The sequence below is a fragment of the Toxotes jaculatrix genome, chromosome 1, assembly GCF_017976425.1.
Source record: "Toxotes jaculatrix isolate fToxJac2 chromosome 1, fToxJac2.pri, whole genome shotgun sequence".
Taxonomy (NCBI): domain Eukaryota; kingdom Metazoa; phylum Chordata; class Actinopteri; family Toxotidae; genus Toxotes; species Toxotes jaculatrix.
In genome coordinates this window covers 11,798,401-11,920,296 of record NC_054394.1, presented here as the reverse complement: position 1 = coordinate 11,920,296, position 121,896 = coordinate 11,798,401, and the positions used below count along the sequence as shown (strand labels likewise).

Here is a 121,896-nt window from a genome sequence, read left to right as displayed (position 1 = left end):
GATTTACAAAGAAGAAATGGCCAACAAGACAGATCAGCTCCTTCTGAAGGTTTTTAGTGTGCTTGCTCTAAAACAATAGGCTGTGGTCACTGCTAACACACACACACACACACACACACACACACACACAAACACACACACACACTTGTCTTACATTAGTTGTGAGGACAATCATTGACATAATGCATTCCCAAGCCCCTTACCCTGACCTTGCCCATCCAAACTGGATGCCTCACCCTAACCTAAACCCAATTCTAACCCTGACCCTAAAACCAAGTCTTAACCCTCAAACAGCCATTTTAAGGTGTGTCAGAAAGTGAAGACAAAGCAAAACGTCCTCACTTTAATGGTTTAAAATTCAAACCGGTCCTCACACTGTATAGCCACACAAGTACACACACACACACACACTGTGCTTTTATGTTGCAATGCTGCCATCTTAAGGGGCCAACAATACTACCACTGAGACTGATAAAATTCTTTTAAAGGGTTGGTATAAAAATGTCTCTATATTTATTCTATTTGCTTCAGAAACAACATATAAAAAAACATGAAATGAAAAACATCTACTTTACAAAAGGTGCCACTTGGTCAAAATAATGTTGCTCTTACAAATTCATGGAACCACAAGAACAAAAAACAAGCAAATATATCAGGGAACCCAGCTTAGACATTTCTTAGGTTCTGCAGGACATTTGAAGAATAACAAATATGAGAATAACAAAGTAAATATGAGATCAAAAAAGTAAACAGAGTCAGCAATACAAACTTTTCAAACCCCTGAATTTTCACTTTTTATTTTGAATGCCACAGGATGTAAATTAGTTACTGATCAATAGAAAAAAAAATCTTATCTCAAAATGGAATGACAGATTTGTGTATTATCATGGAAATTGTATTTAGTGACATTAAAGTCACCTCACTTTCAAAAGGTCCAACAGCTGCTTAGACAACACCCTTTCAAAAACAAAATAAAAAAAAAACAAAAAAAAAAAAACAAAAGATGATGACATGTTAACGGAAAGGCTCCAATCAGAAGTCAAGATAATTTCCAAGGAACTAATCTGGCACAGCTGCAAATCTGCCAAATCTGGACCAAACCTGAGCTTTTGCTGGCCGCTGTACGAGCACTGTACATGCCGATTAACACATCCTCTCCGTTTCTCCGCATCTCTAAGAAAAGCAGGAGCTTGACGAGCCTCTCTGACACTACTTAACCTGTGTAGGAATAAATGTGTATTTTGTTGTGAATAGTGAAGAAGAAAACTCTGATCCTGCGTTACTGCACAGGGTATGAATGATCATACTGTACCTGTGATTGTAACATCTCTATGAACATGATTAGTGATTTAAAGACAGTAAGCAATATGTAAATTACTAGCATGTTACTTAGCTACAGTACGAGAATGAAAATAATGTATTAAAGCTAAAGGAGGGAACCTGTTCCTCAGCCCTGCTGAAGGCAACTGGAGGTACTGGTCATACATGTTTAGGTCTTTCTCTTAGTCAGAGAAGACATGCAGGCGACCTGATGCATTGCCCCCCAGTAAGACGTTCCTTGCGGGGTGGAAAGCAGTGACTGACAGCACTGTGTTAAGATTCTCGTCATTCATGAAGGTGTGCTGCGGCTGCCCGCTTTCGTGGAACACCTGTACCCTCCGAGGCTTCAGCATGCTTCCCACCACAAAGCAGTCTTCCTGTTTGGGGTCCCACACTGCTGACAGTTTGCTCAGCCAGCGGCCTGTTTGCATGTCATGTCTGAAAATTGAGGGGACAGGTTGCAAGTAAGTTAACAAGTCTCAAAGCAGGGAAAAGAGAAAGGATAACTGGAAAGCACAAAGTGGGTGAGATAATAACTGATCCATTTACGTTCCATTTAGTTTAAGTTAAACTGAATAAATATACCTGATGGTTGTCAGCAGGGGAGATTTTGTAGTCATTGCAGATGTGTCATATACCCTGTAAAGAAAGACAAAATTTAGACAGCAGACATAAATAAACTACAGTAAGTATAACACAATTATTCAAGTTTATATCTAGTATTCAAGTGCTGAGCTGGTTGTACCTTATGTGATTATCCATACAGGAAGTGAGAACTCTGTTCCCCGTGCAAGGGGAGAAATAAGCGCTGGATATGCTTAAAGAGTGGCCATGCAGCTGGGAGACTGCCTGGCTTTTGGTCTTCTTCAGGCATCTGCTATCGTAAATACTCACTACCCTGCAAGAAAGATTAAAACATTCATTTATTAACATCAGAATGACAGAATGACACGACACAGAGAACTGTAATCAAACAGATTCAATTTAATGAATAATATAAATAAATGAAAGACAATAATCAGCCGTACTTGCTTTCTGCCACAGCAAAGTACTGCTTCTGTAAAGGGTGGACGCTAACACATCGCAGAGCCTTTGGGTCCAGTGAGTGAAGGGACTCGTGGGAGTTTCTGTAGAGAAATGAATAACAATCATGTTCATAACCATAATAATATCATCAAGAGACAGATCCAGTTGTTCATCCATGCTGTTATTGATCAACACCATGGAAAGAGACAAACAAAACCCTATTTTTCCTCATCATCCACAACAACACGTTACCCTGGGGTTCGTCTGTCGACGATGGCAACTTCTCCATACCAGTTCCCAACAACCAGTGTCAAACAGTCATGTGACATAAAGTCAAAGGTTTTCAGGCCATCTTCAATATCATACACCTGGAACAATAAACAGATTCCAGTCAACTTTGGACTTGGAGGAAATGTTCCGGACCTCTACAATGTTATTTTTCTTAAAGTACGTTTCATGGAACAAAAGTTATCTCACATCATCAAAGACAGCCTTCTCTACATCCATGCAGCGCAGAGATCCATCGTAGCTGAGACTCAGCAGGTGGGTGGCATGAGCCCTGGAGAACGCCATGCAGCCCACTGGACGAGTGTGAGGCTCAAAGAGCAGCACGCCGTCATCACCCCAGTCACCACCCTGCAGGTTTACACGCGTGCAAAAAAATTAGCCCAAGCTCCTAATGTAGAATTCCTATTTTTAATTTATAAAACTTTTCAAAAAGCTGTTGACACTGCATAAGCGGATTAAACACTATAACCAGAACAAGATGAAAGGAAGACCAAGTAAATGAGTGGATGTTGAGGAAAACCAAACATATAACAAGCCAAAAGATTTTCACGAGCCGGTGGACTGATCCAATTCTAAAAAAAAATGTTCTGAATATCAGTCTCACATTTGGCAGGTGGAGAGAAATACATCTCCAATGGGATTTTTCTGCAGCTCTATTGTTGTTTACTCAAGTGTTAGAGAAATACATCAAGGCCTCCTGTTATGAGCTTGTTCTGAGAACACTTCCTGCCCTCTAGTGGTCAAATACCAATTTTCAACATCATTGAGATCAAAGCTAAACAAACAAACAAATAAATAAATAAATAAAACAAAAACCTACCAACTGCCAGAGGCCAACTTTCCCCCACTTGTCTCCTGCGGCCATCAGCAGGTTGCTGGAGCAGGGGTGGAAAGCAGCAGAGAAGATGCGATCCTTCACCACTTTGGCCACTCTGTCCTCAGTTATCCTCATGTTCTTAAGGGCTGACCTGTACCTGCATCAAGACACCAGTGTAGATTTCTTTTTTCAACTGTTGTCAAAACGTGTTTTCATCATGCATTAGTCAAAAAGCAGCTAATACGCCCTCAGAGGTGAAGCAGTCACTTCTTTATTAGCTCAGCGATAAACTGAAATATCAGAATCAAAACTCTGAATCTTACTCTTTCAGGTCAAGCTCCACCTTTTTATCCTCTGTTGAGTTCTGTGAAAAGAAAAACAATTTTAAGATTTACTATTTGATTCACAATCAGCATAAATAAACAAAAATTACTAGACAAAGATGCAAGGCTGTGCATCTCAAGGTTGGGCATTTCCAACATATGTTTAGCTTTAACTATTCTACTTGGCACAACGGTCAACAGCTTAACAGAACTGAATGTATTTATTATTTTTTTTAAAAATGTCTTTACAGTGACATAAGCTTTATTTAATATCACTTCCTTGACAAAATTTCAACAGGCTTTTTGTTAATACTGTGGTTGCCAGGAGAGTATGTGCCAGGACAATGTGTGGTCTATCTAAAAAGTCATCATGATAGCTGAATATTAAATATGGCAGGACAAAATCTCAGGGATGCAGTAAGAGCATGAAACATCTCAGTAACCTAGAAGCTCACCCCTACCTCAGAGCAGAGCTTAAGAAGTTCTGAAGGCAGTTTGCTTCCCTCTTCCACGTTGACTGGATCCATGGGCAGAGGGCCAGGAGGCTTCTTGAGTGGTGTAGACTTTAAAGCAAGTAAAATAAATTAAGATGAGCAACAAAAACAAGAAATAAAGAAAAGCAACAAAAGGAAAAGCTTGAGAAACTGACAGAAATTGAGCAGCATGAAGTGAAGCATAATACTGTACATATACTAAAAAATGTATTTGTTGTTACATGTAGTTGTACCTGTTCATAGATCAGCGCCCCCCTCGGTTCAGGGGGAAGAGTCAAGATCTCTGCCTCTTTATTTTGGAGACGAAGGGATTTGCGAGCTGGCAGCACTTCTTTAGCAGCAGCCTGTGACCTGCCACCACAGAAACTGAGAGTTAGAGTGATATCAAGAAGTTTTTCTGACTTTTGAAAGCTTATTATTATAGTTAAAAATAAAATAACAGGCAGTCTGTCAAGAAAGCAACTACGTTCAGCATTATGTACACTTCCTACTCTTTCCTACACTTTTGTTTAACTCCAACAAAACAAACAGCACTTTTAAACCTACCTTTGTTACACTGCTCTGTAACACTCTGCTTCTCTCGCTCACCATTCATGCCAGATGTCATTCATCCTCCACCCAAAATAATTTTATTCAGAAATTATTTTGCTACCCTGAGTTAAGCGCTTTGTAGTAACAGTCACTTTGTCAGCCAACTGTACCTCATGAGGCCCCTCTGCGATGGCTTTGGCCGTGTCAACTGCTTCAACTCCTCCGTGGCCTTTTGACAAAGAAAACAACAGTTAATACCCATCCTACTTCTTCAATGACAGCGAGAGGAATGAGTCACAAGATGGCCACAGAGAATTTAGGGCACTCATCTGTGCAAAATAGACACCAACTATTCTGACCCACATTTTCCCTTCTTGCACACAAAAGAGGATTTATGAAGGGATGTGAGGTAATACTGAACTCACTTGAATTTAAAAGTGTTTTATTATTGATACTGTGGGCTGATCCAACATAACTTAAACCAAGAGGGCCTTGCTGATATAGTCTTAAATTTAAACAGATGAGTTACAATCATTCTTATCTAAATACCAATAAATGCAAAAAATTAACTGTATGATGGTTAAGCGGTACAGACAACTTCCTTTCTTGTTTTGTGTTTGTCTGGATTAATTACAGTATGATTGATTAAAGATTCTGTGATGGCTGGATGTCTTCTTACTTGTCATTAGCTGTAGTTGATCTATATTAAAGTAAATGGGATTCAGATGGACTTCATTTATTTATTTATTGAAAACAGCTTTGAGAGTAAAGTCATGTTAGTCAGAGATTCACACAAAAATCTTCCAGTGTAAAGGTCAGTGTCCCTCTTGTTATGCAGATCATTTCAGCCCATGAGTCTGTAACTATCACACCTGTATTGTCTACCTGCCTGAAATAAGTTGATAGAAGACAGGAAGGCTTGGTTCTGTCTGATGTTCTCCAGTCGCTCCAGTTCATATGCTGAAAGTCCTCCATGTCCGCTCTGTTACACAAAGATACAGCACTGACATTCTGCAGGAACCATCAATAACTTGTCATGAAACAGATGAGGACAGTGGTGTGTGTGATTAATAGTGCGTGGTTTTCTTGCTTACAGATGTATGCTCCACATCACTACTTTCAGCTTCCTCCTCCTTTACATCCTGTGTCTTATTCTGTGTGTTTTTGTCACCGTGCGTTTTTGTTCTCTACAAAGAAAACGTTGATATGTAAACAAAAGCAAAACAAAACGGCATGTTATCGTTTCTGCGTGTTTTGTAGAGTCCCCTACCCTTTTCTTCTTCGGTGTTTCAGCTGTGCTGTCTTCAGGAGAGTACTGAAGGCGTTTAGGAGCTAGTAAGGCTTTGCGAGATGACCGTCGGACCGCTTCCTCAAGATTCACAGGGGTCCTTTCCTGAAAGGTGCGCTCTATTAACAACTTACTCAGCAGCTAGCTGAACAAACTAATGCGTTTCCTCAACTTCACCAAAGAGGTATACGTGTTAACCAAACTCGCAACACACTGGCATTACACCTGAAATAATGTTTCCTGATCATAAAAAGTCAGTGTAGCTCCCAAACTTTAGCAGCTAAAGATAATGTTATTCAGCAGTTAGCCAAAACAGAAAAAAATGGTAACTTACGATAACGATACAAAACTTCAAGAACTCACCAATAGTTGTACCTTTACAATAGCTTCGCGTTTTGCTCGTCTTGTCGACATGTTAGTGCCGTTATAATGATTTACAAAAGATGGTCCTTCGAGAGAAATGCGGGTGAAACAGGCACACCTCTCCTCTACTCACAGTGTATATAAGACCCGGACAATAATTGGCGCCACATGCTGGAAATGTTTTGTAACTAGTCCCTCCCCTCTGTGTTGTGAAACAGGATCCTAGCAGCTCATTGGTTAGATCTTACGCGTCATCGGAATAAGGGGTTGTTCTCTGCGGTCGACAGCCAATGAGCGCCTTAAATTTTGATTGACAATTCTTGCTCCCCCGCGCCAGCTTCCCCAGAGCAAGAGATAATGTCGCCATCTTTTGGCAGATTTGGGCAACGGCAGTGACAAGAAGCTGAGAAAACTTACCGTAAGTTGATAACTGTGATATTTATACACGAATAACAGGTTCAAAAGTTGCATATTAGTTAGGAACGTTTTAACAATAAAAAACTGACTGACACACACTGCCAGTATTCTCCATGCTGAGTTAAAATAGAAAATAGTAGGCCTCTTCAGGAGACAAACACACCCATGCAAAACTTGTGTATTATCACAACAAATAAATAAAAATGAAAGCAAAAAATGGGTGTGTGGAACCCCAATCTAAGCAGGTCAAAGAAGCTGACTGACCTCACCTTTAAGATCTCCAGAGATTTTCATCCACCTGAATTCATCTCTATAGAGCTACTCGCTGAAGAATTAAGTCAATGGCCCACAGATGCAGTGGCCGTTCTACATTGAATTACTCCCTGGGCGAGACCCCCTCCGAGCGCCATGTTTTATTATAACAATATTTATAACAAACTCCAACTCCAACATTGCCAAAACAATTTAGAAATTAAAGTTATCAGAAATTAAATAAATATACTCTATATACATAAAAGTTGCAAAAATATACACAATCACACAGAACAACAGCAGAGAATAACAATAATATAAAATAAAAACAATATAATTGTATTATTTTAGAATAACAAAAAATAAAAGATAATATACAAATAAAATGCAGAAGAAATATATAGCACAAATCCGTCATCACACAAATGAAAACACACTAAAGGAAATCTAATTGTAACGCTGTTGCACTAAGAACAGCAAACAAAAACTAAAACCTGACCTTTCTGACCTTCCTTGATGCAAAATCAACAATAATGTCATCATACGAAATCTGCTCCCATGTTGAGTGGTTGATACTGATGACAGCAAGGCCAGTGAGCCCTTCCTGAGACATGGTTGACCTCAGGTACGACTTGATCAACTTTAGCTTTGAAAAGCTCCTCTCTGCTTGAGTGTTTTTATTAGCCACACAATTCAGAAAAACAAAACCGTGCAGGAATTACAGGCCTGTATTTTGTAATTATTTTAAAATAATTTGGAGATTTTTGGAAATATGACTTTTGGTCAAGCATTGTTAAAGTGTCTCTGTGGCAATTACCAAAAGCCGAGAGTAATTTCCCCAGTTTCTCACTATTTCAGAGAAACAGACAGAAAATAACTGCACCTCACCTACAGCTAGTGGCGGTTTTTGGCACGGGCAAACCGGGCATCCGGTTCCTTACATGTAACAGACAAACTGGTGGCAATTCCAGCTCATCACTGAACTTTTAATGGTTACATTGAATTAAATAAACTCAACCCAAGACTGACTGTATTGTGTGGGATCCTGTGCTGTGTTTAGGTGGTTGTAGGGCCATGTATGAGATTCATATAGAGTCCAGCGAGTTCAAAGGAAAAAGGACAGTGCAACGACACCAGTTAGTCAGTCATAATCATTCTGTGACACTATAAAATAATGAATAGCTCAAAGTCAGGTGTGTCATATTGTTCTTTGTTTTATTTATTAATTATACTGAAACATATTCTTGCACTTGTTTGGTGTGCTCCATATCTGTGTCAGTCATGCTTGTTGAAATTTTTAAGATGATCCCGGGAACTTCGGTGGAAATGTTTATGAAAATGGGAATATTTTAAACTAACTGAATTTCCTTTATTTGCTGTGTTTATTAGTTTGTGTTTTGTCCTTCACAGGTTCTCAAGGACGAGATTCAAGGAATGAAGTGAATATTCAGTGATGTTCCAAAGCATTAGAGCAAGTCCTTCCACTGTTGACCCACAGCTTTTTCCTTTGTTCACCACTTTCTATTATGAATGTACAGTTGTAAAGAGGATATTGTGTAGTAAATGAAATCCAGTGATAATTGTTGATGTGCCTGTGGCAGAAATGCAGAAGGACACTGTCTCTGGCAGTTACAGTGAGACAGTGTGTAACACATGTAAGAAGCTAGTCTTTTATTTTTAACTTGTGAGATATCTTTTCCTGTGAGATAATATTTACAGCCAATGAAAGCTATGATATGCACAAAACGACTTGGCAAAACGCTAGTGAAATGTCAAGTCATGTTGGTCTTCTCAGGGTTGAAGTGATGCTAGTGTAATGAAAAGCAGTCCAGGAAGAAATAAATATAACCATGTTGAATATTGGAGAATTGCTGTAGAGACCCTCGTTTAAAACAGAGGGAAGATTCAGTTTGTGAAGCATTACTTTGCAACGTCACTCCCTCTGTTGTCACAATGCATGTGTTACAGTCCCTTGAAAGGTGATTGATTTTAAATTGGTGACAGTCCATTGGCTTGCACATGGCCCTTGTATTTATTCTACCTATGCACCAATAATTCAAATTGCGATAAAAAGCAACTGCTTTTCTCCCACACGCCTCTTGCTTGATTGACTATGAAGGCTTTTGTAACTTCAAAAACAATCAGATTTGCAAAGAAAATGGACATGGTAAAACTGGAATCATCTAGTTAAATTAATCTAAGTATTTAAAAACCATAAGATTTTAATAAGATGAGATTCGCTTTTTGATTTATCGCATTTAGTGGAGACACAAAACCAAATTAGAAATTAGAAAAGAAAGTGGCAAAAGAGGTGAAAGGGACAAAGAGAGAAATGGAGTAAGTGCACAGAGTAACATTAAGAGAAGCATGCAGAACAACTCACACATTCGTTATTATAGCTGGGTGAACAACTGAAATGTATGTCCAGCGGGCCAGAGTATATATTAAGAAAACTTCCTAACTTATTAAATCTAAAATATTTACTAAATATGAGTTAGGGGGCTGATTTAACACTAAGGAAAGTCAGAAAATATGATCTAAATATTTTAAGATGAAATAAGCTAAAAAAAAAAAAAAAAAAAAAAAAAAAAACTTTCAGTGAGAATTTGAATGAAAATGTGAAAGTTCCTGAGAAGGAACTAAGAAGTATATACATTTCTCCGTGGGTTGCTATAGTATTTTTATTTAATTGTATTTTTTTTTTTTATGTCTTTACCAACATTCTGTACTAATCCTATTTTATAAAGAACTCACGGAATAAAAATCCTTAAATGAAAACAGATTTTGTTATTTTGTCATGGTGATATTGTTCCAGAGTGTGAAGCTGTTTACTGTCAAACATTTCTAAAAGGTTTCTAAGTTACTTAACGTGTTCAAACTGAAAAAAAAAAAACAGAGTTTAGCAATTCTTTACCGGATAACATCAGCTAAATCAAAGGGGGAAATACTAACCTTAAATGTCTTCTGATCAACATTTACAAGTGGACAACAACGTGAAAGCGTTTGATCGCCTTTATTCTGGTAAGTGCTTTTGACCCTGTTTTTGCGCTCTAACTTTTTTTCTCTCTGCCACATTAAGGGTTAGCCTGATGATCACAGCGGGATGTCAGGCTAAGGTGACTTAACATGACTCTAGCCATGAGTAGAGCTCTACCCACTCAATGTTTTATCGCTATCAAGACAAAGAATTGGTCCCGTAGATCCATAATTTGATCGCTTTGACAATAGGGACTGTTGCGTCTGTCTGTGTATACCATCACAGACACGTTACAAATTAAGCCTTTCATGCATAGTGGTCACTACAGTGGACAGCTATTCAAAAGCTGTTCTCTTGTATATGCATGGGCTTTATTGTTATAGTTTCATATCAGCCAACACGGTGGATGCTTGTGCACCAAAGCAAAAAATGCCAACAGATGCCATGATGCTTCATGCACACAAAAAATAAGTATGTCTGCATGCAGTGTCTTGTGTGCTGGATGCTTTGCCAATTGCCATACAAGATGGATGGGAAGTGGAGATGAGCAGGACATTATTATGCGAGAGGACAATATCAAATCAGAGGGGAGACAGAACATTTGTACATAGCGCAGACAATGTTGTGAGAAAACATCAGATTAGTAGCATTAAAAATGTTTTTATTTCGTAGTTTTCACGCAGAATGGACATGTTTGTAACTCCACGACAAAAAGGTTCATAAACAAAATTTCAATTGTATTATTTTTTTTTTCATGCTTAAAGAGGGATAAAAGCACTGGAAAAAAAAATCATAACCGAGGTGTTCATAATTCATGCATGAAAGGGTTAAACAAGCGATAGAGCCTTAAAAATGAGACATGTCTAATTATTATGCATATGCTGTGCCAAACAATCAGCTGGGTCACAGGATTTGGAGAAACGTTGGACGTTCCACAACCGTTAAGGCTAATACTTATTTTATTATTATTTCAACTTTACCAGTCAGTCACTCAGCGGTGACAGTAACCTGAACAATCTTTCATATGAGGTTGAGAATTGAAGCCGAGTGTCTGAAGTTCGTTATTCCTCTGTTAAAGTTGATATAGTCGTACCTGAGGGCAACCATGTCTCAGGAACGGCTCACTGGCCTTGCTGTCATCAGTATCAATCACTCATGAGTTTGCATCAAGGAAGGCCAGAAAGGTCAGGTTTTAGTTTTAATTTGCTGTTCTTAGTGCAACAGTGTTATAATTAGATTTCCTTTAGTGTGTTTTCATTTGTGTGATAAAGGACTTGTGCTATTCAGAATATTTATTCTATATTCTATTTGTATATTATTCTTTTTTTTTTCTAAAATAATAAAATTGTTTTTATTTTAAATTATTGTTATTCTCTGCTGTTGTTATGTGTGATTGTGTATATTTTTGCCACTTTTACGTATATAGAGTATATTTATTTAATTTCTGATGACTTTTTATTTCTGATAATTATTTTGGCAATGTTGGAGTTGGAGATTGTTATAATATAAATAATGCCACAGCGTCTCTAGCATATGTGCATGCTTGTGTGTGTGTTTCGTTCACTTGGTGTGGGCAAAATGCAGAGAGTAATTTCCCCAGCTTGAGGGATTAATAAAGTATAAACTTAATGGAGGTGTATGGAAATTTGTTGTGGTTCCCATAGCTCTGAAGTTACATTTTAGCCTCTGTCTTTTTGTCTTCCCTCCAGAGTATCATGGCTCGCTGTGAGGAGTACAGGGGAAAGCAGCAGGTGGTAATCTCTGTGCCAGAAGTTCCCATGGACGAGGAGCAGCTGCCCTATCCGGCCCTGCCCCCTGTGGTCTGTTTCTTCATGAAACAAACCACAAGACCCCGGAACTGGTGTCTAAAAATGGCTTGTGGCCCATATCCTTTCGTACTGCTGGAAATCTAACCTTGTCTAACCTGTTAGTAATAATAATGATAATACAATCAGCTTTTAAGCTTGACTAGGTCTCATACTACTATGTGTATTTCTCAGTGTAATTAAAGGATAAAAAAAGGATTTGCAGAGGAACACAGTTTTTCCCTCAGTGACTGTCATAAAAGATTACAGTACTGCATTAATCATTATTTGTCCCATTAGGTGCTTCTACTGTGTAAATCCTCTATCATCTCCTGGTGAATATGAACAAATGAATGCTTTCATCCTCTGTGTTTTGACCTTAACCTCTTCCTCCACCTGGTTGGATTATGGGTCTGTAATGGTCATCCTGCTCTATTGTGTGACTCTGGGCATGCACAAGCTGTATGAGGAGAAGAGCTTCAGCCTAAAGGTCAGCGTGACCCCTACTCTTATAAGTGGGCAAGTGCACATTACTGGCCTGCTAGATACCTGTGCTGTGATGTGAACCTTTCATTGGCCATGCAGTATACTGTGATGTGGAACACTGTGTCCTATTTTTAAAAAAAAAAAACATTATGTTTTTCACTAAAAAGCTAAACTTTAAGTTCTGTTTCACTTCAGCTCTGGCTGGCCTGGTTTACACTTTGCTGCTCATCAAACAGCTTTCCTGCACCACGTTTGACAAAGAAAATGGCCATATCACGCCATACTTGAGCCCAACTAAATTAGAACATAGCACTACATTAGCACTTTTGCCACTTTAAGCATGTTAGAATTAACATAGTTGTTTCTCTTGTATTTTTCATTTGTGTGTGTGTGTGTGTGTGTGTGTGTGTGTGTGTGTGTGTGTGTGTGTGTGTGTGTGTGTGTGTGTGTGTGGCCAGGTATTGGATGTTTCTTTCTTTGCATACTTTGCAATTGAAATCCTTATCAAGGTGGTGGCCCTCGGACTCTTCGGCTATTTGAAGAGCAACTGGAACAAGTTGGATGTCTTGGTCATCTCTGCAGAGTGAGTATCCCACAAATCTATTGCCTCTACTTTCTCTTTCATCTGCAGAAAGAAAACAACAGTAACCTTAGGGATACAGCACATTTCTTAGTTTCTCTAAGAGTTAAAGACATTCATAATCACATCAGTACACACACACGAAAAACTAGATCAGACAGGCCTGACTTTTTAACTATGTTTTAGAGTAGGCATCCTACAAAAAAGATTTTTGAACCATGAGCTTCTCATTGCATGTTCTGCAAATTCACCATTAGAATGTGGGTATAGTTTTTATTTTTGTAACTGAACAACACAAAGTGAAAGTCTTCTCCATCTTTCTGTCTGCGACTGTGCCTTCAGGGTGTTGGATTATTTTCTGGCTTCTCTTGGCATCCACACCCAAGTGTCTTATGTGTTCAGGCCAATGCGAGTCATCAGCAGAGTCCCAAGTAAGTCGACATTTAAACATCTGAAGTGTTTGATGAGAACACAGTCCATTCACTTAACTACTTAGCACTCCTCTGTGGTCCTCAAAGCTTGTTAACCACAGTTTTCCTTCTGGCCAACCAATCGGTGCAGTGTCTGAGAGATTATTTAAAGAGAGGTGTTCAGACATTTACTCAATGAATTGTTTCAGCTCTGGTTCAGACAAAATGTTGAAACATGGTGAAGAAACAAAATAGCTTTGTTTTCCTGTATCCATCAAGTTGAACACTTGTGATTATTAATGATGATTGAAAACAAAAAAAAGATCCATATTTCAAAGTGTGTTTCTAAACATACCTACAATAAGTACTATACAGTATGTTGTCATTTTAATCTCATGGATGATCATGTTAGTGAAAGGTTTAGCAGAGGATGTCGATCACTGAGATAAACTTTTTTCTTTCCATTTTTCCTCCTGGTCTTTGTTACGTTTAAGAAATCAGTAATTCTGTAGATATGGGTGTATATGTACTATATGCTTCTGTATATGACAAAAAATTGTGAAAATAATAATTTCCGATGGCATCCTCTTTTGCTCATCTGTGTAGGTATGCGAGAGCTGGTGACAGTATTGTCAGACATATTGCCTATGCTTGCAAATGTTCTTGTGCTCTACGCCTTTGTCCTCCACATTTTCGCTGTTGTGGGAGTTCAACTGTGGGCAGGGCAGCTGCGCAACCGCTGCTTCCTCGGAGAGGACATCCCCAAGTAAAAATCACTTTTGACATTTGTTTTGTCTAACCAACAGTCCAAAACCCCAAGATAGGCTGTTTAATTTATAATACACACTGATTCATTTATTTCATTTTTTTTTGTGTTGAAACTGAAGAAATATAGTTAAAACTATATTATTATACAATAAATGCTTAAAACGGCATGTAATATAGGTCAGTTATAGAATGTGAGTGAACTTATTTATACGAATATATATATGAAGTATAAAAACTATGAATCGTTTTAGTCTAGTGATTCTAGTGTGAATAAGCTATCTTTCTTTTTCTATCTAGAAAGTACAACGTGTCTCTAACTCCATACTTCCAACCTGGTGAAAAAAGCCCATTCATTTGTTCAAATGACAAGAATGGGATGCGGCTCTGCCAAGATGTGCCACCTTACACCAAAGATGGGGAAACCTGCTCACTGGTCCCTGCATTAGCTGGAGCCAGGGTTAATGGCTGCGTAAACTGGAACGTGTTCTACAATGTCTGTCGTGCCGGGGAGGACAACCCTTACATGGGAGCTATCAATTTTGACAACATCGGCTATGCCTTGATAGCTGTATTCCAGGTTAGAAAGGCTTTGATATGTGCAGGAATATATTCGGATGGAGACATGTCGGAGCAAAAACACAGAGAAGAGGGAGTTTAAAATATCTGGGCGAGGCCTTGTTTGGACCTTGAAACTGTATTTTGATAATTCATTATGGCAGCATGGGTACATAATCTGAATTTTGAGAACTTCAGAAATCAGACATTACATGAGGATGTGGAACTCTGTCATCCTCCATTATATTCTTTAGGACATAGTTTTGTATTTTGTTCTGATGTGTTTTTTCACTGTTTAGTTGTTCAGCATGTTTTTAAAGTCTTGCTACATACTAATGCACTAACTTTTGTTTTAAGAATTTTCTGTCTCTATCGTCCTGCAGGTTGTCACACTGGAAGGATGGTCAGAGATCATGTTTTATGTTATGGATGCTCATTCCTTCTGGAACTTCACATTTTTTCTGCTCGTCACCATTGTAAGTAGCAACTTGTCTTTGTTCTTGTGTTAGTTAACATTAGCATTTTAGTGAAATGACACAACCTCCAAAATCGAAATCATGTTTTGGTATATAACATACCTGACTATGTGGTGGACATTTTGAAGAACCAATGAATTTGGAGAGAAAGTTAGAAAATGCACAAGAAAGGGCATGAAAAAGAGAGAAACCACCCACTAAATCAGACATTTACAAACTTTTTTATGCCAAGTGCCAAGAACCTCACAACATCTCTCAGGGCTACATTAAATTTAGGCCAGTAATTCTTAAACATATAAAATGCTCATGTTGCCGATGCAGTTTAGCTGAAGCCAAGCTTTCAAACTAGTTACCGTTTTACTTTCCCAATCAGATAGGCTCCTTTGTCATGATGAATGTGTGTGCAGTTGTCATTGCCACACATTTCTCAGAGAAAATGAAGAGAAAGACACAAGATCCGCATGCTGGCATTATCATGGAGACCTGCTACAAATTAGTCTCCTGGCTGAGGACGATTATCACCGAGACCTACGACAAATTAGGCTCCTGGCTGAGGAGGATGTGCCATAGAAGGTCAGATTACAGGCTGTATATGCAATTAAAATATGAACAGATGAGATTTATAGTTTGCAGTGATATCAGGTAGTATAACTATGTAAGATTCCTTTCAATGAATCATCCAAAAACTTTGTAATTCTTAGGAAAGTAGTAGATGCAAATGTTTTCTTCTGGTGTAGCCCTAAAAGTACAAGTAGTTTCAGGCGATGTGTGGAGGCATTCAGGTAGACTCAGTGAACATTAGCCATACCCCAAGTTTAAAATTACTTTAGATCTTGTCTGATATTATGGGGATTGCTGTCAAAAATATTTCAGGAGAAAAGGTAAAAGTTTGCATTCAAAAGCAAACACACTCTACCACAACAAAATGCTATGTCCTAATCTAACTTCAAAACAACACCCTCTTGGTCCATTTTCAGTTATTTACTGTTAATCATGTCTCGTCCTTTTACCAACATACACTGTGGCACGGTGAACTCTGCTGGCAGCAGGAGCAACAGGGTGAACTCTGCTGGCAGCAGGAGAAACAGGGTGAACTCTGCTGGCAGCAGGAGAAACAGGGTGAACTCTGCTGGCAGCAGGAGGGTTATCACACTGGTGAGACTAGTCCCAACACCTCTCTGCAGTACCATCAGCCGCATTGTTGCCTCAGTGGCTGACTCCCCTATATCCTCCACAAACAGGTCTCGATGCCATACAAGACAAAACTTGAGAGGATCGTCAACAGCAAACTCTTCGACCTACTGATCATGCTTGCCGTTTTCCTCAGTGTTCTCACCATTGCCATAGAACACCATGAGCAGGTGAGGAGAAACTGTCTTATTAAGAAACCAGAAAGGTTTTTTTCTTGCTTGCTTATTTTGAATTGATTTCTTGTATTTTCACTCTTCGCTCTCCTCTCTTTGCATTTCCAAATTCTCTCGCTATCTGTTGCTCCCTCCCTCTCTATCTCTGTGTATCTCTTCCTTATCCTTCCATCTTCTCTTCCTACAGCCTAAGGAGTTGGCAAGTATGTTGCAGATCAGTAACATCGCCTTCACCCTTATATTTGTTGTGGAGATGATCTTAAAGGTTCTGGCCTTCTCGTGGGATTACTTCAGGGACCGAAACAATATCTTTGACTTTGTCATCGTTATCATCAGGTAATGTGATCCTACATAGTCTGACCTTTGACTTCTGCTTAGTGCTTTGATATGTGCCATCATTGAAATTCATATTATATCCATATTATTAATTATTAAGCAAAATTCATTCTTTCTGTCACATTGGAATTTGATGACAATGACTCAACAGTGTCAGACTTGACAGTGCAGTGTATGGCAGCACTAGTAACTAGAAGTAACAGTGGGCTCGACTTCAGTGATATTAGCAATATAACCTATAACCTTAGCATACAGTGTATTAAATACGTGGTTACAGTTGACAAACAGAAGTTGACAGCAGCGTATTAAAATGTGTTTTTTGTGGCCTTCAGTTTGTGGGAGATAACTTCTAAAGCTCAAGGCAGGTTGTCAGTTCTGCGTGCGTTTCGTCTGCTGCGGTTTCTGCGGCTGGTTCACTTCCTCCCTTACCTGAAGAGACAACTGGAAGTGCTGCAGAGGACAATGCAAGAGGCGGCCCCGCTCTGCAGGCTACTGCTGTTTCTCACTTTGATTTTTAGGCATGTACACACGGGCACAGACACAAATCCTTCATGTCCATGTGTCTGTTTGCAGATATCTGTAATGTCACAATGCTATTCTATTAGTATAAGGATTATCACCCATATGATTCTCACATTTAAATGATTCTGACTTTATTTTCTTGTTTCTTTGCAGTGTGATAGGTATGTGCCTGTTTGGTGGGAAATTCAACTGCCATACACAGGATGAGAGCAGCATCAATGAGCGGAAGAACTTTGACTCCCTACTGTGGTCCATGGTTACTGTGTTCCAGGTTGATTTTTGACTTCCTAATTTGTGCCATCATCATCAGTTTTCCACCATCATGCAATTAGTACATCAACCTCTGTTTGTGACATTAAATATGTCGATCTAGATTCTGACTGAGGAGGACTGGAATCTGGTGCTATACAATGCCATGGCTGTCACCTCTCCATGGGCCGCTCTCTACTTTGTTGCCATCATCGTGCTTGGAAAATATGTCCTCCTCAATGTACTTGTGGGCATAGTAGTTGAAAGCTTCCAGGCTAAGGTAAGGACCTTGTAGTTTTCTCCAAGAGCTATACGATGTACAGTTTATTGAATAACACACCCAATGTGACTTTGAGGCACTGAAACACCTGAATATACACACCTATGCCAAACTCTATTTCCTGTTGTTTCAGGACTCCTTAGGTTCAGATCAAGACTCCACCAGTTCCACTCCTTCCACCCAGCCTCCTGAGAGTCAGACAGAAAACAATGAGACAAATGTAAGAGTAACAACTTCCATATCACTGGTTTACAATTTACTGAGAGGTCTCAGAAATAACACCTGTGGTGAGTGATTTGTTTACCTCTCCCTTGTTGAGATAATAGTTACAGTTTGGAGACTTAAGTTGTTGCACTTGCTCAAACATACCCACGTTTCTACTCACACCAATTCATGTTGTTCCAGGATTCCTCAAGACCCAGTCAAGACCGCTCGCTCTGTTCCTGTTGGTGCAGTAGACCTACTGCAATTAACTCTGCACCTACAGATACCAATGAGGACAATGTAAGTCCCTAAGAGCGACAGTTTAGGACTCAGCTGAGTCCCAGTGCTTTGGTGAAGATCTCACATGGTTTAACACACAATAATATGGCAATATTAGTCACGTTACCTCTACGGTGCTTTGTGTTTTGGAAAAAGCGAAGTGACAGATGTGTAACTATTCACCCCCTGCAGAGATCTTTGAACTTCATCCAAAAAGTGTTGTTCTGGTGCAAAGAGCATAAGGACTGGTCCCTGTATGTGTTGTCTCCACAGAACAGGTAAGTCTCCCAACCATAACCCTACCCCCTATCCTAACCTTACCCATTACAACTGAATGCCTAACCCTAACCCTAACTTAAAGCTAATTCTAACCTGAACTCAAAATGATGATTTCCAAATTGTCTAAATGAATGCCAGAATATCCTCACAACAATGGTTTCAAACCAATTTGTCCTCACAACCACATAAAGACATATACACACACTGACACACACACACATTTCACTATCAGTCTTTCACTATCAATTTCCGGTTTCATTTGGCTTTTGCTTTTTACGTAGTTGATCACTTTTGACTGGACAAGGCTACAGATGTTTCTTAGCAACCAATTTACCAATTACTAATTTCGTTACTCACTGAAATATTGCTTTTAATGCCTCAACCTGATACAGTAAACCACTAGTTCTCTTTCACTGTTTCCTTCATTTTCTTGGTTCTTTCCTTAATTTTCCTCTCATGTTTTAATTGACTGTTGCTGTTTGTGTGTGTTTGTGTTTAGGTTCAGAATCTTTTGCCAATCTCTGATCTCTCACAAGATGTTTGACCATGCGATTCTGCTCTTTATTCTCCTGAGCTGTGTCACTATTGCTATGGAGCGACCTGAAATACACCCTAAAAGCACAGTAAGATACACATATATCACCTACAATTACTGGTACAGTGGAGATACATATATGATTAACCACCACAGAGTCGAGACACACACACATACCTATCCACTCAGACACACACAAGCATAGCAAGATAAATGTAGACAGATGTGTATACAAACACACTTTCAGTGCCCTCACATTATAATCATGTCACATGAAATGTGTGATTAGACATGGCAAATACAAGCTTGGTTATATGCAATACTGGTTAAAAATGAATCTCACACTGCCCTTTAGGAGCGATGGATCCTGAATAGGTCCAGTTATATATTCTCCACTGTCTTCCTGATAGAGATGCTTTTTAAGGTAAACATCAGTTTTATTTTTAACTGCAGAGGTTTGTGGTTGGTGTGAAATGGCATTCATATTAACAGAAATTCCTTACTAATAAATACATTTTACTTCACAGCCTCTGAGCGGCATAATATTCTCTACTGATGTGTTGATGCTTTCACACCAGGTTCTAGCTCTTGGTTTTGTGATCGAGAAGGGTAGCTACTGCCGGTCTCCCTGGAACGTCATGGATGGGCTTTTGGTGATTCTATCCTTAACCCACGTCATTGCCTCTCTGGTCAGTACAGGCAAAAATAACATGCTGGGCATCCTCAAAGTTTTACGCCTGCTACGTACACTTCGCCCACTGAGGTATGTCATGTATTGCTTTGTGCATAAATAGTAGACTTTTGTGGGGTTGATTGTGTAAGTTGATACCAGTGCACTTCTTCATACGTATTCCAGGGTGATCAAGCGAGCCCCGAAACTGAAGCTGGCTGTGGAAGCTCTGATCGCCTCTGTTAAACCCATCAGTAACATTGTTCTCATTTGCTGCGCCTTCTTCTTTTTCTTTGGCGTCCTTGGGGTGCAAGTAAGTTTGCATTCACACACACTCACACATATAATAGATTTCTTTTACCCAAACTGAGAGTGAAGCTATTAAAATGAACAACATGACCTCTGGTCTGCTTTTAGCCAAGCTCTCACAGTAGACACCTTTGTTGACAATGTACTTAGATGCTCTGTCTCTGTGCTTATCTCACACAAACACCATAGCTGTTCAAAGGGAAGTTCTACCACTGTGTGGGTGAGGACATAAGAAATATCACCAACAAGGCTGACTGTCTCTCGGCCAACTATCAATGGGTACGGAAGGAGTATAACTTTGACAGCCTGCCTCAGGTACGGACTAATGGACCGAGGATGAGGAAGGGAGAGGAACAGTAGGAGAGGGATGTAGGGTTTGCACAGTTTACAAATACAAAATGAAGGGAAAGAATAAAATAGAAACTTTATCTTTGAACTGGTCCCATGGAATTAGTCCACTGGCCAATAATGAATTATGCTGTTGCTATATTGTATTTTAAATCTTAAATTCTCTTTCAATAATTTGAAAGAAAGTTTAAAAAAACGTAAAAGCTCTTGATTTTTACTGATTTGATGTTCATTTTCTTGCAAATATACATTTTAAGGTTAAATATTGTACTTCTAGCTACTGTGTTTATTCACAGTTTCTCTTCCTCAAAACGTTTTCATCCAAAAGCAGGTTTTGCAGACATACAATGGGTACGGAAAGTATTCAGACCCACTTAAATTTTTCACTCTTTGTTATTTTGCAGCCATTTGCTAAAATCATTTAAGTTCATATTATTTCCTCAATGTACACACAGCACCCCATATTGGCAGAGAAACACAAAATTGTTGAAATTTTTGCAGATTTATTAAAAAAGAAAAACTGAAATATCACACAGTCATAAGTATTCAGACAGTTCGCTCAGTATTTAGTAGAAGCACCCTTTTGAGCTAAAAAAGCCATTAGTCTTTTTGGGAATGATGCAACAAGTCTCTCCAGAGATGCTCAATTGGGTTTAAGTCAGGGCTCTGGCTGGGCCATTCAAGAACAGTCACGGAGTTGTCCTGAAGCCACTCCTTTGTTATTTTAGCTGTGTGCTTTGGGTCATTGTCTTGTTGGAAGGTGAACCTTCGGCCCAGTCTGAGGTCCTGAGCACTCTGGAAAAAGTTTTCGTCTAGGATATCCCTGTACTTGGCTGCATTCATCTTTCCTTCGACTGCAACCAGTCGTCCAGTCCCTGCGGCTGAAAAGCACCCCCACAGCATGATGCTGCCACCACCATGCTTCACTGTTGGGACTGTATTGGACAGGTGATGAGCAGTGCCTGGTTGTCTCCACACATACCGCTTAGAATTAAGGCCAAAAAGTTCTATCTTGGTCTCATCAGATCAGAGAATCTTAGTTCTCACCATCTTCTCACCATCCTCCTTCAGGTGTTTTTTAGCAAACTCCCCGCTCTTCTCCCCCGATTGCTCAGTTTGGCGGGACAGCCAGCTCTATGAAGGGTTCTAGTTGTCTTATATAGACAGGTGTGTGGCCTTCCTAATCAAGTCCAATCAGTATAATCAAACACAGCTGGACTCCAATGAAGCTGTAGAACCATCTCAAGGATGATCAGAAGAAATGGACAGCACCCGAGTTAAATATATGAGGGTCACAGCAAAGGGTCTGAATACTTATGGCCATATTTCAGTTTTTCTTTTTTAAGAAATCTGCAAAAATTTCAACAATTTCGTGTTTCTCTGTCAATATGTTGTGCTGTGTGTACATTAATGAGGAAAAAAATGAACTTAAATGATTTTAGCAAATGGCTGCAATATAACAAAGATTGAAAAATTTAAGTGGGTCTGAATACTTTCCGTACCCACTGTATATGACCATTTAATCAGAGTTCTATTGTATCTGAGTCTCATTTTAACAGTAATTGTGCATTCCCTACTGACAACACACAGATAATTGCAGAGAAAATCGCTTGCTCATACTCTAAAAGCCAATTAGATTATTTTATTACATGATCTTTCTATATTGGGATGCAGATGTGGATCCAGATGCAGATTAAAAAGTTCCAAACATGCTCTATTATTATAATACCAAATTAAGAGAACTGAGTGGTGCTTGATGAGGTGTGCACTCTCTGAGGTCTGTACAAAAGAACATATTCTGCTCCAGTAATGAATTTGTATACACTAGCAAAACTTAGGATCTAATATTAGTATCTAATATTAATATCAGTGCTGGCTTATTAACCTGTTTTCTGTCTGTTGCTTTCCTTTCAGGCTTTGTTGGCCTTGTTTGTAATGTACTCTCGGGATGGCTGGGTCAACATCATGTACGATGGGCTGGATGCTGTGGGAGTAGACCAACAGGTAGGTTCTGCTGGTGATATGCCTATTTTATGTTTTTACACTGTTACGTACGCAGTAAGATAACAGTAGGCAAATCAGACTTGATGTTCATAGTGATGAGCTACACAACTCAACATGGGTTTCATGGGTCTGCTAATTCAGTTTTGTTATTGTACAGAAATATAATGGAAACTATTGGCTGTTTGGAACAGCTGAAAAAATGCTGCTAAAACTGTACAGTGTGCATTGCAGACAGCAGCATAACAAATTAGTCTTGTAATTTTTATTTCTTATGCAAAAATAAAAGCTGATGTCTCTTCTCTTCTCTTCTTTTAGCCTGTGAGGAACCACAATGAATGGATGCTTCTTTTCTTCATTTCCTTCATGGTTATGAGCTTCCTTCTACTCGACATGTTCATCGGTGTGATGGTGGAGACCTTCCACCAGTGTCAGCAGGAGCAACGAAGGAATGAAGGAGAAGAGGGAGGAAGGATACTGCCAGACCAAAGGAGGGGTAAGGAGAAAGGAAGGGCTGAGCCGGTGGTCTGCCTTATTTTTTAGCCTTTCATTTCAGGGTCTAAAAACAAAAGAAAATGAGTAGTTTGGTCACGTAACTCCTTTAGCTTGCAAAAAATGTTTTTGAGTGTACATACATATACAATTACATACAGAAATACATAATTGTGTCTCTTTTCTTATCTGTGTTCATGTGAATGTCTGCATCTTTGTGTGTGTGTGTGCACGGGCATTTGCGTTTCAGAGCCTGAGCAGATGCCGTATTACACATACTACTCCCCCATTCGAAAGTCTATCCATGCTCTGTGTACCAGCACCTTCCTGGACCTCTTCATGACTGTCATAATTGTCATGAGCGTCTTGGTGATGGCTTGTGAACATTATAATCAGCCTCGGGTAATGCAAACACACACACACACTTATACACTCATGCATAACTATAGTCACTGTGTACAGGATTTGCGAGCTTAAAATTGCCACAAAAAATGAATTTGAATCGACTTTGTGAGGGGATATATATATAAACCTGCAAGAGTCTGTGTGTTCAGTATGTAGAGGAGCTTATGGATTACTCCTGGTATGTGTTAATTGCCATCCTGATCATCGAAGTCTTGCTGAAGTTTGTGGCGTTTGGCGTACTGAGGTTCATAAAAAACAGGTAACACGCTAGATTTAAGACAAAATTTAAGTATTCCAAAAGCCCAAGGTGTTACCATGACGTTTGTTTTGTGTGTGTGTGTGTAGCTGGAATTTGTTGGACCTCGCTGTAGTCTTGGTTTCCATCTTCAATATCGTTCTCAACGAGATACAAACGGCGTATGAAGTTCCGTTTAATCTCACCATTCTGAGAGTCTGTCGAGTTCTCAGGCTAGCACAAGGTACATGCACACTCGACAAAATGAAAGCTTATTAGTTCTAAAGATGTCTTTATATAATACAATATAATACATAGTGAAGTATGTCAGTTTTGTGTATGCACATATTCAAAGTTATTCAGGAAAACTCCTGTGTCTCTCTCTTTAGTGCTGAAGGCCAAAAGGATCAGAGTTCTCCTGAAAATGCTTATCAAGACGTTATCACAGGTAAATACACACTGACAGTTTTTTGTTTGATTCATTTTGTTTGGGTAGTATGTGAATGCTCGCCCACTCTATAGTACGCAGCTTCAGATACCGACGTATATCTGTTTGTGCCCTGTTTGAACACCAGAAACCTTATAGCAGTTTTGTACATGCTAGTCAGTGTTGTTATTAAATCTGCACTCTAATAAAGACCACACATCTGTAATCCTAGCATGTTTTAAATAAAGGTTCTTGTTGGTTGAGGTACATAAAAGCAGCAGTGCTTGGTTGAGAATTTACAGTATCTACACTGTAGGGTTTGTTATTTGTTGGATCTAACATGTGTTTTGATCGCAGGTTGGAAATATTTGTCTGCTCTTCACATTCTTCTTTTTCATCTACGCCGCGATGGGAGTGGAACTCTTTGGCAAGCTCGGTCTGTTTCCTCTCTCTAAACTGCTCAATCTAAAGCTGATGTTGTTTGTACATTTCAATTTTGGGGGATTAATAACCTGTGTACTCTTGATTCTGCTGCATCAAATAGATATCTGACTGATTTTATTGGGTAACCAACATGTCCACAGTGCAGGAAAAAATTAATATCTGTGTGTCTGTGTTGTGTTTGTCTGTGTTAATCAGAATGCAGCGACGATCACCCGTGCCTGGGTATAAACAGGCATGTCAACTTCAGGCATTTTGGGATGGCCCTGCTCGCGCTCTACCAAGTTTGCACCGGAGACAACTGGAGCGGGATTTTAAAAGTATGCACACACTCATACACATACGTGTTTTTTACAAGTTGGAGTTTAGTGCACAGCACAAGGTCAGCTGATGAATCTGGACAGCAAGAGAAGTGTTATGGGTAGTCAAATTCTCACCATTAAAGAAACTATGGCAACTCCTTATTTTATGTTTTAGGTCTGAGATTTTCTAATTAATTTCCATTTATTCTCTGGGAAGTGTCCTGGAAAGAAAATAATCGCTTGGTTCTAATTATCAGGAAGATGGAGCCCAGGAGCCCCCCTCATTTTTACTTAATTGCTAGTGTTTCATTCAAGTAAATAAATAATAAACCAAATATTAAGCTTGTCAGCAAGCAGCACACAATAAGAGTAAAGTTTTCTAATTAATTAATGAATAATTAAATGCACCAATGAATTAATTTCCTTGGTGCATTTCCTTCAATGAGACTCTTGTTTTCCCTGTTATTAGAACAGATTGCAAAGTTAAACATAGGAAAACGTCTAAGAAAATTATAAACCCATGAAATAAAGTTACATTAATGTTTCCTAACCTGTAAGGGCAAATCTTTTAAGCTCAAGATATTTGCTGTTCTTTCAGGTCTCTAATGATCAGATTATTCAAACAACTAAACAGTTAGGACTTCATTTTTGTAATGTTGTCTCCAGTTTTTGTGCCGGCCCCTCTTCCTGTCTAAAATCTTGCTCTGTGTCTCTCAAGGACACTCTGAGGGAATGTCGTCCCGATGACAACGGCTGTTTGAGCTACCTGTCCTGGGTCTCCCCAGTCTTTTTCACCACCTTTGTCATCATGGCCCAGTTTGTGTTAGTGAACCTGGTCGTGGCAGCGATCATGCAAGCCCTGGAGGACAGCCACAAGGTAGAGTCAGTACAAATACACAGACATATAGTGACATGTAGTCACTCTTTGATAGGAACAGTTGTGAAGCTTTGCTTTATTTTGTAACTCCCTTATATTTTCTTACCAATTTCCTATACATTTTCTTGTATATAACTATGTGTTTTGGTTCTAATTATTGGTACTCTTACTGTAATTTGCTATACACAAAAAACACTGGGGGAGAAATTTAATAACAGGAAAGTGCAGGGCAAATTTACACATCTGGATTATTTTTAGTCAACGTTAAGTTTCTTCTGTGGATAACTGGGATTTGTTTCTACAAAGAGATTTTTTTTTAATGTAATTTATCAATTCAACCCTTTAAACCTCAGTCCCAGGATCAGAACACTCTTTAGAAAGTCAAAACCTTTGTCAGAGGGCTAAAAGCTTTGATATCTGACTTTGAGAGTGAAATATCAACATAGCAGAAGAATATTCAGAATATTTCAGAACAACCTTTCTAACTTATGTCTCCCCCTGGAGGAGGAAAACATGAGGGAGACTGAGCAGGCCCTGTCGTCTCCAGAGTAGAGATCTAGCTCCGGCTGCATCGATGCAGAGGGACCCTCGGAGTAACACATCACACAAATATCATTTTCTTGTTTTAATGAATATATGAAAAGATTTATAGAGATTTTAATTGTTTTAATTGTTGTTTTGTTGTGGTGGTGGTGTTGTAAGTGTGTAGTTAGCATTGTGCATATTTGCAAATTTAATTTTCTCTTTGGTGGCCGTTGCAGTTCTTTATATATTTAATATTTACTTATTATAAATAGTGATATAAACTATGTATATAGTTCATTTTGACTTGTATATTGTAAATGTGTGAGATGATTTTACTAGAATAAATTGAACAGATCTGATGGATAAACAAAAAGAAAGCGGTCCACTTCCTTCAATGTTTTGCGTTGACGGTGTACATCAACAACACTCTCACTAATCAAATGTTATTCATTTGCTTTCTTGTTGTAAATCTCACTTTTAAATGTGCACAAACACTGAGAATGGAACTGTCACCAATAACCAAGATTTTTACTCAGATCATCTGCAAAACTTTTGCAACATGTGGTGTAAATACATCTCTAAAACTGAGGTCAGTTGCTGTTGTTTTATGTAATCAAATGATTTAAGTACATTTGCTTTAATATATTTATTAAGGCTCAAAGTTCATTTTTGACATGGAGAACATAGTTGAAAAAACAATCTCACTACAACTTCCATTCGCTAGCTGTTGTCATGACAACAGGACAACTCGATCTACTGTAAGAAGAGCCTGTGATGTGATAGAAAGCTCCAGAGCAGCGAATGTATAGATCTCATCATGAATGATTTGATCAAATATATTTATTATCTGTTATATTATTAATACCTGTTATTTTATGTGGACACAACTAACAAAGTTCAATTCAGTTCAATTTTATTTATATAGCGTCTCCACAATCAAAATTGTCTCAGGGCGCTTAACAGAAACCCCAGAGCAAGCATATAAGGTAAAAGTGGCCAGGAAAAGCTTCCTTTTAACAGGAAGAAGTCTTGAGCAGAACCGGGTTCATGTAGGGGGGACCGTGCTGCAGATGGCCAGGCCAGGTGAAGGAGGAAAAAGAGGTAGACAGGACAACAGTATTAATATCCCAGTGGAGGCGGATTACACATTAGTCTTCTGCTTTAATGTGTATGCAATCATTATATAAACTTAAATGTTGTTTTATTTAATTGTGTGTCTTTTCATTTAGAAATTTTTTTTTTCATATTTGCCTTTTTCCTGATCAAACCAACCAGAACCCTCCTCCATTTGAATTATGTGTGCATGGTGTGAAAGCTGTTGGTTTGGAGGACTGAGATTTTTTTTACTATTCCTATTCAACCATCACTCTAAATATCATGGCAGGTGGACTGCAAAGCCTTTACAAAACAAACCGAAAACAACTGGACCTCAAAGAGATGGATACAGTGAGCAGATGCATCCTTAATTTGATGAATTATTTTACAGGAAGAAAACTTTTGTATCTAGAGATCTGCTGGTTCATTGTAAACTTTTTAATGACCTACTTAAACTTTCTAATGAGCCAAAGCTTTTTTTTTTTTTTCACAGCAGACATTTTGACTTGTCACAGTAGGAAAAGTACACGTGCTATCAATGGCATTAACAGTGGATGCCTTGTATTTAAGTGTCCCATGACAATGCGACAGTGAGCCAAGATTCATTTTATTAATTACACATCAAAATGTCTTCTGTGAAAAAGAATTATCAAGTCTGCTGTCTCCATTCTCTGCAGCTCTATTTCTGCAGGTAGCAGTGAACTGTTCGTTGAAGGGTCTTTCTGTTAAATTGAGGAAAATTTAGAAGAACATCATAAAACTCATCACACTAGATATTAGTAGAATTAGTGTGTGAAATCCCTGATTTTTGCCAATAAACTACACTGAAAAAAATGTTTCGTTGAATTTAGTCAGTTTTAATGTTAAAAGTGGTTGCGCGCAATACACTCATCTAAATCTAGACATATTTTTTAAGTTGACTGTACTTAATATTTTTGAGTAATTTCAAATAAATTGTGTAAGCAGTTTCAGCACAATAATTCAGAGTATTTGTTACTGATTTCCTTAGTACTTCTAACTAAACACATGTTTAATTTACTTAAATTCATTATGTAATTCATATATTGTGGTTAACTAATTTGTTATTGTGCTTTAAATTAAATTGTTTTATTCTACATATGTAAAATATTTTAATTCAATTCCCAATTTTATTTAAAACAATCAAAATGCATATGTAGATGTGGGGGTGGCCAAGAAACCCGGTATACAACAATGAGTTGTGGCAGTCTGGCGCAATTTCCAATTCCATTCAATTTGACAAAATTAGTCTTGTTCAAAAGCTCCACAATAAAAAATGCACATTGGGCCAACCAGAAAGACAAAAGTAAGCAAAAAAAGGGGGGGAAAAATTTCTCAGGAGCACTTCTCAAGAAGAATCAAAATAATACACAACAAAAGAATTTGCTCTAAACTGCCTTTCTGGTTATACCCTTAAAGTTTGGGCCCATGGCAGGAGCTACAATCTGGAGCTGTGTTCAGGAGCTGTGCTTCTCTCCTTTAGGCTCCGGCCACCACAGTCTCCTCACTTTTATACTGGTGGACTGCACCTTCTCAAGAAATCAATATCAATTATCTCTTCCAGCACACTTACTGTAATCCCAATATTAAACAAGATATTATCAAACAGAAGTTCAGTTAAACTTACTTTAAAAACACATATTAAACAAGATACTTACACAGGTTATTCACCACAAAAGACAAAACACCCCTCCCACTCTACCACACTTGGTTTCTTCCCCTGTGAACCCCCCTATTTAGCCAAATGGACCGCTCCAGCTCAGGTTTGGCTGTTCCTGGTCTGACAGAGGAAGAAGTGCAACAAAGGACACAGGTCAACACAATTTAAATTCAATAAATCAAATACACGATCAGTGTGACTTCTCTCCTTCACCCCCTCCTCCAAATGTTCATACCACACACATCACCACCAGCACTTCACACCATTCTGATAGAATCTACCTGAGAAAGAGTGTGTAGCACATGTGCCTTACTTTAGTGCACGGGGTCTCCCTGTGACAGTAGAATAAAACTATTTAATTTAAAGCACAATAACAAATTAAGTAACCACAATATATGAATTACATAATGAATTTAAGTAAATTAAACATACATTTAGTTAGAATTACTAAGGAAATCACATGGACTCCACTGAGGATGTTTCATCAGTCCTCCACTCTGTTGCCATGTTGCTCTTCAGACTGGAGGTAGAGGGTAGGAAGAGCACGCAGCCAGTCCACACATGTTTTTTCCTCGCTCAATCAAAAAATATCTGATGGAGTAAAAAAAAAAAGAAAGGTGTCCATGGTCCTTGAAAGCAGCAACAAGGCACCACACTGAAATACACACAGATTATATTTACCCATCCTTTCCCCAGGCTGTGCCCCAAGAGTTCTTTGCAATCCAATATGGTGTGCCATCCTCCTCAGCACCGTAACCCACAGCCAGGACCGCATGATTCACCCTGTCTGCTGTGTTCTTACAGTGGGTGCTAAACAGACAACACTGATGATTTTAGATCAACAGAGTACATGTGTTTTTGTAGGGTGAGTGTCCTGCTCTCCACCTTCAATATCACATTAAATTCTGCGTTTGCAAAGATGTGTTGTGTAGCTGTTTCTGTAAATATTTTTCTGAATGACCAACGAAACAGAACTGAACTAAAATAAATAAAATCTAAAATAAATATGTGGGTGTGTGTTGAGTTATCGAGGTCCTCGTCTCACCTGGTGTAAACACCTTCTTTGTAGTGCATAAATTCACTCGTGACGTCAAAGCTGAAGCTCACAGGATTGAGCCGGGCCACAGCATCAACCATGGCCTTTTCATCATACTGTGGATGGAAAAACATTTGGGAAAGAGAAATGAACAGCAGAATGAAGTGGAGAGGTAAAGTTGTTGTATTGTGAGTGAAATGTTAGCAATGCAGTATTTTAGGCTGCAACAATAATTCACAACAGTGGTATAATGTCACACAATTATAAGAAAATAATTTGCCTATACTTAAAGTGGCCATTTCAGGTTTCTTATTCTTAACAATTTGCAAGCAACAACGTGGTTAACTGTAACTTTGTGACCCAGCAGTAATTTATTCAAGGAAACCTGTACAATGTCTTACACAATGTAATTTCATATCTTAACTCACACTTGTTATGTTCACAACATCCCGGACAAAGACAGCTGCAAGTTTAGGTTCAAAATGGCACGTGCCATCCTAAAAAAAAAAAACAGGAAGTGCAAAATGCATTTTTTAAGATTTTTCTTTAAAAAAAACATGATGAAACTTTACTCAAGAGAAGTCATACATAGCCTTTGTAGGGATAGTCCTCCTCTGTCATGAGACCTTTGTTGTATTTGATGTACTCTAATGCCTGGCTGGGGAGCCCACTGAAAAAAAAGAACAGGTTTGTTATCTCACAGACGAGTGATCAGCTATTGATACAACTGGTTAAAGTCTAATACACAAGTCTTCTTATAATTAGTGTAATTTATAATGTATTATAAGTTGTAGTTGTAAATATAAAACTAACTTAATAACTTCCAACTTACCCCAGGCATCCATAATTATTGAAGTGTTTGGCACAGTCTATCAGCTGCTGCTCAGACTGAAATGAAGATAAACAAACTGCATTATGCTTTAACACAAAGGAATAGAAACAGACACACAGTGTCAAGGGAATCCTTTCAAATTTTGGTCAAACATTTGTGATTTTCTGAGGGCTGCTGTTTTAGCCCAAGACATATTAATGCACTGAAAGGCAATTTTGAAAAGAGAGAAAGAAAAGACAGCAAAAAGGAAAAGACTGTGACAAAAAAGAGAAGAAGAAAATCACCCCATTTAAAGTGGAAAAGAAAGCTTTTACTTTCTAAACAAAAACCAACAAGGAGCTGTGTACCATAAACCATAAAAATGATGTGCCCAGTCACAGAGCGAAGGAGAGAATGCACAAACAGTTGGCCAACACAAATGCAGCCTCTGCCCCAGCCAGGACACTGAAATACAGAAGATGAAAAGGAAAAGGAGGGAAGAGGCAGGTGAGGCCGCAGAGGCCACACAATTAGCACCCACACTCTCAGTCATTCCTGCTGCCTCATATAAAGTTTCAAGTGGCAGGACATCAAGGACTAACCTGGGTTTTTTGACCCTGGACTGATAAGGACATGAATGAGGTGGCATCAGAACTCTGTAAACTAGAATCTGACGGTGGGAAAGAATATGCTTGAGTTCTGTGTGAAATCATAGCCTCCTATCTCCCACACACTGGAGAAATACGTGTGCTTCCTGCACCACAGAAAGGGAATTAAATGATAACACGTGGAGGGAGATTTCCCCCGACAACCGTGGGACACCGTGGGATGATGATGCAAACAGTGACTACCAGAGAGACACTTTCACCCTGTGCTCAGACCTAGCGAAGACAACGACACGCAAACAGCAGCCCAATGAGACTGTACATGTACTTGTCCCCAAGGTGTATGAGGGTAACTGTGGGCTCACCAGACCCACTGACGGGATACAGAACAGTACACAGGAAGCCCATCTGAAATATCACTTCCTCGCTGACCTGCTCCCAGACATTCAGAAAAACGTCAAACAACACTGAGGCAGAGAAAAAAGAAAGAAAAGGCTGATACTGATCAGAAACTCCAGATGGCTCAACTTCAAGCATACAGTGCTCAAGCAAGGGGTTGCGGTGTCAAACATGGTCGCTGAGACAGAGGAGGAGGACAGAGAGGCAGCGGTGAAAGGCACGGCGGCACTGAGGACTTTGTGTGTTACAACTGCAGCAAATAGGGACACAGGGCTTGCACCTGCCCCGAAGCTTCAGCAGTACGGCACCCATGAGGACTGGCGACGTGTGAGGTCAAAGACAGATCGGGGGACAAAAGAGAACAGTAAGAACACCTACTCACAAAGTGACACACATCAGTTAGTTCAAGATGCAATACATGCACTGGAGCAGAAACAGGAAGCAGAAACTCACACTCACAGCAGCCAAGTTCTGAAATGTATCAGTCAGGAGCATACAAAGCACTGCCAACATTCACACTACAACTTCACTACAAGTCTCAGCCCAGACAGCTGTCTTTTTTAGTCAACTCATGAGCAACAGAGTCTGTAATTAAAACAACTGATCTGAATCCTGCTCCGAAAATGAGCAGCACAACCCTAAACACCATATTGGGCCAGTGAAGATAATGTAAAAGAATGATAAATTGTTCTGCCTTACAGTTAAAGATGAAGTTGTGGGAGGTTTCAGAAATTAGGTCTAATTTGCCCTGTGAATTTCCTGGAAAGAGATTTGATGTGTAATATATTTTTATCTTAGTGTGCAAAGAGCTGGGCGTTCAGGTCAAGAGGAAACATGAATTAGACTCTGAATGTGCAGAAAATACACCACAAATGGTAAAATACATTCCAAGTGAACTGTTGTACATTTAAAGGTGTGTATCTGAGAGTCTGAACTGATTCAATGAGCTCACAGCTGCATGCAGAGACAAGAAGTTCAGTACTTACAGTAACTGAAACTGATTTGCATTGGACCTTACATATCTCACATGATGCAGACAATGTACGTGCACTGCCTCCGTCACGATCCCAGCACAGCTGACCAAATACTGCCAAATGTTTAGTTCATATCCACACACATCTCAAGCCAAGAGTGAGCAGAGGCAGTGGGAGGATCTGGGACCATGGGTGAGAAGATGCAATGACACACAGCAGTGGGAGGCGACAGAAATACCACAGGTATTTTACAATCAGCGCTCGAACAAGTACAGAACATCATGTACAATGAGTCTGATGGCCAAAAGAGGTGTACATCTATAACCACAGAACATATGCAGATGCCTAAAAAAACCTAACCTAACAACCCTTAGTTGGGAATAAGAGATTGTATGATAGAGGCAGAAAAAACCAGACACAGATGTAGTTGTTTTGTGAGCTCAATGATCTCCATTCAGAGAGTAACAGCACAGACATTTTACCAGAGATATTAGCTTCCCAGTAGCGATAGCATTCACTGACTCCAAACAGCCAGTGGTGGAGAAGGTCCAGCAGCTGCCACAGCGACCCTGAAGACGCCAACACAACATAACTTTAAAAATGATAATTCACTTATGTTAAAAAGGCAAAGTGTAAGGAGAAATAAAAACATTCACAATGCTATTTGTGGTATGATAGGAAATGCAGGATGCACTCTGCTACATCAGTTTGCATGTTTATTTTCATCTCTCTCACACATCCCCAAACAACAGAAGAGCAGTTTCACGTTTGTTGTATTTCTAGTTTGTATTTTAACATTTAAAAGAAGTGACAATCCTGTCCCTTGTTTTTTCTGCTGCCATTGTCGTTTTTTATCATTCGATTTTGTTCATTTACTCTTAGGTCACAAAAAATGATGTATCTATATGTGTGATTAATGTAAGATACATTACAGTATATTAAACAGCTTTTTTTTTCAGTGCTCACAATGTAGTTTATAAAATAAACAGTGAGTGTTTCTGTCCTGTATAACACAGCAACTGTGAATAATAATGATGAATAATATAATAAAAGTATATAATATATATCAGGATACCTGATTCTTGACGGGAGTCACAAAGTTGCCTTTCGTCCTCCAGTCTACAAACTCGGGGTAAGGACCAGTTCTGGTGACATGACTCCCTTTAGTAACTGAGCAGTTCTACAAGAAGCCAGAATCATAAGATGCTGAGGAGAACCCAACAAAACATATGTTAGAGCTGCACAGAGATAAACAAATGAAATGTGTTATAAATCATATAATACCTGTGGCTCTGTCAAAAGGAAGAATTTCCTGAATTCCTCAAATGTCATGTCTGAGAACTGATTCAGGCCCACTGGATGTGACAATAAACAAGTGTGTGAGAACAGCATCCCTTTCATAACCTAATAATATGACACACATCATTTAAAAATTGACAGTTCATCTTTTGTGGTAAAAATCCATACATTAAATATCATGATACGGGAGTTAATTCAGAACTCTACTGTACTTGTGAAGGAGTGATTCCCAGCATTGTGATGATCAATTATTCTCTTATTCTGTGCGAATATCTGGAGCCGGTGGTCATACTCCTCAGCGTCGTAAACTTTGTTGTGCTGCATGTCAAAATAGAAATTTAACAGCATATGCAAGGGAAGGAAAAAGGTTTGTAAAAAAAGATGTTATGAAAGCATTCAAAGTAAAGCAAATCATAAGACTGTGAAGTGTAAATGTTCAGTAACTTTGTTATCACCTGTGACATCCACTGTTTGAATCGATATTCCTCTGTTGGGACACAGAATGAAGCCAACAGTAAATAAAGCAGCCCAATAATCAACAAGACAAATTTTTAAATTTAGTTCTTAAATTGTCATTATTTACTCCACTACATTTACAGTCACTTTACAAATATTTTACATACACATCACAAGCTTAGCTTATGAAATATGCTGTATGCTAAAATATGCAGATTTAACCGTATGACATAATTTTAAATTTCTCCACCTCCACCAAGTGTGGCAGTAAAATATTTCCACATTAATGCATTAATAATAATAATAATAATAATAATAATAATAATCCTCATTATGAATACTTTTACTTATATACAAGCTGAGTACTTCCACCGCTGCTTTGTTTTAAACACACCTACACCTACACACACACACCTACACACACACACCTAGCCATTGATATTCTGGCAACTATTTGTGCTGCAAACTTTCAGCTGCTAAAGCGTCAAACCTTTTGAGCTCTTCGTTTCGACATTAAGAAAACAACAACGTTTCGCGGTTAAGCAGGCGAATTAAAAGCAACCGACACACTCGATAAGTGTTTACTTACCTTCGACTGAAATCAGCGGTGTTAAATGAACAAAACTAAAGACGCTGGCGATGAACCAAAAGACAACGAGCGCCATCCTCTCTCCACGAGCGCTCGAGCCGGTTATGAGGGGGTCACATGACTCGACTTCTTTTTATAATGTCTACTTAGCGCCCCTTTCCTCCGACGCCCCCTTTTGATCCTTCCCCCAGCAAAACCATACCCAAAACAGTTCATGGGCTAAAACGGTGTAAAACAAACATTTGTCAGCTTTCAGGACACTTCTCCCCCTGAGAAAGAATAGATTTATTAACAAGAGGTAATCAGGAAAGAATACACTTTTATACAAAACTGGAAATACTACTCAAGCTGTTGAAATAGACTGAAATATAATTCTCATACCACTGGGTATTGCTCACTGCAAACATTTGATGTGCCTGTTTGAGGGTAAAGATTCATGTGCAAGGGTGGGATTTAAATACAGTACACATACTGTTCTAGATATAGATTTGATTTGAACACGTGAAAAGTGGTACATGCCTGCCACTTAAGCTTTAGGTGTTTCTATACAAAGCTTGTAAAAAATACATATAAATATTCCAAGAATAAGCACAATATTACTACTGTATAGTTCCTGCTAACACGCTGGAATAGACAGGATACAGAATGTGTTACACTTATAAGTTGTTTTCAACATTTGTTTCAAAGTATCATACACAGGAAAGTTATTACAGTTGAACGATCATAAGGATAACACATTTCGAGGGATATGTTTTTAACACATTGCACATTAGGAAATGCATCAGACTGCCTGTACACAACATTGTACACAGCAAATATTTCTGCTTCATTGGCAAATCGTAGAACAAAATAGTTTACATACTTTTGTGGTATATAATCCATTTCATGATTAAGGCAAAAACCATAATGCACTGGCCAAAGAGGATTAACCATAAAAACTATGCTCTCACTGTCTGAGTGTAAAAGCTGGGAATTTAACTTCCTGAAGTGGCTCAATATTGGTTACATCTGCTACATACACTGCCCGGTGCTTATACTGTATATACATCACGTTGCCCACCAGGGGAATAAAGTGATAATAAGCAAAGCATAAAAACCATCTCTCCAAACCGAAAACATTTCCAAGCTCAATCAGAATCAGCAGGTGCGTCAGTTTGACTCCAGCATTTCCAAATGTCTTTCTCTTTCAGCGGCTACATAAAACATCAGAGCACATGATTCAGCTTTAGCCACGGCAGCAGTCCCCACTTTTCACCGCCTTTATTTCTCTGAGTACATTTTTGAAACCTTAACATTCAAATCTTTCAAATTTTCATGAAATCATACCCCATTTTTGTTGCAATTTTTTTTCTGCAACAGTCATTTAGTGTATTTATATCCAATAACTACCTCTCTGTATTGTAGTTTTACTGGTTAGTGGCGGAGCCCGTCATTCCCTCGCTGAATTCAAATGAACTCGGACTGAATTCTGAAGGAATGCAACTTTACATGCAGCTAGAGGATTAGTCTATATTCATTTTACTTTTAAGAAATGGCTTCTGCGCTAACAAGGCAGAATGTCTGTATGAGGGCTTTAAATAAAGTTTCAAGATTTCTGCAGTAGTATGCAGTTCTCTTTTGACTTTGACATCTGAGCAGAAAACTGGGAGTTGATCATCATGTGTCAAATGTGACCACCGTCTCTCAAGAATGCACATTAGGTTAGGACTAAATATCATGTCTATATACTCTCTCATCTGTTTATTCTGTGGTTGAAAATAACTTCATCATAAAATGGTATTTTAGACGATAAATAACATATAAATACTCTGTAACTATATAAATAAAACCTCTCTGGGCTTCTACTCAGTCTCTAATAACAACTATACACAACAAGTCCATTAGGGAGCACATACTAGAAGGGCACAGCCTACTGCGTCTAATACAAATAATAGTATATGTACATTATAATATATTGTTCCTGTACAGTCCATATGAGGGCTGAGAGAGAGAGAGAGAGAGAGAGAGAGAGAGAGAGAGAGAGAGAGAGAGAGAGAGAGAGAGAGAGAGAGAGAGAGAGAGAGATGCTCTTCATGATGAAGTTTTGGGCTCGATCCTCAGAGACGCTTCATACAGGCTCTCCTCATCCAGCACCATACTACAGTCCAGCAAGTATTTTGCCACCTAAAGCGATAACAGAACACAATCATAACAGTTTTTGCAAGATTCCTCCTTTTGTTCCCTCTGATTTACATGTAGAATGGATATGTTGAGAGCACACACACCTGCTGTTGATTTAAATGTAGAACATTTAGCCCATGGTTGTTTAGGGTCAGTAAGCTATACTTATGCCGGCCTGTTTACTCTCACTTACTTAAAAATAGTATGCTTTGCTTTGCTTTGAATGAAAAGTTTGGTCAGCCCTGCGCAGAATTGAGCGTGTGATTGATGTGATGGTTCACACAGGAGGAGGCGGTGAGTTATGAGTGCGCTGCTTTCCATTCTCTTGTTTTCTGCCTGCAAGTCACGATCACACTAACACACGTGTATTTTTCCTCAATTTTTATTTTGCTTCACAAACAGGACAGGACAAAAAAACTTGAAATGAGGCTATCTGCCAAAATGATATAAATATCTGGTAGTGCTGTTGAATGGAAGGTAATTTATTTTTGGCATCTTAAACTTGAGCAACAATGATAGTATTTTATTTTTATTTTCACTAATCAATACAGACCTATACCTGTGGATTAACTGGACAAACAATTACTAGAAAACCTGAAGTGATTCCACAATACTAATCAAATCTGTAAGCTCCAGGAAATACACAAGAAGTAATCTCACCTTTGGTTGACAATCAATCTTGTAAGCTGTTTGCTGGAACTGCCGTATCTCTCTGATGATGTGAGATATCTGAAGACAAATTAAAGGAAAATTATATAAAATTCAACCTTGCAGATATGTCTGTGTAAGCTCTCATTCATCCAGGTCATAGTTATCCTAAGGGTTGATTTGACAGAAACTGGACTTGTTGTTTGACTTCTTGATAACCTTGCAGGTAGTATTGTCACTAGGTTCCACAGTCATTAAAAATGAACCCACTAGATGAACATTTTGAAACAATATAAGGTTTAATTTACTGTACATCAGCACTCAGGTGTTCTTTACCATTCTCATCTTGGAGAAGTTGACCAGGTTGTCCTCTGTGTAGTTGGGTGTTCCCTCCTCGATGAAGGCCAGGTCAGTCAGGTACATTCCCAGGTAGGGAACACAGGGAGGGTCACAGCTGGTGACACCAGTCAGAGGGAGACAGTAATTGTACAGATGCACACACACACACACAAAGAGCAATAAACACAAAGAATATATAAGGAATGTACAACTTTCCTCCACTAGCCCACTCTATAGGAAATAAACTTACTTCTTCAGAGCTTCTCTCAGGTTTTTGAACCGTCCCTCTGATGACACTAGTTTCTGTAACTTGTCGATCACAGTCTTTGTCTGGAAAATGGATCAAAGCAAAACTGTCAACACTGTGAAATGCAGTTGAAATCTTTTGTTAACCAAAGTTGTCTTCTATTCATTTTGTTTCACTAACAAAATGTTGTGTTTCATTTTTGATAGACGATGCAAAAAGTTTCAAATGTTCACTATTGCTAAAGGCAACAAAACTCAAAGGAATAGTTTGATATTTTGGGAAATACAGTGGTGGAAAAAAGTTTTCGGACATCCTTAAATTTTTATACAATCTCAAATATTATCATGAAATATTTGCAGAAAAATATTTTTTGTATTTCACAAGGTGTGGCTGCATCAGACAGACACAAACAAAAATGATTTCTTTTGTTTATTATTATCAAGAAAAAAAAGCAAAACTAAATTCTTCATGGTGTCAACATGTCGGTTCTCAACATTGTCGGTATCAAAGTTAACAAATAGCAAAGAATGTGTTCAAAACTGAACAAAAAATAAACCATCACATAACAAAATTAATATTTCGTACTCCTGCCATTAGCCCGCAGTAGCACTTTAATAATGGCTGGCTTGTTCTCCACGAGCCTTTCACATTGTTGAGGGGTAATCTTCTCCCATTCTTCTTGAATTACTGTTTTTAATTCTTCCAAATTCTTTGGTTTCCGCATTGAAACAGACCTTTTGATAATCCACCAAAGATTTTCAATGGGGATCATGTCCGGGGATTGAGCTGGCCACTCTGAGACCTGGATATTGTGCTCCTGCAGCCAAGTTCTACTTGACCTGGATGCCTGGCAAGGGGCATTATCTTGCTGAAACATCCAGTTTCGACCTTGACGAAACAGAGCATGTGCAGAAGGGAGCATGTGGGTTTCGAGAATGGCACAATACTTAGCAGAGCTCAATGTGCCATCACAGACAGTGAGGTGACCAACGGCAGCAGCACTCATACATCCCCAAACCATGATACTGCCTCCACCATGCTTGACAGTAGGTACTGTACATGCAGGAGATAATGCCTCACCTGGCCTTCTGCGTACCCTCACATTAGCACGAGGAGCATTAAGCTGGAAACTGGACTCATCCAACCACAGAATCTTCTTCCACTTCCTGGCTGTCCAGTCCTTGTGTGCTTGGGCCCAGCTGCGCTGAGCTAACCTCTGCCTCTCGTTGATCAGGGGCTTCTTAACAGCCTTGCAGGACCTTAAGCCATGATGTAGGAGTCAGCCACGCACAGTGCGGGTGGAACACTGGACACCAGTTTGGTTTGACAACTGTTGCTGAAGCTCACGTGATGTCATTCGGCGGTTTTCCCTGCACATGCGGATCAGGATGCGGCCATTTCTCGCTGAAGACACTCTTGGACGCCCCAGATCTCGGTTTGTCTTCCAAGCTGTTTGCTTGTTTGTGTTTCTGCAGTGTGTATCCAACTGCTGAAGGACTGCATCTGCACTTTCTGGCTATCTGGCGGCAGCTGTACCCTTCCTGGCTGAGAATCTTTATTTTTAGGCGTGTTTCTTGTGTTAAGTTCCATTTAGCCATTTTTGATCTGAAGAACTTTCAAATGTGCTGGCTTTATATAGACACAAAGCACCCTAACAAAAATTGTCTTCAATAAAAAGGATGATCTTTGTTAGTGGGTCAGTGGTACCACAATACTCAAAATTTCTTAAGTATTTTTATGGAGCTAATCAATTTTAAGTTTTTAATGGCTGATTTTAGGATTGGTTTAGTATTGTGGCTGTGACTGTACAAAAACAAACTGCACTTGGAAACTTAAGAGTGACTGTTAATGTAATGTATCACGAAAAAAAACGAGTTGTGGTTTTATGAGGACTTACATGCTGGAACTATTTCTTAGCTGTAAACAGTGATACAAAGTTCGGGAAAAACAAAGAGTTAAAAACCTGAAAATCTTCCACCCCTGTGAAATACTGGTCAATTTCACAGCTGGAAGAACACACCATGAATGACCGGTACCTGCTTGGAGACTTTGAGCCAGGTCTTCTTGAGGCGAAAGATGGAGCTGCGGTTGAGAGAGGATGTGATCTCCAGCACAGCATTGTAGTTGTGGAGGCAGCGGCAGATGTCAGCTACTGCCACCCATTTCTCGATCACTGCTACCCGCATGTTGACATCGTCCCAGTGCAGGATCTCTGTGGCAATCCTGTTACTGATCTGACAAAAACAGAGAAAAATACATGCTGATAATAACTATCGATCTGTCTATCTGTCTGTCTGTCTCAATACTAGAGTAAACACATACGTCGTTGAAATGCTTGGTTGTTTTCATGATGTATGGAGTTCTCTCATTTTTGTCGTTCTTCATCCAACCTTGACCAAAGAATTCCCTGTAGGAAAAAAAAACTGTTTTCAAACCATCAACAATGAAAAACACGCTGACTTTCATTGCGTGTGTGTGTGTGTGTACTTCCTTTCAGCCTCCCACTCCTATAATTTTTATATGTGCCTATGTTTGTGTGTTTGTGTGTGTACTCACTCGTAGGGGATGACCTTGAAGACCAGGTGGTCCAGCAGTGTGAGTTGCTCAGCTATCTCCAGGGCAGAGTGGCTCTCAAACGGTTCAGTCTTACAGTCTTCCATGGCCTGACACACACACACACACAATGAAAAGCATTATCACAAATAATTTCAGTGAATAAGTGTTTTTTTTATACTGAAAAGACTTTTGTGATTTTTCCCTCACCATCTGTGTGATCTCTTCCAGGGTGACCTGGTTGTCTCCAGGGTCCTCCTGAGTTAGAGTCCTGCACAAAAAAAAAAAAAAAAAAAAAAAAGATAAAAGTGAAATCATAACCAAAGTGAATTTTATCCAAATTCACTTTGGTTAAATCCATTTATCAATATAAATGAATCTGACTTTATAAAAAGTGCTAATCTCGACCCAATGCACTGGGTATTAATTTCTCCTTTTTGTCCCTTGTGGGTTACAGACACTTTTAGCTTTCAGCTCCACAGTTTTATAATGTTGGCATCAGAAATATTAGTGTAGAAACTTTTTTATCTACTCGGTGGTGACAAACAGATGTGTTATACATGACTGTATGTGCGATCAAGCGATGATAACAAAAACCAACCTGATAATGTTGGCAGCTGCCTTTCTTTCCTGTGTCAGGAGCTCTGGGTCATGCATCACCTCCTCCAGGAAACCAATTACCCGCATCTTCAGCTCTGTGTTCAACTCAAAATCCTGAGGACCAACACAGGAACAACAACAGCGCCGTTACAGATGTGTTGTTTTTTTTCTTCTGTGAAGGCATAGAAAAAAAGAAGCTAAGAAAAAGAAAGGAAAGGTGAACTGTACCTGCGAGTGCTTGGAGACCCAGTGACGCAGCACATTCAGGACTCTGTTTGTGGCAGCTCTTCTGATAACAAACTCTTTGTCCCCATTCCTCTGGTCAGTAGGAAAACCTGGGACCAGGTTTAACAGGATTACATTAAAAAACTGAATATAAGAACCTGAGTGTATCATTACTCTTAAATGGTTTCTGTTTTGGGTTTTATTTTGTTTTCAGATGGAGAAAAAAAACAGTCAACAGTCTTCATAACCAGTCAAACATTATTCACAAAATATAGAAATGTATATTTAGCCATTGTGTTTCTTTAATTTTAAAATACCGCCTACATCAAGTGATACTTACAATGTAACTAATGGCATTAGGAATGTGATGTGTGAATGTAAGCAGAGAGAGGACTCACTGTAATGTTTGTTCAGGCCCCCTGGTGGTCATGATACACTAAAATGCTTTGGACTCAAAATGACATCAGCTTATCTACAATATATCACAATCTACATGTCTTTTTTTAGGGAGGGGTGAGTAATAATTCAATTGAAAATTCCATTGTATCAGATTTGAGCTACTTTTTCTTTGATCAGATTTCACTTCATTACTTTTAATACATGATATCTAGAGGACACACACAGGAGACTTACAGATGGTCCTCAACAATCCTTTGTAGTAGCCGAAAGAAGCACCTTCCCCTCATGTGACTAACCTGTGCTGGCGAGGGACATACGACGGTACTTCTCCTTGGTTGGTGTGCCTTCATTGGCACCAGCGGTGGCGATGGCGAAGGCCGAGGCGGCAGAAAGGGCACTGCGGTTATTGTCCAGCTCCCGGCAAGATGACACCACCATGCCATTGTTGAAAGAAAACAGGGAAAACTCTACAAGGAGGGAAACAAATAGAGAGACTTAAATCTAAATCCCTTATATACTCTTTATTATTGTCATGAAATTGTCACAGGAAACGTTCACTAAATTAAAAGACAGTTCCTAGTTTTTGAAATATACCATTATTACAATAGCTCAAGTGTAATTTCTGAGCTTCTGACAGGATCAGGCTGAGAGGGAAATGGCGGTGTCTCATTGGTTAGGCGATTTAAGGTGATTTGATTCCCTTTGTGAAGAGCAGTGAACAAACAATAACTGTGTAATCAAACTAAGTTGTTGACCAGTAGAGGGTAACAGAGAGCTAAAATAGACCCAGCACAGTGCGTCCTGCGGCCCCTGGCAGTGACGGCGTACACTCCGCTGTGTTTGCCTCACTGCCTCCCTCCCTCACTCCCTCCCTTCCTCCCTGCCTTCCTCCGTTCAGCCGGGGGCGGTATAGAAGAACACGTACATCGTTGCTAAGGTACAAGGTTTCCTTCCACCTACTCACACAAGGCACTGGCTTCCCTTGTATCCAGCACCGTGGGAAGAGAACACACTGGGGATGAATTGTGCCTGACTACCTACGGGGTGGATGCTCCCTCTCTGTGCAGTATGGGGAGGGCCAGGAGGCTGTGGGTGGTTTTTATCAAGACCTTATTTGGCTATAATTACACTTGTCGTTTCTGAAAAAAAAAAAGTTTGCTCTAAGTCTGCTGTGGCTACATTTATTTAACTCTATGAATCCTGAACTCTGATCACTCCTCACGTGCACAATTAGACTGTGCAGTGTTCCTCTTTTTTAGATCTGAGGCATAATTGGATGGTAAAAAACTTTATGTTGCCTCTGATATTGATAAAATGTAAAAACCTGATTTAGAACTAAAATTTGCATTTTTCTGCTCTGAGTCAGCTGCCAGTTTTCTCTGTTAATAATTACAGATAGTAGAATATCTTCTCAGTATTTGAAAAGTTTTTTTTAATAGAGAGCCTTAGATGTCTGTGTGACACAAAGACCCGCAAAGTGAAATATTTCAAATGTATTACAGAAGCATTTTGGGAAATAAACTTATTTGCTTTATTGCAGAGAGTTAGGTGAGAAAATTGGTACCAATCTAATGTCTGTATGGTAGAAATATGAAGCTGCCATCAGAAGACAGTTAGCTTAGCTTAGCTTAGCACAAAGACCGGGAACAGCTAGCCTAGCTCTGTTCAAAACAAAAAAAAAAGAATCCACCTACCAGCAGCTCTAAAGTTCACAAATTAACAGCAACTACCTGGGCTTTCCCTGGTTGCCTGGTAACCTCATGTGATGTCAAGACTTGTGGAAATCACTACCCTGGACCAAGACATGTCATGTTTCCAAACAAATAATGTATAACTCATATAATGTGTTAATTTAAAGGTCCTGGTATGCAAATTTTAGCTTAGCAGGACCTTCCCCTGTTTCCAGTCTTCATGCTAAGCTACGCTAAACGGATGCTGGTGGTGGATTCATATTTAATGACAGACATAAGAGTACTACTGATCTTCTCATGTAACTGGCAAGAAAGCAAATATCTGCATTTCCAAAAATACTAAACTATTACTTTAATCTTGACAACTATGTGTAGCCACTGTTGACTCTTATACAGTCAGCAAATGTCACATCTGACCTGAAATCCAAAGGCCAAAATTATTTTACTTCTGCTCCAACCCCTGTCAGTGCAGTCCCACAAGACCACAGCGCTTTAAAAATTTTCTTTCATTTCAGTTTAACTGCTCATTTCCTATTATTTGGTTTTTACAACAAGTTCATGTAATCTGCCAATTGACGCCAATTATTCATTCAGTGGTAGGACGTAACATATGACAAGAATAGCAGGCCTGTTAAACGTGTCTCATGTCACCAATGGTTTTTGTTACTGACAATATCTATTATTATTGATCTTATTTTGTTATATTTTCATTCGCCAAGGCGCTCCGCTGGCAAGTACTGTATGTCACTAGCACTAAGAGCTAAGCCACTGTAGTTTGCCAGCTATTGCTTTCTTGCCAAGTCACTTAATATTCTTGCCAACTCATTTGTTTTTTTAACTGGTGGGTTGGGATTCAAATGTAGATCACAAGACGTTCTAAAAGAACAGCTTAGGAGGCACAACACTGGGTCACAACACAAGGGTGGAGAGACGAAGTCATACTGTACCAGAGTTTTTTGACTTGACGTTCTTAGGTGTTGACGGGGACTTGGGAGGAGACATTTCTGCTTCTGCCTCGTCACTCTGACTTGGGTCTTCATCACACTCCTCTCTCACTGAGAGATCTGGACAGAATAACAGTGTTTCACAACCAAGAAGGAAGACAGCAAGGAAAATGTGTGGCATAACCACCGGGTTAGGATTTGAGGTAGCTGGGAATGGCAAGGTTGGGGCAGAGAGGAAAACAAAAAGTCTAGAAAAAAAATTGAGACAACTACAAAGCCCATGAAGTCTGAAAGAAGGAAGCACTTGTGGTTGATAATCATGGTCATTTGAATTTATTATGTTGTTATGAAAAAAAAAGGAATTAGATCCCAAAAGAAACTCATGGCCATTGTCTTTTTGATCTGATATGAAATCATGATTCTACATTTACGACCACATTCCCCATTTGAGACTCTGTTCAATCCCAAAAGATGCTCTTTAAAAAGCAAACTTTTTTTCCTCTATACCATTTATAAAAATCAGCACCTCTGAACAATCATAATGGAGTCCAGAGGATACATACAAGATATGAGCACGACAGTGGACTTGTAAAACATGAGAACCTCATTAAAACTGAGCAAAATCCCTCGGACAGTGATTCTGACCTTGCTTGTTGAGGACAGACTCCTCTGCCTTGCCTTCGGCTTTGGGCTCACCCTCGTCAGGGATTTTGCTGGCCATGGTGCTAGACACATAGAGCTTGTTGATGTCGAGGGTGGTCTTACTGAAGGGTGACATGGTGGAGTGCATGCTTGCATAGCCATTGGGAGAACAGCTGAGTGCAGCCAGGTCCAGGGCTTTGCCCCCTGTGATGATGGGGATGTTGAGCGAAAGCTTGCGGCGGCGGTTGGGCGAGGACGTCTTGGTGATGGAGAGAGGAGGAGGGGAGGAGAACTTGCGGCTGGCACGCGGCGACGTGGGTGGCTCGCCGTAGAGGAGTTTGTTGTTCTGGCTGCTGGCGAAGAACAGCTCCAAAGAACTGCAGGAGAGGAGAGAATGAGAGAGAGCAGAAAAACGGAATGTGAACGTGTGAAAAAGACAGAAGGACGAACGTTAGCATGAGCAACTTTCACAACTAAAAAACAACACTTTAAAATTTTGAGTTAATATTTCAGTGGCCTGACAGTGAGACAGTGGAAAGGGGAGAAATGCAGGTGCGTGGTGCACTTGGTGTCTGTACACAGAAGCAGAGAGAGAACACATTAACCACAGGGCTCTTCGGGAGCTCTTGCCTCTTTTATTTAAGCTACATTGTTTAAGACAGCATCCTCCTTGCACTGAGAGCCACCCCCTCTGAAGGCCTATAAATAGCATGTCAAGTGACAGTGTGGGAGGCACGGGTGCTGCCAACAGCAACCAGCCCAGGGGAGGCCCACAGAGACATGGGGAGAGAGAAAGAGCGAAAAGGGGAGCCAGATAAAGACAGAGAGGGAAAGTGGGAGAAAGAGACAGAGGTGCAATGCAAAAAAAAAAAAAAAAAAAAGCAGGGGCGAAAACAGTGAGACAAAGAGGGAGGGGGCGAGAGAGGTGCAACATAGTGGATATGGATTCCACCACAGTGAAGGCTGCTGGCTGGGAGTGGGCGAATGGGAAGCCTCCAGCCCTGTATGGTGTTAGCTGCAGCCATGTTGTGTCTCCTCGCCTAAATTCACAAAACAGTAGAAAGAAAAAAAAGGGAGATGAGAGGAGAACAGATGAGAGGAGAAAAAAAGGAGGAGGTAGGGTGCGAGGAAAGGAGGGATGGTAAGCAGGTAAGGAAGAGGCAAAACGCAAATAAAGATAGAGGACACAGTAAACTGGAGTCAAGAGAAGACACAAGTATAGTGGGAAAGAGGAAAGACAAGAGGAGATAATTAAGCAGGAGAGGCCAGAGCAGTAAGATTAAAAACGAGGAAGCAGGAGGAGAGGAGAGGAGAGGAGAGGAGAGCAGGGTCTGGGTGCAAAACACCACCATCAATATTTAATACCGTAGAGCCGCTGCAGATGATGGGAGAAAGGGAGAGAGGGAGAAAGGGAGAGAGGGAGAAGACGAGGAGAGGAGAGGGTGGGGTCCTGCAGCAGAGTGAAGGGTTGCCATGGTGACAGCGCAGCGGAGAGAGGGATGGTCAGACTTGTGGAAAGAAAAATAAAAGCGAGAGAATGGAAAAGGGTAAAGAGAGGAACGAGAAAGAAGAGGAAGGGTTAGGAGGAGGTGGGCGGACACGGGACCCAATTAACTGTGATGGTGGACCGAAGATGTGTCGATGTGACCTCTCGCTGCTGCCTCCTCTCTGGTCCCTTCTCACCTGGACGAGATATGATAGCATGACGGGCTGCTTACGCCAGGGAAGTACCACCTTTTCACTGCACCATTACAGCACTGTTGCTGCATCTTCAGGAGAAAATGTGTGAAATCTCAAACTTTGTTCTTTTTTCAGTTGTGACGAGCTGCACGGATTGGCCTTGCAGGAAAATGCTCAGACGAGTTTAATGTGACAGTGTCCACTTAAATGCTCACAGAGAACGTGCAGGGGTAGACAAAATTATAAAAACACTTCATGACAAAGAACTACAATAACTCTAAAGTAACTTAATCTCACTTATAAACACTGGTACACAAGTAAGCTATGTACTAAAACTCAGTTGTCCCATGTTGGTTTGAAAAGACACATCAAATACTGGCACTCAGACTGCATACCATTGTTACTTCAAAGTTAAAGCAAAAGTTCTACATTTTGGGAAGTCTCACTTGTTTGCTGTCTTGTTTAGAGTTAGACGAAGGTTGATACCACTCTTATATCTGTCCCGTAAATATACAGCTAAAGCCAGCAGCTACCAGCAGCTTAGCTTAGCATGAAGATTTGAAACGGGGGGAACACATCCAGCCTAGCTCGGTCTGAAGGTAATTCAACCTACAAACACTTCTGTAGCTCAGTTGTGTCTGGTTTGTTCACTTGTTAAGACAAGTTATGGTTTTGAGGTGGGTTATGTGCCAGAAACAAAAGCAGTTAGCTGTAAAAGACTTGCTGTGACCCTGAGTTTGTCAGGTAACCAGCAGAGACTTTGGTTTTAGATTAAAGAAACTATTTATATGAATTATAGTGATCTTTAGAGGCGCTGGTAAGATTTTGTTTTGAAGATTTTTGCTAGCTGCTTCCTCCTGCCTCCAGTTTTTATACTAAGCTCAGCTAACTGTTTTCCCTGCCGTACTGTAGCTTCATATTTAACAGACAGATCTGAGAGATGTCTCATTCTTCTCATGTAACTGTAAACAAGGAAGCAAATAAGTACAGTCAATGTAGTACAGTCAAAGACACGCAAACAAACACACACACACAAAGTATGCAGAACGAACTATAAAATGTTGGGACCACATCAGCACGATGCAATCTTCAAACATTCCCTCTTGGAATCAACTCACTCACTCACCGTGCAGGGATGGCACTGATGGGCTTCTTGTAGATGGTGATGAGCTTGTCCAGCACCACATCGGCGCTGGTGAAGACACGGTAAGAGTGAAGGAAGGTGTTCAGGAAGTCAATGGAGAGGAAGCGCAAGTCCGTCAGCCTCTCCAACAAGCGCTCCACGCTGGCGTAGCGGATCTGCAGCACCTTACAGGAATTCATCATCTTGCTGAAGCGGATGTCAACATCATCACAGTACAAGCTGGTGTCCGACCTGTGTTGAAGGGCAAGTGAGGTTAGGAATGTTACTCACAGGGATTTGCCTTATGCTACATACGCACCCAAGAGGTATGTAGATATTTTCTAGTCATGTGTAGCGTAGTGGGTAGTCCATCAGAATAAAAAGGTGAAATAAGCAAAACCTAAAAATGTGTTGAAAGAGGAGTAGTTTTAGCCTTGCATAGGCCTCAGAAGATTTAGAGTCCTAGTACACACCACAAGCCTCTAGTGGCCCATGCATAACTCAGGGAACCGTCAGTCATTCAGGGCCCCTTGGACAATGCAAAGGATTGTAGGTATTTATTGTGTTAGAGCTGCTGTTGAGCTGAACTTGGCTCAAAATTTCTAGTGGTGGCTTTGTATACATTCATAAGGAAGGATCTCTTTGATCTTGTATTTCCATTTGTGGGAGGACAAATTTTAAACCTCGAAAGTGAGAAGATTTTTGAAAAGTAGGAACATTTTGTCATGTTTAAGTTATGAGTAAAGTCTGGGGTCAGGTGTGTAGTTGTGATCGTAAACGTCAGAGCGCAGGGAATAGGTTATGTCATTAAGGGTAGTACATGGAAGTACATGGGGCACATAGTGTATATTCATGCATTTTTTATGCATTTGTCATGTATCTGTGTAATGCCAGTCTCTGTTTGTGCATGTATAATGTATGTGCATTGCTGCGTGGCGTCCGACTCTCACTTAATCATCTGTGGAACGGTGACTTTACTGTTTTCCTCGAAGGCGTTCATCATCAGACCATTGCAGCGGATGTTGTCAATGCACTGTAATGCAAGCAGACAGACAGACAGTGGGCTTTCTGTGTGTATAACAGTGCATGAGGGTGAGGGGGTTCACAAACCTGTGGATGCTACAGGTGTCTACATTTATTTGAAACATACTGTATCCAGTATTAAGTAACTGAATACAGGTGAGGGGATGTACCTGACTGATGTCGCTCGTCCATGCTGACTTCTCCTGTCGGGACGAGGCCACCAGGATGACGGTGTAAGGCTGGCCATCTTTGGGCTCCACCATCACTTTAAAGTCCAGGTGCTCTGTGTCCTGGCCACTGCGCTCTCCTTTGGCTGCAAAGCACAAGTTCAACAATCTTTATTTGAACAGAAAAAAATACAACATACTGACAGCAAACACCGTAAGACGGAGGAGGAATAAACAAAAAAAAGATGCAAACAAAATAAAATATAAATGTAGATGTTAGCAAGGCTCAAATACTCTTTCTTTTCATGACTGAGTATAGTTTAAAGCCCTTAGAGGTACCAAATATAATTTTAAATCAGATTTTGTGATGTGTATTGTAATAGATGTCTTTTATATTGATTTATGCATCCATAAACATTTACCATCAAATCAAAATGCTGGAAAATTGAGAAAAATCCCATTCTATCATGATCTTACCCTGAAAAGTTACAGTACAAGGTAGAAAAATCCTCAAGGAGCTGTGTGATAGGGAGTCCAGCTGTGATTTTCAGATGGCTTTGCCAATACTGAGCAATGTTCTAGACATTTTCCCACCAGTAAAGATTAAATAATGTGGGTAAAGCTTTCCAAACCAAGCTAAAGGTGACTGATTCTTACTAGTATCTGTTACAAAAAAACTCCCTTTAAACTGTGTAAAAGTCTTCTTCAACAGGTTAAAGCCCTACATTGATCTAAAGGCAGCAGCACATATGTATTTTCTCTCTGCAGCCTCTAATTTTGAAAAGTGTGCTCTGATGCACAATGATCCATTGTGGTTAACTAGATTAAATCACATGCAACTAGCACCAGTCAAACAGTCAACAATTTGACTGATTGTTTAGGTCAAATTTAATGGTGATGGGTCAAGAAACAATATCACTTGAGGAAAGAGTCTTCAACTCACATAAACAGGATTACAGTGGAGAATTGTTGGGTTTGTATAGAAACTACTCACAGAAACTACTTCACTCAGTCAAAACAAAACGTAGAATGTTATTTACATACAGTTTACAGTTACTGAGGGAATAAAGGGGAAAAGGTAGAAATTATGCAACTAGCATGTTAGGATAACATGTTACAATTTCTTTATAAATTAAAGAGTCAGTATGACAGGGTGTGAAAATTCAGCCCCACACTATGAACACAATCTGTCTGTCTTACACATTATGTTGTGATGTGGAGAAACATACCCTCTCTATATACATCACTTTTGGTTTATCTAATGGCTTCTGGAAGTGATTTATTAGTGTTTATTTATCAATCATTGATGAGGATGTTACACAAAACTGTCCCCTCAGAAACAGAGCATGTGCAGTTTATACAAATCACTGACTGAGGTTACTGCAAGCTCGTGTTTTCTGAGGCGAAGTGAGGTGAAGCGAGGTGAAGTTTGGGAGCTATATTTACAAAAAAGTGCATCACTTGATGTTTTAACTACTTCATAAAGTATATATACATTTCTACGTATGTGAAGTATATTGAGAAAACACTGCACTGTATGTTGTGACTTACACTCATCATCTGTCCCCTCTGGCTCCTCCATCAGTGTGCAGTCTATGAGAGAGACCACTCCATTCTGTGGGTTGAAAAGTTGCAAGGTCACATGCAGCATGTCAGAGGAGGTGTGCGTGTGTATGTAGTTTAATTTTACTTTAAATTTTAAATGATTAATCTTTAGAGATAAAATCACTCTTTTAATTGAATCACTAGTTCAATTGGTTCCCTCATGTAATTCCAAACTCTGAATTTGCAATTAGCACTTGTTTTATTGGATACTGTGATAAAAGTTGTGTGATAAAAGTTCCTGAGTTATTTTTTTCTTTTTTTTTTTTGTACCAGGCCCACATGATTACAGTCCTGTTGTACCTTAGTGATGTGAAGTTTTCCTCCAGATCCTCGGGTACAGATGATGAGATGTTTGGAGAAGAGGAAACACTGTCTCTCGCCTTCCTTCTTCAGAGACAGAGAGCCCAGTCGGCCTCTCGTGATCTTCCCTTTCTCGCTCATCGGCACCTGGATCAGAGACCCTGTGGAGTCACGAGCACATATAAACACACATGGGAAAAAAAACATACAGTTTCCTCTCAGCTCTTCATGCTGACTTTGACTTTGCACTGAAAGTGGCTCACCTTAGAAAGCCTTTTATAGTGTGTCATTAAATAATTAAATAACACTCTCAGCTATTCCTGTAGCACAGGATCCACACCCTTACATTATCAGGTGTTGACACCGGTGCTAAAAGTATTTACTCCTATTGTATCTGTAAATTTCACATTCAGATTTTTGCTGTTTGCAGTTACATTGAAATATGTAACAGGCATGTGTTTGTGCATCAGTGACATATGATTTTATCCACCACTGCAGAGATGGAGGAGGATGATGAACATCTGGGTGAGGCTACAGGAGAGATGAGTCCAGACGGTGTTAAATGCATGTTGAAAAATTCGTATTTTACTGTAATACATCTTACCTTTTATCAATATGACATCAGCCCTTAGGAAATATTGTTTTTTATGAAATTGATCAAAAGTACAAAGGCCTGGTTGCTCTTCAGTTTTATGGACTGGAGTACAAGTTTGCACCATTGTATTTTAACTTTGCAAATCAACCTATTGCAGTTTGTACAATGACATTCTCATAATATCAAATATTTTCCCTTTAATTATATTTCATACCTTTGCAAACAGCTTTGCAGTTTGTAAGTTGCGTTACACAACCTTTCTTTAGGTACTGGGGGTTCAGACTGGGCTTCAGAGAGTGAGGTGTGTTTTTCAATGTTTACTCTCATTTTTATTTGCTGGTCATAGGGTTAGCAAACAAACCAATGACTATAAAAATGAATTTCATCTTTTCATCGTCAGTGTGTTTTAATCTGACAATGGAGCAAACTTACCTTGTCGAACAAATGTCTGGCTGGTGTCCAACAACACTTCACAACCCTCCACGATCATCCGTTCAATAGCCAAGTTCTTCCTGATGTTCTCCGTCTCGCTCACCTCATCGTGCATGATTCTGAGAGAAAACAGATACTCACTGATTCAAGTACTTCATAAATGAAGCCATGGTGCTAACAGAGAATCACCAACTGTTTGTGACTTTGGTCCATGATTGCTTTACCTGATCTAAGAGGACTGACCGAAAAACTGCTTTATGAATCTGATACAGCAGGTATCCCCACTTCGTGTACATGGTCAAGATTTTAATACACACAGAAATACAGTACAGGAGTTCTACCCTGATCTATTTTACATGACACATACATACAATTTACTGACCTAAGGAGTTAGCTTAGATTAATTTTGTAAACTAGGACAGAGGGTCAGTGTCAGCCCTCCCCACCATTCAGAAAGACACACCACAATGATGTGATTAAAAACAACGCAAAACAATTTAAGTCCTACAAAGCTCTACATCCAATTAAGTACATTGAGTTTCTTTAAGTTGTAACATAAAGTACAACATACAGTACTTTTTTAAGTGACTGATTGACTGACAGAAGATCTACCTGGAAAGTTCTTCCAATTTTGACTTAGCGTAGTCCAAACTGTTTCTCTCCACATGCTCGTGGGGTGTGTGAGCCAGCAACTCATGCAATGTCAGAATATAGCGAGGGATCTAAGAGAGAGAGAGACACAGAGGGAGTGAGATATGCTCGAAACATTTACTGAAAGGAGAATGTTTTATCTTTTTGTGTCAAAATGTAAACTTCAGGCTCTGGAAAGTCAAGAAGTTTAAAGGTTTTTAGAAACCACTGTCAAGCATCTTGACTGAAAGACGCTAAATCCAGCTGCGTACATCTCACCAACCGTGACCAAATACAGCTATCCATACTAATGAAGTTAATTGGCCTAATGAGCCCCTACTTGAAACATGGGGTACGTGAGGAAGGTCTCCAGCGTCCTCTCCTCACAGTCTGGCTTGGCCTCGTACTGCTTCAGCAGCTTGTCAAAGTCTCGGTTCTGCTTGCAGTGGGCCAGGATCTGCAGGCTGTACTGATGATTCCTCACAAACTCCTGGTAGATGTTCAGCATGGGCAACAAGATGTCGAACAAGTCAGCTGTAAAGTGAAGCAGAAGTGAATGAATACATAACATATGTTTAATTCATTCATGCAGTATATTTCATCCAACGGGGATAGCCCCTAAAGACACACACAACCAATGAGCAAGATATTTAAAAAAAAAAAACTTTTTTACTCCTCAAAGGTTATTCAAATATAATTGTGGATGCATTGAGTGCCAAAACCAATCATCATTATCCAGGGTTGGTGGCTTAAGTCACAGATGGAGATATCTCATAAACCTGCAGACATTGAACTGAAAATATCTTCTCTTTTTGTGAGTGATTTGAGTGAACTGACCCAAATCCCAACAAAAACAAGGCTAATGTTGAACTGTGTGGGTGACTGAGGGTTCATCTCTGTGTCTCTTACCCAGAACCAGTGTTGGCCAGCTGGCTATCCTGGCCTTCAGACCCTGGTAGAAGATTTGGTGGAGGAACATGATGGTCTCACTGATAAAACAAATAAGCACAATGGAAGTCATGAGCCATTGTTCATAACTCTTGACAGCTGCCACTGCACCAAGTCGCACCACAATCTTAACCAGTTTCACCACCAGATACCTGTTAAGGAAGATGCTGCTGACGTCATCATGGGTGATGGGTGGCTTCTTAGAGCTGGCAGCCATGCGTAGCGGCCGCAGGAAGTTGTTGACCAGGATGTGCAATTGCTGGACGTATTCGGCCTCGGCTTCCAGCATGCTAAACACCACCTGGTTCCTCTTCCTCATGCTCTCGGCGTGGGGTGAACGAATGTAATCCTGGATTATAGTCTTCCACTTCCTGCGGCAAATCCAACCTCGCAGGAAGCTCTGGACCTGTGATGAAAAGGTTTAGCACACAAAAGTTAAGCTACATATGTTTGTATGTGTGTGCCCCTGCATGCATGAGGTAATGCTGTGGGTTTTGGAAGGGTCTTTGACTAATAAGTAGGGTAATTTTTCCTACACAAAATGGAGTATTTAGTCCTTCAGCACATCCTAAAACATTCTGGAAAAATTTCATACCTGACTTGATCTAATTTGATACTTGATTTTCATATGACTCCCATCATTTGTTAATAACTGATGTCAGCATGTGATAATAAACACTATTCCAATTAAAATGAGAAAATCAGTTGCAAAGAGTTACATATAATGGCTGTAAGATAATTAGCATTCTTTACATGAAGATAATGATGATGTGCCATTCTTCAACTGCTCAGTGGTATATAATGTGGGACAATGAAAACGCCACTGATAGTAGATGTCCAGCTTTAAAGGTTAAAGAGAAATGCACAAATGTACCTTTAGTCAAGTCAGAGTCAGATCCACACCTCTAAGCTAATGTCTGTCACTGCTATGAAAACCAGTTAAAGCTAACTGGTTTGTAGCATCACAGTATTAACAGCTGATTAGGAATAAAGAAGAATAAGTATTTGTACTAATTATTACATTTTTGGCCACTTGGGAGCAGTATAATGAAATGTGAGCACAGCTTTGACACATTAAAAACAAAAAGTTAAAAGCTGCTATGAAGAACATGCTAGCAAACAGTTGCCTGTCTATGCTTGCTGCAGACCTTAGCATTTATTTGAAGCTGAGTTTCTCCTGATCTGACAAATTAAAGTCCAGTATTCACTGTCTATTCAGCGCCAGCTTCGTAGGGAAATATTTGTCCCTTCATTTGCTAAATGTTAAACTTTGTTCACCTGCTAGCTAGTTGCTAACTTTGTCTGCCGTCCGTCACTAGGTGTGTGTAAACCGCTGCCTGTTGTGACTGGAAACAATTCTTAATGAGAGCACTGAGAGGGAACCAAAACAGTAAAAGCAGAATCAAGTGAAATTATCTTTGCTCGTCACTGCAACTTTCCAAACTCTCCAAGCAGCTGCTTCAGTAGAGCTGAAGGCAGGAGTGCCCTGCTTGAAGGTTAAAAATAAAACCTGCAGGTGCCCAGAGATGATGTAGTGTTTAAAAACCTGTTTCAGAAACCATACATATCCCTGCTGGAACAGATCAAACTTTGCCAAAACCCTCCCTCCTTTCCACTTTCCTACTTAGTCTCCCTCTTTGCATTACTTTAATTGGTAACAACTTGGTTAACAAAGCTGCACCCTAAGTTAGATCTTCTTCTTTCAAACAGCAAAGCTCCAAAGCGGCCAGATCCCACCTTTTTGATCTTCTTGATCTCTGTGTCATCCTCACTGGGCGGCACCTCTGGATTTAACTGGATCTTCTCATTGTCCTTGAGCAGTCCAGCGATCTGAAATTCACCACAAAGCAGTAATGCACGGGGTTAAGAAGAGTACCTTATACTGTACCCAGCTAAAGTCCTACTCATGGTCTGAGTCACGTCATATTCTCTAACTCCACTATGTGTTTTTATTATGATTGTGAATGTGTTATTCAAAGTTTTGAAATTGCTTTTTGTTCAGCTTTGTTACCATCCATTAGCTGGTATCAAAGAAATTATATATGAATGAACTGTACCAGTTGCATCAAAATGCTTCCTATTTAGCTTTATTCAGTCCTGTTTTGTTTAGTCCCATTAGAATGATAGAGTGTACTGAACGGTCAGTGAATGAGAACAGACTCAAGAAAACAACTTTTAATAAAGGACTGAAACCAAACAAAACCAACCAAAATCTATTACACGTTTTAGCATAGAAAGTGAGACAGTAGATCATCATGTTCTGGTGCAGACTGCAGTATCAGGTACAATAGAAGCTGATTCATGCATATTGAAAACATTCAATTCAGCCATTAGCACATTAAAGAGAGATGCATTTGATCTAGTTTAGACTGAATAATTAGGGTACAAAACACTGAACAGTATTGCGGCGTTTCTAACAAGCACATCCCGGGGGCGCTGCAAGCTCAATGTTTACCATGAACTCACAGCATTGTGTTTGAAATCTGGGTTGCGACCTTTGCCCTGTGCCCCCGCTCTGTGTTTAGACTCTGTGCCTGATTACTTTCACTTCATCTTTTCTCTCTCTGTCTCCACTGCATACCATACTTTGAGACAACACACACACACACACACACACACACACACACACACACACACACACACACACACACACACACACACACACACACCCCACACACACACACACAGACAGGTGTTACTAGCATGAAATTACAAAGCAAGTTACCTCTGATTTTAGCCGCTCTATCTCGATTTCCCCATCCTCTATCTGTTGTCGAAGTTGCTTGGCAACCGTTTTCTCCGTCTCCACGATTTGGAGTAGATGGAGGTACTTCTGCATGAGGGTCTCATGCTCTGTAGCCAGGTTCCTGTAACTATACAGGCACACACAGACATTGCAAGGACCTCATTAACGCATGTTTCATTGGCTCTCCATGGACTTATCAAAGCATAAGCAGACCTCTGATCAGCATGTGTTTGAACCACAGACCTTACGTCCACACAGAGCACAAGCACTTATACAACCAATTCCTCAAATACTTGCGAGCTTAGTAAACCATGTGCAAAGGTTGCTTCTGCCTCAGAAATAAATCTGTACATTACCCAGTTCAGCACTTAATGTGTAGCTAAGCGGGGGTTAAAATCAACTCCTTCAAGCTCATTTAAATCAGGCCTCAAAGCATTTTGAATCTGGATGTCTCCTGACAAGTGAGGACTGTTCAATAGGGGCTTTCGTTTAAATTGAATTGGAAAACAGCTTGTTTAACTGGAACTGTGCTGAAATATGAAACAGAGTTAAAAAAAAAAAAAAAAACCCTCAGAACATGGCAATGATCTAAACATCAGAAACCTACAAAAAAACAAAATGACCACAATGGGCATACAGATCTTCATTGCCTTGCTGTGTATTACATGCTTACAGACCAACTTACTCCTGTACAGTAAGTGCAGCTGCCTTTGCTGAGCACTAATCAATGTAATCTTCAATGAGTCCAATCAATTGACCTTTCACCATACAAATGCACACTGCTGACATTTAGAATGATTGTACTGCTAGTCTTTCATGACCCTCTTTTGTCTCTGAATCTTAAAGGGGCATTTTGCTCATTATACATCTGAGGACTCCATGCATCAAGTCTGATAACAATCTGTTAATTCCATTTCTTTATATAATAGTTTTCTGGACAATACTTAAAACAGGTATCCCCATCATAATCCAGTGGAGGGAATCATAAAAGAGTAAGTGGTCTGTCTCTACAGGGCTTTCACACCAAAAGCACAAGTTCGGCACCCATTGGATATAATGGCCCTTTGACCTTTATAGCACAAGTTTAGTGGGATTCTGACATTGGTGGGAAATGGAAGTCACAACAGTGATCATTTTGCAGTAGAGCAGGATGGTGGAAAAGTTTGTTTTGTGAATGTCTGAATTCACAGACCTATATCAAAGCGAAGACGGATATCAGGTTATCTAATCAATATTGTGATTGTATTGTGATTGCTTACTTTAGGTCGCAGTCCTTGGCTGTTTTGCGCTGCTCTTCATTCTACGTACTACCTCATGCAAACTTCTCTTTCTTACATGTTTGGTCTGAAACCATCATTAATGAATGAGATAGATGTAATCAGACTTTTGAAGCTAGCACAATTCTTTTTTACCCATGCTAGCTGTGTGGGTCTAGGCATGGCAATGTCCTCCACAGAAAGAAATACCTTGACAAATGTCGGATAAATAGACATGTATCCATTACAGCCTCACATAGCTGCTATAGTGTGGCTATTGATTCTCATTAGACTACAGTTTGTGTTGTATGTTTCTGTATAAAATATCAGGCTGTAAGAAATGAATTGGTAATTTAACATTTTGATGCTGTCTTGTAAAAACCTTGAATTTACAGTTTTTGTGATTTTAATGCCTTCTGAAGAATTACATGCTAATCTATGGGGTGGTTCAGTTTTTCCACCTAGTCCTAAAAACCCTTTCAATTTCCTTTTCTTAGACCCTGGAAAACTTATTCTTTAGTCTTTTGGTGAGGTAAGTTATGCTTAAATTTTACTGACCAATTGAGTGATGTTATATCACAGGACAGGGTACATACATATGAGCATGTGCACACACACACACACGCACGCACGCACGCACGTACGCACGCACGCACATCCTGAACAAAACCTTCTTCCTCAGCTGAATGTTTGAATCTAGGTTAGAGGTCATGTGTGAGAGGTACCTGGCCTGTGTAATAGCAGCCACCCACTCATCACAGTCCTTGACGTCCTCAGTGCGCAGCTCCAAAGCCTTCTGGTTGTCATGATTGAACGTAACAGTGAAATAATACTGAAAAACAACAACATAGACAGAGAGTCAAATATTTGTTCAGCACATGATGAGAAAATTCAAATATATTAAAGTGAAATAAAACAGAAAAACATAGTTAAATATCACACTGTGGTCATCACTGACCGACTTTTTGTTGTCCACAGAGAGATCCTGAGGGAAAAGCCCTCTTCATTACAAAGCCTGTGTGTATTCGGTCTGTAACCTGACAGACAGCGGTGGAAGCCTTTCCACTGATGCTGTGTTTTGCTTAGTTTTGTTTTGCTTTGTCCCAGTGATTTGGTGGCATTTTAGTGACATCGACACCCCTTGGACCTCACCCTTTTTACTCGGTCTCCAATTATCTCCAGCGACCCCACAGTCTTAAAGGTTCAGTTACGGCAATTATGGTAAATGCATGTGGAATTGTTTTCTAATAGGCTTATCAGATCAAATCCCCAAATCAACAAAGTGGTGGTCATTGCAATAATAGTACAGACAGACTATTTGTGGTAGAAACGCATCAAATTATATAACACTGATGCATTGTAAATAGACCCCCACAAATCCAATATATTGGATTTTTTATCCCTCCCAAATGCCAAGAGTAAATCATTTGTGAAGGGGAGTAATGTTCCATATTTCCTGATGAGCAGCAGAACGGGCCTTTGTCAATAATGTGCTTCTCATCTCCCGCTTCCTGCGAGCTGGTGTGTCAAGCCTTTTAGGCAGCTATATTTAGCTCCACGTCACTACATTTTTTTGCCACAGAGACATTAGCTGTCGGTAAGTGAGACAACGTAGCCCCGTAGTAAACCTTTGTTTAAAATCTATGAACATTTCATGATGACTGATAAAGGTGACTTTCAGTAACTAAGCTTATAAACTTATGAGAATTACTGACTAAAACTGACTTTGAACTGATGGCATGTTCAGAAAATGATGCCTTGCTTCTGTTTAGACTCTGTTAAATACATCAGCCTTTGTTATATGCTCTATATCTGTGATTAGTGCAACAGGGAGTCCTCCAAAAAGGAGGAAACATCACTCTGTACATTGATTTCTCTGGCGTGACACATATGACATCTAAATCATGAAACATCCATGTTTGTATTTTGTTTAAAGTGTTAAAGTGTAAAGCCAGTGTCAAGAGTTACATACCAAATGGTATAATTTGAACTTCCTGCTTTTGTATATATAGTTGAAATGAATGGGAAAAATGCATTAACAGAGAATCGACGCATTTCAAAACAACTGGAAATATATTTGGAATATTGATTGAAAGGTCCACTACTGATGCACTGATTGATTCATTCATTCATTCAGTACAATGGAACTGACCCACTTTTTCTGCTATTGTCATTTGGTGCCTCTTTTCTGGACACAGATATTGTTGAAAATTACTATGATTATTTTTAAACTACCCACAATTATGCTGTTTACTGTGTAACCTTCACTCCAAGATAATGAGGTAAATTGATAGATTTAAAGTTCTTTAAAAATGTTCATAAAATCACTCAAAACAATAGTCAAAGTCACCTCATATAAAGACTTATGGTAGACTATGTTTACATCATAATCCTTTTATTTTTTTTGTTTTGTCTTTTTTGTAAATCGGTTTACATAAATATTCCTAAACATATAACAACCACCACCACCCCCCACTACCCCCATCACCTTAGACTACAAACCGCTCATTTCTCATATGCCCATATTTGCTGTACTTGCTAAGTGAAGCACAATGCCGAGGCATGTTGTTGCACATTTTGTTGGCCCCTTCAAATGCACTTTTTCAGATGCAAATAGGGGTTGCCATAGTAACTGGGGGCTTAAACGCAGCTCGCCTTCTAAATGGGGAATAAGAACATTTAAAAAGTAGAACACTCCAAAGAATACAATGAAAACGGAGAGACAGACGGGGGGGTGAAAGATCTTTTGCCTTTTTGAGGAGTGAGGGCTATAAAAAGCACTGTAGCCCTGCAAGGTGGCAGTTGGCTTGGCATCTATTCGCTGCATTGTCCCTCTCCCTGTCACACACAGATAAGATCCAGTACTCGCCCGGCCGTTCCTCTTGCAGCTCTGACACACACAGACATACGGTACGTGCACACACACACCACTAACACGCTCAAGAGAAATGTGGAATCTGCTGTAATCTGCATATGTAACCGTTCTAATGTACAGTAGCATTGCCTCAGACGACCTCTGCAGTCTGCTCATCGACTTGGGTGTCAATCTTTGTTTTTCCAGAGTGGGGAAAGTGAAGAGGAAATCTGTATGCTCTCAGACACCTGGAGCATTGATTACTCTTTCTGTCCTCATCTCACCTTTTCTCTGGAGGTGCTCAGTTTTATAGATCGACACTGGCGTATGCAGGAGGACACAGTGAGGCAAATATAGACTTCAAGGCATGCACTGAGTCCCACAGGATGTACAGATGTGGACGCACACAGACAAGCACACGCTGCCGTTATTGACTACACACTACAAAGTGTGCAGTTTGCACTCATGAAGAACTTTTATTTGTGCGACCAAACACCCAAATTTTATATACATATGAACACTTAGTTCACCAAAAAATTGACACCGCCCCCCCACACAAACAACATAAAACTGAGAGAATTTATTCCTGACACATATTATGTAAAGGGACACGTGCTGAACAGAAGACTGTGTTATGCTAATTGAAGGCTTTCAAATTCATTTAATTCACTGCTGAAATAAATTCACTGGAGCAGCCTGCATGAACATCTGTCATCATAGATGTCACTCGGTTCATATTTCTAGAATAGAGCATGCCTCTTGTCCTGACATAGTTTTAAAGGGGCAATGTGTAAGAACTGGCCAACTCCCCAAATCATACTTCAAACAAAAAGGGAGCAGCATATTATCAACAAGTTCATAACAAACAAGGACATGCACTCTCTGGACAAGCCACGAGAGGTAAAGTGATGCAAGGAAGAGGGAGAGCAGTTAGAGCTGCAAAATCAAAAATTGAGTTTGAGGGAAAAGTGGAGCAATTGTTGCAGAGAGAAGATGACTCCAACACAGGTTTATAACCGACTGACAGTTACTATTCTTCATCCTCTCATGTTTGACAGAGGGCAGACTGGACACTCACTATTGCCTCTTGTGGTACAAAGTGGTATTACAAGTCAGGATGGGCTGGGGCTAGCTGGTTAGTCTATCTTCAGTAATTTCTGCAACACCATATATAAATATCTTTGACAATCTTAGTTAATTTTTGAATGTCTTAAACTAAAATATTTATATTTATATTGAGAGGCTTGGCAATGGACAAAGTTTAATAGTTTATCCCATGAGAGTGAACAGGTCCTCATATTTAAATGACAAAGCGCGCTGTTTGTCAGTGCGCCTTCCAAAACAATCCATTCAACAGATATGAGCTATTTCTGATCTGCTAGCTTTAGTTAAGGTGTGGTTGTAAATGTGGATGTAAACAGCGGCCAAAAACAGTAAAAAGCAGTAAATTCCCTCGGTAGATAGTAGGGACAGCATGCAAGCTCCACATTTGCCGAGCAATGCGTACGACTCCACACCACGAGTTGTTAATAAACACGCAAACACCCCCCTTGGCCTTACCGGAGGCTGCAGTCCGGTGTCCTCGGTGTACGGAGTGAGTCTGTAGCTGAACAGATAGTTCTGGGACTTTGTCTGAAAACCAGGTCTCCGTGAAAAATAGAGCGCAGTACTCTCTTATTTCCCGCTGTGTTGTGTTCCTGGCTCTTTACTCGCCCTGTTTGTTTTCCAGGGACCGCACGTTTGCTAGCAAGAGGCTGGGCAGCTGTGGTCTGCTAGCGCGAGCTGTTAGCCTAGCATGGAGCCCTCCCCTCTCGCCTCGCTTGCGTCTACGTTTGCGACGCGCTCTCCTGGAGTAACGTGCTCACTCACGGTCGGGGCTGTGTTAGTTGGCGATATCCAGCAGTACCAGTCTGTTGTATGTTAGCAGTGCATGGCATTTGTGCACTGCAGAAAGAGCAAAAAGCACACACAAAAAAAGAAAAAGCCGGCATTCGAGAGCGGGGCGGGCAATCATGTCCGCCACGGAGGACGCCATGTTGCCTTATAACACATTCTGCAGCACAGCATTTGCATTAAGGTAACAGCGGACCTTTGACCTCTGACCTCCACAATCTAATCAGTTCATCCTTGAGTCACAGTCAACATTTGTGTCTGAAGACAATCCACACATAAAATGAACATAAGGTCATAGTGACCTTGATCTTTGACCTTTGACGTCCAAAGTCTACTGCATCACTGAGTCACAGTCAACATTTGTGCAAAGTTTGAAGACAATCCCTCAAAGGGTCCTTAAGATATGGCATTACCAAGCAAAACGTAAACAGGGTCATAGGGACCTTGACCTTTGACCTAAAACCTCCAAAATCTACTCACTTCATCTCATGGTTTCAGATGAATGTAACCCCCAAAAACCTAAATGACAAATCCATTACAGGAAAAAAAATCATCTCAGAGTAAAATAATCACAACTTAATTTGTTTTTTTTAATTGTCCAAATTCTGGTGGCACATCTGTACAGTGCCCTTTCTGTGACACAAATACTAATCCTGTCAGCTCAGCCAACAAAGAGCAGAGGGCAAGTGTTTGAAGAACATGACATGACAGCAGAGTTCAGCACAACGGACAGAGACACCAGGTACAGCTGATGGAAACAGACTAACAGTGCAACTGTAGAAGCCGCTGCAGAAGATTTACCCTGCGTCTGTTTTATTTGTCATTTCCTCCTTTAAAGTTATACAGCAAAATACAAATATTATAAATCAGGATTGTGATTTTAAATAGATGGAACAGAAATGACACGCAGCATGTGTAAGGGATGATTTTTTTGACACTGAGATTTTCTATTTTCTATGAGAACAAACACTTGTTGTTCTAAGTTATCTAAACCTTGACTGTGGTCTTCTCTTCTCCTGCTGTTTATTCATGAGTTTAAAAAAAATTAATTACCCAAACCATATTCGTGATTATTTGTGAGCTGATCCACCACCTTTATCTCACATTGTGGTTATTTTTAACAGCTTTCAGAACAACAACCTCATCTGAACTCCTCTGAGCCCCAAATATCGGGCACCCTTGTACGCTTCTTTGTTTTTCCACTCCATGATCTGACAAACACTTCAAGGGGATTCCTGGTGGCCTAGGGGCTGAGATCCAAACCACGAATCCCAGGGACCTGTCTCCCATCCATGCATATATATGTGTGTGTAAAGAAAAAAATACTCCAACTCCGTGGCATGAACTTGGTGTGTTCTAGTTTGAAAAATGAAACTTGGTTGCTTCTAATTTTTTTCTAACATCTACTGATTTGAAAGTTTCGTTGTAGAAATATTGTGCATATTTGTGTAACATGTCTGTGAGGACTAAAGTCCAGGTCTTCCAGCATTCTCCATAAAACTTTCAACATAATTTTTCTCATCCGTTGGTGCAACTGTCATTAGTGAGGGAAAAAAAACAGTCAACCCAAAACAAAGATTACAGTTACTGAACATGTAAAACGACCCATCTCTTAGACTTTTAACTTCAGCTCTTTAGTATCTCTGCTGCAGGGAACGCAGAGCAGACTGCAGCTGGCAGAGCAGATTTCAGAAGGTGACTGCAGTCATAGCTCACAGCAGCTTGACCACTTCTCTGTCTCTTAAATGCTTTTATGTCACAAGGTTTACTTCCTCCAACAGAAAGCCTTCCCAGCCTCTTAAAACTGTTTCTCTAGGGGCAACCATCCTTTAGCTGAGCTTATTTCTGACTGTCACACTAGAATTTAAATAAATAAATAAACAGTGGAAATTGTTTAGCCCCCACACATGTTAATCTGTCGCACTATGGGGATGTACTGATGTATGTGCTATGGGATGTATTGAGAAACAAAAAGCATGCCTGAGACATCGTTTGGTTTTCATTCATGGCTGTCGTTAACAACCGCATGATAATGAGAGAGCTATCAAATGAACCAAGCCGCTATAAACCGGGGAGACGCAGTTGCCAAGGTAGGATGCTATTAATATCAAGACAAGGAATTAAATCAATACGTCAAAACGACAGGGAAGGGGCAGCTCTCCTCCGCAAGATGGCAACCTGCAAAGTTTGGATGCAGCTGAAGTTTGCTCCCCACATATGCGCTGCAATCCCTGAACGTTTGAGGTGAAAATACAGTGTCTTATGTATCACATGCGATGCAACAATTGTTCCTGCTGGTGACGGGGAAAGAAGGTGGAAGGTGAAGTGGCCCCCGTGTTTGCAAAGTTTGCACAAACAATCGCATTAATCCTGCCAACTCTGAGCCACTGTGTGTTTTGTATTTCTTGCATTTGACGCGAGTTACCTTAAAGGCAGGCATGGGGGGCTATTTTAGTGCAGAATGGAGACAATCAATCGCTTAGGGTGACGCCATTACGTAACACTGAACGTCAAGTGAACTATAATGCAAAAGCATCTCTGGGAAAAATGTTTTCGTTTTTTTTGGGTGATAAATTGATGTTGGGATAAAAAATAAAACAGCAGCGTTGTGTCGTTTTTATTTTGCAGCGTCTACAGAATACCTGCTCCCGTCATTGCTGTTGCTTAACCCCGGAGTCAGATTGATCAAAGCAAGTTTCTCCCACCACAGAAAAACACAACAAGCTGCATTAATGAGTGCGTCCTGCTCTGACAGACGGATTACCTTGACAGTGTCAGTCTGTCAGACTTATGAGAGCCCCCCCCCCCCTGTGTGATCGATGTCTTACCTGCTTCTCTAAGCATTCCTTCGCTGAGAGAGATGGTTTCGGTGACGGTGCCCTGTCACAAACACATCCCTCCAACAGGTACAGTCCGGAGGGGCGTGAGCTGGAGTCGTTTTCGAAATAAAACAGCATATTCTGCAACAAAGCGAACCACTTTGAGTGCCATTTTGTGTTGTCTGAGCTTTTCTTACTTAGGCAACCTCGCCTCGTCCCATCCTTTTTCGCCAGAAGAGCCAGATAGGTGATGTGGCCATCATTGAGTCTCATCCCTTTCTGCATTTTGGCTGTGAATCCGAGAATGATCTGCGGGGATGCCTGCGGATTCTTACATGTTCTTCTTCTCAGCAGCTCAGAAACACAGTCAGACTTGGTGGGCAGCAGCCCACTCCTGTGTGCCCGTCCACAGTTGCCACACTAATGTTTGCAACGGCGAAAGACAGGGAAAAAAAGAAAAAGAAGAAGGAGAGAAGATGCGAGTGAAGGGTCAATGTTAAGCATTCAACTGCACTAAATCCACGCTGCAAACACACTACAGCAAACCCCGACGCCGTCTTAGAAAAGCCTTCCTCATGAGCCCGAATCGCTCATGATGAGGACTGAAGTGTCCGCGTGCATAGCCTACACACGCGCGCGCACACACACTCGCACACACAGCATCCTGCTCTCTCAGAGGGAGGAAGCGCAGTCACGTGACCTGTCCCCGGAGCAGCAGATTTCAGCACCTTGGACAGAAACTCCGAGGAGCAGCACAGACGGAGGGAGACGCAGCTTATTCATGTGTAGAATCCCGAAGCAGCTCAGGCTTTTCAGGCCCTGAACACCCCCCGCCCCCCAAACAACGTACACACATATATACACACACACTTAAACACCACCACTCCCCTATGAGAGAGAGAGAGAGAGAGAGAGAGAGAGAGAGAGAGAGGTGTTTTCTTTCTCCGAATTTGAAATGTCCGAAACATGTGGAAAGAGACTGAGTCTGGGATGAGGAATCAGGATAAATCATACAGCTGAATCAAAGAGGTGGTCATTCAGTTGATTGTCCACCACAGTTAATGTCAAGTGTTGTTTCTTTGTATTACATTATAGTGTACAAGGGTTTCTATTATTGGGTCCACCTTTTGATTATACCAAAAGAAAAACTGAATTGTGGTGTCGGGAACCAAATGCAATTAAAACAAAGGACAGACATTGCCCACATATGACAGCATTGGTACAGATCTTTTACTAAGTAAAAGCAGCATCAACACAGTGTATTAATACTCCAGTACAAGAAAAAACCCTGCATTTTAAAACTGACTTTAAAAAAAGAGCAAATGTTATTTAAGGACTACAGGGCAGCATGTGAATTTCCCCCTGGGAAGTCTTATCTTAACATATATTAACATCCTAATTTATTTGTTAATTATATTTTTCTGTAGTTTAATCTAACTCTGTTTTCTTCTCAATTGTAGAGGAGTAGAGCTATAAAGTAGCAGAAAATAGAAATACTAAAGTAGGTACTTAAATACATTTAAGTAATGTACTTAAATACATTACTTGACTAAATGTCCGTAGTTGCTTTCCAGTGATGCATGACAGGCAATCAGTACCACTAACAGCATACAGGCAGAGGAAAGAATTACAGCCATTCACAGTGTACAATACTACACAGCACCAGCCCGCACTTAGACAAGTATAAGATGATTAGTTTGCTAAAGTACAGAAGAAACAACGCATCCATGAACAGTACACAAGAAACAAATACAACTGCATGTGTGAAACTCAATTGGGCGTGTGGGAGCAGCAGCACTTGTATGTGTGTTATGAAGAGAAATGGCCGATGGGATGAAATCATTTCTGGCTCTGTGACTGTTGCAGATAAGTCAAGTCAGTTTTATTTATGTAGCATCAAATCATAAGAGAGATTATCTCAAGGCAATTTTCATATAGAGCAGGTCTGCTCTTTACAGTATTATTTACAGAAACGCAACAGTCTGCCTTGAGCAAGAACTTGGCGCCAGTGGTGAAAGTGAGGAACAACTAGCTTTTCATGGGATGAAACCTCGAGCAGAACCAGGCTCTGGGTGGGCAGCCCCACTCTGACATATGAGCACCAGTATGACCATGTACACTCAGACTGAGACCAAGTCTGGATATTCACTGAAGACCTGAGAAGGACAGTTGACAGAAAACATCCAGTCTCCCACACCTCACCACAGAACCACCACAGTCCAGACATGGACAGCAGAAGAGAGGACTGCAATCAGGCAGAACGCACACCACCAGAGCCAAGCCTACCAGAACCCAGCCAACCAATGACCAACTTGGCAGAGCACCACCCCCCATAAATCAGGCAGACGGTGGTGCCAGGCCTCAAGGGCACATATCTGGAGCAGCATCCTATGCAGAAGCAAAGCCTGACATGGTTCAAGCCATGCCATCCCCTGGGATGCAGCGTACCTATGCACAAGTTGAGGCAACATTCTTGGTTTGAAAAAAATAATCACAGACTGCTGCCTTATTAATGAAATCTCTGTCTCTATTAATGAAATCTCTTCCTGGAACATTCTTTTCCGCTGTTGGCCTGAAGAGCACAGTCAAGATATTGCCACATTATTAGAAACATGGTGTTGAGATGACACAGACACCGAATGTCCCTCAGACATAGATATTTCTACCATCCCTCAAACAGAAACACATACGTCACCATAGAGATTCAGGTGAGATTACTGAGTGGTATAGAGAGGAGTTATCATATCATCTAAAAATAATTACTATTTGGGGAGGTTTACAAATTGTTCAGCTCTCGGGACCAGTGTAGTCGATTACTCCATCACTGACATGGACCCCTCCCTCATGAGTGCACTCACTGTCAGACCACAGACTCCACTATCAGATCAGTGCCAGATAAAAGTATTTATAGAACCAGCTGTACATAATACAATTGCTGAGTCTGAGCTCTGTAAATTACATGAAATAAATAATCAATACAAATGGACTCCCAATGGTAAAGTTAGGCTTAAAAATGTGTTCACTTCACCTGAAATCACAGATCTAATTAATACATTCTTCTCTGTACAGTTTGCTACCAACCCAATTAAATATGGCTGTTATGAAAACTATATTTATGGGGCCCGTCCCCAAGGTTTGACAACCACTGATTCAAAATATCTAAATGTATAGAAAGTACTTAAAATTAGCTCCAACTCAACCAACTACAACTTTAAAATACAGCTTATGCTTCTTTTGTACTAGTAAGCCATTAATTTAACATGCAATTGATCAGTTAGTTACTTTTTGACAGCACAAGTATTCCTAACTTTGCACTTTAAGCGCATTTTTCTAAACTTTTACCCGTGTAAAATTTTGAATGGAGAATATTTACTTGTCTTTTACTTGCTGACATTACTGTATTGGTGAAGGATCTGAATGTATTCTGATTTTGGTCCACCGTTGCTGAGAGGTTTCACTTTCTGTACCTTGGAGCTAATGTGTTTCACTTTCAGTAACCCTTAGTTTTAATTACTTGAAAAGTGACACATATCTACATATGTATGTATTCATATGCATATATATAAATATGTATCATTTAACAGGCCCTACGTCTTTAAAGTACAGAGGATGAAAGTGTAACAAGAACACACTTCCTCTGGCTGGTGTGATTAATAGGCTGAAAAGCAATTTACCACCAATGCTGTCGCTGAGACAGGTGGACAGTCTGGCAAGGAGACATATCAAGGTGAAACTTAAGTCACATTCACTGTGAGCTTGCACTGATTTCTGGGCATCACTACCCAATTTACTCCTTTGAACCAATGACAAAGACCTTGTTTTATTCCATATAAAATAATCTATGGTCCCTAAACCTTTGGCCTTGTCTCTTTCCTGTCCTGTCCTGCCTCTCTTATTAAACGCAGAGAGCACAGGGTTAACAAAAGCCTCTCAACGCTGTCCACCGCTGGTACATTTACATATCTAAGGGGGCGAGAGAGATACTCATTAGGGTTGGCCCATAATTAATCCTGGATTAGCATATTGGGGCGAGGACACACACAATGGTTTATTTCATCACAGGGTGTTTCACAGAGGGATCACAGTGCTTTGTCTGTGTGGGATCATTAAAAGGATCCAGGGAGGTAACAGGGCATAACTGAGTGAGATTCAACTGCTCTCGTTGCTAGATTCAACCAGCTTTTTGGTCTTTTTATTGAAAAGGAGAGAGGACAGTCCACCTTTCTCAAGTATTTAATTTCTTTTTCTTTATATATTGGTCACAGGTACAGTGAGGAAAGGCAGGAACATGGAGGGAGGGAGACGCAACAGTGTGGAATGAACTGCAATTCTTTCCCGTGTAGCCATTAGCAGACTGAACCACCAGGACGCCCCAGGCTCAGCTCTGTTGCCGGGCTCCTTACATCCCATAATTAGCCCCTCAAACAGGGGTGGTAATGAGTTGGTGATTCTAGTCTCTGACTGGCACGATAGTAAAGATTATTTTTATGGCTTCCTATTATAGAAGATGTAAAATGGAAAGTGACGCAGAAGATTGGAGCGACAGAGCGGTGATGACATTTGGCAAAGGTCAAGAAGGGGATTCAAACTCATGAAACCGTGGCCAATCAGAAAGCAGCTTTCAGAGGGCGGAGCCCACAGCTGGAGGTGATTTTAGGCGCATTGTGCAACAGGATTTTGAGGCATCCTGTCTGGGTTTCTGGGTTGCTGTGTATCAAAAGCCAAGCTGTCCTTAACCCAGAGTTGGTCATCAACAAAGCTGGGATGAAAAGAGGGTTAATGGAAGGTTCAGATAATCAAATTGAGTGTTAAAGCAGTATGAGCATGTTTTTTTGGCCACGTGGGGGCAGAAAAATTCCACGACAATCATGTAGCTCTGATATATTATTGCCTTGTAAGGTTGCCCATGCAGCTTAAACATATCTCATTGAACTTGTGTTTCTGTCCACCTGACAAATAGTCTTTTCTCCTTTTGGCTCTGTTTCGGCCTCCACCAGCTCTTAAGAAAATCTGGCTTCTAAGATGCTAGATACTAGACATCACAAGCTAGTCACTAACTATAGAGGGATTCAGCAACTTACTGTCATATTGTAACTGATTCTTTATATCTGTGTCATGATGATACGTAATCCTCGTTAATATATCTAGTGAATTATGTATCATTAAATTCTGATCCAGATTGTGTTTTAATGCAAACCAATATTTGAATGCTGATCTTGAGACCTGAGTTTACACTTACCTGTCAAGTTCTTTCTGAATGCATACCTGCCAGCCAGCTTGGAGACTGAAAATCATGAATCCTCTCAGGCCTGCATGCATTCAGCGACAGTGATTGTCTGAAGTCACATCCCATTAGGGACGCTGTCAGTCTTATGGGACATTGAAGTAATGCAAAGACTTGTTGGATTAGAGAATCAGCCTTGTTGACACTCAGCTAACACTTGTCAGTGAAATGTAAATATGTGGTGTGAGCATATTTATATCAGCAAACCTAATACATATTTCTACAGTGGAGTGGTGCAACTGTGTCTATACTCATAAACTGTTGATAACCGACACATTGCAATACAATGTCTGCTTTTAAGTATAATTTGTGATCCCTTGTTATGATACACTAAAAATTAGCTTTCTATTTCTCTGCCAGAGTATTTGTATTGGAGACAGTGTCCACGGCTCACTGTCCCTGGTGGCAGATTGGCCAGTGTGGGCAGCTCTCAGACTCTGGGATTTGGCCGCAGCTCTACGCACTCTGCTGTGTGCCAGGTACTGCATGCAGGGTCACCACCTGGCTGCAGCATCCTCAGGCTGAGCAGCATCAGAAATGACCAAGAAAACTCGAGCCTCAGACAGGAACAGACACAACCACAGATCTACACATAAAATACAACGTTATGGAACAGGAAATACGTAATTTTTTTTAGAGAATTCATAAATTTTATATGTGATTGTCGACGCTTGTCCTGTTTAGTTTGAGCTTGAGCAATTTGATATTTTGCAAGAGGCAGAAGGGATTTTTGTCGGTTTTTTTGTAGCCATGCAGCCTATGGCATAAACTCGATCACTACAACTCTGAGCCAGTGTCTCGACACAGACATCTTGTGACATATGTGTGTGTATGTGTTCACCTGTAAGGTTTTGTTTGTTTTAATTTAGCTAAAAAAAATATTCCTTGTTGACTGTATTTTTCTTAACCTGCTTCTCAATGACAATGACAATATAGGTGTGCTGGTCAGTCCACCACATTGATCCAGACTAAAATATCTCATCACCTGTTGGACTGACTGGCTGGATGAAATTTTGTGCAGATATTCATGGTTTCCAGAGGATAAACCCTACTGACTTTGGAGTTCCCCGGACTTCTCTGTAAAAAACAATTTTGCAAAAGAAATTGCTGGATAAAGTTGTATTATAAATCTCTCCTCTGAACTTCTGAAAGGGTTTTATTCAGGGTGCCTAAAATACAACATGTTACCATACAACTCGTCTGTGCTCCAAACCTCCACTGTGAGACCCTGCCAGAGTGGCATCTGCCTCTCTGTCTAACAGGTGTCATTCCCACAAGCTCAGCATACTGCAGCGTCGAATGGCTGGTCCAATGATATATGCTAATGTCATGCAAATGCCATATAGCAGATCTGGAGGTGACACATATTAATGAAAGGCAAAGCATCATAATCAGCCACAGAAGTGCACTGTCCTTGACAAGTGGGACATCTTCAAATGTTACTGAAGGTCAGCGGACAGCACGTCACTGGAGACACTGCTGAGGCTTTAGGCAATATCTGCTGCGACACGTGGCTGCACAGACACACGCATGGGGTCGCGTGTGCTGATGAACATGCACACAGTCATACATTCATACACATTACAGACACCGTCCTCCATCTCACACGCACTCACACACAAAAACACAGTCCTGGCTGTGGGATGGGGGAGGCTGACTCATGAAGGCATGTGTTCATTATTATAATATAGTCAGCGTGGAAGCGTCTTCAGCTGATCATATTTTGGGTCAGATGAAATGTGTGACTGAGTGGTAGATTTTTACAGACTCTCACTGCTTTCTTATGTAAAGCCTCACTTGCAAGGTTGTCAATTCACCAGCAGACAAAAGACTTGAGAGGAATTTGCGGCTGTTCCGCATACATGCTCAGTGCCCATCGTGCGTGAAACACAAAGGCAGCTCACAGGGTCAACCGCAGGGCAGTATGGTGCATTGCAGCACCACGGCGTATGGGGAACTGTACAGGAAGAGGGCCTTCACTGAGTTCAGCACGTGTCCCAGTTGAAATGTCATCATGTCACCAAACCTCCTTCTGCTGCGGACAGACAAAGTCAGCAGCTAACTAGTGCATATGGTGGAGCATTCAGTGGAGCACTAAGAGCCAGATATTTGGCTCATGGGTGGTGAATTTCAAAGGACCCAGAGTTTGTGCCTTGGTAGCCCTGCTTGTACTTTCCGTCAAGTTTTTTTTTCTTTTTTTCAAATAGCAAAGATTGTAGAAAAGAAAACACAGACCAGTGTGATGCATGTAAGAGTCCACTGAAACTCCACAATCAGGTGCAGATCCAGCCATGGTCATCATGTGGACATCTCACAGCCTGTAAATAGATGGGTTTCAGTCACGTGACCATGATGACGCACGTAGGCGGAGCGATTTCACACACAGGGCAGGAAGTAAGTTACATGTCAAAGCCAATGGAGGAAATATTAGCAGAGAGTCCGTATTGTGCGGGTTTAGGTCCTGTGTCGAGACGGAGATACACAAAATTAATCAAACAATATGTTGGACGTGACCCGTACCTCATGAAGATGAACGAGTTTTCAACGGACGTTAAAGATTTGCCGACAATCGAGGCTGTTAACATCACCAATTATCTCGTACTTCAGACCTCTTATTATACGAAACAGCAAATGAAAGCCTACAAAAGCCTGGAGGCATAAAACTTTTTTTGTGAGCGGGTGGGTCCACAACCTTGGTACCAAACGGCTCCAAGACGATTATCGTGTGGTCTTCGCCAGGTGTTTATTCTTATACCGGTTATGTACAGCTAGCAGCTAGCAATCGCGGCTATAATGTCAATAAACACATCTTACAGGGATACAAGGGGGTTTCTTTGTCAATTACATATAAATACTAATGTATGACATTACAGCTAAATAGCATTTGGACTAATGAGTCAACGTCCCCTAAAACGCTAGGGCAGCCCAAAAATGTCCCAATAAAGTCCATATTAGACTACCGGCAACTTAATAATTATTACTATGTAAATGAGCATTAAGCGACAACCTAATGATATAAACACAGCCACAAAAACCAAGTTAGCTAGCTAACATACCTTTGAGGAAGTGGTCACTGCAGACACGGGCATTAGCAGACTGCTCCTCCCGACCGCAGACGTAGGTTTAAGATCCACCTTTTACGGCGTTGTTCTGTAAGTTTTTATTATTTCTCACCTTTGTGGGTGACCACTTTTGGTACCCTATAATATTTTTTTTCTTTTTCTCTATTGGAACAATGTGAGCTCCAGCAAACTACACAAAACAGGCATTTTTCCACACGGTAGATTCTCAGTGTGTCAGTCAGCTTCCTGCCTTCCATCTGAATTTGGCGCCCTCGCGCCGCTGCGTCATGACATCACGTGAAACCCACCTACTCTCCATCTGAAGTTATGATGTTACATTTAATTGGGATCTGCGTCAGACTCTTTTCTTTCTCCCCATTCACAAAAAAAGTGAACCAGCGCATTTTTTGTGATCTAAAATTTCTGACTGTCCCTTTGGTCCCTTTTCTCAGACACAGTCCAATTAATCAAACTACTCACGTTATGGTTTTGCAAAAGCTCTTCAACGTATGTGTGTCAAAATGTAAGTTCTGCTCATATTTTATATTAATTCAAAAGCCAGCGAGTTATTTGTTGTCAGATCTAACAACGATGCAGCAGAGCATCAAAGCTAAAGATGTGGACAAACAAAATATCACTGTGGGCAAACTTACAAAGGTAGCCTCATGAGCACAAATGATTGCACATTTAGTGTGGATACACACACACACAGGTGCAAGCAGGCACATACCCACACTAGCAGACAACTACAAACACTCAGAACACACATATTCCAGTAGAAAGTGTCATCAACCGTTCAGCCTCTCCTCTGTCTTGTTCCTTTTTATGGAAGCTGTTTGGTGGAGAGGCCCAAAATTCGATCATGCATTCTCTCTTGACTGAAGCCCTCCATATTTAGAGAGTCTATTTGTGGCAGTGTCTCTCCACAGTTGCCTTTGCCATGCCCTGAGGAGAGAGAGAAAGAGGGAGAGAGAGGGGGACTAATAAACCTCCCAGAGTATGCCTCGCTTAGTTTCAAAACTGCAGCAGAACTGGCACTCACCGCCTGCAGTGCACAACAGAGCATGAACACGCTGATAAACTGGAATAGGCACAGTACTGAGGGTCGACATGACTGGAGGAATAGATAGTCTGACCTGTGCAGTTTGTTCTATAAAATCCCTCTTTCTTTCTTGCTGTGTCGTGTCTGGGGGTTGAACTTCTTCAGCTCTGTGTTTGTTACTTGAAGAGTTTTAACCTTCAAGAGAAATTCAGTATGTAAAGAAGAAACTTATTTTCAAATTTGATTTGCCACATTGAGCCCAGTGAAGAGAAATGAACAAGTTCCTTTTAAAGGTTTTGCTTCTGGTGGTTATATATATAAATCAAACATACTACGACAAACCTGATAGTCTCCTGTTTTCCATATATGATTTAATTATTAATAAAATGCTTAAATGTAGTTACAGTAGTTTTTTTCTTTCTTTTATTTTATAAAGCATGACGTAATAATTTAGAGCTATAATTAGATCATTTCTAAGGGCATGCTGAAATTAATCTTTCATCTCACTCTCCTCCTTCAAGCAAATTTTTTTCTATTGTGAGACTGACTTTAAAATGCTATATGGAGCGCTGCATGTATAATAATAATTTTTTTTTAAAAACATGCTGAGGAAGAACATATCCCAGCATTCACTGGCAGAGAATAACCTTTAAACTTTAACTCCATTTGACAGGACATGTCCCAGCTGAGATGCATCCATGCCAGACTAGTTACAACATAAATAAAAGACAGTTAGATGGAGACGATTCACATTTTCACCTAACCTCTACATATGAAGGATGAGCATCTGGTCTCAGCAGATCAACAGGTTGTCAGTGTAAATGAGGCCTGAAGAAAACTGACCGGTTGTGCTAAAGTGTGCCTGGAAAATAACTCACAACCTGTGAGACCCTTATTCTGCAGTTTAAAGCTGTGTTGTCTGGAACAGGTCATGGTCTCTGCCGCTGTGTCCTCAAGCTGTAGTTTAATATGAAGCTGCTTAACCCTGTGAGACCTGAACTATGAAAGAATGGTCAGAAAATTCTAATTTTTCAAATATGAACTCTTTATTTGTCCCTTTGACAAAATGTAAAAAAAAAATAATTAAAAAAATAAATTCTAATTATATTTTTTGTTTGTATCACACATGTCAAAACATTTGGAAAAGTGAGGGGGGTCCACCAGGAGTCAGTATACGAGCATAAGAGTTCATCTAAAAGGGTTAAATGCAAAGTTTATGCTTGATGGTGATGCAATGAGTCCCAGAAATGTGGGTATCATATATGATACGTACGGGCTCACAGGGTTAATTCTAAACTGAGCGGTTGTGTCTTGTAGGGGTCGTCTTTATGCCACTAGAGGTCACTGTTTCTGTGGTTCAAGTCACATGTGCTAAACCCAAAGTTGAACTGAGGTTTACAGCAGTGTGTAATGTGAGGAGTTAACTGCACAGATCACATTGATATTTAAAGTACCTGGTGATGTCTGTGGGTTAAAGACATCAGTCACTGACAGCAGAGGAGTTACCACAAAATATCAACTGCAATGATTTTCTTCATTAAATGTGAGTTTGTCCAGGGACAGAATACCATCACAGCAACAACAACATACATTGGGTATTTTGTGGCATTTAACTGTACAAATTTACAGCAAATGCAAACAGTGTGGCTAACAGCTTCCTTCTCCTGTCTCATCATGTTTTCTTGTTGGTTCCTCGTATGTATCCTGTAATTATTTAATATGTACCTATGAATTTAAAAAATGACAGTGACCTAGACACAGAGCACAAGCAGTCTGAGCTGAATGATGGCAGTAATACCACTGGTCATCATATCAGCTGCAGTGATTATAGTGGTATCATAACAGTGAACAAACCATGGAAATGAACAGAAATAGAGAATGAGGAACATCATATTCGAGGACAGTGCCACAGTGTAACCCACTTGTTGTTTATTCGTCCTCCGGTCTCATCATATGTTTTGTTTTTCCAACAGACAATGACAGTTGAGAGAGTGTGTTTGGCACAACTGGCATTTGTCATTTATGCAGCCCTGGCCCTCAACCGGCCTGGCTGTACCTTGAACATTTGCACAAATGCAGCTAGCAACTATACACAACACCAGCAGCATGTTGGAGCTCAGTGAATATATGAGAGACAAAAGTGACAGTGTGTTAAATCAAGTCAGTTTTAATTCTAAAGCCACAAAATCAATTTTTTTTTCTGAGACAGATTTAGAATCTGAACTTACAACACCCTTTATCCTCCATCCTGTATCTAGCCCTTTCACTCAGATGATTTCATGAAACCTCAAGCGGAGCAAGAGAGGAGGACAGACACGCAACAGATGTTCTGTGTACAGACTGGACAGAGTGAGGAGCAGTAGAATTACAGTGTAAAGTAAATTAAGTAAATAATGTTAAGGGTTTGAATAGAAGACTGTGGATCAGAGAGGAGATATCAAGCAAGAACTGGCAGGATGTCAGCCACAAAACCTCCTCTGTACCATAGAGACCTGGACACAGGACAGACCACACATACAGACAGGAGGCAGAACTCAAGGACACCATTCACACAAAGAAGAAACCCGAGACACTGAGAGAAGCATGTGATTTGATGACAGTCATGGAAAAAAAATGGAGGTGAATGGAATTTTGTTTATCCAGCTGCTTAAAAATTTTTTTTTTCCCGATACAGTGTCCCTGTTAGTCCCTGGATTAACCACAGAACACACACCAGGGGTCTTCAAAGTTTTCCAGGTCTAGGACCCCAGGAAAAAAAAGGAGGGAAAAAATAAAAAATAGATAAAAACTTCACAAAGTTAATTGGGTGCAAAGATGTCACCTATCCACCAGGTGTCAGAAAATTCCCTCATTTTAGACAACAACCTGTATGAGGTATCCATGACACACATAGGTTGAAAGGTTGCCAATCAACACTTTACAGGTGGAACTAATTTCTACACCTTACCAGGTGTGGGAGAGCTGCAGGGTGATTGACAGCTGCTGCGCTGGGGACTTCAGACACAGGTCACTGATAAGGCAGGTTCTGTGGAGATGGAGCTATATTATACATACTCAATATACCGTTTGAAAAAAGCAAAGTTTATTTAACCACATCATTGTTTTCTCTAATTTGGCACACAAAGCATTTCCAAACAGTTGTTTGAATGGAAAAAGGAGCCTACAAATCTTTCATAACTAATTATTACTATAAAAAACTAATTATTTTTCAGTGCAACTTTGCAATATTTCACAGTTTTCACAAACTCCTGTCCAAGTTTGAATAAATCCTGTGTCTGGTTTAATTTTAAATACGTCCAGTCCAGTCTCACAGGAATAATACTTTGGTCCTGTTCACTACACTGAGTTGACTTCTTGTCTTAGAGTGATCACTCATTGACAGTTCCTGTGCTGATAGGTCTGTGAAGAATCAGGGTACATGTGAGATGGTGAACGCTGACAGGTGAACAGTAAAAGACCCCAGTGAGCACAGCAAAGACCAGTCCACCCAGTTTCCCTGAGAGCAACAATGGCCAATATTTAAATGAGTTTTTTTCTAAGTACTCTTTCCCCAGACACCTGTGCTATTAGTGTATTACTGGGAAGTGTGACATTAAACAAAACTGTTTAAAAAGCAGTTTATCGAGCCGTGCTTTAATAGACTGTTCGCACCCTTCCTAGCAACAAGGACCCGCTGACACTAAATTAACTGACCATTTTATAAATTAACTCATTGTCAGTGGGCTGTCTACTTCAGGATGAAGACCCAGTCTGTGAATGTTGGGATTAAATGCCAAAAATGATTTAAAGAATTTTTATCAGTCACTGTCAGGAAATATTTCTACACAGATCTAAAAAATAAATATATAAATAAAAAAGACCAAATTTTCAACACCAAAACGGGCAATAGTTGAAGAATTACCCATAGCCACTGGCCAGGTGTGAGGCTGAAACCACTGGGCTCCAGCCAAGGCTTTAGTCCACACACTGTTCATGGATGAGCTTTTTTAGAGCCACTGAGAATGAATAAATACTGCTATACTTTCCCTCATAGTTTGATTAGAGACAGAAATGATTAGCTAATGATGCTAATAAATAAGACAAATGAGAGAAAATTAATCAGCAGCAATTATGATAATTCATCAAGTCATTTGAAGTCATCTCATTCATTTTTAGGTCAAAGAGCCAAAAATGTCCATCTCCACTTTCTCAAATGTGAATATTTTCCTTTACATAATTTTACATTTGAATGTGAAAATGGTAGGGGTACAAAAGCTGAGCTATCAAAAGGCTACAGCTCAAATGAGATGATCCTTTACAAGGTCATCGGCTTTAAAGGAACAATTCTGCTTCTACTTTCCTCTGTGTGATACAGACATGTTAACCCATGAACCCTGTGTTTGGCACATGTGTAAAAAATTATCAGTTATCCCAGTTTTTTTTTTTGTTTGTTTGTTTATTTCAATACATTATCACATGGTATTGGGTGTTTTCAGAGGACAGGCAGTGTCCATCATGTCTCTAAGACACTGACAGCATCAAAATGAAGGCAGTGCACGCCCTCTAGTGTTCAGAGCCTGACAGTGACCACACAGACTCGTCAGATCTCAGTTCGCTGGGCTTGCCATTTCAACTGCCAGGTACTGATGTGTGTTGGCAGCCCTCCATGATCACATTTCACCCTTCAGTGAACAGCAGGGGTGTAACACAGCACAACAACACCAGCAGCTCTGGAATCTCCATAGTGTTGCTTATCATCTGCTCACGTCCCAGCGAGGTCGACGAGCTTGCTCTCAAAGTCCATCAGTTACAGATTACTTTCTCCACACTTAAAACTGAAGCCTGTATTATGTTGTTTTTTTCCCACATAGCAACACAATGCTATTGTTTTTATTTACCTGGGTATTACTTTTCTACCTCACCTTGACATCAAGGTTGTTGTTATAGAATCAGTCAGTTTTATCTATAGTGCACATACAGTATTTTTCTATGTGACACACTGGTTCACAAATCAAGTGATGTGCACAGCAGAGTTGCATGTGTGGACATATACACAGCAGAAGCAGCAGCAAATCAGTGTACTACATATTTTAAACAGATACACAGACACACACAGAAAGTTATTGTTAGGTAGTAGGCAGTTGATAAAACTCATTCCATCACATAGAAATAACAATATCTGTTACTTCCACTGAATTTTAATCTGTCCTGAGAGAAGCACCTGCTGCACTAAATTCCAGTACAGCAAAACATGTTTGTGCACTTTGATTGGTGGATGTGGATGTTTAACTGTGCTTTTGTACAAACATAAATCCTGAACAAATATGTAGAACTGTCTCTCCAAAGTTGACAGTTTGTTGTGAGACGAAGCGGTGGCAAATGTTTGAACAAGCCAAAATTCTTTGAAAGCAGCGTTTAACAGTCAAACGAGCAATCTGAGGATTTATCTGAAGTGAGAAATTGATCTCATCCCATCCAACTTTCATGAGGCTCCGGGATCAATGTAAAGATTTAGCTCTCTGAGAGACAAAGAGTCCACTGTGTCTCTCACGCCTTTCATTATTTCACAATTGACACATTTATTAAAAAAAAAAAACTCTCCACATTGGAAGTAGTTTTTGTTTTTGTGGTGAAAAGGTGCAGAGTCAAACAACAGTGTGTAGTGAATGTGTTCCCTGACTCTCCAAAGTCCAGAGACTACCCTTCCATCAGGCACTTGTGCTGCTCTCAGACAGAACAAGCCATCGAACCAAATGACTTGCAGTGCGAAAGCCATCTCTCAGGAATGCCCACAAAGAGAGATGTGGAGACTTTTTCAAGGCTTCAACACTTTAAAGGCCCATTACTGACTGTTCAGTGATGCCAAAAACGGGCTGTGTGGTTGCCTGAGAGACCACAACACATGTTTGATGCAAACATATTTCATTTAACCTAGCCTTATCAAAATATACGTCATGCATGCAACACAAGGTGCATCATATTGTATGTCTTTTTTTAATATAAACCTATATTTCATGACTCATTTTACCATCTAATTTGTATAAAAACTGAAAGCTCACAGGAGGAGTTACAGGAGGCAATCAACAGCCTCAGTACCTACCAAGGTCAGCTGTCCAAATAGCTTTGAAAAAGTGGCGATCACACCAGATTGAAACCCTATTTATTTCTTCTTAAGGATTTTTTTGTATTTACTCATGGAGTTCATTTCAAAAACTCCAGGTTATGATGTGCATTCTAATTTTAGGCATTGTAACATGCGACCATGTCATAGCCGTGTCATGAAGGGACGCTCGGAGCCTTTTTACAAATACACATCACTGGTCTGCTCAGTGACCTCAGCCAATCCGGGTGTGAGTGATGTGCAAGATATTGTTTGACTCAGGAGGAGGAGACTGAAGACCAGTGACAATCTAAATTCAAATATTTAAACAATATAGAAACTCTGGATGTGAGAGGTGAAGCGCTCTCCTTGCCTTCAGCAATTGATGTTGGTAGGCAGCATATTTAACCCCCAACAGCTTCAGCAATGTTTGTGATGACTGTCAACAAAAGACCTCAGAGGTGGTTTGCACATCAGCTGATTGTGTGTTTGTTGTACAACTCTTTTTTTGTCTTCTTTCACAACCACACACCAAAAGGTGTTTGTCATGTCATACTGTATTACTTTGAATTGAGTCATATTGTATCATACTGTGCTGTATCATGTTCTATTAAATCCAGTTGTATCATGTTTGTCATAAAAGGGTGGGATGTTAAAACATGAGAAAAAGGCCTTTTTCATTTGCATTTTGAAGTCACAGAAGAAAAATCAGGATTAATTAATAAAGTTTATGATGGCTGCATTCCATTTAGCTGTTCTAATTTACTTACTTGTATGGCTTAATTGAACACACTCTTGGCCTCTGTTACAGTTCTTTTCACTAAAGGTCACAAAAACTGAGCTTCTCAAATCTTTTTAGCTAACTTAAGAAAAAAGTATATTTCCCAAAAGTATAAAGTGGGATTCCCTTATTTTCCAGTCCACAGGTACAAACACTAAATAGCAACAATTAAGCAGCAAATTTCAGGAGAATTTCAGGATCAACAAACAGGAGTTTGGTGGTAGAAGGTGTGTGACAGGAATCCATACGAGTGGGAAAACCTTCCGCAACGCTGGAGGAAGCATGTGGGGACATTCCACTGGAGTCTATCCAGGGGAGGATTTGACACGCCGGGGGGTACTTCCCCCCGCTGCCTGGCCAGGGCTAACATCGCGTGTGATGTGTGGATGACATTGTTTGGCCTCATGTTGCCAGAACCTTGAAGCTCAGGATAAGTACTGTAGTTTGGCATTAGGAAGGCCTATACTTGTGATTAGTGTATTCTCCCATTTACAGCATTTTATCACCCAGCATCAGTTTGATGTGCTGTACAGTCATGAAATAAAACTTATGAGATATGAGTGTCAGTCATGCTTGTGCAATTTGCACTGATTCACAGAAGCACAGACGCTTTTCTGAAGCATATTACAGCAACACGTTTTTAACGGTTTTATAAACTGAACTTATCACTGTGTAACAGGTAAAACGTGTACTCAGTGTGTTTCATGGATGGATGGAAGAATGTGCACTTGCAGAGTTTGACTTGTTATGCAAGTAGCAATTAGAAAGTGATTCTGTGTTTACTGTTTTGAGAAAGTGGTGCATTATTTTTTGGAAATCTGTCTCTCAGAATGGGTTAATTTGTACTTTGAATCAAAGTCATTATTGTGCGTCTGTCTCTGATTGTATACACACAAATACTACACATATTTGTTTGTGTTTATGTATGAATGCACATGTGGTTTTTCAAATACACGTGAATGGTGCAGCGGTGGGAGCCGCAGAGCAGAGGGGCCAGGAATGTGTCCGCTCTAATCCCAGTGAGGGACAGAAGATGCTTTAGCAGATCTCCTCTGGTCCACATGAGTGGCCCTGGCGTCTGATGTTCCCACAAAACCCCCGGAACTGGATAAAGAGAGGCCGACGCCTGTTTGGTTAGCACCAGACTTTCACACTGACGAGAGGAACTCAACTAAATAATCGACAACAATGCCAGCAGAGATGGCTGCAGCCCTTCCTCTCCCGATGATATGCTAAGACATCACAAAATATCAAGAGCAGAATGTCAAACCATGCGGAAGAGGGCTGCATGGTACCAATGGAAGAATACTATAGGAAAACAGTAAAGATTTAACTACCTCATGGTAACAAGCCAAACTAACAGATTCCATCAAAATCTCATTTGTTTCCTTTTGAACATGCAAAGATCAATCAGAAAATAAACTAAACTGATTTTTTTTTTTTGTTCAAGCATCACACAACCCACACTATCCCTTACTTCATGGCATCTCATTCATTTTGAAGCAAACACACGTCTAATTAATGTCATTTCAAAAAGCATTTTTCCAAAGTGTGCCTATAAAAGGTAAAATGTACTCAAACGTAAAATTATAATTCATCAGTACAAATTATCGAACAGCCGTGACTGAGCTGATGGGAACTGTGCGTGGAAGAGTCCGAGGCAGCGCAGCATGTGCTAAACGAGGCGGACAGCTGACTCAGCACCACCCTGTTGTCTGTGTGTGTTCACTTGACAATGTCTTTATCCCCGGCGACAGAATACAGCCTCAGGGCCTGAACACCCCTCAAAACTATCTAAAACTCCTCCTCCCAGCCCGGGCCCAGGAATTCTTACAGACACTCCTGATCCCGATCCGCCCTCTCTTTCTCTTCCCACAACAACAACAACAACCAGAATTATGAGATAGGAGTGACTGAGAGTGATTCAATACCATATCATTAGCTCATGGGGTTGTTTTGTAGGTTTGTGTAAACAGAATATGAATATTATAAATGTGACAACTGGACATATAAAGTCAAACACATGTACAGTTAAAGATAATTATTAGGACCCAAATTATTTTCTCACAGTTTTTTACACTTGTGGCCAAAGTTTCCATCAACATCTTTGTATCCCCCAGGAAACTCTTACTGAAGTCAAATACATCAGTGTTTGTTGTGTTGTGTTATATGGGGCTATGCAATAACAAATAATTTTTTTCCCAAAATGCCATTCACTGACAAAGAAATGTTCAGTCTGTTATGCTGCATAGTGATGATTGATGTTACTTGTGTTTTGGGTCAGTCAGACCATAATGAGGTCAAATGTCCCTGTTAGACTTCTCTTATAAACAATGTTAACGGACATGCCCGAGGTGTCTCAATCAGAAGTAATCAGAGGTGTCACTTCCTGTAGCAGACTGCTGAAACGGGTTTAATCAGTTCAAAATCATGTTTATAAGCAATTCTCATAAAATTACCAAAGTCATGAAGTGTCGTGTTGTGTTGTTAGAGAGGATCAGTGAGAGGATCTCTGTTAAAGGAAATATGTGAGGTTGGGCAAAATAAAAGGAACACATTACAGTACAGCGCAGTTCAACAGTATAAGATGAAGGCAACATTCATAGCAATGCTATTGAAGTGAACCGCATCATATTATACAGCAGGCGTATGTTACCTTGACATACAGTTAAGTACCTACTTCTGATCAAGATTAAAAAATATTCACCATACATTTCATTTCTTCAGTCAGTTCAAGTGCATGTCATTGCATGATGGCTTCTGATTTTCTCATTAACTTGTGGACCATTTACACCAGTGAAACAGTCAGCGAGCTTTGATGAGAGCTTCAGCTGCACTGTGGGTAAGTGACTGGCGACACAGAGAAGCTTAGTCACTGTGGCTGCCCTGATTCAGCTCAACACATGCACAGACTCGTCCAAAGGTAATCACGACATGGGCTCTGCTCTGCTGTGCTCTGCTCAGGGCCCATGAATGCTGCAAACCTGCATTCCCACACCTGCCCGAGGCACACACTGTTCACCTCTGTGCTCCGACAGACAGCGAGAGTAAGTGAGAGACGGAGACAGAGGAATCCACTGCAAGAGGAAGAGACACAAAGGAGGTGGGAGAGAGAGAGAGATGAAGAGAGAGAAAGACCAAAAGAAAATGGCTCAAATAGAGAAAGAGAGAGAGAAACCTTCATACCAGAGGGGCAGACAACACAAATCTCCACTTCACACACATTCTCGTTGAGGCTTTATGATCTCCACAGGGAGAAAACAGGCTCAGATGATCTGATGTTCTTTGCTGGAGGGGGCTAGCACATGCCACTGCCTGCACCTGTACACTGACTCCACATACAGAGAGTGTATAATAAGATACAACTGTGGTAGTCTGTGATTCCTGGAATACTCTGCAATTTGTAGAAACGTAGTGCTTCCTTTAATCACTATTTTGCGCTCGCATGGTTTCAGAATTGAAAAGTTACTTGTGAAACGTTGCTTATAGTAACCCTCCTCATGTTTACACTCCAAACAGCCTTTGAGGCTCAAAGCGAAACTTTTCTGTCTTATACACTGACTTTATCATTGGTGACATACGTGTTTTCTTGAGTCATTGTTCGTGAGCATTGACATCCAAAGGTTTTGCTGCTAAAAGGGATATCCGAAAATGAAAGGAAGTAGCATACTTTAAGAAAGAATTGAAGATGCACACAGCATGGACAGAAAATGTCTTATTTGTGCTCTGAAACAGGAGCTATTTCCTTCTCCCTCTGCATGGGCCCCAAGAGGAGGAAAGGGGAGAGTGAGTGGTCAACAGAGGTCTGACTTTCTAGGAGCAGCTGAATACCAGAGGAGCTGACAGGTATGTACATATTGGAATGTGCTTCTCAGCCACACCTGTGGGGAACACACCCGCCAAGCCTGGCCTCTCTCATCCCACTGGCTGATCTCCCTGTGACTGACAGCTGGAGGAACTATTTGGCTCCAGTCCACAGGAGCCAGGGGGCAGGTATGGTGAGTTCTGAACACGAACCAATGGTAGCCCAGAAATCCCTCCGAGCCAGGCGGGGCTGCAGTGAAATAAAACTCATCAATGGGGTGTGTCTCAAAAGTTTGTCAGCAGTCAAACAGTGAAGGGCTACTGCTGCAGGAACCCACTTTGACTAGTTAAAGCTTAACTAGTTCCTCGCTGTGTAGGGATCCGGGCGGTTTTCAGCCTGCAGAGATGGTAGAAAAAGACAGAGAGGGACTTTTTTTTGTCACAGTTTCACTTCTGCTTGGGCTGAATGATGGAAATGCAACAACAGATCTCATCCACTACGACCTCGGGAACTCCGCTCTCAGGACCAGGACTTTGAGGAAAAGGATGGCAGCTTCATGCAGCCCTTGGTTGGCGACTTTTTGAAAACTTCCAGTATTCATTTTTGTCTCTAAACAATAGGTCCTTCATCACAGTAGGACAGAGATTAAAAAGATGCTGTGTTACTGTGGTCGCTCACATCTCCTTATCACTTTTCCAGCCCAGCTATAGATTCTGTATCCGTTGGACGGAGAACTGATAAGGGCATGTGCATGACATTACCTACAGATACTGAAGAGACAACATCTGGGTCAGACAGCCTTTGGGGTAATTTAGTCATTCAGTTCATAATTGGTGACCATTCTGATGGCTGTTATTAGTTTTTTGTGCTTTGAATTGTTTTCTTTTAAGGTATAAATTGCTTTTTAAAGGGGTGACCAGAACTGTAATTCGTTGCTTTTTAAAGATGTTGAGAAAATAAGAGCTTCTTGTAATATTTTCACAATGTGAACTTTTTTTTTTTTTAGCAGTAAATAGAAACTTAAGGGGTTCATGCACATCCAAAACTATCCACTCTAACATGAAGGTTGCATTGTAATTTAGCTCATAATTTGTCTATAATTGAATGCTCTTAAATGTTTTTTTTTTTTAGCTAATTTAGTGCTGAATACATTAAGTTGTACTTTATATCCAAAGACTGAAAAATGGAAAAGTTTATTTTTGTATTACTGCTGCACAAATTGAGAAACAGTGGAATTTTAATTGAAACATAAAATCGCTTTGGGCAACTTAGAGTGCACCTGGTTTAAAATCATATTTCCCAGACATATGACAGAAAGCAGCATTGCAGGTTTCTTTGTCAGGGGAGACTTCAGGCAAGATGATGCATTCCACTAAAAAGGGCACTGTCTGGTTTCCAGCAGAGTCAAAGTTAACTCTGAAACCCTGACATGATACAGCATGACAAACAAAATCCCTTTTACGCTGCGGATGATGCAACTGGCGAACTGGAATACAAAAGGTGAGTAATTTTAATTTAATGCATGCCAACACACTGACATGGTTTTCACACCCACACGCAGACTTTGTGTTTCTACACTTTAATAATAGCTCAGCGAATGGATAGTTAGAATACACAATGGAATCCATAAGTCTGAGACCACATCTCGTGCTTAACGTGTGATACACAAGTACGCATGTTGATATAAGAAGATAGATCAACATCAAACAGAGATAATGACAAGTGGAAGCTGGAAACAGATATATGCAAATTCATGGGAAGTGATAGGAAAAGCCTTATGTGAAATATATAAAATGATGGTGAGGGAAAAACCTCATGACCTCATGCTTTGTTCTTTCAAAAACCTGAGCTTTCTCAGCTTATTCCCTTTTACACTTACATCTGGCTTCACTTAAAAGAGCTCTGGGGAAACTCTTTTAAATAACAGCACTTCCAATAAGAAGCTCTGGCAGACTGCCACCCTCTGTTTTCCCATATCTCAAGATGTATAAACTGCTTTACAAGATGGGGCCACATTCGACTTTTACAACACATCATAATCTTAAAATGTGCCGATAACCTGGTTACAAAAGCCTGGATCCTCTGCAAGTGCTGTTTGTTTCTGCAAGTGTTGAAACAAATATACTATGTATCTAAGAATAATAATGATAATCATATTAACAATAACTGCCAGAAGACTTTAAATCACTTTTAATCAGACATTTATTGCTAAAAGTGTTACATTCCTGTTGCCTCCCAGTTGTACACTTTGTCAACATTGGCACACAATTTAAATCTCACCTCAAAAGTGACAAAACACCAGAAATACCTCGTCATGATACAACAAACTGCATGTGCTGTGTAAAAAAATAAAAATAAAAATAATACACACACTCACACACAAAGGAGGGCACTCAGTAACATGACGAGTCTACTGGATCTACTGGGTGCTTCCTAACTGCTCTCTGCCCCCGAGGCGTCCACTCCCTCTCTACACCTGGTGGAGGATCCTCTCTCCTCTGAAGTGCAACAATCTTCTCACCTCTGCCAGCACCTAAGGTCACTTCCCCAGCCTTTACACAACACCTCAGGACTACTTCAGCAATGTTTGCCTCTTCAACCTGAGCACAAATAGGCTCTCATCCTCCTTTCCTTGTAGCATTTAGGAAATTGTAGTATTGCTTTACATGCTTTTATGAGTCTATTTCTGCAGTGAGGTTGATACAGAAATTGTACAATCATCTTGCTGTATGTTTGTAATTGTTGTTAGACACCATGAATAAACACAGCACTTTGAAGCCTTAAAAGTCTCTTGGAATTTGCAGCACCAAATGTATCATGAAAAAAATGAGAGGCTGTCTGGCCCACACGCATTTTAGCAATCCAAACCAAAACATGTTTGAAGTTATATGTGTAATGGAAATTGCTTATTAAAATGTAAACAACCAGCCAAGATGGTAGATTTTAAAAAAGCAAGTATAATGTAAGAATATAGGAGCACACCATGGATACGATAAGAAAGCACAAATTATAAAGTATGCAGAATATACATACTGTAATAGAAAGATAAAGCAGTGCACTTACTTTTAATATTCAATCAACTGAGTCTGAGGTTAAATAGTGCAAATTTTTGTTTGTACTCATCATCAAATCTTTTAGGTGTAAAAGATTTGAAGAGGTAAAAAAAAAAAAAACTTGATTAATGAATTTCCGTGCATTATTCACCCACGTAAACAGGGCCACTGACTCCAGGGCAGGCTGATGTGTTCAGGCCAGACCGACCATGGAGGCACTGAGGTCCCACAGCTTCTTGGCTGCGGCGTCATCCAGGGCCTGCGGTGCCGCCGTTTTGGGGGCACAGTCACTGTATGGTGGAGGAAATAAAAGAGGAGTATGAGATCACCAAAAGTCCAATACAGTGTGGTTGTAATCTAATCTGATGTAGTTCTGCTAATAGATCAGCAGAAGCTTGTGTAAAAAAACATTTCTTAGCTCTAAAACATTACTTCATTGTGCAAGAGTGTAGCAATGCAGAACTATACTGAAGTTTAATTTATCCATTTTGAGAAAACTAGCCCTTTACTATGACTCTGCAGTGAAGAAAGGGAAAGCTGCAGTTGTCATCATAATGTAGATATATTTTCATATGGAAAACCCAATTGATGAAATGTATCTGTACAATCTCAAGTGATTTTTAGTGCAGATGTACTTACCTGTAGTAGAGGCCGCTGACATTTGCCAGGCTCTCGTCCACAGCGCAGTAGATGGTGGTCTGGGCTCCTTCCCAGGGACTTTTGATCAGCATCATAAACGGCATGAGTAGGGCCCTCTTCCACAGGGCTAAGGTAGGGAACAAGTGGCGGCCTAACTCTGTGCGGATGACCCCAGGGTGAAGACTGTACACTGTCACACCAGTGCCTGACGGGGGGGGCATACAGACATGCATTACATGACTTTTTTAACAATTCTGTATTGATGGGACGTAGTGTGCATTATACACTACCTTGCAGTCTTGCAGCCAGTTCTCTGCAGAAGAGCACATTGGCCAGCTTGCTTTGGCGGTAGCTCTTCTCACGTTTGTAGTCTTTGTCCAGGTTGATGTCATCAAAGTGTATATGACCTAAAAGAAACAGTCCAGTCCAGGAATTACATTTTGTAAACCAGAAACATTCATGTAAGTTTTATTTGTGATAAAAATCAACAAAAAAATGTGTTAGTAAAAGCTTAAAGATACAGTTTTAACTGTGATGAGATTTGAGACTGAAAAGGTGACAATGTTTGCCATCTGAATCACAGATGTGCTGATTGAAGTTGCTGTGATGCACTAAAATGAACATCGCCTTTACCTTTCTCGTGTGCCAGGCTGGAGACGATGACAATGCGACTTGGAGCCGACTTCTTCAGCAGGTCAAGGAGACAGTTGGTGAGGAGAAAATGTCCCAGGTGGTTGACGCCAAACTGCATTTCAAAGCCATCTTCGGTCTTCCACTTAGGACACATCATGATCCCTAAAAGAACACAAAAGCACATACAAGGAATTAAACAAACTACTAATTAACTTCTCTCCACCATCAGTTCAAAAGTGAAAGCTTTTGAACTGATGGTGTTCAAAAGCTTTCACTTTTGAAATACCTGCGTTGTTGATGAGGATGTCTAAGCGTTGCTCGTTCTCCTGGATGTCTTTGGCCAGGTCTCTGACAGACTGCAGCGAAGCAAGGTTCAGTTTCTTCACCACCACGTTGCCGTTCCCACTCTTCTGTCTGATCTCATCAGCTGCAATGCGAGCTCTTGTCATGTCCCTGCAAGCTAGGATCACTCTAGCCCCTGAACAAACAAACAGAAAGAAACAGTGTCACTGTATTTAAGAGTAAGAGTGGAAATAGTGCTGAAGAAGTAGGCATCACTTAAGGTAAATTCAGTGCTACTCTATAGTTGACAACAAAGTGCTGCAGAAAAACAACAATAAACAGCACTTAAAGAAAGTGAATAAACAATTATGAGGCTCTAACCTCGCTGGGCCATATCCAGGGCCGTCTCCTTCCCAATGCCAGTGTTGGCTCCTGTGATAAGGACAGTTTTCCCATCCAGCCTGACCTTGCTCCGGCACACTCCCCCGGCCATCCACCTACGCAAGGCCAGCAAGCCTGCACCTGAAAGAAGACAAATGTTAAGACTGTTGACAAAATATTAACGATAATATCACATGTAGTGTAATATGCCTTGTTATGCTTCTCTTTTTTTCATTTGCCCTTTCCTTCTACAGCTTTTGTGTGATAATTGCAACTATTTACTATACTGGCTGAAGCAGCTATTCCACTTCTACATATTCACAGACATAAACAACAACAGCAGTGAATGTCTCTAGCATAAAGGAATTTTATTATCAATTGAACCAATATTTTCTTATCGGTTATCTATCTACCAACTGTACATCCTCAGCAGTAAGAGTGAGCTTGTCTTGCATTGACTTCAAAGTAAATGCGGAAACGTACAAAACATCTTACATACAAAAACCTTTTATAATTAAAGAACCAATTTACCTGCAACAAAGGCAACAGTGAGACCTGTCGCATGAGTCTCTACAAAGTCCTTGATGGCTTCTGCGTAGTTTTGCATGTTTCAGGCTGTTAATGATTTGTCAGCTTGAATTAGAACACCCTGACTGGAAATATTATTATTATTATTATTGTTACAAACGCTCAAAACAGATCCGTTTACACTGACAATATGTTGCTCACTGGATAACACGTCAAATAGTGTCAAAACCTGTGCCAGAAACGTGTTTTTCCTTGATCTGTTTTGTGGTGACAATTCCCTACACGGAAGCGGGGGCGTGGTGTCCACCGAGTGGGATTTTCAGAATAAAACTCCTGTTCAAGGGATACCCTTTGTTGTCATAGCAACCAATGTATGAAATAACTTGCCCCGCTGGTGTTTTTGATTCTGTTTACCAAGAAAATTGAATTTGGTGCCGTGAGTCAATATAAGAAACTCTCATACGGGTTTGTTAATCTGTTACAGACCCGAGGAGGGCAGAGCAGTGTGTGTACTGAGTACGGTTTACACACACCCAACAAAACACACCCATCAGTACAATGCAGCTCGCTGACTCATCCATTGTGTTAATTTAACGTAGAGCAGTTCAGTGTTTCTCTGCTGGCGTGATGCCCTACATGCCCAATCAGCAGAAGTAAAACAATTCAATTGAGCCTCCGGTCGTGTATCCAAAATAAAACCATGTGTATTTGTTTGTTCAATGACGACGATAATGATAATGATGATTTTTACTGTTGTTATTTACATTAGGGAATAAGGAAATAATATTTGAATTGTTCTTAATTTTTGTCTATCTATTCATTTATTTTTCAAACGGAACTTTACATTTTAAAACCAATCAAAACCGGACATTAAAATGCTGCTGACACATTTGTGCCTCAATAACAGTTTTCCAATAATACAACACCGACAGGAGCCATACTGCACATTAAGCACTTTCGATACTTTGAGTGCATTTTGCCGCTGAACCTGTACTTTTGCTTAAATATATTAATGCAGGACGTTTGCGCTTACGTGCTATTGCTATTTTAAATTATCTGAATACTTTTCCCACCGCTGCAAAATACATAACACATACATGGACGTAATGTGTTGTATTTTGACTCGCTTCACTTTATTCGACAAATCTTAAAACATTGTGCATTTATTTTGAAAATTAGACCGCATGAGCATTGCCGTTATCGTTGGTTTAGATCATTGTGGCTGTATCGCATTAATATGTCGCTTCTTCGCTTTAAGTGGTTTGAAATGGTTTGCCTTACAATTAAAGAGGTTATACCGGGTCTTGTCTGACGAGTTGTTACGTTTGACAACAGCTGGCTAATATTTTACCAAAAAAATAAACAAACCTGCACCGGAAGTGTTTTGTGCTCGTGCCACGTCAGAGCTACAAAAGTGTTATCATCAGTGAAGAGGAGTCTCTGAAGCTTTCTGCGCTTTTTCTTTGCTTTCACCATGCTGTGCCTGCGACTGAGCTGTTTGCTGCTGCTACATGTGTTCGTGGTGTTTGGGACCGAGCTCACCTTTGAGCTCCCTGACAACGATAAACAGTGTTTCTACGAGGAGCTAGAGAAAGACGTCAAGTTTGACATAGACTTCCAAGTAAGTTACTCTGAGAGCTCCACCTCTTCTCTGTTTCAACAAGATGCTGCCAGGGTTTGGCCTTGGCTAGTAATATGTTGTTTGGGGCTGTGGAGGGGAGATGCAAAGTCTTAGTTGTTTACATATTGCATCTGTCCACAGGTCCACATTTAATTTAATTATTTAATTATGCAAAGTAAAGTTCCTTTACCTGCAGTTTAATACCACAGTGAAATATATATACATATATATGTGTGTGTGTGTTAAATATTTTTCTTTTCCAGTGTTACCTAACCTCTTTGTTGCCCAACCAGTTAAAGTCAGTGTTTTGCTGCTCTTTCCTACTACCAAACGACATATGTTGTAACTGACTTGTCATCCAAATGTGTTTTTGACATGTGTTTTGTGTTTTCTCTTCTTTTAGGTCATCGCAGGAGGCAACTATGATGTGGACTGCTTTGTCACCGACCCTCAGAACAATGTGTTGTATAATGAGAAGAAGAAGCAGTATGACAGCTTCTCTCACACCACAGCTATGAAGGGAGTCTACAAGGTCTGCTTCAGCAATGAATTCTCCTCTTTTACCCACAAAATGGTGTATCTGGAGTTCCGGCATGGAGAGGAGGAACCTCTCATGCCGAGCTTGACGAGAAGCACAGCACTGACTCAGGTAAGTCTGAGGAACCTGATTTACAGCTTCCTTGAGGAACAAGGTTTTCAAACTCCTGTCTGTGATCTGACGCAGACCATTGTTCAGGAAAAGATTAAATGTTTTCACTATAATTGTTCAATTGACCAAAAGACAGTTGCACATTTGCCTTTCTGTTACAGATTTGTTCACAAATACAACCAGGCATATTTTCACATTCAAGATATGAGCCAGATTAAAGGGACACTGAAACCAAAACTATATTTGCTACTAGTGTTGTTTTTATTAAGTTAGCCTAACTAATCAGGTGTTGAGGTGATAGCAAGTGCAGCAAAACTGCAACTGCTAGATTACTGTTTCAGAAATGGGACAGTTTATATAAAGTCCACTAGATGGAGACAGAGTTGTTCTCAATTAAGTCTTACCATTTATTGGGAATACCTTTTTAACCATAACCACACAGTACCTCAAAACAAGCCAGATGTGTGAACACTTTTCTTTTTGTGTCAGTCCATTTCAGTTTTGGATAAAGTTAGAATTGTCAGCCATTTTCGTAAATACTGCAGTTTCCAGCTTTAACATTTGTAGATCTTATCAGAATCGAGTGAAACATCAGATCCACCCTATCAGCTCTCATTCATAGTTAAAGATAGCATATACTGTCTTATACTATACTCAGGATAGTAAAAGTGTATAGTTTTGGTTTTGGCTACTTCAGATCCTGAGACTTGTGAAGAAAAGCATACACAGTTGAAGTAAATCTGTTCAGGAGCCGTTCAGAGAACTTAAGTCGGTGCTTGCATATGTGTGGCCCAACTTCCACTGGGGTTTTCCACCCCGCCCTTTTCTGTGCTCTTAATTAATAAATCTGTGTCGATCTTTTGGCTTTCAGTTGGAGTCATCTTGCGTCTCCATTCATGAGATTCTGAAGGTGGTGGCTGACTCGCAGACATGGTACAGACTGAGAGAGGCACATGACCGCACAAAGGCAGAGCACCTCCTCGAGCGGGTGACCTACTGGTCCATCGGAGAAACCATCTTGCTGTTTGTCATCGGTATTGGTCAAGTCATGTTGCTTAAGAGCTTCTTCATTGAGAAGAAAGGCTCTGTAGCAGCCACCACTTAGAAATTTCTTGGATTCTTGGAAATCTCTTCAGTGTGAATGCAGACGTGCATCTGGAAATGAGTGTGCATCTTGTACTTTCAGCAAACCCTTTGTTAAAGGGATAGTTCAAGGAGTTTTCCTATTTCTAACTTCTTACCCAGCATTAGACGGACTTGTAAATGCCTTTTTCATGTCAATTCTGTTTTGTTCTTAACAAGCTGTATTGAAAAGAAATATCACTCATACTTGCATAGAAAATGAGATTGTCATCAACCTTGCACATATTATTTATTGTACTTTTATAGAAGTACAAGATAAAGCAGGTTTTGCAATCTGTGCCATATGTGCATGAAACAGATTGCCTTATAGTTAGACTGTCGTGGATTTTCATATGATATCCAGAAATTATGGTGAAAGTTGTGGCACACTGATAGAGACCAAAGAAGCTGTTTGTTTCTGAATGTTAGTTTTATTTGTTTTATAATATGTATTTTGTTTACTATTGCCTTAATTTATGTGTAAAATTGTTGTTGTTGTTGTTGTTGTTGTTACATGTTATAAGAGCTTTGTCTTCCTCATGCCTTAATCAGTCTCATACGAAGTGCCTCAAGATTCCTACAAAGTTGAAGGTTTACTGTTTTGTCTGTTATGTGCCCTCCTGTTCTTACTGATTGAATGGATTTTCAGTTTCCACTCTTACATTTTACATTAATATACATTGGAAAGTGACCAAGTATTATGGGTTTTTTTTCCACCAAAAAAAAAAGTTATGTTTTCAGTCCTCATTTGTTTATTTTCCTGATTGTTACCTGTAAAACCTGTCATACAGTATGAACTGCATAAAGAATGTCGAAACATTGTCAGATTATGATTTGCATTTAAATAGAAAAACATGTTTCATTGGCAAACTTAGAAGACTAGGCTAGATATCAGCTCTCTTAGTGTTTTCTAATTGACCCATTAACTACGTATTTCATCACAGAGGATGATAAAACCTTTTTTTAAAAAAAAAAAAAAAAAAAAAGCTTTAACATTACTTATAGGGAAGAATGACATTAAAAGAGTTTGTATGTTAAATAGAAAGGTATTATGTGTGAAAAAGCAGAAAGTATCTGCACACTGGATAAAAGCTCCAAAACACTGATTTTATTTTTTCAGTAGGAATAAAAGTCAGTTAAAGAAAAAAGGAAAATTATTTGACCTGCACCATGCAGAATGATGAGTTCAACGTTTGATACTATGAGTCTGATCACATTCATATGCTGAAGGGAGAAATGTGATCCCCTTAAAAATCAGGTTGACACAGACTTGTTAGTACACGCCTGATTTGGAAGCCAGTCATAGTCCAATTTGCAATTTAAATGTGTGAAGTGAAAATTTGAAGCCGCCAGTGTTTACAGTGGTTTACGCCGAGAATGGACTCGTCAGTTCAGTGGCTGTTCTATTTTTTGCAAAAACAGCCATGTTTTATAATAACAATATTTATATTATAACAATCTCCAACTCCAACATTGCCAAAACAATGTTGGAGTTGGAGATTTTTATAATATAAATCAGAAATTAGAAATTAAATAAATATACTTATTTAATATACACTATTAAATAAATATAATAATATACTGCAAAAATATACGCAATCACATAACAACAGAGAATAACAATAATATCAAATTAAATCAATATATTTTTTTATTTTAGAATAACAAAAAATAAAAGAATAATATACAAATAAAATATAGAATAAATATTCTGAATAGCACAAATCCTTCATCACACAAATGAAAATCAAATTTTAACACTGTTGCACTAACAACAGCAAACAAAAACTAAAACCTGACTTTTCTGGCCTTCCTTGATGCAAAATCATCAATAACAGTTACAGTGGATGCCGCCATGTGATGCCATTTGTGTTGTGGCTTTTGCGTTTCTGTTGCGACGTATGCATTTGCATGGCCTTTCTCGACCACCGTAGAGTTTGTAGGGCATCCATTGAGCAACAGTTCAAAGGAGGTTCGGCTCGTGACGTCACGATATCATCTGCCTTTGATACCAAGGTGACGGCTCTGACAATGGCGTCACTATGGCGTCACTATGGCAGCTCTATAAATTAGGAGCCTCCCTTCACTGACTCAGTAACGTTTCTGAGGAGGAAGGGACAGCTCTGGTGGGGGTGAGTCGCCGGGGTTATCCGCTACCAACGTCTTTGCTGGAGGCTTTCGGTTCATTTTGAGCGTTTGTGTGGTTAATATCCAGGAGAACTTCAATACAGACGTGACCCCCGGCCACCAGACGCTGTCCTCCTCTCTCTCTCCCTGAGAGAGAAAGAGAGAGTTATTGCTCTCTCTTTCTCTCTCAGGGAGAGAGTGAGAGAGACACAGAGAGAGAGAGAGAGCTCCTCTCTCTCAGTGTTTCTCTCTCTCCCTCTCTGAGAGAGATAGAGAGAAAGAGAGAGAGCAAAAGCTCTCTCTATTTCTCTCTGAGAGAGAGAGAGAGAAACACAGAGAGAGAGAGAGAGAGTTTTCTTTCTCTCTCTTTCTCTGTGTTTTCTCTCTGGGTCCTCGATCGTCTCTCTCAGGCAGAGAGCGCGAGTTGACGCCAGAGAGTTTCCCTCCTCGCTCCCTCGCTCCCTCTCTCTCCCCCATACTGTCTATGGGAGAGAGAGATGGAGCGAGGAGAACCTGACCTTCTTTTCTCTCTATCTCAGCTTCTCTGTTGTTCTCTCTTTCTCTTCTTTCCACAGCGAGAAAGAGAGAGTTTTTTCCTCTCTTTCTCTCAGAGTTATTCTCTCTGAGAGAAAGAGAGTTTTCTCTCTCTTTCTTCTCCTCCTCCTTTCTCTCTGTCTCAGCTTCTCTGTTGTTCTCTTTCTCTTCTTTCCACAGCGAGAAAGAGAGAGTTTTTTCCTCTCTCTTTCTCTCAGTTATTCTCTCTGAGAGAAAGAAAGTTTTCTCTCTCTTTCTTCCCTCATCAATGAGAAAGTTTTTTCCTCTCTCTTTCTCTCAGGGTTATTCTCTCTGAGAGAAATAGAGTTTTTTCTCTTTCTTCCCTCCACAGTGAGAAAGAGAGTTTTTTCCTCTCTCTTTCTCTCAGAGAGTTGTTTTCTCTCTGAGAGAAAGAGAGAGTTTTCTCTCTCTCTCTCTGTGTGTGTGTGTGTGTGGGTGGGTGTGTTTACCCCCCCAACCCACGCACACGCACCTACATGAAATAATAAAAAATAAAAAAATTTAAATTATTAAAATAAGAGTTATAATGATATCTTCCATGATCTCTGCTCTTCATTTTCATACAGTAGTTGTTTAAGTGTAAGTAGAAAACATCTTCTTGGATCCACATCAGCAACTTCACAATTACAAGTCGGCACGTTACAGGCCATGAATGAGGCAAAGCGGTAAATGCAGCTCCAAAAGTCACAGTGCTAAGAATCCAGATGGGTAAAATTAGAAACTGTGGATACATTACAGATAGCTGTTACTGTAGTATGACTGAGGTGTACCATGTTGGAAATAAAGCTCTTTATACTACGGTGGCAGAGGAAGGCCACGCAAATGCAAACGTTGCAACACAATGGAAGTTAAGTCACAACTTACTTTCTGGCTACGAAGTGGAAGAGGAGAAGAAGTAAGTGGAACCTTCTTCAGAAATTTACAATTATTGCTGTCATTATGTGATTGTCACAAATGAACAATGCTAATAATTAATATTTTAATATTTACGGACTCTGCCATCTAACTTTGGACTACTATAAAGCTTAAGTATAAGTACGACTTGACCAACTTTAGCTTTGAGAAGCTCCTCTCTGCTTGAGTGTTTTTATTAGATTCTAGTCATCTTTACCGACTTCAACTTTTCAGAGAAAACCATTTCAGGCTCAAATTAAGTTAAGAATGTTAAGAAACTATATCTGAGAAGATTATTGTCTCTAGATATAAACATGTCTTTCCGTTGTATTTACATACACAGCTGTGTACACAGCGGACTGGACACCCTGTACACCCTGCTGTTATGATGAGCAGGAAAAAAGCGAAGAGGAAGAAGGGTTGATGTGAACTTGAACTCACCGCAGGTCAGTAGGCTGTTCGATGAGCGCACTTTATTCTGATTGGTCCGAGGCCGGCTTTGCTGGCCAATCAGAGTGAAGCCTGCTGAACCTCGAGGCTGACGTGGGTGGAATTCATTAGCACCTAGGTGCGGCGTCACCAGTTTACCGGGCTCCACCGGCCTTTTGGTTCATTCATAGGAAAAGAGGATACAGTCCCAGCGGCCGCGTCCGTGACCGTAATCGATCCCAAGTAAACATGGCGGGTTACCTAAAGGCTCTGACGACCGTGTCGAGAAGTGCAGCTGCTTCGCTGTCGCAAAACCCTGCAGTGCTCTCACCGGCCGCCGTCCGCCACCACAGACTGCAGCAGAGAAACTGTAAGTCAGCCGTCGACCAAAACCACAACAGTATGACTCCAAATGTGCTGCGGAGTGGATTTAAAGCGAAGCTCTCAACATTAAGATGCGCACCTGGTTGTGCAATATGTAGTTTGGACTGAGTGAGTTAGCGAGTTCCTGCTCATTCCTGTGTTGGTGACAGCGGAAATCGGTTGAACTCTGACTGTTTCTGACTGGCGACCAGCCATCACTGAATCATACATAAGACCCGGGAAGTAGTAACAGAAAGAAGTTAATAGAAAACCTAAAAGTGTCTCTAAGGGGAAAAAACTGCTGAATTCAGTCAAATGTGTAGAGCGAAAGAACAAGTTGTTGTATACATCTGACTGCTGAAAGTGAAAGCGTCAGTATATGTAGCCTACAGTATAGTGTGTATGCTGTACAAACGAAACGTTAATCTTGTGAAGTCTGTAAAATCACCTGGTGCCAACCTGACTTGGCATCTGAGTCCACGTGTTGTCAGGTACAAAAAGGGCTTTATAGGTAATAACTGCTGTCACAGCTGTCATATAATCCCAAGGTCAGAAAGTCTGGCACCTTGTCTGAGTTTCACTAAGATTAAGAGTGAGCTTTGTCAGACTGTGCAGTGACAGGAATTTAAGACAAAATGCAGTATTGTGTGTCATCAGCTTAAAGGTAGTGATTTTAGAGATATGTTTTGAGTCGTTGATCTTTTATACAGCAATGTGAGTTTAGTTACTCCTGGCCAAATTCCTGAATTCAAGAACCAAGAAGTGTGATACAAGGCAGTGAAAAGAAAACATGTAAATTATGGCTGTCTGAAAATAAGCCTCCAGCTAAATGAATTTTAAACAGATAAACTGCGGAGCAGCAGTCACGACCGTGTCAAAAATGGTTTTTGCTTCTCCCAGACATTTTCAGTCTCATCATCCTTCTGCTGCCGTAAACACTGCAAAGTATGAAAGTCAATGTAACTGTAAATTCTTCAGATGCAACAAAGCGCATCAAGGTGGACCAGCCGGTGGTGGAGATGGACGGAGATGAGATGACCCGTATCATATGGGAGTTCATCAAAGAGAAGGTAAATCATACAGACTGGTTGGACGGACTTTTTAAATGAACTGTCCAAAAGCAGCAGTAGGTAGCCTTAAAAAAAAAAAAACTGGTCACAGTTGAAACAGTGAGTCAATTAATCAATTAGTTGATCGACAGAAAACTAACAGATCGAAATCTTGTGCTTGTACAGCTCATCCTGCCCAACGTGGATGTTGAGCTGAAGTACTTTGACCTGGGTTTGCCCTACCGAGACCAGACTGATGACCAGGTCACCATTGACTCTGCTCTGGCGACTAAGAAATACAATGTGGCTGTCAAGTGTGCCACCATCACCCCTGATGAGGCCAGAGTTGAGGGTAAGTTGGACTCATTGTACTTAATTATATGTAAACTTCAGACAGTTTCTAACCATTTCAACCAGTACATACAAGTACGTCTTCAACAGGCAAGAAAAGATTATAATACCTATATTTTTTTCTCAGAGTTTAAGCTAAAGAAGATGTGGAAGAGTCCTAATGGAACCATCAGGAACATCTTGGGCGGCACAGTCTTCCGTGAGCCAATTCTTTGTAAAAACATTCCCCGTCTTGTTCCTGGTTGGACACAGCCCATAACAATAGGCAGACATGCGTTTGGTGATCAGGTAAAAAAAAAAAAAAGCAAATGTGTGTTTGCTCTTTCCAAAGTAGAAGAGAAGAAGAACAATCTCACATACTGGGTTTGATTTTCAATTTCACAGTACAGGGCCACAGATTTTGTTGTTGACCAGCCAGGCAAGTTCAAGGTTGTGTTTAGCCCCGCTGATGGAAGCAAGCAGAAGGAGTGGGAGGTGTATGACTTTCCTGCCGGGGGCTGTGGGATGGGGATGTACAACACTGATGAGGTGAATGAGTTTGTTTATAGATTTATTTACCTGAGATTATGCAAAAAATGACTGCAACACTTATGGACAGTTAAAGTATGTTCTGTGAAGTGATGTCTCTCTGGGCCTTCTTATTTTCTTTGCACAGTCCATCAGTGGATTTGCTCACAGCTGCTTCCAGTATGCCATCCAGAAGAGGTGGCCTCTGTACATGAGCACCAAAAACACCATCCTAAAGGCCTACGATGGGCGCTTCAAAGACATCTTCCAGGACATATTTGAGAAGTAAGACACTTAAAGCCCTCTCACTGTACAAACCAAGAATTTAGACACTTGATCGCTTTATCAAACTGCGTAAGGACAACTCTCTTCAGCAGGCTTGTCACAGTTACGTACGACAAACCAACAGTGTACCTTCTCCAACAACCATCAGGCCACTGAATTTAACTGCTCCTGTTCAGTGTTTCATTATTCTTTGTGCTTCAGGCAGTACAAGCCAGAGTTTGACAAGCTGAAGATCTGGTATGAGCACCGTCTCATTGATGACATGGTGGCCCAGGTCCTGAAGTCCTCTGGAGGATTTGTTTGGGCCTGCAAGAATTATGACGGAGATGTGCAGTCAGACATTCTGGCTCAGGGTAAGTGCACTTCAACTTGATGATGAGTTGGCAGTTGTGAAATTGCACGTTATTTATATCTGAGCTACATCTCGTGCTTTGAGTGTCCGTGTTTGCGTTTGGGCTTATTTTGGTGGGTGGATTTCCATCTAATGCCATGTTTTTTGTGTGTTCTGTTTTTTTTTGTGTGTGTGTGTGTGTGTGGATCAGGCTTTGGGTCTCTGGGTCTCATGACATCTGTACTGGTGTGTCCTGATGGTAAGACTATCGAGGCTGAGGCTGCCCACGGCACCGTCACCAGGCACTACCGTGAGCACCAGAGGGTAAGATTCATCAGGTCACACTGACTGTATTGTTTTTGCTTTGCAAAGAATAGTTTTAAAAAATACTGTTTGTGTGTGTGTGTGTGTGTGTGCGCGCCTGTGTGTTCTTGTACTTCAGTCTTTGTTGGAACTAATACAGACCTTGGGAGTGAGGCTAGGACTTGATGGCAGGTTTTAGGTTAGAATTAGTTTGAAGACCAGGGTTTTAGTTGAAGTTGTGACAGTTAGAGGTTAAATGTGCCAAATACTAGGTGGAGTAAGGTGGAAAAAAAATGGAACGCAGAAGGTATTGCACGACTGTATTTAACATTATTTCAGTTTGTAATATTTTCAGCAGAGCTACGATGGAGTTTTTCCCGGTGATTCCTGTCATTAAGAATAAATGTCAGGTTAATCTGCAGGTCCCTTACACTCACTATTTCACTCCTGTTTCACACAGAAAATCTATGGCAGAAGAGGCAGAGATACTAATGTCTCCATCGACTGCGCCATCAATAGGCCTGAATTATTTTCTGTAACTGACATTAACTGTGTCTTTGCTTTGTAGGGAAAACCAACCAGTACCAACCCCATCGCCAGTATCTTTGCTTGGACCAGAGGACTGGAGCACAGAGGCAAACTGGATGGAAATCCTGATTTGATAAAGTATGTTGTCTGATTAGTTTGTGTCATTCGACTCGACAAACTGTATATTTGTGTAACGTTACAACACACTGATTTGTTGCTCTCCAGGTTCTCCCAGACGTTAGAAAAAGTCTGTGTGGAAACTGTGGAAAATGGAGTGATGACCAAGGACCTTGCAGGCTGCATCCATGGTTTGGCCAAGTGAGTTTACATATTCAGATCCCTCCCTCACAAAGCGTTTCTTGCACAAAGAGCATATGTATTTATCACAAATCTAATAAACTGCTCTGTGATCTTGCAGCTGCAAGCTGAATGAACATTATGTCAACACATCTGACTTCCTGGATGCCATCAAGACCAACCTGGATAAAGCTCTGGGCAAATGAAGAACAATCAGAAGACACACTTGCCAACACAGAGAGACAAACCCTGTCTGTAGATTTTTAACTGTAACATTTGTGTCCAATTTTGAAGGAACCAAGTTTGCTATTTTTCGTGCCTTTTTGTATTTGTATAGCTCATTTACACATCACTGTTCCTCTGCCTTACCTATTGCCAGTGGCCCATTTTTCTGTGGCACAAATCGAATAATTGTACTGTATGAATTAATATTGATGCTAATGTTAACTTATAATGGTAAAGTCAGTTTTTTTCACATTTAATTAGAAGGCATCTTCAGGGAACAGTATGTACAAATTAGGACAATAATGCCATGTTTTGCACTGTCATCAATATCATGAATACAGAAAAGAAATAGTGATTACTAATCACTCAGTTACAAACGGTGTGTGTGTGGAGTAGTCATTTTGTCTTTGTCTTATCTGAACATTTGGGCCGAAAAAACTTACCAGCACAGACATTACAGAAGAATTTTCAAAACAGAAACAACGTCAAATTAATGAATAAGGCAAATAGAGGTGTTGTAATGAAAAGTTAATTTTTTTTATTCTGTATATCAAAATCTGACAAGAATCTACTGTTTGAGGTGTCAGAGGGGCACTGTCGTATATTCGTCTGATCAGAGTCGAGTCTGGGAGTACAGTACTTACCTCTTAGCTTTCTGGAAGAGCTTCAAGAATGATTCAATGAGACACTGGTTCAGGAATGTGAAGTGTTAAATCCACAACTTCCCCAGACTGGAGAGCTTGTAGAGGTTACATCACAGTGGGGCTCCAGCCAAATGGCAAATCCAGATGTTTGAGTCAGAATCACTAATGGTAAAAACTGTCCACATACAATTCCATTTTACATTTTAATTTCATGTGCTTGCTTATATAAGCCTTTGTCCAGCAATTCATTAATGCTATGCACATTTAGTAAGCGCCATATGCGCCCTCCAGTGCATGACAGAGAGTAGTGTTCGTACCAGCAAGAGGCGACACCTGATGGGAGTTTTTGCAATGCGTTTTGCTGTGGAGGCAACTACAGTGAACCACCAGCAGATGTCGCCATGGTCACAGTCGCCCAGCAGTGTACTGTGGTGTGCTAAAAACAAAAAAAAGCTTATCCCTTCCTGTGCCACATTAAAAGATGCAGAGATTTTAACTTTACCTTGACTATACCTGCATATCATTATTAATGGCTGCTTGTAATGCAGAATAACAGAGGCTTGCTGCAGTAGGACAATTCAAATCATGTGCGAATGGCCAATCGCAGGTTGCTTTAACTGACCTTCCAGCAGTGTCAGTGTTCATCTAGATGACCTGGTTTTCATTATGTTACCCCATTTAACAACTTACAAGTAAAAAATAAATATGTTATAGATTTATATATATGGCTAGGATCACATCCTGGGAAATGATTTCCTATGAATGTACAATCAGTGAAACAGTGAAAGACGAATCACACTTTACTGTACTGGGATTGTCTGAGGCCTCAGAAAGACCTGACAGTCACAATTCAGTTCCCACAACAGGAAATGTGTCCTCAGGGAAGACATTAACCTCCTACTAGCTCACTGCATGAAATAAATTAAAAAACATGCTGAAGGAGGAGTGATGGGATTACCAATTAACAATAAAGGAAGCTGCCCCCTTTACACTTCACAGAAATGTGCACACTGAGCAGTAAATAAGTCACACAACATCTCTGACCTTATTTACAGCTCTGTGTGCAGAGTGTGAGAGGGAATCTTATTTCACATTCAACAAACGACCCTAAGAAATGTCCTAGAAGTTTCTCTTGTCTTTCTGTTTGCATTGCCTGATAAGCTGTATAGTCAGCTATACCAATGGTGTTTAAACTGTTTACTGCTTTTTTTTCAGTCTTTTCTCATAAAAGTCATTTACACTCATTTACAAAAGTATTCAAACCCTTAATTAAGCTCTTTCTAATTACCTCCCTGTATTTGGCTGAATTCATTCTGTCTTCAGTTCGATCTGGTCTTCCTGTTCCTGGCGCTGAGAAGCACCGCCATAGCACGATGCTGCCACCACCGAGCTTCACTGTAGGGATGGTGTCAGTCAGGTGATGAGCGGTGCCTGGTGTTTGTCAGACAAAGTGTTTGGAGTTCTGCTCAAAGGGTTCAATTTTTGTCTCATCAGACCAGAGAATCCCTTTCCTTTAAAATCTGTTTGGCAAACTCCAAGCAGCCCGCCATATGTCTTCTACTCAAACTTCTGAAGCTCTGTTAGGTCCTTCCTGCCTGGTTACTCAGTTTGACCAGACAGGTGCCACAGCAAAGGGTCTGAATACTTTTGTAAATAAGATTTCGGTTTTTAGTATTTAATAACTTTACAAAAAAAAAAACATGTTTTTACGTTGAGACTATGAGTTATTGGGCACAGATTGATGGGCGAAAATGGCAATTTTATCCCCTTAAAATCAAATCTACTACACAATAAAATGTCCAGCAGAAGGTAAAGACGTCTGAATACTTTCAGAAGTCACTGTGTTTGAGAAGCAGCAAGACACAGACACACAGACACACACACACACACACCACCCCTCGCCCCATCCTGATACAGATTACAACTCCAATCTCCATCATTTAAACTAGAGAACCTTTATTAAATAATTCATGGTCAATTTCCATGAGGTCTCAGTTTGATATTCCTCATCTGAAAAAAGAACTAGTAGACCATTCCTCTGGTTTAGTGTGCATATCAAGGCTGACCTGCATGGCAGGACAGGGGGAGCGAACTGTCTTCCCCAAAACAGAATTATGAATAACAGGACTAGTGCCAGTCCACTTTCAATTCAACCATTACAAAATGTAACCAAGAACTCCAAATATTTCCTTACTTCTTTTAAATCTACATCTTAGATTTAGTATCCATTTCAGTGTTTTTTTCCCCTTAAGGGGGAAAATATCTTTCAGAATTAAGTGAATTGAAAGTTAAGTGAAAACAGCCCTGGATTTGAGAGTGCTGAAACTACAAACAACAACAAACAAACAAACAAAAAAAAAAAAACCCAAACTGCTGATTCTCCGTACAAATTGCTCATTCTTCAATTCGCATTTGAACTGACAACTGTGAAGTACCATATCAGGGAAAATGCAGTTTACAAAAACCTACTGAGAAAGCATATCTGTTTGTTTTTAATAATATTGCCGTTATGGGGTTTAAAAGATTCTATGATCTTATTTCCCCAAGCTCTTCTCTTTGAGGCAAATGAGTTCACTCTTACTGAAGACAAGCTCCACAGAAAAAAAATCACAGGTCTCAATGAAAAAGTGCTTCGTATTGTTCACGCAGTAATTCAAAAACTAGAGCAGTATATTCACTACACGGGATTGATTATTAATGTAAAGCTAAACCATGTGAAACAAAAACGATGGGTAAACACGCTGCATGTTGCAGAATCATTTGTACAGTGAGAGGGCTTTACATGCCGGCAACATGGTTTTCCGGTATCGGCCGACATGGGGACAGTAGCAACTTTGGTAGTAAGTGCCCTGGTAAGAAAAAGGCTACAACGTCCGCTGCGAAGAGCACAAACGCACTGAAAGACCGGCCTGTTCAAATTTGAAACTTGAGGGCTTGAACGGGTAACGACAATTAGGAATTGTTTAGTAAGAACATTCAAACCTATGGATATGTTGTGGCTATGTATCAAAAGTTCGATATACAGTGAGTAAATAGCTGACACGGTGGAAGCTTAGTTGCAAATGTATCAAGCTGGCACTTTCAGTCAAAAATATAAGGGCATACATTGGTTGTGAATGACAACAAAATAAAAAAAAATGGCAAAATGGTAAACAAATTTCTATCACATCAAATGTAACTGATGGCTCTGCAACTGCAATGTTTTTTCATTTTTTGTTCTTTTCAAATAACTGATACATACACACAACATACAGATTTCAATGTCCCCCAGAGAGAGTCTTGGAGTCGATTAGCGTAGTAATCCCCCCGCCCACCTTCCCCCCGCCAAAAAAAAAAAAACAGGAGCTCCAGACTGCGTCAACAGTTTCAGTGCCTCTGCTATAAGCAACAGAACTGAAACATCTCCTTTGATGTGTGTCTCCTTCCTGGCCTCCCATCAGAGTCCATCAGTTCTGGCTCTTCTGGAAGGAGGCCAAAACTAAAAAAGAAAACCCTTTCCCCAGAGTCTCCCAAAGCCTCAACAACAACTCTGTAATTTCCTTCTGCTCTGAGGAAAAAAAAAAAAAAATTCCCAAATCATGTTTTCTGGTCCGTCACTACTCAAGGTGTAGTGTAGCTGCTTGTGTCCTTGCCGAAGTTGTAATACTCCTCCATGTCCTCCATGTTTGCTGTAGTGAGTTTAGTGAGGTTTTGGGAGCCACCATTGTCCATACTGTCCGGTGATGTAAAGCTGAAGTTCTGTCCTTCATACTCCCCCTGGTTTTCCATTTCTGGAAGAACTTCTGGAAAACACAATAAACATTATAAAGTACACTTCTAAAGCAAACTTCTACCTTGGCTACTGCCTTGCCTTGAATTAACAGAAGCGATTATTAATTTCACACGATTGTGCTACAAAAGCTCTTACTTTTACATACTGTATACATGTTTTTTTTTTTCAGCTTAAAGCCTCTGAAAATTAAACACAAAAGTATTTCTCATCATATTTATGATTAAATAAAGCTTGAATGGTGTGTGATATTGATCAGATTTGATTGGCAGTGGCCTGATAACATGAGCAGACAACCCCATGGCTTTCATAAGATTCTGATTCAAACTACGTTAAGTTCTGCATTGAAATACATGACATCATGTTTCATGTTTGTCAGGTCAAAAAATTAATCAACATTGAATGTTTTCTAAAGAACGCACTGCACGAAGAGCACAACAGGAAGCCAAAACAAAGCCAAGCCAAACAACATGTATTATGAAACAGGCTTTGGTTGGGGTCGGCAGCTCAGGCTGAGGACAGTGACGTATTCAGGCTGGGTTCAAGTCCATTTGTGTGCACACTGGTGATCAGAAACTATTAAATATTACTTCAAAATTTAAATTACAATTAAACATTTACTTTAAAAAATCTTAATTATTTATATTTGTGGGTATGTGTGTATGAGAGAGTGTGTTTTAGGGTTTTGATGTTGGCTTCAAAGCTGTCAGACCGAGACCAGGCCAGTAGCAGGTCTATGATCAGAGGGTCACTGATGTAAATTGTGCAGTACATCTGAAGAAAGATGCATAAAATCAAGCTGTACTCTTTGTGAATATGAGGTTGGGCATTGCTGAGGAAAAGCATGGACATTGACTCAACCTTTGCTGGATAAATCAAAGAAAAAAAAAAAGACAGTATGTGCAGCCTTACCTTGTCCCTCTGGTGAAACGTCCATTCCATGCTTGACCTTCATGTGCCTGCTGAGGTTCCCCTTCAGGTTGAACTTACTGGTGCAGTAAGGACACTTGAAGGGTTTACTGCCAGCATGGAGGTGCATGTGGCCCAGCAGGTTGTACATTCTGTTGAAGGACTTGCCACATACCTGGAAAAAAATAAGTCAACATAGTGACATTTATGAGCACAGACATAAACACAAACTAACATCTGGGATTTTCTCTCACTCTTAGAATGTGAAATGTTTTATTTTACAAAAACTACTGATATCAAAGTGTATAACCCTTATGAGCGACTTCCTAACAGCATATTTTCTAATTTCTTCGTTAATACTACTGACCATCACATCCTGTTACAGAGACTGGAACATTTAATTGGCATGTACAGGTTAATGACGAATCCTCCATGTAAACAAAGGTTAGACACAGAGTTCCACAAGGCTCTGTGCAGGGACCGGTTCTATTCACCTTATGCTTTCCTTTGCCAACATTATAAGGAAACACTCCATAAACTTTTTTCACCTACATAAAATTGCAAAAATCAGGCACATCCTGTCTCAAAGAGATGTAGAAAAACTTGTCCATGCTTTTGTTACTTCAAGGTTGGATTATTGCAGTTCCTTATTATCAGACTGCCCCAACAAATCTCTTCTTCTGTGTTAGATTCTCTGCAATGGCTCCCTGTAAAATCCAGAATAGAATTTAAAATCCTTTTCCTCGCCTACAAACCCTTTAATGGTCAGGCACCATTGTATCTTTAAGAGCTCACAATACTCTAGTTTTGTGCTTTCTTCCTCTCGCCTCTCTGCTGTCACTTTCTGCAGGTATTTCTGCCTCCAGAGCTGCAGAGTCTGGATCTGTGATTCTTGCAAACCACCTACTGCTCCAATGATCCTGATCAACACTCAACATTATTATTCTTGATTAATATCATCATTATCATTATTATACATCTCTATGTAATGAAAATAATGAATGATTCTGTTACTGTAACCTGAACTGAATGTAAAACATCTCACATCACACCCAAATTAAAAAAAAAAAAAACATCTATTCATTACTATCACAATAATAGAATCTTTTTTTTTTTACTAGCCTTGCATTTGAATGGCTTAACAGGCAGGTGGACGATCATATGGGTCTTGAGAGTCTGTTTCTGGATGAAGCTTTTGAAGCAGACGTGACACTGGAAGGGCCTGACGCTGTTGTGGATGAGCATATGCCTCTTCAGGTTGGCAGACAGGGTGAACTCTCGAGAACACACGTCACACTTGTGGCCTTTCATTCCCTGCAGAGTCCAAACAGAAGGAATGGGTTAGTCATTCCAATATAGCAATGTGTATTGCAGTTTGTTTCCTTGTCACATTGTTTACTAGTGTGACAGAAGTGGATTAGCTGCTTAATTCACAGGTTTTCAAACTGTGAGTGGGAGGTGCGAGAGCCTCGAAATGGGGTCGTGGAGAGAGACACTGAGGCAAAATACTGCGTGAGGACCATGCTGGTGGTTTGAAAACAACTGGAAGTTAGTTATTGTGGTTTGGCTGCTGATTTGGCCTTTTTATCAACATGGTCAGCAGTTACAACAGTAACAGCAATGACTGTGACACACACACAGCTCCATTAGCACCTGACTGCTGCACTTACTGCCAAAAATCACACTCCTTCTCTGAGTCATAACAAACAAATGTGAACATACAGATATGAAACACATATTTTCAGATTCAGTGTGACTTCTCTGATGCCCATTACTATTTAATGTCCATACACCTGCTTAAAAAAAATCATAGTGAAAAACTCTCCCTACAACTCCAGATCTTGCCTAAGAATCATCCCATTTTCAAGTTTTCTTCAGTGTCAAATTAATCCAGTGGTAACTGTCTGTACATCCATTGGTGTGTCGCAAACAGAACCTGCTAACGACTAATTCGGCATATTTTTAATGATGCTAGTTTGTCAAAATGTAAACAAACGTGGGCTAAAAAACAGAGCTGAAGTTGCAGTTCACTGAATCCACAGCAACTTCGTGTTTGCATCCGCTAAGGCATCAAGGGAACTGTAGTTCTAAAACACAGGACAAATGTCCCCCATAGAACTAGCACAGACAAAGCATAATAACAGAATAAAATATCCAGGGAATAAAACTGTGAAAACCTGTGGCTTGATTTGAGTTACTGTAACTTAATGTCTAATTTCATCCTCAAAACCAAACAGTGTTTCTCATGTGATATTTATACAATGCTATGATACACTATGCTATGATGGCAAACAAACCATTTAAACATTTTACAATATTCTCATCCTGTCTGTGAGATGTTGTTCATTCCTTTGACCATATCAAAATCCATGGCAGCCATTTTAGGTGTGCCAAAAGAGGTTACTCTAGTACAACAGCAAAAGCCCTTTTATACCCGTCCTTACACTGCTCCCATAATATTCTCAACCACATGCCACAGGAAATGTATAAACTCTGAGAATCAGGTCAGAAGAGCAGACAATTCACAACATCCAAGGCCTTGAGGCTTGTCCAAATGAATATGCTGCTGCACGGTACACTCCACTCTGCAGTCAGTGTCAGCCGACAAAAAAAGTGGCACGGAATAAGTGGATTCTGGTTTATTGAGAAGAACAAATATGTATTACAGGTCACTTGTGGGTCGAGAGACAGTGTTTGAATAAGCAGACAAATCTGGCAGACTGTCAGTCCACCCACTGTCTGCACAACGAATGGGCTGTGTTGCTGTTGCCCACCAGGGGGAGCAGTGAACAGGCAGCAGGCTCAAACACAAGCCACAAAAGGGAACATTTTCTCCACTGAGAATAGGGACTCTTCTCTCATTTCAGTGAGTGTGGCTGAGGATTTTTGTTCCCCTGAGAGTAATCAAATTTAAGTCAATCCTTAGAAATTCAGCATTCTCATTTGTCACTGGGTGTGATTTCTCTCTTTCTCCCTCTTCCTCACCTGTGTGTGTGTGTGTGTGTGTGTGTGTGTGTGTGTGTGTGTGTGTGTGTGTGTGTGTGTGTGTGTATAACTGTGTGCATTTGTGTGTAGAGCAGGCAGGGGGCACTGAGCAATTACAGACAGTTCATTCAGACGAGGATTATAATGAGGAGTACATGAGGACGCAAATAAAAATGCAGCACTGAAGAGAAGTGTCTATTCTACAACTCATTTGCTTTGCTGTTAAGACGGTTTTTAACGGGTAATGCGTAATTAAAAGGTATTTTTAAATGAAAGAGATCTTTTACAGCTTAAAGGAGAATTGAGGATTTTGGAACAGGCCTATCCTGGTTTGGTTTGTTAACATGTGCAAACCACTTTCAAAGCTAGAAACTCAATTCTCTTGATGATGTCCCCGGGAGACACACCCCGTAGCTTGTTCTACTGAAGAGTGAATGGGTGATTAACAGTACTCAGGGTGACTGCATGAAAAAAAAAAAAAACATTTCCTGATCCAGACCTGTTAGCGCTACAATGATAAAGGCTGGATGCTAATCAGTCTAAGTTACAATGGGATATTTTGCTGTTTCTTCTATTCTGACCCAGAAAATCTCAGGGAAGTTTTAGTCACAACAAAAACCCAACATATAGACTCAAGAGGATGCAGGATGGATGCCTGCCCAGCTAAGTGCTCTTACCTGTCTACTTCACCCAGATCTCTGTGGGTAAAGGACAGGAGATGAACTGAGATGAGGACGTTAGACAGCAGAGGTGAGGTAGCCTCCCTTCAGTGATCCCGTAGTGCCTCTGTTTTTGTGTGTCTGTTTGCTTTTGCTCTCCACTATCGTTTTCTTTTACATGACAAAAAAAAAAACCCTTAGCAGTCTCATGATCTCTACATGTAATATTTACACTGTGTCTGTAACTAGAGCAGTCAGGATGTTTGGGTGGGAGAGGAAATGTCCGGCGGCGGTGTCAGTACCTTATGAGTGAGTGAGTGCTGACGTAGATGGTGGAGCTGCACAAACTCCAGGCCGCACTGGGAGCAGGTGTAAGGCCTTGGGCTCTGGTGCTTCAGGAGGTGGTTCTGGAGCTGGCTACGGTAGGCGAATGACTTGTTGCACTCGGTGCACTGGAAGGTGTGGGGTCCCTGGTGGCTCGTCTGATGGCGTTTGAGGTGGGCGTAGGTGGGGAACTCCATGCCGCACTGCGAGCACACATGGCAGCGACCCCGCTCGTGTTTCACCTCGTGCGCTCGCAGCTCGCTGGGATAGGCGAAGCCGCGGCGGCAGAAGCGGCAGCTGTACGGCTTGACGTCAGTGTGTTGGAGCATGTGTCTCTTCAGGTGGCTGGTTTGGGTGAAGCCCTTCTTGCAGACGGTGCACTTGTGGGGCCGCGTACCTTGGTGGGTTAGCAGGTGGGTTTGAAGATGACTGGGCTGCTTGAATAACTTCCCGCAGTGTGGACAGGCGTGTGGTTTGATGCCATTGTGTCCCAGGATGTGTGTGACCAGGTTGTATTTGGAGGTGTATGATTTATCACACATGCGGCACTTCCAGCGCTTCAGCCCGTCTCCCACATCTACGCAGTAAGATTCGTCAATCTGGATGTTGATATCTAGCCGGTCTACTCTGCGACCGCCGTGCCGACGTGGAGGCTGGGGGTGCGGAGGCTGCGGGTGCTGCCCTCCTCCGCTCCCGTCCGTCCACATCATGCTCTGGCTGCTGTCTTCGTACTCGCCCCCCATGCCCATTTCCGCCGAATCATAGCTGCCCACTTCACTGGTCTGGAAGTAGCTGCTGATGGCTTCCTCCTGCTGTGTGGGCTTCATCATGTTGTTCCCCTGGTGTTCTACCTCTTCTTCATCCTCTCTGCCACCTCGACCGTGGCCCCCCATAGGGCGCTGGCCCTGCAGTCCTCTGTGGCCCTGCTCCCCTCCTCTGTGGCCCACCTGAGGGGTAGGAGGGTGGCCGTGTGTGTTGGCTTGCTGCTGGTTACTTGCTTCCCGCTCACACTCTGCACAGTTCTTGTTGGTGCCTCTGAGGGTGGCTGGATCGACTTGTACTAAACCACCTCTGGGAGCCATGTTGTTAAGCATGTGGACACAGGAGGACATTGCAGAGTTCACCCCTTCCCCTTTCACATGGGACGAGGACACGTCACCGCCTTGAAGGCTGTGACGATCGGGGCCAACCATTTTCCCGTCAGGATGTTGAGGTGGCCCCTGCTGCCACCTCCTCTGACTGCAGCTGGGTTGCATCTGACCGTCTTCTCCCAAGTTGTCTCCTAAGTAATCTCCGTTGGCTCCGATAAGCTGGTCTGCGTACTCGTAGTCCACTCCGTCTACTGGGGGCACAGGGGACTCTTTGGGTTCACCGGTGTAGAAGCCGTTGGGTGCAATAGTAGCTCCAAACACTTCATTCTGGGAGATGAGACCTAGCACGGCGGCCTGGGCTAAGGACAGCACAACAACTGGATCTGTCTGTGTGCCTATGTCCACCAGCCTGGCCATTACCTTGGGCTCACATCTACCCAGGCGCCGGCTCGCCTCCTCCTGGAACAGAAAGAAACACAAATGCAGACAGTCAAGACATCAGCACAGCAAGGAAGACATTAGCAAATATATATCTGATAATAGAGATATAGTCTTCAAATAGAGTCATTTTTAGGGTGTGTGTGTGTGTGTGTGTGAAAAGTCTTTCTCATGAACAAAACATGGTTAGGACAAGCTAAGAAAGCAGGAAACATCAGAATCAGAATCAGGTGAGAAACAGGCGAGAACATTACATCGCTTGCTGAAAACCCAAATCTGTCAACACAGGACACTTGAGCACCAATCAAGCGGTCTGCAATCTAAACTGTATTAAAGGCAGAAAAGTCATTAAGGATAATCATTTGACAACAGCCACTGTCCTCCAATGAGAATGTGTCCTTCACCGAAAGTAATCCACTAACAAGAAAAAGGTGTTGATGCTCCAATCATCCAATCAGTGGTTTTTTTTTTTTTTTTTTGAGCCGGTTGTTGTGAGAGAGAGAGAGAGAGAGAGACAGAGAGAGAGAGAGAGAGAGAAAGAGGAGGAGAAAGAAACAGATTCTGATTTTATAGAGCCTGTTATTGCATCACTAGGAAGGATACACAAAAAAACAGAGAACATTTCCTCCTACAGAAACAAACCTATTCCCAAAACACTTGTTCTGGTACAAGAGGTCAACCTGAAACAAGACTGTCCAAAAGCAAACTTTTAGATCTAGTGACTGAGACACAGGAACTATGAAAAACACCAACCTAATTCAGCGTGCTAACCATGTATGGCTCGTGTGTGTGTTGTGGGGGATTAGATGGCCTACTGATCTGCACACAAACACACATGTTCAAGTGGAAGAGGGCAAAAAAGAAGAAAAAAAAACTGTGCAAGATTAAGAAATGAAAAAAAAAGAACGGAAAAGCAGGAGAGGAAACAAAAACAGAAGAGAACAGGGAGAGAGAACAGAAGAGGGAAAGAGGAAAAAGCAGATACAGAGAGAAGGAGGGGGGAGAGACAGCTTAGAGCAGGCAAGAGTATAGTGGAGGGGAGGGGGGGGAGGGAAAAAGAAAAAAGAGAAAATGAAAGGTAAAGGGAGAATGAAGGAGAGATAAGGAGCAGAGGGGGAGGGGAGGGGAGACAGGAGGGAAGGAGGAAGGCTGAGAGAGAGAGAGAGAGAGAGAGAGAGAGAGAGAAAAAGACACTGGAGAGGGAGGGAGGGGAGAGCTGAGTGAAAGAGTGAGAGGGTGAGTGTGAGGCAGCAGGCAAAAGAGAGCAAGAGGAAGAAAGAGAAAGAAAGATATGTAGAGACAGAGGGAGGGAGAGGCAGTGAGCAACCAGGAGACAGAGGGAGAAAGAAAATGACAAAATGAAAGCCAGACAGAATGAAAGATAAAAAATTGCGAGGAGAAACAGATGAGGAAGAGGAAAAAAGAGGAACGAAGAAGAGTTGACAAAAGCTCAAAAGAGGACGAATGAAGAAGGAGCTAACGAGTTAATGCCAGAGACAATTCTTGCTTAATTTGTGAGAAATAAGAAATCCGCAAACGGTAACTTAAGAAGAAAAATAAAAACAAACAAACAAAGAAAACCTAAAAGGAATCAAAGCATCTCTGGTTTCAGTTTTCTACCTGTCTTTCAGCTTCAATGTGATCAAACCCATGTTAGCCCACCACCTCACTGAACTACCGCTTAACATGCAAGTGAGAGTGAGAGCCAATAAACTCACCACGCTCCTCCTGCTGTGAGGTTTCAGGTGCTTTAAGGATCTCATTCTTCAGTGTGAGTGTTGAGTGAGAATAGGCTACGTTCGCCTCCTATTTATACGTGAGGAATGAGGGGAGGTGGGGCTAACATTGCCCGCCTCCGCCCCGACACCCCCCCACCCCCCACTCCCTTCTTTTTCAACACAGTTTCAGTAGTGACTCTGGTCACACCAGCACAAACACACACCAGACACAAACAAACAAACAAATATTCTCCAGACAAACGAGCGTGTGACCAGTAGGTTTTAGAAAACAAACACACAGCTCATATATCACTGACGCACAACACCCCTTAATAGTCTGATAGTCATAAATGGGCTAAGTCACCTCAAAGTCACAACACACAAACACACCAACAACAAAAATAAATATCAGCCCGATATTATGGATCCACTAAGCTCCCCCCCCTCCACCCCCCTCACTCACCCGCATTTCCTCCATCTTCGTCTCTCATTCTTTGTCTTTGTTTCTGCCTATCCCTGTCTGTCTCTCTTCCTTTATCTGTTAATTCCTGTAGCTCCATCTATTGCTGCGTTCTTTTCTGTGTTTCATCTATGTATCTCTCTCTCTTTTTCTCTTTTTCTCTCTTTCCCTTTCTCTCTCTGCCTTTGTATCTTTCACTGTCATTTATCAAGTAAGGTTTATGAGTAGGGAAAAGTGTTGGAGGATTGTTTCATGCACAGACTGGGATGCAAGTATGTGATTGAAGAGAGGGGAGAGAGGAGAGAAAGAGATGGAAGGTGACTGACAAGGAGATGAGCAAATGGAAGAGAGAGAGAGAGAAGATGAAGAGAGAGGAGGAGGAGGAGGAGGAGGGAGTGGAAGGAAAGAATACTGAAGGAAAAGAGAGGGGAGGGGATAGAGGGGAGAGACAGAAAAAAGAGAGAGAAAGAGACTCAGGGGGGTGGGGAGAGTGAAGCAGAATGCGGTAAAAGAATAAGAAGAAATGGAAGATGGATGAAGGGAAGAAACAGACAAAATGAGAGTTAAGGGAGAGAATAAAAGGTACTGTACTGCTCATAATGATGCATCAAACAGCCCCATGAATTCCTCTCTTCTGGACTCAGTCACTCACACACACACACACACACACACACAAACTGGGCTACTGATTGACACCTCAGGAAACATCAAGGTTCAAGTGTGAAGAACTTTCATCTCTTTTCACGTCGTCTCGCGACCAGCATGCCGCCGCCGAAATTAGGGACGCGTGGAGAGATGAGATAGGCGTGGAGCTGTGAGACGGTGCCAACGGTGGCCTGAGAGTACACAAAGGTCACGCATATCCTGCCAATAATGAAACTGAGGCAACACAAAAGCTGCAAATTACCAAGCCTGAAACCATGGATGGAATTCAGAAAACTGGATTCAAATGACTGACTGACACTCAGACGAAATTAATCAATAAAAAACACATTAAATAATAATAAAATCTTCCCATTATTTTCTTGATATATTGATTAATTGGTCTATAAAATGTCATAAAATAACAAAAACATTTTCCCAGAGCCCAGGGTTATGTCTTCAAATTGCTCTTTTTGTGTGATCAACAGTTCAAAAAATCCTGATTAATTAAAAAAAAACAAGTATTCACATTTTTGCCATTGGAATCAGTAAATATTTGGCTTATCTGCTTAAAAAATGATGTTAATGCATAATCCATAATTTAATTGTTGAATATTAATTGAATTCAAATTAATTATTCAACTAATTGCTTCCACTCTAAAATAAACAAACCAGAGACATTTATTTTGGTGTAACTTTCTGAGATGATGCGAGTCCACAGTGAGTGGACAGCTGACTGTAATCGTAGATGTGGATGTACATTATTAATGAGCATGTGCTGAAGGTGTGATCTCTCTACACTATGTTGTATAGTCACAACATTAATTTCCATGAAGTTACTGTCCTCCCTTTAGATCAGTCATACAGACTCATGTGTGTAGGGCATATATGAGGGCTCTGAAGAAATTTAATTAAAAGGTATAAATTGTATCTTATCATAATTAGCATTTGAATTAGTGAGTTTTGTGAGGTCACAATAACCTTGACCTTTGACCTCTGTACACCATATTTTAGTCAGTGTTTACACTTCATGTCATGTTTACACTTCTTGAAACATTAAAGAAAAATGTAAAAACTATAGGTTTCATTCACTAACTAAAAAACATTTAATTAGGTTTTGCTTGATTCGGATTAGAGCCAGTACCACTGATTGATTAGTTGAGTGTTCATGCTTTTCAAATGTGAATATTACCTATTACCTATTTACAGTAAATATCTTTCAGTCATAGTCAAAATAATATTTACAGACTTTACCTCGGACACTAGGAAACTGTGAGGGAAATTACCTGTATTTTGTTTCTCTTACGCTCTGATTAGGCTGTGCTGTGCTGGGAAAGGGTTTTCTAAAACAATGCATGGATATCATTATAGATACAAGGTACACTCAAGAATTTTGGGGAAAAATTCTTAGCAACTAATTTGTGGCTTTTTTTTTCAATCAGTAGGTTTGGTTCTGTCTTTTCTTCACAGCTTCATTGATTTCAGTGTTTTCATCTACAAAATTAAACCTTCCACAAATAGTTAGCATTCTCTGTGGTTACGCTACAGCCTGCCTCCTGTCAATCATAACCCATGCATGCACAAAACAACATAAGATGCTCCCACTGAATACAGTCTGTAAAATTTAAATCAGAAAATATATTTGGATTAAACGGCCAGAGTAACTTCATGTAATATTACTTACTTTTACTTTACTAGCTGTAAAAAGTTTTTATTTTCTTGGATTCAGTGTTTGCCCATGATCACAGAGATTCATTTTTCCATCACCAGAAATGATTTTCCAAAGCAGCTACACAACATGCCAGAGGGTGTGACTGACAATTCTCAAATAGCAGAGCTCCTGATCTCTTGGGTCTAAGTGTTTTGTCTTAGGTGAACAGAACACAGGCAGAAAGTTTTAGATATGAACAAACGGTTTTACCCAAAGTGAAAAGAGGACAGACTGGATCATGGTTTCACAATCAACACAACCAATTTCACTAACACATGTAGATTTTGTGCACATCAAAAAAAACGTCCGGACAAATTTCCAAAGTCTGCATCTGATGCAACACAAGCACTAACCACTGCAAACCTCTGTTCTAGCCATGGGACCAACAACAAACTTTTGTTTCTGTCACAGTCAGTTTCCCAGAGATAAAATCAAATGGGAGCAGGAAGTGAAATCTGACCAAATGTGGACACTGAGACACATCCTGATGCCAGGTGTAAACTGTTCTCTGTCTCAGCTGGATGCAAACTCGATCTAGATATATCTGTATAAAAAACGCTGAGGAGACACTGAGGACACTGACATGGCTCGGACAGATCTGGCTGCCTTTGGACTATAAACTCTATCAGAGAACCAGTGATAAACAGCATGGCCATGGCCATCTTTGCTGGAAGCCATGTTTGCTCCACTGTGGGTCCAAGTCAGTGGAAAACTAATATCAACAACTGTGATAACTGCTTAAGTCATTTATCAAGCAAAAATGGCAAAGATTCACAGGTTCCAGCTTCTTAAACATCAGGATTTGTGGTTTTTCCTCTGATTTACATCATTTTAAATTCAAAATCTTTGAGATTTTTAAATTGTTTTTAAATTTACAGAACATTTGAAGACATTATCTTAGACGCAGGGATGGTTTGACTGCTGTTTTTAATTACTTTTTGACATTTTTCAGACAACTGGTTAGTCTCTAAATTAAGCAGCAGGAGTGAGAGGAAGATAGCATCAATGACTTTTCTGACTTTCCTGGTATTTTTTATTTTTTTAACCAGCCGTGTTACTGCCGTGTTACTGGCACTGTTTGGAAAAAAAAAGCTTTTTTTTAATTAAAAATCTTTCGGTGTACCATCTTTTTGTGTAAAAAATAAAAAGTTACAACATAGAAACCTGCGGCTTACAGACAAGTGCGGCCTATATATGTACAATTTTGTTTTCTTTTTAAATTTAGTGGGTGCGGCTTATATTCAGCTGCGCTCAATAGTCCGGAATTAACAGTATATTTCCCAAAGTAGGATACTTTAAAACTGTACTATACTGTGAAAGTATCATTTTGGTAATTGTAATGAGTTTCAGTTGCTAAGTGGGATACCCTGCTGGTCCCTGAAGTGTTTCCCTCATTCTGTATTCCTGTTTAAAAACATTTTATTAACAATATGTTTTGCATAGAAACACAGGGCACTCCCAGATGAGGCAAAGATCCTGTTCTGACCACCATTTTCAGCTGTCAAATCATATTTTGTACATTATTTTGGCAGATGAAAATACAGGAAATTACAATAAAATGGGCCTCTGTCACTGTTACTATAGAGTAAAGGGGGATGAATCAGAGCAGATGTGAATTTAAAACACTTTGTTGTTAGAGCTGTAAACCAAACGAGGCTTCATGGTCACTGAATTCAACAGAAATAAAAAAATGACCTGATTTAAGCTATACACTATAAAATCAGTTTTCTCAGAAGCATAATCTTTATCTCCAGTCCGCCGTTATTGGTGCACGTAATAGAATTTTAGGCTCAGCGTTTGGATGTTCCTTGCCAAAATGCACCACGGGAGTCGTAGTTCGTGGCAGTTGACTCATGTTTTTATGAAGTCTGGCTTGTACCGTCAGCTTTTTATCAAAGAACCAGATATCTTCTAACACAGTTGCTTGTCCTCTGTACTGATGATTTTATCAGGAGATTTTCAAACCAATCCAAGCCTCAAAAGTGCTCCAGCTGTGAGCCACGGTACATTTTCTATGGGGAAAACGAATCCGACTTTGACAACTGGGGATGGCGGGCACCTGAAACAGCTCCATAGCTCCATAGTTAGCCTCAACCAGCTAACTATGGCTGAAGCTTCCAGCTGTGCAGAAGGAACAATGAAGTTTATGAGGCCATACTGTCTGTGAACCTGAGAGGTGAAGCAGTCACCTGGTTCATCTAGCTTACACTCCCCTGGGGTTGATGACTGTCATTTGCGGTTGTTTTGTGGCCTGGTGGGTTAGCCACTTGTTGCATATGAGCAAACAGATGCAACCATAATGTTGGGGTAAAACAGCAAGCTCGGGGGCAGATTATTACAGGAGGCAGGCAATCATATTTTGGGTTAATGAGAATAACAGAGGCCAGTAAATGGCACCGTAGATGGACGGGTTAAATAAGAAAGAAATATTAAGTGATGGCGAGGGACGCTTTTTATTCAAGATGCAGCTTTTATTCTAGTAACATAACTATTTCTACCCCAAACGTGTTGTTTATTCTATGATAGAAATCAGTTTTTTTAATAAAGTTTGTATCATAAATGTCATGGGGGAGTGTGGTAAACAACAGGATAGAGAGAACATGGAGGAAAGAAAGAGAGAGAGGGAAACGGCAGAGGACAAAATGGGGCGTAATAGAGGAAGCAGAGAGAGAGAGAAAGAGAACAGATGATTGCATGGAATGAAAGAGGGATTGAAGGGGGAGGGAGGGGAGGAGATAAAGAGAACAGGGACGGGAGGGGGAGTGAGTGAGCGAGTGAGTGAGTGAGTGAGCGAGTGAAATGGAGAGAGGAGAGAGAGAAAATGAGAGGCAGCAGTGGGGGAGGGGAAGATGTAGAGGGAGAGCAAGAGAAGCAAGAGAGAGCGAGACAGAAAAAAGAGAAAAAAGGGAGAGGGAGAGAGAGAGATGGGGCAGGGAGCAACGTGAGAGTGAGGAAGAGAGAGGGAGGGAGGGGCAGTGTGCAACGTGAGAGAGGAAGAGAGAAAGAAAGAGAGAGAGGGAGGCAAAGAGAGGAGAGGAGAGGGAGGGGTAAAGCGTGATGGAAACCGAGAGCATGAGAGGAAAAAAAGGGAGAGAGAGAGAGGGAGAGAGAGAGAGAGAGAGAGAGGGGGGCGAGAGAGTGAGAGACAAGGAGGGAGGGAGGGAGAATGAAAGAGGGAGAGAGGAGGAAGAGGAACAGAGAGAGGGGGAGGGGAAGAGAGCTAGAGCGAGAAAAACAGAAAGAGGTAGAAAAAAAAAATAGGGAGCGAGTGAGGGAGAAAGAGAGCACCGAACCTATCTCGCTCTATTCTGTGGTTTCACAAACATGGCTGCAGCGAAAGGAGGAGAAGAAAAAGAAGAATGGTAATGTTGGTTTTCATAAGTCCTCTCTCTCTAACTCTCACACACACACACACACACACACACACACACACACACACACACACACACACAACCAGACAAATGAGATTATAATATACCAGCATCAGTTGCAATCACCCATGTTAATCACTGTATGGTGAAAGCAGCTCTGTTCAGGTGTATTGTGATGTGTTCACAGGCCACAGTCTGTTATTCTTCACCACTGCTAAGGTCCTCAACCGTACAGTACATCTGATATACTGGC

General features: G+C 40.6%; 8 protein-coding genes across 12 annotated transcripts; 3 read left to right on the top strand and 5 right to left on the bottom strand.

The window, feature by feature from the left end:
• Positions 1-494: 494 nt before the first annotated feature.
• Positions 495-6,573, bottom strand: wdr76 (WD repeat domain 76). The gene is made up of 15 exons (XM_041043026.1): positions 6,451-6,573; positions 6,070-6,192; positions 5,894-5,986; positions 5,689-5,781; positions 4,970-5,028; positions 4,502-4,619; positions 4,236-4,337; positions 3,775-3,815; positions 3,455-3,608; positions 2,824-2,982; positions 2,599-2,714; positions 2,349-2,447; positions 2,066-2,218; positions 1,906-1,959; positions 495-1,758 (listed from the first exon to the last, which is right to left on the bottom strand). Exons 1-15 carry the CDS (start codon positions 6,499-6,501, stop codon positions 1,503-1,505), a joined length of 1,671 nt encoding a protein of 556 aa, XP_040898960.1. The 5' UTR covers positions 6,502-6,573; the 3' UTR covers positions 495-1,502.
• A 5,238-nt stretch (positions 6,574-11,811) lies between these two features.
• On the top strand, positions 11,812-26,283 carry LOC121182260 (voltage-dependent T-type calcium channel subunit alpha-1H-like). The gene is made up of 31 exons (XM_041038680.1): positions 11,812-11,916; positions 12,897-12,970; positions 13,310-13,398; positions 13,984-14,143; positions 14,443-14,722; positions 15,084-15,176; positions 15,550-15,749; positions 16,154-16,331; positions 16,418-16,537; positions 16,728-16,876; positions 17,209-17,394; positions 17,552-17,669; positions 17,772-17,927; positions 18,061-18,147; positions 18,333-18,431; positions 18,603-18,688; positions 19,189-19,312; positions 19,580-19,648; positions 19,803-19,987; positions 20,081-20,207; positions 20,393-20,518; positions 22,466-22,555; positions 22,871-23,048; positions 23,295-23,446; positions 23,599-23,708; positions 23,795-23,928; positions 24,074-24,132; positions 24,469-24,547; positions 24,751-24,872; positions 25,573-25,731; positions 26,236-26,283. Exons 1-31 carry the CDS (start codon positions 11,812-11,814, stop codon positions 26,281-26,283), a joined length of 3,942 nt encoding a protein of 1,313 aa, XP_040894614.1.
• A 3,027-nt stretch (positions 26,284-29,310) lies between these two features.
• LOC121183748 (pro-cathepsin H-like) lies at positions 29,311-35,295 on the bottom strand. Of its 4 annotated transcripts, XR_005894227.1 has the most exons (13): positions 35,199-35,295; positions 34,609-34,640; positions 34,366-34,471; positions 34,139-34,209; positions 33,930-34,034; positions 33,337-33,423; positions 30,898-30,953; positions 30,654-30,735; positions 30,494-30,562; positions 30,075-30,181; positions 29,711-29,839; positions 29,462-29,620; positions 29,311-29,361 (listed from the first exon to the last, which is right to left on the bottom strand). XR_005894227.1 is itself a non-coding variant. In XM_041040965.1 (12 exons), exons 1-12 carry the CDS (start codon positions 35,272-35,274, stop codon positions 29,545-29,547), a joined length of 996 nt encoding a protein of 331 aa, XP_040896899.1. In that variant the 5' UTR covers positions 35,275-35,295; the 3' UTR covers positions 29,368-29,544. The 4 variants fall into 4 exon arrangements, 2 of the variants coding, with proteins under 2 accessions (XP_040896899.1, XP_040896912.1); XR_005894228.1 differs by lacking the exon at positions 29,311-29,361 and having other exon boundaries at positions 29,368-29,620; positions 29,711-29,853; XM_041040965.1 differs by lacking the exon at positions 29,311-29,361 and having other exon boundaries at positions 29,368-29,620.
• Positions 35,296-37,233: 1,938 nt separating this feature from the next.
• LOC121183737 (ras-specific guanine nucleotide-releasing factor 1-like) lies at positions 37,234-66,002 on the bottom strand. 2 transcript variants are annotated; one of them, XM_041040943.1, is made up of 27 exons: positions 65,727-66,002; positions 58,877-58,983; positions 56,875-57,022; positions 55,887-55,979; positions 54,302-54,555; positions 54,111-54,190; positions 53,542-53,735; positions 53,184-53,293; positions 52,572-52,690; positions 51,524-51,705; positions 51,191-51,254; positions 49,643-49,785; positions 49,400-49,482; positions 48,453-48,701; positions 45,650-46,023; positions 45,003-45,124; positions 42,666-42,834; positions 41,974-42,080; positions 41,747-41,859; positions 41,356-41,416; positions 41,149-41,255; positions 40,915-40,999; positions 40,629-40,826; positions 38,596-38,675; positions 38,343-38,460; positions 38,019-38,087; positions 37,234-37,361 (listed from the first exon to the last, which is right to left on the bottom strand). In XM_041040943.1, exons 1-27 carry the CDS (start codon positions 66,000-66,002, stop codon positions 37,269-37,271), a joined length of 3,798 nt encoding a protein of 1,265 aa, XP_040896877.1. In that variant the 3' UTR covers positions 37,234-37,268. The 2 variants fall into 2 exon arrangements, with proteins under 2 accessions (XP_040896877.1, XP_040896884.1); XM_041040950.1 differs by having other exon boundaries at positions 51,545-51,705.
• A 21,952-nt stretch (positions 66,003-87,954) lies between these two features.
• Positions 87,955-91,558, bottom strand: si:ch211-107o10.3 (uncharacterized protein LOC407663 homolog). The gene is made up of 7 exons (XM_041045199.1): positions 91,290-91,558; positions 90,759-90,899; positions 90,382-90,573; positions 90,096-90,257; positions 89,753-89,869; positions 89,463-89,667; positions 87,955-89,113 (listed from the first exon to the last, which is right to left on the bottom strand). Exons 1-7 carry the CDS (start codon positions 91,363-91,365, stop codon positions 89,017-89,019), a joined length of 990 nt encoding a protein of 329 aa, XP_040901133.1. The 5' UTR covers positions 91,366-91,558; the 3' UTR covers positions 87,955-89,016.
• Positions 91,559-92,520: 962 nt separating this feature from the next.
• On the top strand, positions 92,521-95,500 carry tmed3 (transmembrane p24 trafficking protein 3). Its single transcript, XM_041045310.1, has 3 exons — positions 92,521-92,907; positions 93,311-93,556; positions 94,428-95,500. Exons 1-3 carry the CDS (start codon positions 92,761-92,763, stop codon positions 94,659-94,661), a joined length of 627 nt encoding a protein of 208 aa, XP_040901244.1. The 5' UTR covers positions 92,521-92,760; the 3' UTR covers positions 94,662-95,500.
• Positions 95,501-98,802: 3,302 nt separating this feature from the next.
• On the top strand, positions 98,803-103,299 carry LOC121186352 (isocitrate dehydrogenase [NADP], mitochondrial). The gene is made up of 11 exons (XM_041045082.1): positions 98,803-99,053; positions 100,025-100,116; positions 100,282-100,447; positions 100,574-100,734; positions 100,831-100,974; positions 101,102-101,238; positions 101,440-101,591; positions 101,781-101,893; positions 102,441-102,538; positions 102,626-102,718; positions 102,819-103,299. The coding sequence occupies exons 1-11, from the start codon at positions 98,933-98,935 to the stop codon at positions 102,901-102,903; spliced, it is 1,362 nt and encodes a 453-aa protein (XP_040901016.1). The 5' UTR covers positions 98,803-98,932; the 3' UTR covers positions 102,904-103,299.
• Positions 103,300-105,442: 2,143 nt separating this feature from the next.
• Positions 105,443-115,504, bottom strand: znf710b (zinc finger protein 710b). Its single transcript, XM_041042965.1, has 5 exons — positions 115,460-115,504; positions 112,191-113,762; positions 109,367-109,558; positions 108,248-108,419; positions 105,443-107,348 (listed from the first exon to the last, which is right to left on the bottom strand). Exons 1-5 carry the CDS (start codon positions 115,502-115,504, stop codon positions 107,167-107,169), a joined length of 2,163 nt encoding a protein of 720 aa, XP_040898899.1. The 3' UTR covers positions 105,443-107,166.
• Between the last annotated feature and the right edge of the window lie 6,392 nt (positions 115,505-121,896).

Coding starts and splice junctions, on each gene's coding strand:
- wdr76 (XM_041043026.1), bottom strand. CDS start 6,501: ATGTCGACAAGACGAGCAAAACGCGAAGCTATTGTAAAGGTACAACTA. Junction 4,620..4,969: donor TCGCAGAGGGGCCTCATGAG/GTACAGTTGGCT, acceptor CTGTGGTGGCAG/GTCACAGGCTGCTGCTAAAG. Junction 2,715..2,823: donor AGAAGGCTGTCTTTGATGAT/GTGAGATAACTT, acceptor TTATTGTTCCAG/GTGTATGATATTGAAGATGG.
- LOC121182260 (XM_041038680.1), top strand. CDS start 11,812: ATGGCTCGCTGTGAGGAGTACAGGGGAAAGCAGCAGGTGGTAATCTCT. Junction 13,399..13,983: donor AGTCATCAGCAGAGTCCCAA/GTAAGTCGACAT, acceptor TCATCTGTGTAG/GTATGCGAGAGCTGGTGACA. Junction 18,689..19,188: donor GTGTTGTCTCCACAGAACAG/GTAAGTCTCCCA, acceptor GTTTGTGTTTAG/GTTCAGAATCTTTTGCCAAT.
- LOC121183748 (XM_041040965.1), bottom strand. CDS start 35,274: ATGGCGCTCGTTGTCTTTTGGTTCATCGCCAGCGTCTTTAGTTTTGTT. Junction 34,210..34,365: donor TGGGAATCACTCCTTCACAA/GTACAGTAGAGT, acceptor TGTCACATCCAG/TGGGCCTGAATCAGTTCTCA. Junction 30,182..30,493: donor ATGTTGTGAACATAACAAGT/GTGAGTTAAGAT, acceptor TTCCATCCACAG/TATGATGAAAAGGCCATGGT.
- LOC121183737 (XM_041040943.1), bottom strand. CDS start 66,002: ATGCAGAAAGGGATGAGACTCAATGATGGCCACATCACCTATCTGGCT. Junction 55,980..56,874: donor TAGAGCGGCTAAAATCAGAG/GTAACTTGCTTT, acceptor GGTGAATTTCAG/ATCGCTGGACTGCTCAAGGA. Junction 38,088..38,342: donor ACTTCTCCAAGATGAGAATG/GTAAAGAACACC, acceptor ATTTGTCTTCAG/ATATCTCACATCATCAGAGA.
- si:ch211-107o10.3 (XM_041045199.1), bottom strand. CDS start 91,365: ATGCAAAACTACGCAGAAGCCATCAAGGACTTTGTAGAGACTCATGCG. Junction 90,574..90,758: donor CCTGGATATGGCCCAGCGAG/GTTAGAGCCTCA, acceptor TTGTTTGTTCAG/GGGCTAGAGTGATCCTAGCT. Junction 90,258..90,381: donor CATCCTCATCAACAACGCAG/GTATTTCAAAAG, acceptor GTGTTCTTTTAG/GGATCATGATGTGTCCTAAG.
- tmed3 (XM_041045310.1), top strand. CDS start 92,761: ATGCTGTGCCTGCGACTGAGCTGTTTGCTGCTGCTACATGTGTTCGTG. Junction 92,908..93,310: donor AGTTTGACATAGACTTCCAA/GTAAGTTACTCT, acceptor CTCTTCTTTTAG/GTCATCGCAGGAGGCAACTA. Junction 93,557..94,427: donor GAAGCACAGCACTGACTCAG/GTAAGTCTGAGG, acceptor TTTGGCTTTCAG/TTGGAGTCATCTTGCGTCTC.
- LOC121186352 (XM_041045082.1), top strand. CDS start 98,933: ATGGCGGGTTACCTAAAGGCTCTGACGACCGTGTCGAGAAGTGCAGCT. Junction 101,592..101,780: donor GTCAGACATTCTGGCTCAGG/GTAAGTGCACTT, acceptor TGTGTGGATCAG/GCTTTGGGTCTCTGGGTCTC. Junction 101,894..102,440: donor ACTACCGTGAGCACCAGAGG/GTAAGATTCATC, acceptor TTTGCTTTGTAG/GGAAAACCAACCAGTACCAA.
- znf710b (XM_041042965.1), bottom strand. CDS start 115,504: ATGAGATCCTTAAAGCACCTGAAACCTCACAGCAGGAGGAGCGTG. Junction 113,763..115,459: donor CTCACAGCAGGAGGAGCGTG/GTGAGTTTATTG, acceptor TTTCTGTTCCAG/GAGGAGGCGAGCCGGCGCCT. Junction 109,559..112,190: donor AGCACTCACTCACTCATAAG/GTACTGACACCG, acceptor TGGACTCTGCAG/GGAATGAAAGGCCACAAGTG.